The sequence below is a fragment of the Perca flavescens genome, chromosome 1 (assembly GCF_004354835.1).
Source record: "Perca flavescens isolate YP-PL-M2 chromosome 1, PFLA_1.0, whole genome shotgun sequence".
NCBI lineage: Eukaryota > Metazoa > Chordata > Actinopteri > Perciformes > Percidae > Perca > Perca flavescens.
In genome coordinates, this window is record NC_041331.1 from 23,970,798 (window position 1) to 24,114,976 (window position 144,179).

Sequence of the window (144,179 nt, forward strand, 5' to 3'; positions counted from 1 at the left end):
CAGTGGAAAAAAAAGGTTTGTTGAAACCTCAGGAACAGAAATACACTAAAGACAGCATTGCGTTCAGATTCTAACTTCTTTTTTCTCAGGTTCATCACTACGAGCAACTCCTTTCATATTGTTTTCATATTGTCATTTAATACATTGCTATTATAAGAAATATCAGTTATAGCCACTTTAAGTAAAAGTAGTAATACCTGTACTGTTAAAATAAAAGTCCTACATTGAAAATGTTACTGAAGTTTAAAGTATGCATTGTGTTGCAGCAAGCGAGTAACAGAGTAACACCATGATTGCCTTCAAGTAGAGACTGTACAATGTATGGATTTGAGACTGTTAAGATGCACAAAAGTCAGAGATTTCTTGGATAAATCAGGGAGGTATTGTTATGCAGCAAGGTGGAGGCTATTGCTGCAGGCTTTTCGCCTTTAGACTTCAGACAACACGTCACACCACCAGTTTGTCTGAAACAAACTGAACACTTAACAGGCAATGGCCAGCAGAAAACAGAGGAAGAGGTTAGACTAATGACTTGAAGGGGCTTTTAGACACCTGAGACCAGTGAATGCTGACTGGTGGGAGGCTGCAGGGTGAGACCGGCAGGAAGCCGATGAGCAAACTGGCGGGCTGACGCAGGATACTGGCACGCCAAGCAGCTAACAGGATTAACAGGCAGGACAGGGGAGGTTGACAACGAGGGAACTTGTCAAACAAAAAGAATTACTGAGAAACCGCCTTAAATATGTAAACTATGGAACAATGAGGGGTAATCAGCAAAAAAGCTGAACAGGTGGGGATGTGTGTGAAATCACTCTCTCGTTCACTCAACGGTCATAGTTTATAGTCAGATTTACCATTACTCTCGTAACACTCACCTTAGAGTTAACTTGTCAGGAAAAGCAGAGGTGAAACAAGTTCAAATTATCGACAGCTCAGTTCAGCAGCCAGTGAGCCTGCATGCAGCCCTGAAACATGCAGTCTCACCTTAATAAAAAGGGAGCTGTTATACTTTTGTTAATTACCACTGTGGTTTTCCTGCTTTGACATGTTAAATGTCTGGAGTGGGAAAAGGTCTACATAACAATTAGGCTGTTTTGTTTGCCATAGTTTCCCTGTCACTCCGTATCATTTCAGAGCCTGCTATTCCCTCCATGCTCTTCACTAGTCCCCAGTATTTCCGCTGATTTTCAATCCTACCTGCAAACCTTCTCAATCATTCAATCAAATCCTCAGCATAAAGCCCTGAGAGGCAAATGAGAAAGAACATTCTGGTGATTTGTTTAAGTCTGATGTAAATATTTTTTTCTCTGGTGTTTATGACTTAATAGCAAGTGGATAAAAAGGTATTGCCAGGATAATCTTTCTAAGTTAGTTTATTTCCATCTGTGAAAACAGTGGCAAAACAAGTTTTGACGAGTAAAAAATGGTGTTTGTTGTTGTAACACTCATTTCAGCCACAAGAGGCTGAAGATCTAAAGAGGACTAAAAGCATTCACGTTTTCTTCCAGGTGAGTTTTCATTTCTCCGTGCACTCTCAACACAAGGTACGTACATTGGGTGTCAGCAAGTTATGTAACATTACTGTCATGTCTTTCTTTTGGCTAGAAATTAGTATTACAACAACAAAAACCTAGAAAAAAAAATTATCCTGGCAATCCTTATCCTTTTTTCTACTTGGCCAAAACAATTTAGACTTGGAAAATGGATCACCAGAAAAAATGCAATCATTAGTTCAATTATGAGCTCAATCAGAATAAAAAATGTCTTGTGCAAACACACTCATAATCTGATCAAAGGATAGACATTTGTCACCTAAACATTCATTATGAGCCCTGCATTTTTGGAACATCTATTCACTTTATGCAAATGTTCACTCGCTTGAATTAGTGTCCTTGTAGAATTAATGTCCTTATATTAAAATGTTCTCAAGGAAAGATGCACCGCTCTCTTTACAATCATATTCATTTACAAGTGCTCTCTCCAATTTTTCTGACGGGTGCATCTATCCTTGGGAAGCCATCTTTGAATAGGTGATATTAGTTTTGTCCACAGCCAATAAAAAAGCTTAGTGTAACAACATCTGCTTTCAAAACTTGGAAGCTGGATCTCATGACTACATGGGAATAAGAGAGATTCAAAAAATAATTACCTATTTGATCACAGAGGGGCTAACCAGAAAGGCCAGACATAAACAAGGTTGGGAGAGGTACAGTTACAATCCTCGACTGCCTTGCAGAGGAACAGGCATGCTTGTTCAGCTGCAGCCTCTCATAGAGCTTGTCATATTGCAAAAATCTGTTTAAAAAATCGAAAGCCTCCAAATAGAGTAAAAGCTTAGCTCTGTCCCTACTCCCGATCAATTAAGCGTTAGACACCAGATTACTTTATATTTTCTTTTTTTGTAATGTACATATTCATTGTAAGTATCCTTTTCAGTGTAGTATTCCACACTTTTTTATTTTCATTATTTCTAATAAAGGCACATCGCCATAGGAGAACATACTGTATATTAGTTGAAGACACTAAAGGCTTCTCCAGAGAGATGTGATGGTTTATTGAGTCAATACAGAAAGCAACTTGTAGTTTTATGCAAAACTAAAGACAAAAATGGAATATGTGGTATTTATTGTGTGACATTTTTCCAATTGATTCCAATCTCCAATAGAGATTTTAGCTTTACCCATTTCATGAGAGCTTTTGCATATGATTGTGTTGTTCTATACACAGTTACATGTACAGTAGCTGTTTCCAGTAAGAAATCCTCCGCAAATGCCATGTGTGTTACAAGAACAGTGTTTTCATTGTCCTGCATAACAGGCTGTACTTTCCAAGGTTTTATTCAGTTACTATTTTCAGACATGCATCTTCCTTCTCACTCACTGTTTACCAGATATCTAAAAAAAAAGAAAAAAGAAAATTGCCAGACCTACAGCACATACAGTATATCTTTGTGATATTTGAGAGAGGTCTGGCCAAACTCACTGTCACTCTGAGATATCTGAATGAAATTATCTGGACTGTTTTGAATTGAACCAATGAGAATTGTCAATGGCATGCTTAGCAATCCTATTAAAGGGTCAGTTTATATATACATACTGTATACCCACTTACCCAGTATCTGGCCATGAAGATAGTTTTGGTTTTTACTTCCCAATTATTAAAGATATGCCTCTAAGATTTCACCCCAATATAGAATAGAATTTTATTGTCCACCAGGATGGACATTTGTCTTTGGCTCACCAAACACAAGAAACAGCAACATGAAAAGCAGACTAGCAGTTAAACAAACACAGAGACAAAATCATATTATACATTGAAACACTTTTAATTTCAATGTGTGTGGCTCAAATAACTTTAAGTTAAGTATATTGATGGCACTTGGGATAAAGGACTTCTCAAATACATTTTCAGTTGCCAGAGGAGCTCTACAGTGACTTCCGGAGCTAAAGTGCTCAAACTGGCTGAAGAGAGTATGGGAGGTATCTGCCAGGATATGTCTTCTTTCTTCCTCATCCTTGATGTAAAAACTTGAGTCAAGAGCTTTTGGGATGTGCCAACTAATTTGCTTGCCATTGACGCAGTCATAGTTTATTCTCAGATCTGCAGTTACGTCTACAGTTTAAGTGACAAAGATGTAATAATGGTTGAATGAATAATGAGAAGAGTTGAATTAATTAATTTAAAAGTAGATTAATGTAAGTAAAACATAAAAATTAAAAGGAAAATATAGCAAAATGTGAAAATTCAATGCTGTCCTGTGCACAAAAGTAATCATTACAAAAAGAAACCTATAACAAGTCAGTCTGAGGCGATGTCAAAACACGACATCCAAACCAGCAGCATATTTAACATTAACAAACGAGCTGCAGAGACTCGATTTGAGCAGCTTAATGGATTTCGGGTTTCAGACAAAAGCAAAAATTTGAAGGACTTTGGTCGTGAAGGCTGTTGTGTTTGAACTTCCTGATTTGCTTTAAAAAAAATGCAATTACAATGTTTGTATTATGCTCTTAGCACCAGTTAAATTCAGAAGAGGCAGCATACGATTTGTTCAGACATCTCAAGGATCAACTACATTCTTTCAGTTAATTAAATGTACTGACTTTAAGAAATGATTACTGGATACCTTGTGGCATATTTGCACATTTAGAGGGAAGTTTGGAATATAAATAAAATATGTTTAATTCCTATATAGTGTGCAGCTATATAGAGTCAAAAAGCTAACATCAATGAATAATACAGCTAGTTAGATAGTTGAAAATGATGTGGGAATAAAGTTTTACACGTTCAATCATTTGATTGAATTCTATCATTCACCTATCTTTATTAATATCATTTATTATAAAAAGCAACTTATTGGAGGTTAGAGGAAAAGTATCAAGCTTAATATTTTGTTTTACACTCAATTTTAACTATTTTACAATATTATTTGATAATGTATTCAGTTATATGTTCAGCGTGTCTGATAACCCTTTACCACATTTTGTCAACTTCTGGGCTCCATATGCAACGACACTCTGATTCTTTAGATCCTTTACTGAAGTGAAAATATTCCATTACAAGTAAAAGTCCCACATTGAAAATATGACATTTAAGAAAAAGTATGTATTATTAGCTAATTGTTAGCTAAATGTAATTCAAGTATCAAACCTAAAAGCACTCATAATGCAGCAAAAATGGCTCATGTGAGTGTTATACCAGTACATAGTATATTATTAGATTATTATGACTGATGCAATAATGTGTAAGTAGTAATTTACTTTTATTTTATATACTGTTGGGTAGTTTAATCTATAACATTGCATCATATTTTATAAATTGATCAAATGTTTTGTATGTATAGTCTTGGCTGTATTTTACAGTCTCATGGTGAGAAAAATGTGTTTTCCTTTCAGAAATACTGAGCAACATTAAGCACAACAGGACTTTTCCTGCCCAGTGATTTTGATTAAATACTTACCACACGCTGCAGAGGAAAGACAACTTCATTGTTCAGGACTGTTTCTTTCATCTGTCTAGCGGGGCCCTAAATGTATTTCTCTGTGTTTTGTTATTTAGTATGAGATGGTCAGATACGCTCTGAGTGGTGTGCTATTTGAAGCTTATAAGATATAGAATGACATCTGCTGCTATTAGTCCTTTTCTTACATTTGTCAATATGAAACAGGGAGCTTGTTTATGTGATGCTCTGTTATGTGTGGAGCCTGTTTTACTGGCATTCTTTTTTTGCTACACTTTACTTGAAGGTAGCTACATAAGAGTGACATGACACTGTCATGAACGTGTCATAAACATTATAAACAAGTCATAAACGTTTATGACATAATGCTTCTTTTAGTAAGTGTCATTCAGTGTCATGTCACTCTTGTGTAGATACCTTCAAGTAAAGTGTTACTTTTTTTACCATGTTTTCTTTTATGTCATAAAGCTGCTATTGCGATTTCACACAGATTTCAAACGCAGACTCAGACTCAGGAGTAGATGAATGAACAAAGGATTTAATTGTAAGGGAAAAGGGGGATTGAAGGTGGGATGAGCGAGAAAGCTGCTGGCAGAGGCACAAGGTTGGTAGGAAGGGGTAATGGCTGGAGATGCTGAAACAAGGCAGATGAGTGAGCAGGGATTGAAGTGGTTTTCTGCAGTAGCTGGGGGGGTGCAGGCGGAAGGAGACGGCCAGAGGAGAGTAATCCTGAAGCACAGGAGAACGGGTCAGGCACAAAAAGACTGAAGATCTGGCTATGAGTGGCTGAATGACCGGTGTTGATATACCGGAGCTCTATGAACTTGATGTAAGGCAGGTGTGGATGATCAGCAGCAAATAGGAACCAGAAGAGAGCAGAGGAGCGCCCATACAGCTGACAAATTCCTGTGACGCTTCAGAGGAAAGGACCATCCTGCTAAAAACACATTTGGTTGTTTTCTCTCTTCTACCATGATTTCCTCGCCTCCCTCCCGTGCCTCCTTGGTGGGAGGGACATTAGCTGTCATGTCGCTTATTTGATAGCTCCTTGACTCCTCGGGCCTTGGCTGAACCGGAAGTAGTTCAGTGCAGGAATCGAGGAGGGATCATTGAGGAGCTATAGGCAAGGATACACAAGAGCAGCTTTCCCGGAAGCCGTGCAGATGAAGGAGTTGCTAACTCTAAAAACGCATTTGCACGTTTCCTCTCTCCTCCCATGATTTTCTCGCATCTCTCCCGTGCGTCCTTTGTGGGAGGGAATAAGACGCGAGGAAGGGAGGCAAGTGGAGGAGTCGGTGATGCGATTTAAGGGCTATGGGATGCACCTTAAGACGCAAGGAAGGGATTCAAGTGGAGGCCTTGAGGAGGCAATTTAAGCGACATGAAATGCAGCGAGGGAAAAACATAGAGAAGGAAAACCTGTGATACCAACATGTGTTTGTTCATTTGCACATTATAAAGCCTTCTTAATAGCCTTACTGCAAAAAATTGTAAGTATGGACTGTAAAAATCACCTTAAATTACATCTGTTTATTCTATTTTTCTCATTTTCTTCTTAGAGGAAATGTAAATGTAAATGTTCAAATAGAATATAGATTATTCACTCCAGCATCCTGGTGAGAGATTTGTGTTTGACTGTTTAACGATGATTTACGTGAAAGTGCTACAATAATTACATTATATTTTTAGATTCATCTCGTCCCAGCTTTTCAATTTTTTTCATCAACTTTCACAGCTTCTGTAATTTCAGTGCAATCTCAGGCTCTGATTGCTCTGTTGCTTGAATGCTAATCATTGCTACCGTATAACTTGTTTTCTATTCTGCTCTTTTTGCATTTAAAAAAGGTAATTTCATAATAAAAAAGAAATGAAAACATTACAAGAGGTCAGTAAACAGATGACACTCCACAGGAGATGCACACACAGCAAAGTGCAGGGATGTCAGCTTCTGCAGGGCTGTGTTTTATAAAATCACACTTCACATCGCTGCACTACAGGTCTGTGGGGTAGACTAAAAAGAAAAATAGTGTGTGCCTTCCTGACTACCAACATTTTGTCTGAAATTAGTCAGATCACCAGCTTTGTATAACAAATTCTCTCTCAAAATTAATTGAAATATTTAGTGATTGTCTGTCTATCATGTTGTTATTTTTGTAGGTGGGATGACAAACATATTTGCAAAAACTAGACTATCTAATGTGAGCTCCTTCAAATATCTTGCTCAGCAAGTAATCAGATAAATATTGCTGCTAATGACAACACTGGATGTCTTTATACTTAAGAACATCAGGAGAATGTGCTGTTAAATTACCCATTAATTAATAAGGTGAGAGAAGCATTGTAAAATAAAGTACACCATAGTTCCCTCGAGGCTCGTCACAAAGCTCAAGGACCTCACTGTGCATTTGGATCCTTGACCTCCTGACAGACAGACCCTTAGGTGCTGAGGGTGTCCACACAACTCTTCCACCCTCTTTTGCCACTTTTGACTCCAACACCATCATCAAGTTTGCTGACGACACAGCTGTGGTGGTCCGGATCACAGACAACAATGAACAGCCCTACCTGAAAGAAGTAGAGGGCCTGACCCGCTGGTGTCGGGACAACAACATAGTACTCATGAATGTCAGCAAGACCAAAGAGGTGATAGTGGACGTTGGTAAGAAGCAGGAAAGGAACTACACCTCCCTTATTAATATGAACAGGTCCTCTGTGGAGATGGTGGACAGTTTCAAGTACCTTGGTGTCCACATCACCGAGGGAGGGTCTGACCTGGGCGCTGCATACTATCTCAGTGGTGAGAAAGGCAAGGCACAGACTGTTTCACCTCAGATGGCTGAGGTGTAGCCCCCCTGTATCCCTTTAAATACTGAGCAAGTTCTACTCCTGTATCATTGAAAATGTCCTGACAGGAAACATAACTGCCTGGTACGGAAATAGCATAGAACAGGACCGCAAGTCCCTGTAAAAAGAGGTCTGTTTTGCTGAACACACAATGGGAGGTGCCCCACGCTGCTTCAATGATATTTAACACCAGGTGTTGCAAGAAAAAGGCCAGGAGAATCATTAAAGATCCAAAGCATCCATGTAACAGCCTTTACTCCCTGTTGAGGTCGGGTAGAAGGTATCGGATACACCAGGCCAGCACTGAGAGGCTCAGGAGGAGCTTTTACCCTGAGGCCACTAGGATCCTAAATGCCTAAGGCTGAAATAATTTAAAGGCAAAAAGTGCTGGCATCAAACTCTGAGTCAAACTGTTGTTCTTTCTTCTCTTTGACAATAAAAAATGTAAAAGTCAGGCGATAAAGACTTTCATTTATGAACTGCTTTGTAGAGTTAAGGACTTACAGTATGTTACAGACCTACTCTGAAGTACAATTGCCCAACACTTATTCCAAAAGTAATCTTTTTTACTGAGCAATTTTCTGAAGTCAATACAGAGGCCTAGCCCTCCCAGCTCTAAGTACATTCCTCACCACACAGGAGTGTTTTTCTTTTAAGATGTTAGACCTTCAGGACTAAAGAGGAGGACACAGGGAAATTTTATTTTATTATGTACTTTAATAACCAGATTTTAGTCCAGTTATACAAGGTATAATAACACCGAGACACTATCTAGGTCATTATCTGCTTACTAAAACCAACAATGGTTCTTCACAGCTACTATATACTACTTTATATAGTTTGTAGGTCTATGAACATTTGCTTTAGCAACCATGCCAAGCACCCTGCCATATGCAGTACAGTAGCCTTGGCTTTTTTTGTGAATTGAGAGGGAGAGTTGTGTTAAAGAATGTCTTGATTTATCAAGTTTTATTAAATCCTCCATGTCCTCCTTGATTTGACAGGATGAACGCTATAGCAACTGCGTGAAGGAGGGGCGGGGGTGGTGTTGTCATTACTTAGAATTCCTCATAGGTGTGACAGAAACTACGCACTATAGCTTTAACCAGACAGAAACCAGTTGGATATACAGACAAACAGATGTGATTTTTTTTGTATATAATTATATATAATTATAAAACTGAACCAGCCTAAAGTCATTCAAAATATTTAAGTCTTTCTTATCTCATAAAAAAAAAGTCAGAGGTCAGTAATAAACATACATTTATTGAGAAATACTGTCGCACAAAAAACAATTCAGCAATCATTCAAAAACACAAGAAAAACATTTCTAACACACTTCCAAGAAGTCAGCATTAATTACAAACAATTATATACAACAACGTCATGAAGAATTATGATTATTCCTAAATTCTCAGTCCTCTCTGGATGAAGTGACACCTCACTTGTGTGGCAGCTTCTGAATGAAAAACAGGAAACAAACATTGGAAATCTGTGTATCACTGTAGACATGCACAGACTGTCTGACAGTTCTTAGGTTGAGTTAAAACTGATTAACTGAAAGCGGGATAGTCCTTTATAAAGCTTATTAATATCATTTTGTTGCGTATCTTGAAATCGTTGAGGATCTTCGAGGCGTAACTTTTATTTCTCAAAAGAGATCGGTCTTTAATTTCAATTCAATTAATGACTGAATATCTTTAGCTCATAATCGTTACTGCGTAAGACCTTGATGGTGTGTTGTCCTCAGCATTTACAGATTTGAAAATGTAGAGTATGTAGAGATTCACTGATACATTGTGATATACACATATTAAATTATATTAAATGTTAGGATATTTAGCCCCTGTCACATTTTATGATTATATTTAGTTGGGTTGATTTGATTTGATTTGATGGGAATGGGACAAGAGGACCATTAGAAGAACACAGATGCACCAATACAGTATATTTGTAAGTTTAGAGCTGACATAGGAATAACGCTGCATCAAGGAGTGATTCATTAGCAAAGTTCAGTGTCAGCTTGTTGGCTGCTGTGGAGCGTGAAGAAGTGGAGCTCAGAGTTTTTTGGTGTATGAACAGCAACTTCTGGTTTACATGTTGTTCTCTATTAACCATTACAAGCCCAAATGACTCAAAATAAGCACCCACGTGGCTTCATCCTAGACTTAGACAACTCTGTTGAGATGAATAAAAAAAAACTTCTGCGTACGAAATACAGTTTATCACGTTCATACACCGTGACGGATTAGTAAGTCATGCCTTTATTCCATTCAGTCAGTGTGTGTGTGTGTTAATTGTTTTTTTCCTACAGTATAAAAAGTGTCTTTGAGAACTCTCAAAAGCGCTATATAAGTATTATTATTAAATGGTGGACATCTTTTCAAAAGTGTAATTAACCTTCAACATTCACTGTCAAAGCGAAGGAGATACAGAAGTTTCAACAGAATATAAACTGGTGTCATAGAGTCAAGGACATTTTCACAAGTAGAATGATGTATAGCAGCAATTTCTGAAGTCAATTTTTTCACAGAAGTGTTTTTTAAACAAGGTCTTGTGCAGTGAAAATATAAGGTTACAGGGGTAAATGCACACACACTGAAAGACAAAGTTTCTCTAAATGGTGCTATATTCTGTATGGAAGGTTACGTTAAGTGGTTCTTTGCGGTTATTGACAGTTCATTGTGGAAATGGGTCCGTACAAATAGAAGCAGTTGTTAAACCTTTACCTGAGGAAGAGTTATGACCAAACATGTCATAAAAAAAACATTTCCAGGCACTAAAGGTTGGTCACAAAAAATAAAAGGCATCTATATATCTATATTCTATTTTATTATATTATTATATTATATAATTTTCATGGTCTTAAAAGAGTGAATTGCAATTTAGTTATCTATACTATTTGAAACACTAATAAAAATAGGAAATGGAGGCAGCAGTTCAGAGGTCTTGAACCAGACTTAGTCGGTACCAGTTTATTCCCAAAAGAGCTGGAGGATCAATGAGAGACACTGAAGCCGTTCATTAGTCATGAGTTCAGTTTAGTCAAAACTCTGCGTCACTTCAAACAAACATCTTCAATCACTTCAGCAATGTTGTTAAGTCATATGAGACACTTTGGGTCAGTTATTTATTGTCAGTATCTGCAGCCACATCACAACGTGACCATGCAGGTGATCACCTTCAAAATGTAATTTCTCCTAACCATCCAGCTGGCTCACTCACTTCATAAAAAGGCTTCAGCTGAGCGAGAGGAAAAGAGAAACATGATCTAAAACACAGAGAACATACAGACACAAATAACAGCTGAAAGCACAAAAGTAGAAAAATGTTTATAAAAACAAAAGCAAAATACTGACATTCAGAATGAAAACGATATTCGTATGCTGACACCATAACACATGTTGATGATTGTCGTCTTGTCATACAGATAAATGTTACACAAGTCCAGTCAGTGTGATGAGAAAAGTTCTTTGGTATTTAAAAAAAGAAAACTAGCTACTATTACATGCAGCACATTCAGTAATTCAACATGAAATATTAGGTAGCTGACAACAAAACACAGACATCATCTTGCATATCCAGCACGGCATGCTGTAAACACTTAAAATAATGCCTGAAGTCTTTGCAAATATCATTTTCAAATAGTTTCTAAACAAAACAAAACTGTGAAACTCTGAAAGTGCTTCATAAGCATCATTAGATAGTGTATCTGAATGGGAAGCAACTGGTCTTCCAACAACATGCTTTAAAATTATGGCAAGAAAGGCAAGCACAATCAAACACATCACAGCATGCTCACCAGCTTCTATTGTCAACAGTAAATCAAAAAATATTTCAAAAATCAAAACATAATCAAATCAATTGAAAACATAACTGTCTGTAATGTTATACATGGGGTGGGGCATCTCATTTTTGAGTCAACAGTAGATGGCAGCAAAGTAGAACTAAATACTGAGTTTCTTTGGTGTTATCCATTCAAGAATCAATGAAAGCATTTAATGAAAGTAAACTGAGTATAAAAGATACTGAGCAAATTGTTGACATGTTTGTGTAAAACACACATACGTGCATATATATAACCAAAGAAAAACACATATGGCGGGAGCGCATATGCATAGTCAAAAGAAAACCTGTGTGGTGGCCAGCGTTATTAACATGAGAACTGGGTTTTATAATGTGACAGTTTACTGGTGCGCTGACAAGGCAGTTCCCAAAGATAAAGTGCATCAAGTTAGTCAGTCATAACCTGAGTTGAGCTATTTTAACCACAGGATCCATTTTCCAAGACAGTTTGTAAAAGGTTGAGTTCTACAGCAAAGATGATTTCAGCAGTCTTAAGTCTTTAATGCACCGACTGTGGCCTGTTTTATTTTCATTTTAACTGCCTTATTTGTTTAACTTATTCTAACCCTACAAATAATGTACAGTTTCCACATCAAACCCACTGCAAACATATTTGGTGCAGCTTTTAATAACCCCTGTAGAAAATTGCAAAAACTTGCATGAGCAACCTACAGTGTCTTTTGTTTGGCTGATGCACAAGTACAGCGCATCCAAGACACTGAGCAGTATAATCGTAAAAAGGCAAGTAAACATTACAAAAAGGTGCTTGTGCACAGCTACAAATGATATTTTGACAAGAACACTCCTGCTAATGTGCACTTCAGCCACAGATTTAATGGCATTTGAAGTCAAATATTAACAGCTGAGGTCTGCTGAGCGTCTAGATGAGCATGTGCCCAATATGCTCCTGCAGCCACAGCAACAAAGGCTGTAGACAGCTGGGCCCGTCAGACACAGCCTCTGTGTACATCTGCAGCAGTACCTCTTGTAAAACAAGCAGCAGGGGTAAGCTCATGCTCAGTAGCTCATACAGTAACTCATAGTCCTGGGCATTGTCCCTGAGGTGGCCGGCGAGGGCCTGTGTTGTACCACGCACACGGTGGGACAGATACCAGGGGGCATTACACACAGCGCGAGTCACACTCAGAGGCCAGCTCAGGTGTTTCCTCATGAAGGAGCTGAAGGTACCTGCTGAGGGTTGACTCTGCCGGTCTGCTGTGCTGCTGGACTCTGAGGTCTGTCCGTCATCCGCACGTTGCTCCTGGACTCCAGCTCCAGAACGATTCTAAGACAGAGGACAGAGGAGTTAGATATCTCACAGTAAATATTGCTAGGATATGATGGACACTGTTGGAAATGCAAAGTACTCACTGAGCGTACAGAAAAAGTCCTCCGTAGATTTGTCCCACTGTTGCGTTGATCAAAGTGAAGTTTGCAGTACAATTTTCCTGCAAGATTACAACAACCGTCAGTACAAAGTAGCCAATTAAATACTGAACTTTGCTCTTTTTTTTTTTTAAGTAAAATGTGGATTCAATACTGATGAAGAGCTGATATGGGATAACACGTACCCTGTTCAGAGTCAAAGGCATGTGCTCCCTGTCGCAGGGCAGAGCTGCAGGTAGAACAGCGGAAACACTCCCTGTGGAAGTAGAGCCCCTCGGCACAGACCCTCTCCACCAAATAAACACGTCTCTCGCATGAGTGACACTGGTCACCCGACGGGGGGAACGCCCTTCGTAGTGAGCCGCCCTGGGAAACAGAGGATCGGCAGCGCAATGGCAAAGGAAAACAGGGAAGATGAGCACTAATGTCACACACCTCCATAAAAAAAAAATCTTTAATCCTCAATTACTATTTCCCACTACTTAAACTCAGGTAATTAAATACTGTACATCATAACCATACGATTACTGAAATAGCTGACACATTCATGAATTTCTATTCTTATCTCTCTTTTTAATGCAAGGTCAGTCCTCATTTTTGGTCTACTTACTTGAGTTAATATATTGTTTGTAACAGGTCACAAAATGTTTCTACTAGAAATTTAAACTCTGTGTTGAGTTAGTTACTCTTGGAGGTGTTGGCATGCTTGGGAGAAACACAGGTGGTATGACATGCTGAACGAGTGACAGTGTGAGATTTTGAGTGCAAGATGAGGAACACACAGCTGTTTTTAAATGAATGCTTTAATTCTCAATGTTATCTTGGGGATATTTTGAGTGACAGCTGATGTGAGAGCGAGCTGTATGAGGCTCTGTATCTGGGGTCATCTGCAGAGAGGGTGACCACCGTCTCCACCTTAAAAAGCCTACAGCCTCAGAGTCCTTTGCAACGGCTCACTAACATTCAGCTAAGAGGAAAATGTAAAAAAAAAAAAAAAACTAAGCAAGTAAGATAAGTACAGAAAGGAGATAATCACAAGGTTATATGGATAAACACTGTGTGGTTGGTTCAGTGAGAAAGTTTGTCATGTCTAATCTGTTTCCCCAATTGCTCTACAGGACTCAAATTTGATCCAAACATTGTGTACCAGGAGTTGTGTTCCTTTGTATTAAACTAGTGTAAGTCCTGCTATAACATCTGGCTGTTGAGTTGAAGCAGGCTGTTTGGGATGGGTGGAGCAGAGAAACCCACAGAGTGCCACCACAAGAACACACATTTCTCTTCTACGAGGACTGCTGGTAATTAAAAGCACAAGGGGCAGAAACAGCAGTTAAAAGCAAAGATTTCATGCAAAGCAGCAGTCCTTTCGCATAAAACTGTCTATTATAATTAAGAAGATACATGACAACAATGTAAATCTTGGGCTATGATGCTTGTTTTTTTAAGCTGTTTTAGAAGAGGCCCTGTGTATGCTGCCTTTGGGATGAATAAGATACGTTGCTCTCTCACTACTAAAACAAACATGAACATGAAGTCCTTTTGCCAGCTCTTTAGGTACACCTAGATACGACTAAAACGCTAGGATGCTATGAGAGCAGTAAGAGTGAACCAAAACAGTAACGTTTTTAAAGACCAGATAGCTAAAAAATGAGCTGAAACTCACTATAAAGCTGTGTAAAGTAGAGTCGACTCGAGCTGCAGATTCAGGTGATAATCCTCTACAGGTTCATTACCACGAGTAACCCCAGTAACCTGTCAAATTGTTTTCACATTGTCATTTGATAAGTTATTAAAAATTTATTATAGTCGCTTTAAGTCTCACCTTGATTTTAAAAGAAAGTCACTGAATTATGAGAGAATAACGGCATCTAGTTATATATAGTGTCAAAATTTTTTTTTTTCAAATTAGCTGCATGCAACACTTGTGATCCCACACACACACACACACACACACACACACACACACACACACACACACACACACACACACACACACACACAGTGAAGGGCATGACGTGAAAAACACAAAGCCAGGGTAAGGTCACACACCAAGCTTGACATAGTCACCTTGAGTACAGCAGAGCTGTCTGCTGAGAACAACCCTCTAAGGTGAACAGCTTTTTCCTTTATACTCTTAGTGTGAAACTCTCTAGCCTGTTGTGTCTGAGCTTTTTTCTGCAGGATGACACGGAGCACAGGAACAAAAGAAAAGCCATCAGTCTCGCCTCCTCTGTAGAGTGAGACACATTCTCCCATCTAATGTGGAGCTCTCTGTGGGTAGGCATAATTAGGTATACTAATAACCATTTAATAAGCACTACATGGTTAAATGATGAAAGGCCTTTCTCTTCTACTTTCCCAATAAGAAGCAGGATTTGACAGCTAAACGTGCATTGTCGGGAGGAGAACAAAAACGTTGCTGTGTGGAACGAAGGCTGCTTTATTACATCTATTTTACACCCGACTTAATGTGGTTACTCATACCGTACTGGAGCAGAGAACTGAGACAGCCTTACAGACCTGGCACAGACACCAAAGACAAGTAAGTCAGTTTAGCCAAATAAATATCTACGTTAATAAATTACATAGTGAAGTATTGAGTCTGTAACGCTTAATTGAGTCAAGGCCAAATTTCTGTGCGATAAGTATGGAACACTGTTAGCCTACATCATACAGTATACAGTATGTCAGCTAGCAGCATTTTGTCAGCTATAAAAGAGGTCTGACAATCAACACTTCAAGAAGACATTAAACATGTGTGTTCAAATTGCAGGTGCATCTGTCAAGAAAATGAAACAAAAAGATTTAATATATAAGAAGAAGTCCCATAAATCATGACCATGTCAAACACAGACAAGCTGTTCTAACAAAGAGGAGCAGTGGTCAAGAAAATAACTCATGTTTGTGATAGTGATTTAGTTGAAATGTATTTCTCGTAAATTAAATGAATTCTCTAAACAAGTGGAACTGCATTTGATTCTACAATATCTCACACATCAGTTCTACACTAAATGACTCGATAAGGACAACAATTGTGCAGTGCTGATCTGAGCCAACACAGGCATGCTTTTGGCAAATCTGAATAATCAAAATAGCTTATTTGCAGACTTGCCCTGGCCGACCTGTTCCACACGCACTCAGGCTGGCCAATAATTTGCCTGTGTGCCTGTCTCCGCTCGTGGCCAGGTCTGTACGCCTGCTCTTGCCATTTTTGTCAGGCTGGATAATTTAGGGGCTGACTTCACCGTCTGACTACACATTACACAAGCCTAAATGTATAATCGGAGCATAATATATAATCAACGTTCACTCTGGGGCCTTTTTGGGGGATCAGAACATGCAACGATCACAAGGGTTTAAAAAGGGGACAGAAAAGAAAACAGAAGTTAAAGATATGAAGGAGATAGTGATCACCTCAGAGACGTGTGCATCCACCTCCCTGAGGCGCTGGAGGACTCTTGACATGAAATGGATTGCTGAGTGGCAAGAGGGAGAAGAAGCAGGGGGGTCTGCACTCTCAGGATGAGGCTGGGGCTTTGGGTCAGCGTGCGTCTGATCAACATGCCTGAGCTTCACTACAGAAAATGGATGCTGGACCTCAGGCCGGAGCTGAGGTTTGGGCAGAGTCTTTGGAGGCAGGCGCACTAAGTGTTCTGCTGCTTTTCTGATACTGACTTCAAACTGAAAAGGGATGATATACAGTAGTGCACACGTGAGCGGCGGTTAAGCTTCTCATCAAGCAACCAGACTGTAAAGCTTTAATTGATTTACTATCTTTCACTCACTAGGCGATCATTTAAAGAACCACACAAGTGGTTTTATGTTTCAGCCCATTAACCACAAATTACAAGAACTTTACAATGCTGCCAGACATTTTCAAAGCATAGTGCAAGTTTTTTGAGGCGCAGCATGAAAATTAACTTGCTAAGGTAATCCATTACAATTAATATGCTGTCTGCTTTATGTTTTGCCAGAGTTATGTAATCATCACATGGTAACGCAGTTGAGAACAGGCTGTGGCATCTGAGACCTGTGAGTTAACAGCCAACAGCTACATTCAAATGAGATGATCTGTTAAATCCACATTATCCTTTTTGACAATTAATGTTTGCTAATTGTTTGTCTTGTGGGTACAAACACTGCCGTCTGGCAGCTCCAGACTACCTGCATCTCTGAAGGAGGTTTAGGTGGGACAGGAGGCCTGAATTTAATGTGCAGACTCTCAGCCAGCTCAACAGTTTGCAGCGGGAAGGGCTTCTCACAGGAAGACCGTTAATGAAAAGGCACAGAAATAGAAAAGGCTGACAAGATTAAATGCTGGAAACAAAAGACAAGAGAATACTGTAGCATTAGCAAAAGGAAAAGTTTTGTCAGAATAAAACCGCAGACCACTGTCAGAGCTCCAGTGCACAACAAGGGAAATTTAAAACATATTTGTTTTTAACTATATGCAGGTAGGAAGGATGTACAAAGTATTGGTCTGTAGTTAAATAAATACATGCATATATACTTACAGCCTTAAAAGGACGACAATGAAAACTGCAGCCCTACTACAATAAAATAAAACGTATGCATTTTTTTCACCTGTGTTTTCCGGATGGTGGAGCTGGGTGTGCTTTCAAACTTGGCCAGCAACTGAGTAGCCATTGAGCGCACTTTGTTTTCCTTGGGCTCTTGGTCATCTCGCACTGCGGAGCCATTACTCGACAGATTGGTGGCCTAACGATAGACAGACAACAGACAAGATCCTACTATTTCAACAGGCTTATTTGTCTAGAAGATAAGTTTGAAATTACAAGTAAGTAGTTTAAAAACAAACCTCCTCCAGGTAACTGCAGAACTTCCGCCTCCTCTTGTGAATTGGATCTGTACCATCTGATTTCTTTTCATCCTAAAAAGTACAACACAAAGAAATAAGACTGAATAGCCAACAGTCAAAAGAAGGGGGGTTTCAAGCCAAAAAAGGCTGGAGAAAATCTCATATGGCCGTTTAAAACTAATTTAACAACAACAAGCTGCATGTATGTAAAATAAATCCCACATTAAATAAAGATATTGGAAGTCAGTCAACTTGTTGTATTTAGTACATCAGATTTAAACATTTCAGTGTGGAGTTACCTTTGGTACCCGTTTCCTGGGAAGCGCAAGATTGAGCACATTATTATTACTTCTGACTTCCTTAGATGGATAATCTTCATTGTTTTCATCCACTCCTCTGGAACCTGCAGTAGAACACATGACTGCATAATAGTTTTCATAGTTTCCATGGTGCACAGTCATACATTTTAGATAATATCAATGAATAATAACAGACAATATAAATTAGGAAAGTTATATGAGTGGTATGGGGAAACGTTGCTGTATTTGTTTAAGAAATGTTCCACTAAATAAATTAAAAAAAAACTTTGAATCACTCAGCTGCATGTCAGAGGAAGGAGACTGGTTGGCTGGTGTTAAATAAAACAATATAGTAAAGGTAAGTATTAAATAGCCCTTCAGTAGAGACTGGCAGCTGTTGTCAAGATTCTTAGACCACAGCAGTTCACAGCTCTGCTACAGATGCACATTCCTCTCATGCCACTATACTTGACTAACAGGACTGCACTACACACATTTTTTTACAGGAAACCAAATGAAATTCAATACTGTTATTTCTGGGGGTTTTGTGGTTGTTTGTACATATTTTAAATCATAAAATACAGTGAAGAAAATGAAGACCAGAAACAGGCATCAGTGTCTATAATTACAGAGTAGATTACAATTCAGCAGAGTAGAGTCAAGTCAAGTAGAATCAATTGATCTAATCAATAATCTAATTGATTAGAGTCGAATGGAATGAGTACAGTAGAGCTGAGCTGTATCTACTTGAGTAGTAAAGAGCAGGGTAATGTAAAGTACATTGGAGTTGAGTCAAGAAGAATACAGTAAAGTACAGAAGAATGCAGTCAAGTAGAGTTGAGTTGAGCAAAGTAGAGTTGAGTTGAGTTTAGTAAAGTCAAGTTCAGTAAAATACAGTTGAGTTGTATCTAGTAGAGTAGACTAGAGAAGAGCAGGGTAGAGTAAAGTAGAGTCAAGTAAAGCTGACCACTTGAGGATAGAGAAGAGTAGCGCAAAGTAGAGTAGAGCACAGTAGAGTAGAGTATAGTGAAGTAAAGCAGAGTATACTAAAGTGGAAGAGAGTATACTAGAGTGGAATCAGGTATACTAATGTAAAGTAGAGTAAACTAAAGTACAGTAGAGAAGAGTAGGTGTATACTAAAGTAGAGTAGAGCAGAGTAGAGTATACTAAAGTAGAGTAGAGCAGAGTATGTGTATACTAAAGTAGAGTAGAGCAGAGTAGAGTATACTAAAGTAGAGCAGAGTATGTGTATACTAAAGTAGAGTAGAGCAGAGTAGAGTATACTAAAGTAGAGTAGAGCAGAGTATGTGTATACTAAAGTAGAGTAGAGCAGAGTATACTAAAGTAGAGTATAGTAGAGCAGATCAGAGTAGATTAAAGTAGAGTAGAGTAAAGAAGAGCAGAGCAGAGTAGAGTAAAGTAGAGTAAAGAAGAGTAAAGGAGAGCAGAGCAGGGTAAAGAAGAGTAGAGTAAAGGAGAGCAGGGTAGAGTAGAGCAGTGTAAAGTAGAGCAGAGCAGGGGAGAGTAGATTAAAGTAGAGTAAAGTAGAGCAGAGCAGGGTAGAGTATAGTAGAGTAGGGTAGAGTGGAGTACAGTAGAGCAGGGTAGAGTAGAGTATAGTAGAGCAGGGTAGAATAGCATATAGTATAGTAGAGTAGGGTAGAGCAGGGTAGAGTAGAGCAGAGCAGGGTAGAGTGGAGTAGGGTAGAGTAGAGCAGGGTAGAGTAGAGTAGAGCAGGGTAGAGTACAGTAGAGTAGAGCAGGGTAGAGTGGAGTAGGGTAGAGTAGAGCAGAGTAGAGTAGAGTAGGTAGAGTAGAGTAGAGCAGGGTAGAGTAGAGTAGAATAGAGCAGGGTAGAGTAGAGAGCAGGGTAGAGTGAGGCAGAGTGGGCAGAGTTGAGTACAGTGGAGTGGAGCAGGATTGGGGAGTGAGGCAGGGTGGAGTGAGTGGAGTGGAGCAGGGTGGAGTAGAGTGAGTAGAGTGGGAAGAGTGGGGCAGGGTGGGGTACAGTGAGTGAGGCAGGGTGGGGTGGAGTGGGGTGGGCAGGTGGGGCAGGGTGGAGGTACAGTGGGGTGGGCAGGGTTGGGGTGGGGCAGGGTGGGGTGGGTAGAGTGGAGGCAGGGGGGAGTGAGGTGGGGAGTGGGGCAGGGTGGGGAGTGGAGGCAGGGTGGGGTGGAGTGGGATGGAGTGAAGTGGAGCAGGGGTGGGGTGGGGCAGGGTGAGAGTGGAGGCAGGGTGGAGGCAGGTGGAGTGGGGAGCAGGGTGGAGGTGTAGTGAGGTGGGAGTGGAGTGGAGCAGGGTGGGGTAGAGGCAGGGTGAGAGTGGGAGTAGAATGGAGGCAGGTGGGGAGTGGGAGTGAGAGGTGAGTTGAGTGGAGGCAGGGTGGAGGTGGGGTGGAGGCAGACAGGAGTGGGTGGGGTGAGGTGAGGTAGAGGCAGGGTGGAGTAGAGGTGGGGCAGGTGGAGTGGAGCAGGGTGAGGTGGAGTGGGATGGAGTAGAGTGGAGGCAGGGTGGGGTGGGGCAGGGTGGGGAGTGAGTGGAGGCAGGTGAGAGTGAGGCAGGTGGGGTGGGCAGGGTGGGGTGGGAGTGGGGCAGGGTGAGTGAGGCAGGGTGGAGTGGAGTGGGGTGGGCAGGGCAGGGAGTGCAGCAGGGTGGGAGTGGGGCAGGGTGAGATGGCGTATGGTATAGTGAGGTGGGGTGGGGCAGAGTTGGGAGTGGAGCCAGGCAGGGGTGGGGTGGAGTGGGGTGGGAGTGGGGCAGGGTGGAGTAGAGTGGGGCATGGCAGGTAGAGTGGAGCAGGGTGGGGTGGAGTGGGGTGGAGGCAGGGTGGAGTGGAGTGGGGTGGGTAGAGTGGCAGAGGAGAGCAGAGTAGAGCATAAGAGTGGGAGACAAGAGCAGAGAGCAGGGTAGAGTGGAGTAGGGTACAGTAGAGCAGAGTAGAGTAGAGCAGGGTAGAGTAGAGTAGAGTAGAGCAGGGTAGAGTAGAGTAGGGTAGAGAGAGAAGAGCAGAGTAGAGTAGAGTAGAGCAGGATAGAGTAGAGTAGAGCAGGGAGTAGAGTAGAGCAGGGTAGAGTAGAGTAGAGTAGAGCAGAGTAGAGCAGGGTAGAGTGGAGTAGGGTAGAGTAGAGTAGAGCAGGGTAGAGTAGAGCAGGGTAGAGTAGAGTAGAGCAGGGTAGAGTAGAGCAGGGTAGAGTAGAGCAGGGTAGAGTGGAGTAGGGTAGAGTAGAGTAGAGCAGGGTAGAGTAGAGTAGAGTAGAGCAGAGTAGAGTAGAGTAGAGCAGGGTAGAGTGGAGTAGAGTAGAGTAGAGTACCTGAGGCAGGTAGAGGTGTGCCCCGGAACAGCTCGTAGAACTTGGACAGGTAGGTGATCATCCTGGTCTTATCCAGCTCCTGATCGTCACTCAGCTCCTTCACAGATGTGAATGGTCCGAGCCCAAATTCACGCTCACTGATGTCAAAAGCCAGCTGGAGGTTTGCACAGTGGTCTTCTTCTTTTAATGAGTCAAAATCTCTGATGGAAAAAGACAGTAATGGTGGCTTGAGTAAAAAAAGAGGTTATAAAAAAATTATTCAGAGAATGTATGTCATGGCAAAGCAGCTGGGAAAAGTATAAAGTTACTGTGCCAGCCGATAGTAGGGTTTCAATTTTCATTGTGAGAACATTTACTTCTGGTTTAAGTTTCTCCTGATCAAGGCTCAGTGCTTGGACCAATTCTATTTTCCTTATATATGCTTCCTCTAGGTAATATTATTAGGAAACACTCAATTAACTATCACTGTTACGCAGACGATACCCAATTATATCTGTCAATTAAGTCAGATGAAAGTAGTCAGTTAGCAAGACTTCAAACGTGTATTGAGGATATAAAATCCTGGATGACCCACAATTTCCTGATGTTAAACTCAGACAAAACTGAAGTTATTGCGATAGGACCAACGCACCGCCGAACTTCGTTTTCGAAAGATATAGTTACTCTGGATGGTATTACCCTGGCCTCCAGCACTGCTGTCAGAAATCTAGGAGTTATTTTTGATCAGGATATATCCTTCAACGCCCACTTAAAACAAACCTCAAGAATAGCCTTTTTCCATCTTCGTAACATTGCCAAAATTAGGAATATCCTGTCTCAAAACGATGCTGAAAAACTAGTCCATGCATTCGTTACTTCTAGACTAGATTACTGCAATTCCTTATTATCAGGTTGCCCAAATAAGTCCCTTAAGACTCTCCAACTGATCCAGAATGCTGCAGCACGTGTTCTGACGAGAACTAAGAGAAGTGATCATATTTCTCCTGTATTAGCTTCTCTGCATTGGCTTCCAGTGAAATCTAGGATCGAATTTAAAATCCTCCTCCTGACTTACAAAGCTCTAAATGGTCAAGCACCATCATACTTAGAAGAGCTCATAGTACCTTATTGTCCCACTAGAGCACTGCGCTCCCGGAATGCGGGGCTACTTGTGGTTCCTAGAGTCTCTGGAAGTAGACTGGGGGCCAGGGCCTTCAGCTATCAGGCTCCAGTATTGTGGAACCAGCTCCCAGTCTGGGTTCGAGGGGCAGACAGCGTCACCACATTTAAGAGTAAACTGAAAACCCTCCTCTTTGATAAAGCTTATAGTGAGGGAACGAGGAGTTGAAGCGTCCACCTAACCCGGCCCACTGCTTCTCCTCGTAGTCATCAGTTTTCTATACTGTATAATTAATAATCTAGCGAGAGTAGAGGGAGGCAGGCCAGTACAGCCCGATCCGGTTGGGGAGAGTTCTAGCCCGACCAGGCACCTCTCTTTAACCTGCTTCTCTTAAGTTATGCTATTACAATTCTAGACTGCCGGGGAGGCTGTTCCTCCCTAAGACACACTGAGCTGCTCTCTCATCTCTACTTGTTACTTTTGTATGCATCCTGTCCCAGAAATGCTTGTTACTAATCTAGCTCTGGGGAGTTTACTCCCCGGAGTCCTTATGTTTCTTCTTCTTCTGCATTTCCCGGCCACATCCTGCTGCGTCCTGCTGCATCCGCAGCATCCACCCGTGCTCTGCAGCGCCACGTTACATCCCGCAACGCCCTGCTGTGATGCTCCTATGCACAAAGTAGTCAGGATCCGGTATAGGAGACTGCACTACTCAATATGACACGATGTGCCCTGCTATGACATGAACTTCCACGATAACCTTCAAAGTCACTGTGACTTCTAATGTGACTATTATCACCACTGTTCATCACGCCCCCAACCGGCCCGTCAGACACCGCCTACCAAGAGTCTGGGTCTGCCGAGGTTTCTTCCTAAAAGGGAGTTTTTTCTTGCCACTGTCGCAATAGCCACTGCTAATGCTTGCTCTTGAGGGAATTACTGTAATTGTTGGGGTTTTGGAATTTATAGAGTGTGGTCTAGACCTACTCTATCTGTAAAGTGTCTCGAGATAACTTTTGTTATGATTTGATACTATAAATAAATTGAATTGAATTGATAACTCTGCAATGCATACATAATGAGACTTCTTTAATTAGATTTTCTTTTAACATATTTTCACTTGTACACTGTAACCATTTAAGATGCCCTGAATAATGAGACAGGAATGTAACAGTAATGTTTGTAACTGAGATTCTTAAAAGGATTATTTCCATTTAATGTCATCTCATGTGTGACTGATGTTGAGCGTGTAAGATAAGACACACACTGATATGAAAGCATTAATGTAAGCCGAATGGAATGACTTTACACAGAAAATTATCGTAACCAATTTTCAGCCCTGCAGAAGAACTTGTTTCTCATATTACAGGAGAAAAGGGCAGCAAATTACTTCTAATGGGAGAAAAAAAAAAAACCTAGCTCTGACATCTCTACCTACCCTGATGGTGTGCAGACACCATTATAAATAATGTAAAGAAGAGAGCAGTAACCTAGCAGCAACACACACAAACTTTGGTGTTATTCTGTAAATACAGAAGCTCGCACTTTCTTCCTTTCTTTCTTTCTTTTCTATGATCCTGCTCAACTCTCTGCAGCCTTCTCTGCTGAAAGGCATGTATATGGAGGGAAGGGGGAAAATGCCAGTAGTTCCTGGAAACTTACAGGACCACATGAAATTCTAGTGGCATGTGGCGATGTATGAAGGCAATAATTAAAGAGTGGATACAATATAATTAGATTTGTAAATGTACTAATCTACAGTTGCATTGGCTATTCCATGCTGTGCAACCCAGTCTAACCCTAAAAAGTGGAAACTATGGTACAGTTTCTGTTTTGTTAATGAGGACCTTGTCCATGGCTCCAGATCAACGCACAGAAAGGACCAACATTTGGACCTTCTCAATAATAATAATAATTAATACAGGTACAATAACAAGTATTTATTTCAGTTGAGGTGATAATCTCACTGACAAAATGGCCTTAGTAAAAATGTGTGAAATGTACACAGCTGCACTCTCAAAACTCCTGTTTGCACCATATACTACCAGCTAGCTTCACATATAGTGCAGCTATGTATGAAGTCTTCTTCACATCTATCAGCGCTCAAAGAAGGGTTGAGTGTTTTAAAAGTTGTAAGGGTAGAGAGTGCAGCAGAGAACACACATAGATCAAAGAGCTGCTCTCATGGCGTGCATATTTAACACAGCCATACAAAATGAATTTCCTCACAACTAGTTGCTACAAAAAAGGGTGCAGAGTTCATTTTACAACAAAAAAGTTCATGTGTTCATGTGTATGCATTCAATACATTGGTTTAAGATGGAACGATTCAGTGCTGCAGGCTGCTACTGATATCTGATGTGTATTACGTACATCAGCTGTGGTTTGAACCTGTGGATGAGGGCGCAGAGGGCGATACCACTTTTCCAAGAAGACGTCAAGTCTGTAATCATCACATTCTTGTAGCCCTCGGTCTGTTTCTGGCACCAGGTAAGAAGCCTCGCTGGTCTGATCTCTGACTCTACAACAGAAACATGGTACACAATGATGCAATTCCTTAAATAACTTCTCACATTAACGCAGGCTGTGTTAGAAAACAGCTCCCACAAGTTTATGCTGAAGAGGATATGATGTCACAAGCATGGACCAACACATGGCGTGCCAGTAAATAAGGCCATGACAGAAATGGAGCGGAGGTATGTACATATCTTTGTCATTTTTGTCTGGACACGTACTTCCTCGCTGCCTTTGATGAGTGAGTGACTTGAGTTACTTCAGCTGAACAGCTCAGTTCAGTGTGTGCAGAGGTTCATTTTAAACAGGGACATAAAGTAACGCTGAACTTGGAAAGCGAGATAAATGTGTTTGACTGTTCTTTCCACAAACGGCTCTTTCTTCAAATCCTTTCAAAGTAACAGAAGAGTGTAAACCCTTACCAATCAGTGAGATAACTACTCTAAATAATAATAAAAAAAGGTCAGCAGCAAATCTGTGCTCTGTACTAAAGATCCACTCATAAAAACAAGACATGGGAATCTGTCAATTCAAGTTACACTTACCTCGTCTGCATACATTCACAGGCCGACGTATGGTAGCAGCACGCTCCAGAGAGCAGGACTTGAGCTCTCCGCTGATGTACAAGTGACGCACCTAAAACAGGAAGGAAAGGGAAAATGAATACAATAAAGGACACTCAAGAGGTTGTGTTTATTTGTTAAAAAAACAGATGGACAGATGGTAAGAATCAGATTTTGTCAAAGTGGGTACTCCCTCTCACCTGGTGTGGCCTGACACAAGAAGAGTTGAGGTTGGGGTATCGAGTCCCAGGGTCAATGGTGTACTGGTCAAAGTTTTTGCCAATGTTTTCAGTTGTTGTCTGTGGAAGTAGCCTGTAAATACTCTCCCTATTGAAACACAAGTGCAAGACGGATGGTGTTATTTATACCACTTAACATGGCAGTGTCGAAACACAAAATACTCTGTGTGTGTGTGTGTGTGTGTGTGTGTGTGTGTGTGTGTGTGTGTGTGTGTGTGTGTGTGTGTGTGTGTGTGTGTGTGTGTGTGTGTGTGTGTGTGTGTGTGTGTGTGTGTGTGTGTGTGTGTGTGTGTGTGTGTGTGTGTGTGTGTGTGTGTGTGTGTGTGTGTGTGTGTGTGTGTGTGTGTGTGTGTGTGTGTGTGTGTGTACCTCTCTGCCAGCACTTCCAAAGCCGTCCGACCCTGAGCCCAGCTCTTTACCATCCAGGCCGTGTCAAAGGCAGCCAAGAAGCCTCTGGCGCATCCCGTTCCCATGGGCCAGAAGGGCTGCACATTCACAAAAATATGAATGTATGAATATAAATGTGTGTCAGTGAACACAAGGATTTGCTGTTACATGTTGTGTAACAGCTTCTCTTCCTTAACACCCGGCTACTTTCCTACACTCACCTGAACGGAGCTCACATAACTTGATACGTCTTACTCTTCCTTACCTCTAACAGACTGTCGCCAACCAGTGCTACCAGCAGCTGGTGTCCAAATCTCTCTCTGACCAGAGCAGCGTTCTCGGAGGCGTACATGCTTGTGAAGTCAAACATTGCTACATCTGGCTGCCCGCAGTGGTTCATGGCAAAATCCAGCGTGGGAAGTTGGTAGTTGGTGCCAAAGTCAGCAGCCTCTCGGGCGTAGCACAGAAGAGCTTCCTGGTTGACATTCTCACTGCTCAGCAGCATCTGGGTGTCTATGTAATCCTGTTGAACAGAAGCACGACAGTCAGGAGAAGTTCACACAGAATGAGCTTAAAAGAACAAGATTGTGATTTTTTTTTTTTTTGTAATATTGCACATAGAAGTGTAATAAAAGCCCTACTGTATAACAAAATGCATAAGATAACAAAAATGATGACTACAGATTGTGGACATGATATACTGAAATGTATACAACTAGCCTGGTTCTAGACCTCTGAAGTGCAGAGATTCAGATAACATAATAAAATTAAACAAAATGGAAATTCAGTCTGATTATCAGGCTAGTATGCAGTCTATATGCAATTATTGGCTGCCATGCTATTAATCTCCCAGCCAAAATGGTATAGGGTATATAGGGTTGCAATTTAATCCAATAAACTGCAGCACAAAATGCTGTGTCATAATTTACAGTACTAGTTAATTCAACACCTCTCTAACGCAGTCTGAAGAAAAATAGAGACAGTATTTAAGGATGTTGCATTTGATTTTATTATGTTGTACAATAGTTCATGATATTGATTTATTGTCCTCATGATTAAATAAGACAAAACTACGCTGAAAATTAGCAGTTTAAAGCACATTTTCAAAAAGTGAAAGAGTGAAAAAGGACACAATGGATCCCTGAAGACATGTTCTGCTTACATTAATGACGACTCCCTTGTCCAGCAGGCTCTGTTTTTTGGCAGTCATGACAAAGTAATGCGTGTTGTCCTTGTAGTACACAATGTTCTCCAGATCGATACCTGCAACAAATAATATGGTTTGAGAATGGCTAAAACATTTTTTTTAAAACACTAAATGGACATCAAAGTGTTTTAGACATTTGTAGCAAGTGACTCAAACCCATCAATGTCTAATGCATCTTCATGTCAGCTAACACCACAGTGAGGCAGTTTGACTGAGCTTCTCTCCCACCTGTCTCCTCTTTGAGGTCAAGAAAGAACTTCTGGTTGAAGATGAAGGCAACGCCGCTGATCTCTTCTACTTTGGCCTCTGCGGTGGTGTTCCTGTTGATAAAGTTGGCTGTGATGGCGATCGCTAGCTTCCCCCTGAACTCCTTCCTTTTGAAACCTGGTAGGGAAAAAGACAAATAAAAGAATGAAACCGAGAAACCTGGAGTGATCTTCCCAAGCAAACCTGTCTTATCGACTTGTCTGTTAAAACCAAAGGAAATCTAGCCTTTAACCATAATTACAAGGCAGTTATTTTAGGATAAGAGGCAGCTTACCAAGGTGAGCCTTTATATAGCCAGGGGAACAAAAGCCATGGATTGTAAGAAGCACCAGCAATTAATATGAAGTTAGATGCCTTTTTCTTAGTAACCTTTAGAAGTGCAAGTGTAGAAGTAAAACAGAACACTTGGATAACTGTCTTTCATTTTATTAAAGCAACACTATGTAACTTTTCCTGCTTCGGTCCCCCTACAGGTTGTCTCATTGGAACTACAGCTGCAGCTAAAAGTTACACAGTTTTGCTTTAAGAATTTACTCTATGGTTTAAGATTAAGCAGGATTTTTATTTTATTCATATCTTTGAGGAATTATGATTCAATGGATGCTACTATATGCAATACTGAACCATAAAAATTGTTCTTTTGACAACTGTCTATTTCAGATATTCTGAAAGACAAAACAGGGACACAGGAAACAAAATTCAAGGGTTTTCTCTCAATGTTAACTTTTTTTGTCCTGAACAAAACAAAACAAAACCCCAAGCAGACAGCAAATACAATAACACTAAGGTTAAACATTTTACTGGTAAGTTTTTTTTAAATGACCTTTTCAAACCAGCAAGAATTCACCACAAATGTCACTAATTCTAAAGCTGTAAGTGCAGTAAGTAAAAGAAAATGGATATGTTGCTTACTACAAAGTGATGTATGAGGCAGGGAAAGTACTTTCTGGGTGCAGAAGAAAAAACATCTCCTCCATACTGTCACTGTTGAAGACATGGAGGACCTTTTCGCCTCTATGTCTCTTTATTGCCATGCAGATCTGATTGCATATAACTCTGTTACCGTAGCTAGGCCATTAAAGCAGCTCAAAAAGCAGGCTAACTGCAGGGGAAAATCATTTCCCCCAGGCATCATCATAATTGAAGAATGAGCTAAACATCTTTCCGACCCACAAAAAATGCCCTTTTTAGGAATAAGCATCTGATCCGAATTGGTTGTTAGATGACAGCATTTTTTAATACAGAGACCAAGAGAGAGAGAGAGAGAGAGAGTCCAATCGCATCAGCTGCTGCACCGAGTCCAAGCTCTGCTCTATTTATGTACAGTGTTTTGGGGTTTCACGTAAAACCTTTTCCCACTGTCATACAAGTGTAAGTTTACAAAAGGTGAGTTTCCTTTAGGTTCACAATGGAAATAATGCAGTATAAGTTATTTAAGGTGAGAGTTCAGAAACACTGTTCAGTAAACAAAAGGTGTGCTGGGTTTTATCTCAGTCAAGTTAACTCTGACTTCTTGTTCCATGTGATGCTGTAAAGATTTTCACAATAATGTAAACACCTAAACACGGACAAATACAAATACATTTACATACATAGCTGAGAAGTTGAAATGAAATATTTGTGTGAGCTTAACCGACATTTAACAGCATCAGAAAGTATTAAATAAACTCAAAGTTTTTTCAAGAAACATGTCAATTTGAGAGTGACAGTAGGCTCTAACCCTGTGCTTTGATTGTTGCTGGTGGGAAAATATACATTCGGGTCACAGATTGTTACAAGCATGATCAGACACAGCTAACATTTATCGTACTTTGTGAAGTAGCCCCTTCTGTTTGCCTTCTTCTCACCTTCCAGAGTATTCCTGCGTCCGTCGGCCCCCACCACGACATCAAACTCAAAGTTAGCCACGGGGTGATCAGCAGGTCGGATTGCAGCCCTCCATCCGAGCCCTGAGAGATGGAAACAAAGACAGAGAAAGAGTAAGACAGATGATATAAATCCTAGGAATATTCCCTTTGTGCTGTACTCCACAGAACAATCAGCACACAGAACGTAGAATGTCAGATGATAAAGATTAGTATTTTAGCTCAAGCACACTTCAACAGTGTCTCAGTCAAAGCATCTCTATGTCCTGGACCATTATGCCACCTGCTTTGCTTTTCTAACATTTCTAAATGTGTTAATCTGTTGCTGTTTTGTTGCTATGATGCCAGTAAAGTACAGAAAGATATGACTTTTCATGTCCTGGTTTTAAAAGGAATGCTTAATAAAAGCCCACCAGATCTGGCCTGCAAACTTGACTAACAAACAAAACATTGTTTCAGATTGAATATTAGTCATTTGAAGTACACAGTGTGGGTTTTGCAGGAGTGTGAGACCAGCACAGCAACAGTTTGTTGTGTAATATCACCATGTGGAAAATGCATTCCATGATGTCAAGGGCAGAGCTAAGTTCGTCACAGCAGAACAGGAGGGATAAGTTTGTGTCTAAATTTAGGCAAGACTCTCGTTGTTATCAGTGTATATATATTACAGCTAAGGAGACAACACCTGACAACAGCGTGTTAGTCATTTTCTTCTTGAGAGTCTATAGTCCAATGTAAAAAATATCATCACATGGGAGTAAAATGTATTACCACTACATTTAGCTTTAAACAAAGAAAAGCAATGTGTATTCACTGGCATTAATGTGATAGTTGAGTGCTGTAAATATAGTAGGCATACATTTGAGCACCAACAGGGGAGTCAAGCAATATACTTAACCTCCTCTAACCTGATCTAGATATGATGAAAAACTAGATGAGTGCCAATGTTTGTCTCCTGTTTATTGGTGGCTGTCAAGGAAATTAAATACTGCAGCAATGAGAAGTCCTTGCTGCCTCACCAGCCTTGAAGCAGAGCGCCAAACTCCAGAGTGGGCGAGCAAATACAGCTCCTCCAGTAAACAACGCAGTATCTGTCTAACAAACCGATGCAGACTTATGTCTATATCTAGCTTTACACATTATTCAACTTCTCAACCTATTCCTGATCCTACTTCACGTCCCAGTTGTGTTGTTTCCAGCTGCTTCAATCTCCTCATCTTCCCAAAGCTTGTCGATCATAAAAAAAAGTCAGTGGGTGAATATAAAAGCACTATTAATCTATTGTTTGGACGTGTGGATGGATACCTTCATTTTCCTGATCCTCTGGAGGCTCCAACAGCTTGACAAACTCCACATTGATGTGAAACTCCACTGCAACAATCAGGGCGACCTTCAGTAGGACCAGCTGCAGCTTCTGAATGCCTAATAGACACAGACACACACATTAGTGTTTGCATACAGATGTAAAACACTGCCAGACTGTGTTTGTGTTCATGAGAGCAAGGCCTGAACTCCATTACTCTCCTGGATCTTTGATGAGGCTTTTTCTCTTGTTGATATATTGGAAAGAATAAAAAAGATCAATGTGATATTAAAATAAATTACAGGGTCATTAAATTGTGTTTAATAATAACACATATCATTATGTCCTGCATAGTTTTTAAACTTAAGTAATTTTCTAGAAATATATATATATATACAGTACACATACACACACATATATATATATACATACATATATATATACACATACATACACATTATATATATATATATATATATATATATATATATATATATATATATATATATATATATATATATATATATATATATATATATATATATATATATATATATATATATATATATATATATATATAAAAAACGCACAAAACGCTGGTTCACTAAAGGGTTAGAGAAAGAAGATACAGACCATATTGTTGCTATTTACAGGGAAACTAACATTTAACAAAGATAAATGTATGAACAAGTCACAATAAAAGCCAAATATTATATACGATAAATAGGGTTAGATCTAAAATAAGTTAAAGCTGAGACGTGATCCTAGAAAGTACTGTTAAGACCATAATCTTTAACGCTACTACTGAATAAACTGTGGACTGTACAATTTTAGGGTCCAACAAAATACAGTACGTTTAAGGAGAAGATCCATGTTTAGAGAGGCTAATAATATGTGATCACGGGTCAATGAAAAGCAAAAGCAGGCAGCATGTTTTCTTTCTGTAAAGTCAGACACTCACTGATGTGGTCTATGGCCCCAGCGCAGAATTTGCCATAAAACTTTTTGGCCCCGAGGCCCCGCAGGTCATGAATGGTGTAGGGCCAAAGGTGCAGCACGTTGTTCCTGGAGAAGGAGTCTCTCTTCTCGATCACCACCACTTTGGCACCCATCAAAGCGAGCTCAATGGCTGTCCGCAAGCCGCAGGGGCCTCCCCCGATGATGAGGCACTAAATATGAGAGAATTACAAATTGACCTTATTACTTACACACGGCACAGAGGAATAAGCTACATCATGGAGACATCTATAATCACAGAAGGCTATGACTTTCCCTGCAGAAGAGGCTGGGATGAAAAATAGTTTATGTCCCATTTGTTTATTAACATACCAGGGAGCATTATGCCATATCATGACAGGAAGCAGCACTTCACTGCACCACTGGAGCATTTAGAGGCTGAGTGTCTCATTCAAGGATCACTTCAACAGGATAGACAATGACTCTGAGGCTCATTCCAGTCTTGAGATGACTTTTTCCACATGCCACCATGTGTGTGTAAGGATTATTAGTAAAACATAAAGAGAGATTACACGTGCCTGAATCAGTGCATTTATCAGGAAATTGCCAAGAGGAATGTTTGCAAACATCTCGCCAAAACCATTAATACAACCGTTACGTTATTCATGCATGGGCCTCACCCAAAAATGCATGAAGTCAGTTCGTTGAGGTTACAGCATCTGTCTGAGAATGTGTGGCTCAAACATGACATCACCCTCTTGAAAGATAGATGAAAGAACTGACGCATGTGTGCTGGCAAACTCAATCTTCTTTCCTTCTAAACACGTTAAGAGGCATTATAAAGAATTGTGTAGAGAGAGGTGTTTTTATACTTGAGTGAGATTTAATCCACAACCAAACCACTTCTGAAGGTTTCCCCTGCTGTGCTTAACAAGGTGGACAGTCCCCTGTGTCGATAGCCTCACCAAATTAGCGCTGAAAATATCTTTTCTTTCACCTTCCCAGGAAAGACTTTCATCCAACGGCACAAAGAGCTTCCACTCTGCCAGACCTCTAAATCACACCAGCATGCAGACAGGGGTTTGCAACGTATTTGAACAGGAGGACTCACTTCCTGCCATCCTGTGTGTCCACCAATAAGATAACACAAAGTGAGGATAGTGCGATTAGGCGCCACCCGTCCATATCAGTTCTGCGAGACAATCAGCCAGGGTGCTGTTTACGGAGCACCCAATGCCAGCTTATTCCCAAAATCATACCCTAAATGGCTCTCTGCTCCTGCACCAAAAACAAGATGATTGGGGCTTTAGTCATTCCACATTCTCCCTCTGGAAGCGTGTGGTTAAACTTTGGGGTGGGTTCACAGGGGATGTGGGTGATGAGGAACACAGTGTGTCATCATGTGTTGCCTGAGGTTATCAGGATGAGGTATTCTCAGGTGTGAAGCACACACAGGTGGTGGAAGCGTTGCCTGGACACGTCTGCCTGCTGGCAATGTTGTTTTGTTTTCCTCTCAACAAAGGGTTTGGAGTAAGTGCATTTACTCAACAAGAGACAGAGATGGAAGGATGCTGAAAATGTAATTTATGTGCACAGTACCAACACAGTTTATTCAGAAGTACGTTCACAATGTGCACATTTTTATCTAAACTCATGTAACCGTTCTCATCGGTCTATCTGCCGTTAGCAGTAACAGGCTATTTGTTTTAGCCCGTTTCCATTCGCTGATGTATTTTTCCAGATATGAGGCTTTTCCTGACGGCTTGCTTGCACCACATCTGTTGAGTCAGGACACACACGCTTCCTTTCAGCTTCCCACTCCTGACCTCGCTCTCATCCCAGCTCCACCTCGCCCTGGTCACATTTGTCCCCTGCCTTATTAATGAACACTATCTGTCAGTCAGAGTAGCACGGTTAACTTTCTCATCGCAGCAGAAAGTGTGGGTTACTAACAAGGAGCCCTTTTTTAATCACAGCCTCTTGATTTAAATGCTTCTGTCCCCAGAGCCCAAGATGACGTCTTTATATTGCTTGTTTTGGATGACCAACAGTAAAAAAAGTTTTCAATTATATTCAACAAAGTCAAGCAAATATTCACACTTGAGAGGCATACATATTATTTAAATGATAAATCAATTTAATTATTTTTAATTTTTTGCCAATCAACTCATTATTTCATTGACTAATTATTTCAGCTCTCCAGGGAACATAAACAATATCATCCCAAACCTAAAACTGTCAAACTGCGTGACTGCAAGGGCTGTTTGACAAAACATCTGTGTACAACATTCTGAATCTGGGGCTTAACACAATGGAGGTGAAAGTCACTCAATTTTAAATGCGACTATATATCTTGAATGCACTTTTTCTGTTGAGTCAAGAAGTGTTACAGTTTTAGGGTTAAAAGCGCACTGTGTGTGCTCTGATGAAGTGTGCTGAGAAGGATTCACAACATCACATCATAAATTATAAAAATAGAACAATTTGCAATTTCTTTGTGTACAGTGAAACTTTATGGAGGAAGAAACACACGGTTGTTACATGTCGGTGTCACAGCAGCCAGCTATGTCAGGCCAGAAAACAAGAATGGCATCACATCCTTTAAAGATTGCTGCTACAGCGGGAATATGAGCACGAGGCGCCAAGTGATATCATATCTGTCACTCACTGTTAAAAAGCCGAGTTGTCATAAAACCATGAGTCGTCACCTTGTGATTCTCCCAGGGAGAGGAGAAATTAGCCATCGAGTAAAAACAAAACTCCCGCCCTGGGAGTGATTAAAACAGGCTTCATACTGCACTGTTGCTGCACATGTGTGGAAATTAATAAGCAACTTTTTTTTTTCTTTTTTTTTTTTTAACAAAAAGGCAATGTCATAAAAACAATATGTTAGTGTTTCAATAAGGCACAAAGTCCACTGTTTGTTAATCTGGTTTACTACTCTGGTCCCACTAAAGTAGTTAGTATAGTGCCACTTTTTATTTTACAACACAACTTTCTTTCTTCTGACCTATTTTGATGTTGGCTTAAATCAGACAGAACCTGTAAAACTGAGCTCACACTGAAGCATTTAAAAAACACACTTTAATAACAATCTGGGCCTGACTCCAACCTTTTAGGAAGAGCCTATAAAGAGCAGAGCACACCCTCAGAACAACTGGGGCCAAATAATCATAGATGCGGAGTGATGCTGTCTGTTTCTCGGCACAATAAAAACACTCTTTCAAGCTGGAGGCAGCTGATGCCTGAAAGGTAATCACACTCCTCCAGGTTTTCCTACTTTCCCTCATCAACTTTACTGCCAAGTCCCCCCCCCCCACACACACACACCACACAACCCTGACATGATATCTTTGTCCCCATTGCAGCTATCTCTTGATAATTCAACTCAGTAGCTCTTCAATAGCTCTCTTCTTACATGTGTTTAAGGAAGATGTCTTTTGTCTGTTATTTGCTCTCTGAATGTGATTGGCTGTTTGTGTTATTTGGCTGCAGGGTTAGATGAAGCAGTGAACAGCTGTCAGGGTGTTTTTCTTTGTGTCTTTATGAAATTCGGTGTCATGTTTCATTTGTTACTTGCTGTGTTTTAGGTACAGTGTGTAGGTTTCTTAGCTTTGATGTATAGCATTGTTTACTGTTTGTATGGCTAAATATATACATATGATGGGTCAGTGAAGCATTTGTCTATGACATAATGTAACATGATTGTTTGTATTTCATTCTGTACAGCTTTGTCTTGTAGCACCTGTCTGAGAGGGACAGATCGGGAGCAAAGCAAATGTATATCTCTTTAATTTCCTGTCCTGTGCGTTGGGAGCTGTTGCAGTGAAAGAGTGAGTGTTACTGTAGTTGCTGGCCTGTGTCTGGTAAAAGTGTTATAGCACTCTGTTAGTGCCTGAGGTAAGGTCACTAAGACACAAAACATCAACTTTAATGATGTATAAACAAAACCTTATGATATTCATCAACCTTTTTAGGATACACGTACCCATGGCCGGCATACGACACATTTTTAGTTTTCAGCACATTAACTTGGACAAACATGATTGAGATGGATAACCTATCACGGTGAGTATTTAGTCCGTTTATTATTGTGATGTTACTGCAGTTCACACAATATCTCAACAATCTCAAAGCGTAGCTGATAAATTTGAAAATGTATAGTAACGTAATAGTCAAGATTTGAGAGTTGGATGCATTTACAAGCTAAAGAATATTTGTCAAGCAAATCAGGACATTGTGAAAAGGATGATGTGTGTTGTTGTTTCTTCTATTAATGAGGGCTGCTGTTAGGCAGGTGACTCCAAAGTCTGGGATAGTGGAGGATCCTTGAATGCAGCACCAAGGAGACCTTTTAAATTAGCTGGGTGACTGCACAAAAATAACATAACTTTGGCAAAACAGTGCACATTTAGTCCATGTGAACTGAAACAAATCAGCTAACTAACACCATGCTGAATTTACTTTCGTACCAAACCGAAAAGAAAACGATGCCTGCCTGGAAAGTAGGAAATGAATCAAAAAAATGTATGGTATACCTTTTATAAATGTATTGTGCAAAACATGTCAAAATCATCTAGAAGATGCTTACATTTACATATACCTTGCTCTCTATCCTTTGTAAATTCATCATCTTAATCTCTAGCCTCTGATTGGTAAATTTTTGTGGTGCAGCTGTACAAAGATTTTTTAAACTTACCTTGGTGCCCACACAGGCTTGACCTTTCTTGTACTCCTTATGGGACATCCTTTTGTCTAGCTTAGTCCATAGTGCTTTGGCCTTCCAGGACGTGGCCTTCGCCTTCAGTCTGCTGTAAAAGGTGTCATTCTCCGCAGGGTCGAGGTCCAGCCTCCTACAGAGGACGTTGAAGGCCTGAAGGGCTCCCTTGCAGGTCGAGGCCTGGACGAAGTTCTCAAACAGCTTTCCCACATTATCCCTCTCCTCTTCTGTCTCTCCCATCCTCCCCGCTGCAGTAGATGGTTTGGTGTGCTGAGGCTCCTGCTTACTTCAGCAGTCTCTGCCAGATGTGGCTACACCCTCAGCTTGGCCGCACCGTCATGCCCAGTCTGCGGAGGAAAGACACATAAGAGTCTGATGTCATCTCATGGCAGAAAGAAAATCTCTCAGATTGCTTTAGCAAGCTGACGTGTTTCCATATTGGCCTGATATAAAGGACATGTTTCATCATTATTTTATTTAAATGGTTTATAGATTACAATGTTAAAGTCATTTAAGTTAGGTTGACAACACAGCTGTATTTTATCTTCTCCATGACGTAAGCTTACATTACCAAATTATGAAAAGGGCGCTCAGTACCAGCCCTCGTTAAGAAGTCCATGTCTAAGTAAACATGCAGTTAGCTGACACCCACATTGACGAGATAACATTTCAAGTAGAGACAAGGAGATACATACTGGGGAGAAAAAAATCAAGCAAGAAAGTAAAATGAGCATATTCACAACTTGTGCTTTATAGAGGCATAACCCTGTGAGCCTATAAAAAGGAGTTGGTTGTGGTTCTTGATTACTTATTGCTTCAAAAGAGAACCAAACTTTTCCACGGCTTCAGGGTTCAGTAACAGAACAAAACCGGTGAAGTTTCAACGTGAGGTATCCACCATGGTCAAATAATCAAAACCATAATGTATTGGTACAATATATCATGACTTTGCTAAAACTGTAGCATTGATTGGTTGGATTTATGTTAAATATTTTTGTAGTAGGGTCTTACATTGTAGGTAATATATATTTTGTATCATTAAAAGGTGCAGTAGTTAAAACTTATAAAACTAACTAACTTTCTGTCATATTTGCTGAAACTGACCCTATGTTCCAGTAGAACTACATGAAGCAGGTAATTTAAAAAAATATCTAGTGCGATTTGCAAAAATCCACAGCTCCCTGTTCAGATCCACCAATCATGGCCGGGGGTGGGGGGTCTAACTGTGTGTCAATCATTCATTCATTCTCCCTTGTGGAGGGAGGGGCTTAGGAGAACATTTTGGGCTTTAGCAGAAAGGGGGATGGGACTGAGAAGTTGTCGATGTTCACATTTTTTGGCTAAGAACTGGATCTTTCCAATCCTACCTACAGTACCTTTAAGTCCTCCATATATTAGTATAAACTTTCTTAATTGCAATGGAGGCTAATGTAATTAAAATAATGCAAGAAATCCACAATTTTATATAAATAACATGTCTACGGTACTGTATATATTGTCTTTAAAATGGGTAAAACGTGGTTTTCCTATTATTGCAACCTGCAAGGAATGCAAACCTTTCATTCCTGGTGCGCGGCACTAACAATGGAGGAGTAGACCGGAAAAAATATTTGTGGTATTTTTCATTCCAGCTAAAAACCAAGCAATGTTTTCAGCAGTAAAAAGAGAGGACTTTGAAACTAATTGTAATGCAAGCCCACACTAACACACATTGATTGGCTTTGATTGGGTATGCATGCTTAATAGTCCACCTTCTACATTCAGTATGCTTACATATGAGCCTGCGTGTGAAAGACACTTAACTAAAACACACGCTCGTGTCAGAATAGAGCTGTACTGACAGAATTAAATACAGTGTAGTTTTCTCTTGCCTCCAATCAACCATCAAGCATTTTGAAAACCATGCCAGAACTCAACATCAAAGCAAAATGTGGAAATTTTCTGCATTAAGAATGTGTGTGCTTACTTGGGTGGAGACCACAGCTTCTGTGAGTTTTGGGGAGAAGTCTGCCTTTGATATTTTAATGTCCCATGGAGTGGGGTGGGCAGGGTTAGAAGAGAGGTCAGGCTAACAGCCCCCCCCCACAGTAATCCACTATTACTGTCACACCCCACCCCAGAGCCTCAGGTGGTAGTGTGACCATGCCAGTGAGCTCTAGTCTGGGACAATACACAACACAATGCAAAAGTTAGTCGTTATACTCGACCATTCAGTCTTGGGCCACAACATGTTTGTTTGTGATTTGAATGCGGTGAGATTTTGAATGCTGCTCCTACAGCAACAGTGTTTGTCCCCATGCTACAATTAGCATACTCATTTGCACAATATCCTGTTTAGCTGTGTGTTTGCATCCTGTTTTCAGAGAAATATTCAGGCAGAAAAAGGAACACCGACCAGGCCGGAGAAATACTGTACACCCAGGTGACCCTCAGTTTGCTTAATACACCTTTGTAGCTTCAAAAAGCCCATCCTGTGGGTCGATACTGTGGACCCCCAAGGCCTTTAACAGCAAACATTCAGCTTCAAACTCAGAGAGCTGACATTCCTTTGCCACGTGCATAGAAAAGCCCTGAACTGCTCCATCAGCATGAGTCCTAAACTCTGCTAGCCCTCTCACTGGCTTCACTAGCCAGATAGTCACAGGACCACCTCCATAGTTTTTGGGGGGAATTTACCCTCTGATTGTCAATGAGTGACGAGCGATGACTGAGACAGGCATGATATATGATGCAGGTGCTTTAATCTTTCATGCATGGCAGCAGACTGTGATGGGAAAATTGCTGTGTATTGTAGCATGTGGATTGTTTGGGGCCTACATAATATCTTCTATAAAGCCTCTCTGGAGTTATGTCTTTTGACAGTTGAGTTTAAAATAAGTTTGTGTGAGGTAGTGACATGTACATTTCTGCCAGAAAAAGGATAACATGTATTGTGCAAATATTACATTTGCACTTACATTTTCATAACTGCTGTTTGTGGCTGTCTTTTCCCAGCTACTAATACTTTTATGTTGACATAATTTTATTCTAAACGTTGGCCAGCATTCAATAATCTCTTGAGCCTTTGGTGAAAAGTTCAAACAAAGACACGTTGACTGCACTTGCTTTCACATTTCAGTCCAAGTAAAGTGGTGAAAAAGGCACACTATTGGAACCATCTGTTGTACGAGTCTGCGAGGACTAATGAAAAGGTACCACTTACTCTGTCTTCATAGCCAAGTTAATGCTCAACACTCAAACTGCATTGTCTCCGGCAGAGGCCAATGACTTCACCATCTTAGTCTGACAGAATGGAAAGTCACTTGTGGGCAGACAGAACAAACCCACAGAAAAGCTGTAAAAATACAACTAATGACAGATGAAGAGGAAAGAATACACACACACACACACACACACACACACACACACACACACACACACACACACACACACACACACACACACACACACACACACACACACACACACACACACACACACACACACACACACACACACACACACACACACAATAATGCTTAAGAGGATCGCAGAGTTTCATAGCGAGCAGGTTTTAAGTCTCCTGTCTGTTTAGAAAATTATCTGATTGAGTGAAACCGCCTGCGGCTAGTTGAGAAAGTGAAGGGCCATGATTAATTTCTTTGTAAGCAGTGAGGAATTTATACAGTGATGTATATAGTTTATCTGTTTTATTTAACAACTTAAGCACTTCTATCTCCAGATACTTATGTATAATTTTACCATTGTTCATGCAATTACTGTACTGTGACACATTGTCCAAAGAGATCGAGAGCATAGAAATAAAAGCACTGCTGTGTGTCTGAGAGACATGGAAAGCTATCAGTTTCTAGTATGATAGGGGGGGAATGTTAGGAATGTGAAAACTTAATCTTACACCTGGACGGCGATATGAAAAACATGCACATACACACTTTTATACACTCACATATCTTCCCACATTCCTGCAAAACACATACACACTTTTTTGGATATTTAACAGTTTATTTTTCATACACTAATGAAAATCGTTATTGGTGGTCTAAAACATGGATGGCCAGACAAGGAACAACCAAGTCAATTTCAAGTCTCATAGGACAAAGCTGGCTTTATTCTACATTTTGCATATCGTCAACAAATCCCATGAAAACCCACAATGTGTGACTTTCTAAATTCCCAATCCAGTCTGTGACACAAGCCTCAGGCCAAGTACTTTCTACTGAACACTGAAATCTTTAAAAATGGGTCAGAAACATTTTTTTTTAAAGCTAAATAATTTCCTTTAACATCTGGGCAACATAGTTTTAGACCAAAGTTACTCAAACAGAATAAATAGTACATTCGTTGGGGACTATATTTCCCAGCAGATTAATACACAATTAAACACAATTAGCCTGACAAGCAAGACCCACATCAAGATGTTGGGTCTGGGAACTCACCATTGACAGGGCTCAATCCGAGGGGCGGGATAAACAGTTGTCTTTGAAATTCCCTCTGCACGTAAAAAGGATAGCGCTACAACCAGGCAGAGTAACTAACAAGGTAGCGAAGCTAGTTGATAGATTAAACTTTAAACTCCGAACACATCTTCCTTTTTTAAGAATGACTTCAGTGCCGTTCTTTGATCTTTTCTCAAAGAAAAGCTTAACTCCAAGTCTTCAAGAAGACCGCTGTTCCCAGCAGCAGCAGCCGTAAGCCCGCCCACCGACTCTATACACGATGTGATTGGCCTGACCAGAGTTTGGTTTTTCCAGATCGCAAGCCAACGGAGAGTGCCTAGACCCACCTGGCTGCAAAATAAATTTGCTGCCGCTAGGGTGCGTCTAGATTTCGAGGCTAGAGGTCCATGGCACAGAGGAATAAAATATATCAGGCTACACAGGTCATACTTGTTAGTAAGATCAATTCATGGTTGGTTTTTGTCTTTTCATTGGATTTGCTGACAATCTTATCCCCAAATAATCATTTACTATGTACAGTATATAAACACACCAAAAGTGACCATGTGTTGGCCACAGCTCCTTGCAATAGCCAGTCCTACTCATAACATGGTATGACTCTGGCATTGACAAAACTGTAAAGACACTGACCCAAGTGTCCAACTAGTGACAGAATGTCTTCAGTTTTTTTTGTAGAGCACATAGCTTCAGGCTATGAGAATACAAAAGGAAGCTGACAACACAAGGAAAACATTGGATGTGCTGGGAAATGCACATACTGTAGTGTAGCCAGCCAGCAACAGTAATTACAGACTGGACTGAAGAAAACCAGGAAGGAACCCTCTGTAGGCCCGATAAGCGGGCAGTGTGCCTCAGAAAACAGTGCACTCATGTGGACTGCCCTTCAACAGGCCCCAGAGCTCCACAGTATTATCTCAGCTCTCTGAAATCTGGCTGCGTGTTCAGGCAGCAGTGCCAAAACAAAAGAAGATCCGTCACGAGCAAGGTAGAATCACTGGCTGAATGCAGTAAATGTCAGTCAACTTCAGAGAAAAAACACCTTCATCAACAGGAGCAGGCTTGTGAAGCTTCAGGGCTGCGGTCTGCAGGCCCGTCTGGCCCGCAAGGTGTGTTCGCCACATGGCCCCTTAAGAGAATAATTTATCTGGACACACTGAGCACAGACTAATGCCTGCCCAGCTAGTGACACAAACAATTCACTTGAACAATTATTTTGACACGAACTACAGATTCTCATCGCTTACAAATAATTGGTCTACTGAATTTGTTATGATTTACAGCGAGTGTGTCCAATGTTTGAAAATAAAGAGATATGGCCAAGAAAACTAGTGAACGTGGATCCTCCTAAGCGTCAAAAAAGTAGTAAATATAAATCACAAGGCGAAGATAAGCTGCACTAAGGTTCAAAGATCAGTGGGCGTCTTTCATTCTTCATTCATATCACAGGGGGGCACAGTGCGGGTTTAGATGGCGGTATTACTGGAATAACTGGCAGGAATAGCAGATTCTGTAAGCCAACAAAAGTCAGGCTCAGAATAGACAAGCATCATGTTGCAGTAAAAAACAGCACATGCCATGAAAAGATCAACAGGGCCATAGACCCTATCAACAAGACACTGAACTAGATTACCTCAGATGAAAACAGAAATGTTCAAAGTTCAAATAGCAATAAATCAATAACAGCAAAGTGTTCAGGGTTTACCAGTGTTAAACCGTAGCAGGGCATGGTAGCAACACAGTGTTACATTGGACTCTATAGACTGCAACTCGAGGAGTGTTTTTGTAGTGAAACTGAATCATGGTGATACACAAAAAAATGTAGTAGTGTGGATGTAGCCTGAGAAAAAGATACAACGCGCCTTATTCTACATTGCAAAGAGCTCTGAGTGCTTCGACAAGTGCGTGAGAATCCCTCAGACGCCTACCATCCAAACTCTTCCTGTGGACTGTCTGGTTTCCTGTCCATGTCAAAGCTCGGAGGAGAGCTGCCCCTGTGTTTTTAAAGCATGACTAAGATATGTTGGAACGGGTTCACAATATCCTGGGGTGACTTTAACAGAGCAAAGTCTCCTTTACGTCTCCTTCAGTGGCATAAGTGGCTTCATCTTTAGGTGTGCTATATGTCCCAGCATTTCTTGCAATGTAGGAACAGCTTTTTAGAAAGCAGAAATAATGTGTTTTTGTTTTTTAATACAGTCATTTACGGACAAGCAGGCCACAGGGAACAACATGCCCCACCTATCTCTGAAAGTTCCTATCTCTTTTGTGTGGCTGATGCCTGGACACACGTGTTCATTTTCATGCCGAGGAACAAGGAAGGAAACATATTGCAGAGAGGAAGGAGAAAGTTTACATCACCTCCCTGGCAATAATGAGCACAAGCTTCCACTCACAGTTACTTCATCGGCTGGGTGAACCCCGGTTACACTGTTTTCATCCACAGCATAATGTCCTCAAATAGCTTTATTACTCTGAGTATTTACGGATTCAATCATTTTTCTCAGTCGCTTTGGTACATTTCTCTAATCATTCTTAACATTTGCAAACCAGGAAGTCGATTTCTCAAAACAATTATTACAAACAGCACCACACAATGGATGACCTGCAAAAGCCTGTACCTTGCTCTAAATCTCTAGTCCATTCCTCAAAAGTAAATCTTTATGTCGATTAACATGTCAGTGCCATCAGAATGGCAAGTCCTTGTGTCATTGTTCGCAAAGAAGATGCTTAGTTTTGTCAAAAAGCTTAGTGGTGTTGTCAATATAAGAAATTGTACCCTTTAGGTATTTTCTGATATACACTATGGCTACATGTTTGATGACAATGATTGAAAATGCACAAGAATGCACTTTTTCTGTATGGAATTCATACATTTCAACAGTAGAAAGTCACACATTCCTTTATGTGACATTAGGATTGCAAGAGATTGGACAGGATTCCCATTTATGCTTTTATTTTTGGTTTTTCAATAAATTACAGTGTCATTGCGATTCAGAAAGAAAAACACAAAACTACAGTATGTGTTGTGCTCTATGCTTGCCAATTGAAGGTTCATTTGGTGCACCTCCAAGCTATTTTACATAGACGTTGATCTGGTTGATCATTGGTTGATCTAATTTTTCACACAATCCCCTTCATTAATGGAAGTCAAGATTCACCTGAGAGCAATTAATCAATTCACAACAACAATCTGCAAATCTTTGCATTTAAAGACGATTCGGGGGTAAGAGAATTTAACAGACATCCAGTATATTATATTTTGATCAACATGACATAAGCAATTGATCATGTAAAAAACAGCAGACAGTTTTACATGATCAATTGCATGCATGTACAAAAGCAATTGCAATTTGACCAAAACAATGATAAATTGCTTTTATCTTGTGCACAAGTGACTAGATCATGTGAAGGTTGAACACACAGTTTTGAGAGTGTCAATTGTGATCTGAGAAATGTATCAAAGCAACTGAGAAAAACTGTAATCATTGAGTTATTCATTTAATTGTTTGATCTACGCCATCAGACAGCCCTTTCCAATGTTATCTATGCTCTCTTCAAAGCCACCAGACTCCTTTGAGAAAAACAGTCATTTTTTTCCCCCACAGAATCTGGGAGTTGCCGGTGTAGTGCTGCCTCGATCAGTTAGTAAGTTTGCGTTATGGTGTGACTTTGGTGTTTTAATGGGTTAGTTTGGATTCACCTAAGTCACACAGTAACAAACAAACTAACAATCTTACATCAATCTTACTGGAGACTGAAATGCTTTAAGCGGGTCAAGATATGTAAAAGACGAGGTAGTTAACAGCTTTTTTTAATTTTCCGTAAGCATCATCATAATTTAGGCCTCATTTGGCTGTGTGATTGGAGGGACCAGTGCAGCTTTCTGTAATGCTGTTTTTATCTCCACACACTGTTGTTAAGTTAAACTCCAGTAAAGCTGGTAATTACAAACTAAAAATGAAAGGCAGGCACAAGAATTCACAATTGTAAGCTACTGCAGCAGTGTTGAAGCGTATCATGCTAAGAGCTTTTTCAGACATTTTGCCAACAGTCAAAGGACAGTTTGAAAAATGTGGAAGTTTGTATGGAAATGTTAACAGAAGTAGTTTGCTACACCGGTTTCTCACTGTGTTACAGTGAAGTCCAGGACATTAGTTACATTTGTTCATACAGTGCTAATATACAGCCTTGTGAGACGTTTGTATGTTCACTCGGTTCCAAGGCAACTGTATTTGTTGAAAGGAGGAGAACATGATTCAGAGCTAAACCTGTAATCATTGAGCATGTTTTCAACATAAGCCTTGCAGCTACTTGGCAAAAAACACAAGACTGTTTGATAAAGTATTCGCCAAAAGACTACTTATTTTATTGAGCATTACACTACAGTGTCTTTTCATATATTTATATCATAGACTATGAATGACTCAAAAAAAAAGGGAAATTCCAGCAAGAGAAAAATGTGGTTGCTGTTGAATGTTTATTCACAAAGAGGTTGTTAATCCCAAGGAGCACAAATCACATGGACCATCAGTATCTGGGCCAGATACTATATGTATGAACACTGTATATGTGTTGGCAAGATGACTGGTAAAGTTTGGATCCTACAGTCGTAAAGTACACAGGAAATGATTGCTCACATAGCAGTGGGAAGCTAGTATGACTCTTCTGACCCTTCTTTAAAAAGTTGCTTAACAAACATTCATCCTCTTGCAAGACACATGAATCATAGTAGACGGAGTGCTCATTGAGTCCAAATTTCAGTTGTTTCCTGCTTCATCAGGAATTTGGTGTTTATCAAATGTTCAGCTGTGATTAAACACACAGTACACAGTAAACATTAACAGTAGCTGTATCTGTCACTCACTGAGTTTCATTCAGTAACTGGACAGTGCAGCCTGTCAACACCACACCTTTTATCACTATGCGGTTTATGTCATTACAACCCCAAAGACAGGCTGTGGCTATTTACAGTCTGGAAGTAAACCGGCTGAAAAGAATTAAAACACTGGGCCAAGTTCAATAACTTGTACTGACAGGACTGCTTTTAGTTAATGGTGGGATTACAAAAAAACAATCCAAGTATTGGTGAGTGATCATTGTAACCTGGATGTACCGGTTTCTACTCTTTTTGCTTTGTTTGAATATATAGAGTGTTTTGAATGGGTTTGCATAGAGACATGTTTGAATAACAGCTATACACAGTTGCTCAAACGTGATTTACAGCATTGACATCAGCATTACAAAAATGCTGGTTGCGCAAGTGGAGATAACATTTTTGGTATCAGGGAGCAGCCAGAGACAAACCCAGATGTCTGACTCCTTTCAGACAGTGTTCAATCACAGCGATCAATAAAACAAAAGATTTAGCACATGTTAATAAAACTCCAAACTCACAACTGCTTACAGCCAAATGGCAGCACAACAAATCAGCATTATCTCACAATCAACTAACTGATACTAGTGCATGGCCAGTGTAAGTTCATACAGTGAACCGTGGGCTGCTTTGATAAGAACCTGTTTTGTCATTCCCCATAACTCATTGGCGATTTTAGGCCATTATATTTAATCTCAGCCCCCTAAAAAAATATTATAATAAAATAACTTCTTTAAAAAAAAAAAAAATGTGCTTCAAGTTAAAGTTTGCAAACGTGTCTGTTAATGACAGAAGATAGGTTCAAAGGGCAAGGCACTGTATCCATGTCAGATTCTCATTAGGGGCTGAGCCCCCCTAAAGGTCTGATCCTAGAATCGCCCCTGCCATAACTTTTAATACGTAACCTTACCTGGCTGTCATAGTAGGCTAGACCTTGACAAACTTGCTATATGGAATACTGGTTAACGTTATATTTTTCAAAAAACGAAAAGAAAAGAAAGCATGCTCTGTCATAGCCTCACACAATCCACTCGATCAGGTTAGACACAAAACTACAAGGTGTAACACAAAAGAACTTACTTCATATCTCAACCCAGTCCAAACTCTTCTTCCTTCCAGTGTCTTCTTCGGTCAAACGCGGTCCCGGACTGTTGGGGGGGAAAAGTTTGTCGGTCCTCAGTCAGTTTGACAGACAGCAGTTTCTCCGTGCAGCTGAGTCCAGTGTTTGAGGGCGGGGCTGCAAAATCGGACACATCCCTGAGCAGTAGATATAGGTAGAGCTACTGTTGCTGCTGTTAGATCCAGAGGATCCAGATCTTTTTCACGCTAAACAAAAAGTTCACTCTACCGACCACCCGCCGTCTGCTGATAGCCTGCGAGTTCGCCCCCACAGGAATAAATCACAGCAGATTTATGGGTGGACTGGAACTGCATTCAATAAAAAAGAAAAAAAAAGACGTTAAATCAAATTAGAAAAAAACATTATAGCTTAAACGGGAAATTTCAAGATTATGTAGCCTAGCTTAAAAAATACAGCAAGTATAGGGAATCTTCATTCTGATACAGTCGGCCTCTACACAGACTTTTCAGGTAGATTCTCATTTTGAAGGAGAAGCACGTATAGGACTATACTGACTGACCACCTGGGCGCCATAGGTCCCCTGACAGTCAGTCAACATATATCTAGCTACATTTCACAACGTGTCAGCAGAAACTCTACACTGACTGCACATGGACAAAACTACAGTCTATGGGACAAAAAACATTGAATACACTGAAAACGCGTGCGCACAAAAAAAGTCCGTGGCCCAATAAATACCGCCATCTTGTGGTCAGACTATAGAAACTACAGGCACATGAAGTCTGTTTTACTTAGGCTACCTAAAGTGGCAATGCACATTGTTGTGATTTAATGTGTACCCCCCTCCCCCCGGATAAAGTAGGCCTAAGCTTCTGTAAATTGAAGTTACGGTGAAATTGCAATATTTAACTTGAAGTTCAATATTGCAGTTTCACCTTAACAAATGGCAACGTTATGCTTTCTTCCTGCATGTAATATCAACAAACAAAAAATTACATTTTGGAAGTAACTTGCCCAACACTGCCCCTCAGTGACGGAGACCTATCAGCTGTTTGTGTTTCTCAGCATCACTGCCACACCCTTGTCGAGTGCAGCAGCAGCAGCAGCAGCATTAGAAGCAGCATGATGCGAGTCGCCCTGCTAGTTTTGGCTCTCACGGCAGTCTGCAATGGCATCCTCCCTGAGATAGTGGATTTAGGCATCAGTCACATCCTGGAGGATGATTCCTCCCAGAGACAAACGGAGCTGGACCGCACGTTTGTGAAAGTGGAGCAACTGCCAGAGGATCCGCAGAAAAAGCCCGAGGATGCGTTTCACCAAGTATGCAGAGAGTCGCACCTATCAGTCAGCTTTTTTCATTACATAGCATTATTTCACAGCTCACTTCAGAACACAGCCGTTGGTATAAGTTATTGGCTGGTGTTATGGGGATATTTATATAAAAGGACTAAAATTAAAGCACTTCTATCCCTGGTAAGAAATACAGTATAAAAAGCTTAAAGGCAGAGACAGCAGTGGAAGGAGCTAGAATATGGGAGTGACTTCTTAATGCATCGTTTTACTTAAAATCTGTCTCTAGTAATCTCTCCAATTCTTCTAGAGGAACAACGAGAGTGTAAATCTCAGCCCTCACCCCAATAACCTTCCTGCAAGTCATCATCACAATGAAACTGCTTCTGATAAAGTGATTGATAACGAATCTGTCCACCCATCAGCAGAACAGGTAAGTTTATAAAACAAAAGTGAGATAGTGTTGTTTTTGTGTTTGTGAATTAAATTTAACAGATGTCCCACCTTTACACAGGAGACAAACAACATTACCAGAGCCGTCCAGTCCAGTGACCTGGAGAACAATATTGATTATGTAAGTTTATCCTGTTTACCTACAGTACTTGATGCAGCTCAAAAAGAAAATGTGCCTTTTAATCTTTTCATATGACCTTTGACTGCCCAGTTTAAATTTCTCAACATGAAACAGCATGAAAAAGATTGCATAATGTCTGGCAGCAGCACCACAGCCAATGACTTGGCATAATGTCTGCAAATGAATGAATGAAGTGTGCATAAGATGTGCTTTCATGTCTTTATTTAGCTCTAATCGTTATTTGCAAGCACTATGTAAAAATTAAAGTTCAAAGAAATGCTGATATTCAGCTGACCTGTCAAATCAAAATGTTGACTGTACAAAACTGTTGATAAATAAGTGATGACGTGTGCTTTGTGCTTCTGCTGCCTGTGACTGGAATTCACTTTCAGGAATTGCACTTTGGAGAATATACTTTGATGCAAATGTGTATTTAATCCAGAGTTTCTAAGACTGATATATTAACATTTGGCATATTTCACAAAAAACATTGTTTCTATATGTAAGTAGGCCATCAGGAACTCACATAATGTTCTTTAGAACATAAACAATGCTATCCTTATTTCACAAAACTGAATTTTTCAACCAAACCATGGAGTCAGATGTAATCCTTTCTTTCTCTTTAGGGATGCATTGCTGATGAGGACTGTGGGAAGGGCAGGTATTGCCTTTATGACAAGCGCAACTCCAAGTGTCTGCCTTGCAAAGAAATCGATATGGTATGTTAATATACTGTAAGTGACCGCCTGCACTATTTGGGTCAGTTTACTCTATAATGCGCTGTCACACACACACACACACACCCACACACACACACACACACGGCCAGCTAGGGTATCACTTCGTCTGCATTGCAGTGTGTCCACTAAGCTTCACATGAAAGAACAGCATGTGCCAAGGTTAAATAGGAGCTCATCGATCCCGCTGCTCTCTCTCTCTCAGAAAATGTCTAAAACAAAAATAGAGAGTCTTCTCTCTAGAGCAGGGGTCTTCAACGGAGGGGCTGGGGCCCTAGGGGGCCCTCAGAGTCAATGCAGGGGGGCTCCAAATTATTGTTAATTTTTTTCAAAAAAATTAACATAATTCAAATAGCCAATTCAACATATTTTTAGCAAATATAAATCCCCACTGCTTTCTGGCCTATAGGTAAGGTAGTCAATAAGGCCATCCACAGATACAGTTAATCCTAAGGATTCATTGTGCCACATGTATGTGTAACATTAAAACATGATTTATTAAATCATGCCAGCAATTATTAGGCTATTTTAATACCTTAGTATTCTATGCAAAAAAAGTATGTATAAAAGCTTTAGGCCGCCCTACATGTTATTGTAGGCCCAGTTTAATATGCAACTTCATTTTATACAATATTTGTAGTAGGGGGTCCCTGCTCCGTCTCTATTTCAGTTAAAGGGTCCTTGGCTTAAAAAACGTTGAAGACCCCTGCTCTAGAGAGTCACACATTGGGTTTTTTAAGACTCCGTTATTGCTGATTACTGATTCTGTCTTCATTGGATGAACTGGTCTCTGTATAGCAGAGTAAAAAGCAAAGGGATTAATATACTGGCAGTCAGCCACACTAGGGTACAGTGTACATGGATAATAAATACACAGAGGACAGGATCGGTGTCTCGTCAAAAGCCCTGCACTGGAAAACTCTGCATGGAAATAAGCAGAACACTGTTGCAAACGGCAAACAGTGGGTGTGGAGGAACTCACTGCTATTAGAGACCAGTTGACCTGCTGATCTCATTTATATTTAACCAAAAAAAAACACCAGCAGACTTAATGCTTAGAGAATAATTAATGTCATTAATGCTCTGGTGAGTTTCAGCCTTTTTAAACTGAAGGTGCATGCTGTGATCTCATTTCTGTGACCTTTGAGACACCCATATTTCTTTTCATTAGATGAAAAATATCTACTGAAAAGTTTGGCTGTTTACTGACATGTTTAAAATTAAATGTTAGAAACATTAAAAGCAATTTTGTCTATTCTTTCAGTCCTGCACTAAGGATAAGGAGTGCTGTGGTGAGCAGCTGTGTGTATGGGGACAGTGCAGTCTAAATGCAGCCAAAGGAGAGGCTGGCAGCACTTGTCAATACCAGACTGACTGCAGCCCAGACCTCTGCTGTCTTCTCCACAAAGGTAGAGTACAACACACAGTTCAGAGTATGCTGCTTAGTGTTTCTTTACATTCTCTTGCAAAATGTGTCTGTGCGTTTTCTTTGTGTGTTCAGCCCTGCTCTTCCCTGTCTGCTCGGCCAAGCCCATTGAGCGCGAGCGCTGTTTTGGTGCCTCCAACCACCTGTTGGAGCTGTTGTCCTGGGACATTCAGGACAAGGGACCCAGGAAACATTGCCCCTGTGCAGGAGATCTCCACTGCCAGCACCTGGGGTGAGTGCAGTAAATTTACCAGCACAATAAAAAATAAATATTAAAGCTTTACATGCATGTCACTCACCAAATCTTTACCCCCCCCCCCCACTGCGGGGCTCTGCTTTGTGACAGACGAGGGTCCATGTGCCTTAAAGGAGAGGACTCGAGTGAAGAGGACCAGACAGACAGTCTATACTCCGAGATAGACTATATCATCTAGACACAGCGTGATTGGATTCACATTACCTTGTAAACAACTAGAGAGGGGTCTCTATTGACTCCAGAGCTTCGTCACAAAGAACAATAGCACTTTCTGTTTGTGAATATATGTTGACTACTCACCTCACTGTTGTCGCTGCATCACCTACATCTTCAGCTGATGCTAGGGTGAGTAGCAGCACTGCATCATCTTAATAAAGTGAGGCCAAAATAGAACAAAGTCACCACCCAGTTTGCAGTCCCACTGCATTTACTATGCACCAGGTAGAAAAATAACCCAGATACAATCAGGTTTAATGCACTGCACGATCAATAAAACGCGTATCGCAGAAGCAGACAATAATGAATGATGTTTAGGCTTCCAAGACTCCCCTCGACATTACACACATATTCATCTACAGGAAACACTACCATGAGAGGTCAGCAGACTTTGTCAGTCATATTGTCATCTATTTGCATCCTTATACATGTCTGATAAAATCTCAGTTTGTTTAAGAGTAAATCTAATTCTAGCTGCTTTAATATCCTAGTTGTTCGTAAAGCCTTTTCTTCTTCACTTTTCCTTGTTATTCCTGAGAAAATGTTTTGGCAAACCTTGTTGATTGATCCTAGCAATATCTGCTCTGCTCGAAGTACTGTAATGTTTTTGCCAAGATCTAGGCCTCAACATGTTTATGGCACAGAGATGACATGTTTATCACATGCACCACAAGAGGAAACACTGTCCAATATGCTATGTTGTGATTTATTCTATCTATATTGTTTTTATGTACGGTATATATATATATTTATTGTGCTTTTTCTTTCATACATTACATATATTACTTATTTCAAATGTCCACTTTTTGCCTTTCAAGCAGTATCTCTCAACAGCATATCAGAAAATATTAGATGTACGACCAAAACAGTAGCTTATTCGACTAATCTAATTAATCTTGAATTCTTCTATAGTTTATACATGTACATCATTATAAAACTTGGACCGTGTATGAAAATTGAACAAATATCAAAATAAAAAATAAATGGTTTAACTAACCTTTATTTTTGTATACCTAATTAAATATCACTAGCATGTCACTCGATTTCTGTTTGGAGCGATAATCATCTGATGCAAGTTTTCATTTGTCAAAGAGTTTTTACACCTGCATTACATCCAGGCACCATGTGAATGCAAGCAATACCTGATGTATGTGTGAATATAGCTTTTGTACTAGCAACTTGTGCTAGATGTTAATTTACATGCAGCTACAACTGTCAGATATAACCTCTGCACTGTTCTTTAGCACTTGTAACCTGACATGCAGCTTGTACAACTCTTGCCCTAAAAATAAAGTTTATTTTAACACCAAAGCCCCTTTTTCTTAAAAAAAGGTGAGTAGCATGTGTGAGTTAAAGTAAAACATTTTAATTTAAAGACGGAAAACTGCAGTTGTGAAAAAAAAGAAGCATTTTTAATTAATTTCTAAAATCATCTTAAACTATTTTCACACAGGATTTAAATCTCAAAGAAATAAACAACACAGAAACAAACAAAAGATATTGGCGTTTCTACAGTGAATAGCTGGTGGGAGCATCAGGAGCCCAGAGGGGCCGGGATGCTGAGCTTCAGTCCTCAGACCAGTTGCCCCGGCAGACTGAGAAGTCCAGCACGGCTTTCTATACCCTCAGTCTAGCTTGCAGCAGCAGGCAGAAGCGCCAAAAACAACTTCACACTCTCCACCAAAACCCCAGAGAGAGCTCCCTCCCCTCAGTACAACACCACACACACGGATGACATTAGAGATGTACACCCAGTTCACATGGTGAAAAAAAATGTAAAGTCAATACAGACAACAGATGAGTGCCTGGTGCCTCACAGGACCTAACTGCACGATTACATCTGGAGCAAAATAATTTACAACAAAACAAGGAGATTCTTAACTACTTTTTTTTGTTTTGTTTCATTGTACTTTGTATCAAAGGACCAATAGTCTATGAATTATTTAATCTAGTGGAAGTGATGTAACAGTTCACAAATTCTTAGTTGTTGCTTTTTTTTGATTCATCAAATCTTCAAAATGAAGTTGTCAAAGTCACTGAGAGAGTGAGGTCAGGCTAAATAAGTAGTTCTTGGTTGTGTGTGCTGTTGGTTTTAAAAGTATTTAAAGGAAGGTGAGCGATGTAAGATAAGAATGATTTCTGTAATAGAGCAGTGCTCAGGGTGTGTGAGCATAGGGACTCACAAGACAGTCACAGATGAATCAGAATCAACACTATTCCTCAAACAGTAGGAGAAACACACGCAGTGAAAGGATGTGAGGAGACTTAAATAGACAGGATGGATGCTTTCCAGCCCAGTTTCACAGTCCTTACACCTCTGCATCCGTCTCTGGAGCTTTTACGTTCAATTGATTTGTCTATACAGTATTTGATTCTTTTTCTGTATTCAATAGCTTTTGTACTTCCCTTTAAACTTTACAGTACAATACACTATAGTGCACTAGAGGGTTTCTGAGCCAGTCCTGGGGGCTCAGAGTGGAGGGTGAGAGCACATCAGCCTCACAACGCTGCTTGATGTTCAAGTAACTATCAGGCCCGACACTCAGACAAGAGTCCCGTAGCCCGGTGGCTCTGCTGCAGCAGCCAGACGATCCAGATATGAGGAGCGGTGCTCAGTGCTTCAGTCCTGCACCGGGTCCCTGGCAGGGCCTCCGTCCAGGTAGATCTTGAGGGCCTTCTCCTTGCGTGGCGAGTAGCTGACACGGTGGCCAGTCTTGAGCAGGCGGCTGCTCTCCTTCTTAATCAGCTCATTGCGCTCCTCCTCCGACAGCTCCATAGGCTCCTCTGTGCTGTCCCTGCACAAAGACGACAGAAATGTTGATCTCAAGTCACAAATGTTTGAAATCAAATATACTACTGTGGACTTCATCGCCATCTTTTAAGAATTAATGATGGGCTCAACAAAGTGGTATGTGGAGCATTAATTGTGAGGGAAGATAGAAAAAGCAGTTATGCTGCTAATGGAACTGTATTCTGATACCTTTTACTGTGTCAATACATTTCTGCTTTGGTTTACTTTCAAACAAAAAAGTAATTTATTCATTATTATTTGTAATTAATTTATGCTTTAATAATTGAAAAATTTCATTGAGCAATTGTAATAATAATCGTGTACACTGATCCCACACCACCACATTACTTAAAAAAATATATATTGGCACATGCCTAATCCCAAAACATTAAACTCAAATGAATAAATAGAGATATTCATGACAAATTACTGCTTGACCATAGTTCTGTGTGTCTGAGCACTAGAAGAGAAAATGAATCAGTACTTGATTGTGGACTGTAATTGTTTTACCTGTAGAAGACCACAGCTCCGTCGTCACAGATGTACAGAGGCCATACGTTCAGAGTTGACACCTTAGGGTTCCAGTCCAAATCCTGATGGATCTCCAACACAGATATATCACAAGGAAAGGTTCCTCTACCCTGCACAGAACAGACAGGGGGATTCTCAGTCAGAGATGGAATAGATTTGAAGATGAAAATAAGTGTCCTGTGTTGAGGTACTGCATTTCCCATACCTTTGCAAACTCCAGGTTTTCGAGAGGAACATCGCTCATTTCACTAAGCTGCAAACAGAGGAAAGAAATTAGTCACAAAAGGCCAACGGTTGTTACATAGATCAATTGATGATCAAGCTACAGATCTGCAAACTGTAGTTAAAAAGGTGACAAGACACAGAACTACTCATGTAGGCTTTTAATTCATTTATATACTGTACATCTGATACATTGCTTTACATACTGCATGTAGCTTTTGAATTTGCCCCTGGGGAACAATTAAAGCCTTATTGATATAATATCATAATTTATTTATTGATTATAATTTGTATTGTTAACCTGAATCTGCAAAGTAACTAGGTTAGTAACTAAAGCTGTCAGATCAATGTAAGCGATAAGATAAGAAGCCTTTATTTTCATTATATTACAATGAATACAACAAAAAATTACGAGTGTCCCTCTCAGCGGTGTTTAAAAGAAAACTATGTTGCACACATCCACGTATAATATAAAACAAACATTAATTCAGCATTTTTCATAAAAACAAGGGTAGGTAGTTGCTATAATAATATATTGCACAGTTCTTAAAAATATATATATATAATAAAGCACAGGTCAGTAAAATGGACTGTAAAAACACTAATAAAAACGTGAATATGGGTGCAGAGTTATATGTGTGTAGATTTAGAGTCTGGATGGCTTTTGGAAAGAAACCGTTCATTAGTCTGGTGTTCTGATGGAACTGTAGCGTCTCCCTGAGGGCAGGAGATGGTGGCCGAGGAGACAACGGTCTTAACAATGTATTTTTACTCTGGAAAGGTAGCGTCCTGAAGTGAGGGGAGAGGGCAGCTGATGATTTGCAGTGTGGTGTTGATAACACTCTGCAGTGCTTTTTTGTCTGCTGCTGAGCAGCCAGCATACCACACTGTAGTGTAGTAAAAAGTACAGTATTTGCCTCTGAGATGTAGTGGCGTGTGATCCGGGGGAATTTTGGATGGAGCGCAGAACAGATTTTTACAAAGTTGGAGTGCCACCTCATCTCCTAAGTAATGATTTTGCTTACAGTGACAATGATTGGGCATGATCATCTCAATGTGTACAGTTTCAGCAGTGAAACTGAACTGAGACACTGCATCAACCGTTTTTATTATGGAATATAGTTCTATGTTTTTATCTATGGTGTTATTTATTTCCTGCATTTTGCTTACCAATGTTGGTTGACTAGGCTGAGAGCACGGTCATTGTTTTAATGGTTGAACAAATTGAACCTTTTATCAGTTTAAATTATGTGACAAACGTGAAAAGCATCCAGCAGGACACAGACATACCTTCTCCTTGAGTTCTTCTACACTGCTGCTCTCCAGAATAACTTCCTGGAAGGGCCCCAGCTTCATTGCAGCGGGTCTCCATCTCCGGGTCAGGACAGCGAGCTGCGACATGGACTTCATCTTCTCCGGTTCTGAGAAACAGTTCATAACAGACCATAGCACAAGGAAATTATTTCGCCTGGAACTTCACCTACAGAAAGAACATGCTTCTCTGTATTCTGGTACTAGTTTATCTGCTGATATTTGTAGCTTCACGTCATGGGTTTCCAAAAACAGACATAACAATTCCCCAGTGGACAAGAAAGAAAGAAAGAAAGAAACTGACTTTCTGTCTAAATGAAATTCAAGGACTTTTAAGCACCTTTTCAAGCACTATTTATTCATTTTCAGGACTTGAGCTTCCTTGAGTTAGTCTTAAACGGCATAATAATTGTGCATAAAAAAAATATTTGCTGCAGACAGTTACGCACAACCAAACTATCACCTGACAGACAACGCCGAGGGCTCAAATCCCCACAGCGAGTGCTTCTTAAGCTGTCATGGTGACACACAGGAGGACATCCTCCCGTACGGTCATTTCAGGGATTATTAGCTGTAGTTCTGGTAATGCCGCTTTACTTTGATAGTAAGTACTTGTAAAACACGGAGATCTCATTTTACTACGCTAACGTAGCGAGTAGCCCCTGCCTCCACCAGCCAACTCTAATAACATTCAGACGAAGCACCTTGGGATTTTATTCCTCATATATATATATATATATATATATATATATATATATATATATATATATATATATATATATATATATATATATATATATATATATATATATATATATATATATATATATATATATATAAACTGCAGAAAGAGTGTTACCATTGAGAACTTCCAGGAAAACTTCCCAGTTAGAGGAGATGCTGATGTCTTCTTCATAGACATGGTAGTCCAGAAACACCGTTCCTGGGTTCTTCCACGTCTTTTTCCTGAGACGAATGCTAAACACACACACACACACACACACACACACACACACACACACGTAAACACCTACACTTCTTCATCTATTTATTTTTTTTAATAAATGTATACTAACAAAAAGTCTTACCTGTCAATGCTAAGGTCAAGCTTACACTGTTCTTTCAACTGAGGGAGCAGCTCCTCTTTAGACTGTCTGACAGTCATGCCCTTGGCAAACACTGTGTCCACGAGGAACTTGCAGGGCTGGGAAACAGACACACACGCACAAATTGTCATCATTTGTGTTCAGCAAATTAGTCAGGTCATATCGACTACAATTTTCTTGAGCATAGTGACAGAAAAGCCTTTTAGGTCATACCTCTGGTTCATTCACTAGTAGTTGATACACTTTCACTCTGTATTCACCCTTTTTCAGTGCTCTTCCTAGACGAATAGTTATCTATGGGAATATAAAAAATGTACAAGTCAAGTCCCACTCAAACAAAACTACAAAATCCTGACAAATCAATTCTAAATCTGATCCTGACCTTGTTATCATCAGAGAACGATGAGAGCGTTTCGTTGAGCCGTACACTCTCAAACTCCTGGTTGTTGGCGTACACCCGAAACACCTTGAACTGGGTGGAGGTGACACCCACGTAGGGCTCCAGGTTCTGTTTAAATGCTGCTAATGTTATTCTCTTGTCTACGTGAACCACTAAACCTGAAAGGGATCACAAGAAACAACAATTAAACATTCGGTCAGATTGAACACAGATGAACACGTTTCATTTGCACAATATTGTCAATGCTAGTTCAATCAAGTTCTGCAAGAAAGTCATTGTAGTCATTGCCTCTTGATATGTAATTTGAACAAATTGCCCTTACTTAAGGAGGATTAACCCTTTAAACTGCATCATAAATAGAAGGTTCGTACATTTTTGTGTTTCCGACGAGGAGTCATCCTGAGAACAAGGCTCTGCTCTGAAGTACAGGTACTGAGCCTCTGCCTTGCTCTTCCCATTGTCGTCGTACTCGCTGTCTGTTCCAGAGTCTTCTTCAGCAGTGTCCCAGGTCTCTTTTTTGCCCTCATGGGCTTTGGAGCGACGGCTACTTGTGATGCTGTGCGAGTCCAAGCCATTGGCCAGCTGTATGGGCCCGCTGTCTGCATTGCAGAGTGTGTCACTGCTGTGGCTGGAGCTCAGGATGTCGCTGTCCACTGAGCTGGTGCTGCGGTCATTGTTCACCTCAGAGTCTGAGCGCTCCTCACAGGCAAAGTGGTTCTCAGGGTCAGAGGAGGCGCTGCTGCTGCCCCCCGCTGTGGCCCTGATCCGGTTCTCTAACTCTCTGTTGTCTGCAGCCACACAGAGTGAAGAGTTTGAGTCAGCCTCCTGGGTTGGGCTTTCAATATGTTCAAAGTCACTGGTTTCAGAGCTTTTCTGGCTGTCACTGGGGCTGGAGCCTTGCTGCTGTTGCTGCTGCTGCTCCAGCAACAGATTCTTTAACTTTTCTGGGCTCTCCTCGAGGATTGCCTCTACAGATTTCCTGTTACCTTTTGAACCCTCAAGGGGCACATCACAGTCACCTCCTACGTTTTGGCAAAGAGTTCTGTTGGCCAAGGTACCAGGAGACTGCTCAGGCAGTAAGACTAACAGCCGGATCGTATTTCCGTGACGATCCAACAGTTTCCACAAGACTGAGTCAGTAAAAGCAACCTGATGATCGGTCGACTCAGAGCTCTCTACAAAAACCTGATAAAAAACAAAATAAGTTCAAGTAGATTTTCACAGCAACACACATGGACACATGGAAGCACAAAAGTGAGAATTAAAAGAAAATGTAGGGACCTTGTTACTCCTGAAGAACCCCTCAGCTTTCAGTGTCTTGTTTGGAACATACAGGAGCCGCAGGTCATTATAGCAGCGCTCCAGGACCACGCGCATGGTTTCGGCAGATAGCCCTGTAGCCTGGGAAGAGACACACACATAAGGCTTTGGTCTGACAGACTGATCACATTCATACGGCTAATGCACACAACTTATTTTATACAATTTCCGGTGTTTAAAAGTTTAGAAAGGAAGAGGAGATGCAGTTAAGAAACCGAGCAGAGTAGGAAACCTGTGCAATAAGCTGTTTGAATTCAGTGATGGTCTGGTTCAAGTATGCCCGAACACTGATTGGAGAGGCGATGGTCTCACTCTTTAGATCCACAACATGGACCTTCACCATTACCTCTGTAGAAAGTCAGAAACACACACCCAAACAAAAACATGATATTCATTTGATTGGTATTTGACCATCTACATCCATCATTGGTGTGTACAGTCCATTTGCTCACAACTATCAACGTTTGTCTGCATTAAGTGGAGACTACATAGTCATGACTCTGCTTCATGGGCTTTAATCATACATTTTATTTTATTTTTTTTAAAGTAACTGCACACAATTAGGGACAACCCTTGTAAAACAAGATGAGTATGACTCAACAGAAGCAGGCTACTGACCTCCAGGTTTGTAAGGCTGGAACGCTTGCTCTGGTTTGCGGGTCTCAAGCAGCAGGTCAAACATATATGAGGACTTGACTCCTCCCAGCAGCAGGCCCATCGGTGTGTCCTCCTCCCCTTCATAAGAGCGCTCCAGGTACTCGTGGAACTCATCGTACTTTACCAGGCGGCAGCAGTCCAGAGACACCAATCCCTCCAGCTCCATCAGCTGAGGCACAGAAGACACAGTGGTACTACACAATAATGCAAATAATACTTTTTACTCTTACATTTAACAATCAAAGGTCAGAGGAAGAAATGTATTGTTTAGCTATGTTGTTGGAAAATTAATAAACCAACAAACCTTGTAGGCCATTTCTGTTGCTTCTCTGAGAGTTTTGTCCTTGTGTACTTCTAGCTTGCTCTCCATCATCAGCTTTACAGGATGCACGCAGAAAAGCTTAATCTGGAGGTAAAAATAATAGTTAAACTTGCTTTAAAAGAGAAGCAACGCGTCAACTGGTCCTCAATCAGAAGCAAAACAATACATCTTGAACAGATCCAAAAAGGACCATGTACCTTGCAAGTGTTGCGCTCAATCTCCCTCTGTCGCTTTTCCTGCTCTTCAGACTCTTTCTCCTTCTGAACCAAACTCTTTATGTGCTCTGGGAAGTCTTCTGCAGCTAAATACTCTGCAGACGGAACAGACGGGGTACACATTAAAACTGCATACTAATTCTAAGACCAGCACAGTCAAGGCAACCCTAGTAATAGAAACATTAAGATTAACATCTGCATATGCCTGCCACACTGAAGGGATGTAGTGGTGTTGTTTCTACTGGTGTGGGGCACATTACAGGACAATATCTCAAGTGCCAGGACTGGAAAAATAGTCACTTAAATTAACATAATAGCACTGTATGATCACAATGCCTCTAACAAGTTTCTTACACTACCATTAAGGCAAAATAAATTTTGGCATTACCTACAGCAGATTGGATTTAATTAATTTCTTACTTGCATTCCTCGAGGGATCTTTCAATCTATAAATAAGCATATATGCATTTGTAGAGCTGTAGGGAGAAAAGGATGTCATTAATACATGTAGTGGAATATATATATATATAAATAGAGAAAATATAGTTCTGTCAGACCTAAGAGAAGCTGATTCATGCTTCAACAGAAACATGAAAGAAAATGAACAAAGAATGAACATGAACCCTCTTGACTTTGATATGACAACTCACCTTGCAAAGGCACTGGAATAATAGCCTCTGCTCCCTGAGGACCCGCCATGTGTCTTCCTGATATCATCTTGGGTGATCTGCCCAACAGAAATGCACAGAAACGTACTGAATCATTCAACGGATACGACCATGTTAATGATAACTACAATGTTAAAATGACACTGACATTGTTTGCTTAGTTTAGTACACACTGATGACTAACACTGATATAGTCTGGTGAGTCTTTCTGACCGACATTTGAAGTGCTGTAAGAGGACAAAACAGGTTACGAAGGGCTGAGGCTGACCTTGCTAACGTGCTGATCATTAAAACTGTACCACTGGCCATCACTGTAGGATTTGATGCAGGCGTAGTAGTGGCCACCTGCAGCGCTCCCAGAATGGACCATGACGGAGAACAGCTCAAAGGTCAGTAAACTCTGAGAATAGACAGAGAAAATCTTATTGTTCACATAAAAACAACAGCCAAGCTTTGGTTTGTTGATGCTCAACATGCAGGATTAACTGATGCTGACAACAGGGACATCTACTAATGATACCACAGTTGCAATAGCAAGATATAAGCTGAATATATGCTTTATTTGCAGAGCTACAGTCACATCAAATAAGCAACACTGACTGTACAAATGAAGAAAGCATGCACAGCAGGGAGATACAGCTCATAATTCAATTTTATGAAACAAAAACACCATGACCTGTGTCTGGCTGGGTCATCATCTGGAAAGTGCAGTGCACATTATGAATGAAAGACAGACATTTCATGTAACAAGGAGAGGGAAGTAATGCATGACTTGGCAATTATTTGTTAATTATGCATTATTATGTTTTTTATTTTTATTACATCTTCATGAATTTTTTACACACTAACACTTTAAAATGTATTTTTTAGTTTGTACGTCTACATTTGCGTATGTACTTTGGTTGTGGGTTTTATATAAGCCGCTACAGGTTTCTACCACACACTTCCATGTATTTTTGTATTTCTTTAATGTAATTTGTTTTTTTTATGTTCTGTGAAACAAATAAACCAAAATCAAACTTGTCAGCTTTGTCAGTTGCTCAAAAACATTTCCAGGAGCCTCCCCCATCACTACAATATTGCCACAGCAACTACAGATGGGAGACATTGTAAAGGAAACACCAACAGAGAGGCACGAAGGGCTTTTAGTAGAGCTTCGCTGCTCTCGGAAACTCTACTGAGGAAATTTAAATAAATAATTTGGAGTTTTGATAATGGTGGTGGTATAAAACGGTGATCCACAATCTGTTGAAGTGTGTTGAGACCTGGTGCCTAAGTCCTTGCCTCAGCGATTCACATCATTTTCATACTCAAGCATTTACCAACCCCTTATGTCCAGTATGAAAGCATCTCTATCTATCAGGTTCTTTTTTAATTTTATTTGTATAGGTCATATGTAGGAATGACCTGGTAGCAGGTAACCGCTATTTCATTTTTAGCTGTTGTAGACCACCGCTTTCACTGGCTAAAATGACAAACGTTCCCGGCTGTATGGTATTTTACCTGTCACTAAATAACGTTATTCTGTGAGTAACTTGATGGAAGGCCAAAATAAAACCTGGCTGTAATCAGGCTTGTGTGCTCTCTGCAACCAGTGTCTGTAGTCGGCCAAAGACTTTTAGAAGGTGAAAGAAGCATCACTCTGAAGCAACTCTGTAACAACTCGAGTGGACTGAGTGTTTCTGTGGTCCCAACAAATCAAAAAAAACAAAAACAAATCCAACAGCGTGATACGTCTTCTCTCTAGGCTGATCATGTCACATCAGTTTGAGGGGTCTCATTCTCCAAATTAAACTTTCAATAACTTAAGCTTATCAACTTTCTAGTTTTTCATCAGGATGTTTAGTATCTGGGTCAAGAAAACTTAAAAGAATAAGGTGAGCCGAATTTAGAAGGCTTTGCCTGTTATTTCAATGGGTCAGATACATATTTAAATCAACCTTTAGGAAAATATAATTACTTAAAATCTGAATCTGTATCTGCAGATACTCAATGTTAAAGGACTCGGATCGGGGCCCAAAAACTTGATCGGGACATCTCTAGTTATATACACTTTCACACACTATTCAAAAACCAAGGATATTAACAACAACAATACACAAATATCTACTGTATTTAGCAAGTGGTCAAGAGGATTACCTTTGGCTTCAACACCCTCTCTGTGCTGCCGGTGCTGTCCAAGCAGATGCCCTCATCCACACAATCATCGGTGGAAAAGTCGTTGCTCATCTGGTCGCTGTGGCAACTGCCTTCATTCTCTGCTCCACTATCAGTGCAGCTCTCTGTCTGAGGTGACTTCTACAGAGGCGGTCATTTCAAAAACAATCATTGAGAGGGGTTAAAATGTGTCACATACTCTAGCTCCAGGTGTATTCTTTTTACTTGATCAAATTAAAAACAGACACCCGGTGTTGTTGTTATGGCCTAAAAAGGCGTTTGTACATTTATCTTGCCCTAGTGTTTTGTCATATTAATGAACACAGAAGCACTATAATATTCACACACACACACACACACACACACACACACCCAGGGGTATCACATGTCACTACTAGATGTATTGGTATTAAGAGGGTATAAATATTTCCCCAGCGGGAGGTAACCAGCATGGGATACATTCCTGGACAGAACACTGTAGCGGATTTACCCGGAACACCCAATGGATTACACAAGATTACGACTGAAAATGTTTTGCTTTTTAAAAGATATCATCTGGAAATGTCACAGTGAAGTTGACCTTTGGGATATAAAATGTCATCACTTCATTATTTTGTCCCGTTAGACATTTTTTGTGAAATGTTGTCATAATTATAGTAGGAAATCTTGAGTTATGGCCAAAAACTTTAACAAAAAATGTTTTGTGAGGTCCCAGTGACCTTGACCTTTGACCTCCAAAGTCTATTTAGTACATCTGAGTCCAAGTGGACGTTTGTGCCAACCAGGGGGGTCCCGTGGTATCGCGTTCATGAGAGTGGGGACGGACGGACAACCTAAAACCATAACACCTCTGGCCATGACTCTCGTGAAGGCATAAAAACATAACCACAGCTTATGTCGTGTTATTGAGGTTTTTTTTTTTTTTTTTTTTTTTTTTTATTAAGCCACAAAACATTCACTACTCTGAAGATGTATTAATCTAACGTAAAATCAGAAATAGTGGTGGAAACAGGTAATGCCATTTCTGCTCTCACCTCATCTTCCACATCGATAAATGGACTCATGTCGAGCTCATCAGGGAAAGTCATGCGGTCGTTAAGCTTGATGCGATGCATAGTGGTGTAGTCAAAATCAAACCGCTTCAGCTGTAGTGTCAGCAGGTAGGGTAAGTGCAGAAATCTCAGACCCTGTGTAGAGAGGAATTGGGCGGGTCAATAGCAGAACACTGTCTTCACTGAACACGACTCACGTTTTCAGTGTGCTCACCTTCCGGGCGTCACATTTCTTCTTGCAGCGTTCACAGAAGTACTGGTTGGGCCCGTCAAGAGTTTCTGGTTGAATGAATGCCTGCAGAGCCTCTTCCTGTAGTAGAAAACATTGTTTCAGGTTCGTTTAGATGGAGGCAAAAATACTAAATGGTCATAAACTGTATTAAAATAAGCTGCCAGTACCGAAATTAAAGGCAGTCTTGATGTAGTTGTGACTGATTGTTAAAGGTTATTTTAAATCTTTGCTGCCAATGTATAAATGTTTTAAGGAATGGAATGTGGAGAGAAAACACACCACACTGCTGTAGGCCTGGCTGGCTCCAAAGGGTCTGATTACAAGAGGGATGTCCAGGTAAGTATCAATCCTCCAGCTCTCATAGCCACACTCCAGACAACGGACATAATCCTTCAGCTTCCCCTGGTACAGCTGGTTGATCAGGTCAGCCTGAGGATATGAGGCATGACAGTCAGGCAATCTCAGCCATTTTTCACTTGTAACAATACAGCATCTGTTTGAGCTACAAAATGTTCTCTCCCTGCTACATTTGCTCCCTAAAAAGGAGGCACCATTGTGCAATTATTCCTGTGTGTCACCACCTGCCATCCAAAACAGTTGGATGGGTTAAAAATAGATACAATAAATACATTAAAAACAACTCTGAATGTATTGCCCCACTAGTGGTAAGAATCTAAGAATAGTAAAGTTTTGTCTAGGAATGCACCGATGCATCGGGATTCCAATGTCCGCCCCATTTACTGTCATTGGCCCATCGGAAAATAAGGTGACATGCACGGATGGCAGTAGCCCATGTTTATCTATTTTGCGCTGCGTTAATTGGCCTGACTCATACAACAGTAGCCTACCCAGCTGCAAAAAAGAACAGTCCTGTGACATTTCAAGTGTATAACGATTTCCGGCAAGTAATAAAAAACGGAGAGATGACGTGGAGGCCAAGAGAGCACAGACAGCGTAGCTTAGCGGCCGGTAGCATGCAGCTTAAGACATGGCCACTGCCTGAGTCGGAGATGACGGAGAAACAACAGAAAATCCTCCTGCTTCCCTGAAGTCACCTGTGTAGCAACATTTTGCCTTCCCCGTGAGTGAGTTATGGAAACAAACAACAAAGCAGGTGCCTTCAGGTACATTCGCTAATGGTAGGGAATTTCTGCTCATTCACAGTCATGGTGATGAAGATGGTTCAGTATTTCTTTATAATTGTTGTGCTGGCACAAAAAAAAAAACATTGGCATCGGTATCAACATCAGCCAAATGAAAATTCTACACATTGGTATCAGTATCGGCTGAGAAATTTGCAATCGGTGCATCCCTAGTTTTGTCAAAAGGACGAAAATTACATGTTAAAAAATTCATAAGGGACTACTGTACTGTGAGTGTTTTAGGACATCTCAGACTCAGTTCATCAGGCTCAGCTCTATGATGATCCATTGGTCTAAGTAATGAAGTGAAATGTAAGTGTTATTTATTCAACAATTCTATTACCAGTTACCATACACTGTAAACGTAACTGTGCTGTAATGTATCCATTATAGTAGTTTGTTATTTTTTTCATGGGGCTCAATCACATGCAGTTATTCTGTGCTAACCAGGAGCTCGTGTGTACAGACCACATGGCTGTAAATACGCACATTGGATTAAGTGTTTGCAGTTTATAATTCACTCCTGAGATAAAAAACAGCTAACCCTGGGGCTTACTGGCCCATTTCACTTTCCACACAGTAGCTCTTTTGTTTCCATTGGAGAGGGGTGGGGTGGTGGGGGGTTGTTGTCATAAGTCTAGGAAAACTTCTTGCTTTCTTCTACCTGCTCTGTCTGCTTCCACTTCTGCTCCAGGGCATCAAACATGACCCTGCATAGCTCCTGGACGTCATGCTGCTGCCAAGCTAAAAAAGAAATGCACAAAAGGTGTAATTGAGTGTACAGATGCAGAGGCACATGGTCTCTCCTTTCACACACACAAAAAAAAAAAAAAAAAAAAAAGACAGGCCATGTGAGTCTAGCCACAGCAGAGTACAAATGCTCACCTTCGCTGCTGTCCCAGCCAAAGCTGCGCGTCACATCAGTGGTCTCGATCGCCCGTTTCTTACTAGTCTGCAGCAGAACAAACAGCCTTTGCAGCTGGTAGGGTATACTGGTGACTGGATCCTCTTCAGTCTCCTCAAACTCCCAGCTGAAGTTGGACAGAAGTTATAAAAGAATTTTAAAAGTTGTACTTCGCAAGTAAAACTTCAGAAGGACTTTCCTTACTTGTAGAGTGCATTTCTGAACTCCGGGGTCATGAACAGCGTTTGTAGAAGACTGTTCAAATAGCAGGTCATAGCTTGGTTGACCAAGCCCACGTAACCTACAGTGGTGGGGAGAACAAGAGACAAGATGTAAGAGGATACCTGATTTGTATGTAAGGTGACAAATAGGTAAAAAAAACTCACCCGTATCAGATTTGTTGAGGATGGATGAGTAGGAGTAAGACGGACTGCTGTAGTCACCACTGCAGCCTGCAGCGCCGTCTCTCGGTAGGGGCCCGATTATCCGCTCCTGGGAACTGTCATCCAGCCCACTGCTGTCTGCTGTTCCCGACTCATCCTGCGCACATAAACATACAACAAGCAACCTTTTAATAACACTTTTACAACTTTAGTTTCCAAAACCAATCTCACTGTACTAGACCTAACAGTAAAAACAAATATTTTATTAGGAAATCAGCAACTAATTTTGATAATCTTGTACCACTCACCGATGCAATCTGGGGCTGCTCTCCATCTTTGTCTGTGAGCTGGAGGAAATTCCTCTTCCCGCCAGGCTCAAACCCAGAATCTGAGAGGGACATCTCACTGCTGTGGTCCAGTGGCACCTAAAGGGAGGCAGAGTTAAAACAAAAATCCCATGAAAAACAACAATCCCTGGAAAATGTAGACAGCCACATTCAAAACGTCTACAAAATGGATGAGCTCACAAGAAGACTTAGATTCTCCCCGATATCATTTTCAGCAAATCCTCTGTATTGACGCGTACAATGAAAGTAGCTTGAAGCCAACATGTGAGCAATGCTATGTAGCAAAAGACTTTCTGTCTTTCTCCCAGACGTGCTGAGGACAAGCAAGCAAAGTGCTGCAGTGGAAACATACAGTGGCTTAATCCACTGCCCTAATCAGTGAGATAACAACAGACACAGCACTGGGCTTTGGCCTGGGTCAGCAGCAGGATTAGCTTGTGCTCATTTAAGAAAAGGGAGTGGTACATACACAAATATAGAAAACACTGAGGGAGCACATTAGGAATGCATTCATTCATATAAGAGTGCTCTCTCTTAGCAACACCATTCGTACACACTTTGTTTTCTTTGTAGCAGAAAACAATGGTATGGCAAAATCCATTTTTGAACGCTGATAGCATGAATCAAAGATTATCTGCTGGCGCTGTCTGGGTTTCATACATATCTCGACCAATCAGCTTCACTGAGGCCATGATATGGTGACACAGCCCTCTTAATGAAGAAGTGGTAGGGGCTATGAATCTAACAAGACTTTGTCCGTCTGCCATTTGGTACTGGCCAGGTAGTGTACGGTGTGTTTACTAGTGCAGCTTTAACCATCTCTTTACTGATACTTTGCCGATTTTCAACCAGCTTTGTATCATAACAGTGTGGGTAGTATGTGTAAAATAACTAGAGTAAACTCCCCCCCATAGAACTACAGACTGTCCTTGCACATACGGGCACAAAGAGTATAGAACCAGATCAAGAGAGAGACGCTCTCTCTGAAACTCCAAAAGACCAAACTCCGATTAAAACTAGACCGTGTCAAATATAAACCAAGATTCTGTTACTTTACTGCCTGCGTCTCTCCTAAAATGTTTTCAGAAACATATTTTAGTGCACTGTTCGGCAGTAATACGAGAGGGACACCTACAGAGTGCAAACTTCAAATTTTCAACACACAATCAAGCTAATAAACAGCCTTTTGCACGCCTGCTCCGTGACATTTTAAAACCCTGAAATGCAATTTTTGCCGAGACTCAACCTTTTGATCACTAAACTTCAGCCTACAACCCATTTCAGAACCATAACTACACAGAGATTCGAAGATGTATGTGGAAAACCATTATCACATGTTGGCAGAAACAAAAGTGATTCATGAATTTCCTAACCATGTCGGGCGTATTTCCCCAAGCAAGGTCAAAAGTGGCTTTCACATATCCAGCTTTGCGGGCAACATCTTCATATAGTTTGCAGAGGGTGGTTGAAGCAGGCAGGTTGAGGGTCAGCCTCTCATTGACCGTCTTTGCACTGGTGATATCCTGAATGATACACAGCACTCTGGGCTCCTCAGCTGCATTTTGGATCTGCAAATCAACCAGAACAGGGAAAACATAAACATGACATATTGGCTACATTTTCATTCTGTATTTTGTGTTTTATGCACCATGTGCTGGTGAAAGGCTAAGCGTTAGAATCAACAGTTAGGAAGGCTGTGCAACAAATATCAGAAACACGCCAGTACACAAAAGAAAAATACCACCTCGTGTCATGCCTCAGTACTGATCGATTTCTGAAAAAGATACAGCTGGATATAGAGGTGTGATACATTAATAATTTTTAATTTAAAGTGAAATGTGTCAAAGCATCAAAAAAGAAAATATCAGAAGCTGGATACGAATACTTGATTACATTTGTAATATTGTTTACTTATTCTTTGATCAGTTAGTTACAATTAAATGAAAATGGTAACAATTTCAGATTTTATTTATTTTTACAAAAAAAATTAACATTTTGCAAAAAAAAAAAATTTTAAGAAAAAAATGCTTCTAGTCCTAAAAAATAAGGTATTCAAAAAAGCCTCATTTTGGTATCTGTATTGATGGGGATTACATTTTTATTTATTTTTTTATTTACATTGAATACTGACCTAGGCTATTGAAAAACTGTCCCACACACTAATCTTGTGTACTTTTCTTCTTGATCAGATACTGCCTAATTTAAATACTGTACTGTTGTAATAACATAATGTTAAACACTGTTATATTTGAGAAGTCTGGCCTAATTTTAGACAACATGTTATTGTTCAATGAAGTAAGGAACAAAAAAACTATCCCTTTGGTATCAGAACCAAAACTCAAGTACTGTATTGGTATGTTGATATGGGCATTTCAATTTCAAATAATATGATTATAGTTTTTTTGTTTTACAGAACACAACTTCCAGTATGTCACTGCAGTGGTGATTATTACATTGCATGTCTCTTATGTTTGATGAAGCTGTTTGTGAGGCTGACTCCAGATAAAGAATGTTATCACGATGCTGCTACATCTACAGTACTTTATTTAATGTCATGCTTTTTCTCCCTCCCACACCACACACAAGGCAAGGCTACCTGAGAAATCTTCTTCATCTCATCAAAAATATTCTGTCTGCAACTCCAAAACACACCCTAATGATATATGAGATAGTTAGGGTAAAGAACAACATAAAACAAACACAACAAGGAAATAAGTTGTAAAACATGCCTGTCTAATTACCCTTAAAAAACACATTTAGGCTAAATTAGGCTGATTTGTCGGCCTACACCTATCACTGTTTGGCTGGGAAAAAGCAACCTCTCACCCAATGAAGGGTTCATAATTACAGGAATATAGTTATTCCTGTTTTTGCAACCTCTCTTTGAGGTTTGTGATCTTGGCAAAATGTGACAGGTCCTATAAAGTAGCTGCAGCTGACAACACACAAGTGTATTATGAGATTAAAGGTTATTTTTACCGTGCATATAATCACAAGGTGCCGACATAAAACCACATGTACTGCAAAGCACAGACAGTATTTCTTTACAGCTGCAACGGATTCTAAATGGCACAAAAATAATGACAGGCTTTAATGTTGTAAAATATCAGCTTCCATGAAATCTTAATTTACCAAAATGTAACCTAACTACAACTGCACATGACACGCACACAAAAGCATAAAAGAACAGAGATGCAGGTAGTGAAATTAACTAAGCCAATATTCTAATTAAAATACAATTTATTGTTAGTGGCACATTTTTAAACTTAACCCGACACTGTGCTAAGCAGTGGTGGATGAGGTATTCAGATCCTTTACTTAAAGTGCTCATATTATGCTCATTTTCAGGTTCATAATTGTATTTAGAGGTTATATCAGAATAAGTTTACATGGTTTAATTTTCAAAAAACATTTTTGATGTACTGCACATTGCAGCAGCTCCTCTTTTCACCCTGTGTGTTGAGCTCTCCATTTTGGCTACAGAGTGAGGCATCTTACTTCTATTCCATCTTTGTTGGGAGTCGCACATGTGCAGTAGCTAGGTAAGGACTACTACCCAGTCAGAAGCAGAGTATGAGGGCGTGCCACACTAGCAGCTAGGCGAGCATTATAACATGTGTTACAAAGTGACGCACGTTCTGTACGGAAGTAAAGGCTGGACTACAATAGAGCTGTTTGGAGCAGTTTGTGAACAGTGTTTTCTGTTGGAGATGGTAAGTCCCTTTGGGGTGGACTTTGGGCTTTTTCACTTTGTAAACCTATCACATGCACAAAAAAGATTTAACAAAATAAAGGAAAGGGAAAAAGCTTAATATGAGCACTTTAAATAAAAGTACTAATACCACACGGTAGAAATACTCTGTTACCAGTAAAAGTCCTGCATTGAAAATGTTAGTTAAGTAAACATGTGTAAATATCATCAGGAAAATGTACTTAAAGTATTAAAAATAAAAAAGTACTCGATGCAGAAGACTCCTCACATTTTAGAAACTGTGTGAAAGTGTTTAATCGGCTAATCATTTCAGCTGTACTTGTAGGCCTGTATATTGTTGGATAGTTTAATTCATACCAACGCATCATGTTTGATAAACTACATGTTACAATCTTCATTTGTAAAGTAACCAGTAACTAAAGCTGTCAGATTAATATATAGTGGAGTAAAAAGTACATTTCTCTCTGAAATGTAGCGGAGTAGAAGTAGAAAGTGGCATGAAAAGAAAAGACTCAAGTACCTCAACAAGTATTAAAGTACAGTACTTGAGTAAATGTACTTAGTTACATTCCAGCAATGTAACAAGCCATCAATTTGGATGAACTACAGTATCCAAAAAATGGTTTTGGTGATGGCGACTGTAAAAACTACTAAGGAGGTTTTATTTAGCTTCTTACAGCTAGATTGTGTAAGAATTTCTCCCGTCTAGCGGTGAAATTGTATACAACAACCAACTGAATATTACTTTCTAGCCCTTCCCATTCCAAGCGCATTTTAACTCCTACGGTGGCCGAACCCAAAATTAGCTCTTAGTATCTCCATCGTTTACACGCAGCTGTTCCAGCCACTCCAATATTAACTTTGGTCTTGTTGCTTTGCCTGTCGCGTTGTCGTTTTAATTCTCTTTTTCGCTTCCCTGGCGAGTAATCTCCCCCTTGCATTCGTGATGGTGCCACTGAGCTTAAAAACGCGAAAAGCGGAGGTATGTCCCTCTTTGGCTAATGTATTTTAAAGATGGCGGCCGTCATTCGAGCGACTCGCTGTTATGTATTCTGAATGATTCTGAATGGCAGATTCTATGCATGTTTGTGTGAGTGTGATTATATGACTGGGATTATTAACTGGGCGCCTTGCCTCACAAGTGTTTCATGGAATCAACTCGGAGCTCTGATTGTCATCTGGTATCCCACACCACCGCACTCATCAACTTTCAACACCAAACTGCAACTTAAATCACCACACTTGAGCTCATGTGTTTTTCCACAACATTAGTCAATAATTTGTAACCTCACCATCAATTTCAGCAACAGAACTAAAGTATTGGAAGTGATATTTAACTAGGTTTTATGTTTCTGTCCTACCAGCATGTCTACAGAGCTAAAGAATAGTCTGAAGTATATTGACGGCCAGCTGATTAATTAACTTGTTTGAGAAAAAAACAAAAAAACTTAAAAAGGTACAGTAGATAAAACTAACTTTGTTATATTTGCTTGCTGAAACTGACCCTATGTTCGAGAACTACATGAAGCAGGTAAAAAAAAAAAAAAATCTGGCTCCTCTGGCACCACCTACAGCCTGTAGTGCGATTTGCAAAAATCCTGTTCAGATGCACCAATCATGGCCAAGGGGGTGTCTAACTGTGTCCTTTCAACTTCTAAGTCCTGGATTTTCACAATCCTACCTACAACACCTTTAACAGCAACAAACCTATTTCCTCCTTACAAGCTTGAGCCATCAGTCTTTAAAATAATGGCTTGTCCTGCAGTTTTATTAGATTAGATCAATTAGTAGATAAAGGCTAAAGCCCGGCCGATATTAGGCATTTTCCAAACTATCGGTATCGGCATTTATACTGGCCGATAAATTAATATTTAAACGGACAGAACACCCTTCAACCATGTTATGAGTGTTGGGTTGCATAGTTTATCCACCAGAGGGCACTGTTGGCAACACTCATGTTTAACCCTTTAAGTTTCATAGGTTATGTTTGTATTTTTATACATTTCATTTATCAGAACTTTAATATATTTTGATGTTCCTCTGTTCTGTTGTGACAATAAAAACAAACTGCATTATCATATTATATATAATGATATCGGATTTTTAAATCACCAAATATTTGTATCGATATAGGTCTTAAAAATCCTTTATCGGTCGGGCCCTACTAAAGGCTACACTACTACTATGAAACCTATTGAAAATTCAAGAGTGGGCAGTGCTGCATCAGAGAATCCCATTTTCCCACCAGCCCTAATGTCAACGTGTACGTCCTATGCTTGACGTATGACTCGGCAGCTGACGTAAATGCAGCCAAGGTGCTATAAAACAAAACACTCTTAATCAAACACTGGGACTTCAGGTTACCCTATAAATATACGTAAATATGACTGCCATGCCAATAGTACCCTCTAGGACGTTTTTGTTAAAATCCACTCTTAAAACTGAGCCAACATGTCAGCATACAAATTACCATTAATGGTGTTTACAGAAGCTGTAAAGCCGATTCATTTTCTACTTCGACAATATAGTGCCATCGTAGAGTAATAGATTGTTTCATGTTACGCAAGGATCATATTGTACGTCGGCAGCTAACCACCGAGTCAAACATGGCAGGATAAACTAGCAGAAGTAACATTGTGACAAATGAGTTAAAAATAGGAAAGGCGAACATTTTTTATTATAACCAATATTGACGCTGACGTGGTATTACACGAAATAAAAATAACGTTAGCTAGTCAAATCCGCTAACATTAGCGTTAGCTTGCAAATGTGACAAGCTAACGTTCAAAGTAAAGCCACAAATTATATTCAAAACAATTTGCAAACACGGACAAGAAGGAATCAAAGTAACGTTATGCATCATTATAAAGCTAGCATTAGGGGTAGCTAAACGTTGCTTCAACACTGTCAGCTAGGTTCATCGATGTAGCTTTTTGCATTTGATTTAGCAACTTCAAAAACATCTAACGTTAGATTAGCTTGAGTTGTTGCCATTAACCAGAATTCAAAAGCTAACGTTAGCTAATGTTACTTGTGGCTAACTACTGTTGACAACTGTCTTTGTTTTGGGGGATACCATAATGTCAACCGCAACATTTTAAACGCTCAGGAGTTTTCGATGTTCAAAAGGCCACATTCGAAGGCTAGATAACTTAATGATAATTGTGTTAAAGCTTTAACTGACCGTCATTAACTCACTTTGTCTGAGATGCAGTGAAACTAGCCGCTAACCGATGTTAGCTAGCGTTATAACGTTAGTTAGCCGTGTCATGATAGGCCGTCCAAGTGTTAGCAGCTGAGAGATAGCCTCTGAATGATACACCAAGATCGCAAACTCCGAAAGTGGTGCAAAACTTTTCCCATTATTAATGAGCATGGTCTACAAGGGTGACAGCTAACGTCCAGAGCCTGAGTCTCCAACCTGGGAAGCAGGGTACGCGATATAACCTCACCTCTTTGGGTACGAACTGGTTCTCCTGGCTAGGCACCATTTCCATTTGTGCGACAGTTTAGACAAGAAGCATCTATCCGGACAGGGATGTCAGCGAAACAACTTTGCAGCGGTAAACACAAACATGATTTGTGTCCTGTTTGTTGTAAGTTTGGATGCTTGGATAACAAAAATAAACTTGCCAGAACTTGTGTGCTTATCAAAGAGATCGCAACACTCTCGTTACACTACCCAAGCACAAAGTGCCCTGCTATACATGGAGAAAAATGGCCGGTGTTTTACTCCGCGAGAGCTTTGGCGTCACATTCCATCCAGACAAGCGTGCGTGATGTGTGCGGACAGGATGACGTCTGTGTGTGTGCGTGTGTGTGCGTGTATGTGTGTGTTTAATTGTTGTTAAAGGGACACAAAGATGACAGAAACACGTAAACACGGCGTTATATGGGTTAGCTTTTGTGAGAGGAGTGCTGCGGGTCAGCTGTGGGTCAGTTCGGCAATGCTTTCAATTTAACAATGCACTGTTTTCAATCCCATCACACAGCAATGCTGATAGATTAAACTACATGGTTTCATGAAACTGTCACCTGATGACCACGTTCTGATTTAAAGATTTAGAACACACACACACATACAGTGTAAATTAGGGCTGTCAATCGATTACAATATTTAATCGATTAATTGCACATTTTTATCTGTTCTAAATGTACAAAATTAATAAATTAATAAAAAAATAAATAAATACAGTTTCTTACTACTTTAAAGTCTCTATCCACAACACTTTAAAGCTAGTTCACCTGTTACTCTCGTTATTTCCTTCTTCCATATGTGCCAGGAGTTCAGTTTTCATTAAAACAAAATTATGACTGCATGCCAAATTAATTCAGAGCACACAAGGCCATATGACCGGTTGCTGACAAGTAGAGCTGGGCGATATGGAGAAAATCAAATATTATGATATTTTTTACCAAATACATCGATGTCGATATTGCATCGCTATTGTAGGGTTGACTATTGGTGCTTTCAAAAAATAATAACACAATGAGAGTTTTGATAATCATAAGTAATATGAATATAATGATTAAGTGGGTAAAGGCACATAATAAAACGGCTAATCTGGTTAAATTCAGAAAATGATATCACTTTACTGTAATGCAGTCTTTAAAACCAGGAAAAGACACTACTTGTGTCATACCACAATATTACAATATCCAAAATTTAAGACGATATCTAGCCCCTAATATATCAAAGTCGATAATTTTTAAGACTGTTGCAATGATGGTAAGTATTGTTTTCTGTCTAACAGAACTGGCTTAAGTGTTTTATCTTTTGCACAAACCAGTGGGTATATCACTGCTGCTACATCCATTATTTTTAGTCTATGCATACACTGCAAGAAATGCTACCAAATGCATAGACTACAGCCATAGCCAAGGCTAGATTACTTAATGATGTACATTATCCCACAAAATTAGGTTAAACTTTTTGGGGGGCTGTATTGGTCTAGTTTCACAGTGAGACTCCTGTGCTAGCAAATCACTACACCTACATTTGCTCAGATTTAACGGTTTAGTGGCCAGCAGTGAATCAGAATCAGCTTAAATGGCCAAGTAAATGTGAACACATACAAGGAATTTGACTCTGGCTTTTTGGCGTTGTTCTCAAGTACATAGGTACTTTGAGATAAAAAAAAAAAGAAAAGACTTGGAGTTATAAACTGGGGAATTCATGGTGTTAATGTATACTACAACAGTGTGTATGTTTTACATTGATGCTGAAGGGGGGGTTAAAAAAAACGTTCAAAAATTAAAACGTCCTAAAATGAATCCAACATATTGTAAGCAAATATAAATCAGTCTATTAGTGGCTATAATAAAAAAAATATTGATGATAGGCTTACTTTAATAGCTTAGTATTCTATTCACTAAAAAGGCTTTAGGCCGCCCTACACTATTATTATTGTAGGCCCAGTTTAATATGAAACTTCATTTTGTATAATATATGTAGTACGGTGTCCCTGCTCCGTCTCTCTCTCTCTCTCTTTTTCAAACTCAGACCGAACTCAGATTAAACTGACAAACTAGGCAGTGTTGACCAAATATGAACCAAGATTCGGTTACTTTATTGCCTATTTATCGACTAAAATGTTTTCAGAAACATATTTTCGTGCACAGTTTGGCTGAAATACGATTGGCTAGTTTGTGAACAGGAAGTGGGCGCCATACGGTCTCCTATGTTGCAAAAACGGAGGCTAAAAGAAAAAACAAGATGAAACTGTTAAACTAGGCACCGCTGAGCCAATATAAACCAATATTCTGTTACTGCATTACCTATTTCTCGCCTAAAATGTTTTCAGAAAAATATTTCAGCATACCGTTTGACTAAATGACGAGATCGTTTGTTACCAACCGACCGCCATTCTGTGTCAATATGGACGAGCTCGCATTACGTCACTCAACAGCGGTGCGGCGCAGTACATTCTGGTAGTTGAAGTTTTTCTACCATATCATGGCTTCTTTTCTGTTGTATGTAGCACCAGTTAAAAAGTTTGCTTGATTCTACAGCATAGACAGCCCAGTTTTATGAAAAGACACTGTTTCCAGCGGTAAAATAATTCTTTAATGCAGAAAAATAATTGTGAAATTCTGAAAAGTGTATGTACAAAATTGTAAACAAAAGTTGTAACAAAACAACAAAGTTTACATTCTTGTTGATTTCTAACAGAATGTCTTCTTTAGTTCAGTCATCACCTGAGGATTTGGGATATGCACAAGTGAACATGAAGCATTCTGTTATCTGTTGTAAAACAGAATACATCTTTCACCTGATTATTAATGATTACAGTTACTACTGTTTGTATTTAAGCTAATTAACAACCTAATTAATAACCATTGAGACAAATTTTAATAAAATAAATTTCATAATGCAAGTCATGTTTCTGTTATGAATTAGCACAGATTTACAAATTACTTGCATAAATGATTATCAAGTTGCCAACAACCAATCTTGTCCTGTCTTCTTAGGGAATGATATATTCACAGATGTACTTTTTGAGGCTGCGACACACCTCATCGTACCACTTTCCTTGCGCAGCCACTGAAAGAGCAACACAGCTCTCCCTCTTCGTTCCTGTGGGCTGCTTCTTGGACCGGTCCCAGTTGAAGTAGCTGACTGGCAGGCTGTTGACATCAACATACTGGCCTTCTTTCACTATGTCTGCTACACCGATCCAGAAGTCCTTGGATCCTGGAGCACTCCTCTTTGCATAGTCTCTCAGGTCATTGTTTTCCATCATGTCCCGTGGCGTTGCAAGAGTTCCTCCTTGTGCAATACAGTCTTCATTTGCTTCATGGTAATGTTTGGGTTCCTCAATTGTAAGATAACACTTTCTGTGAGCTTTGATGCCACGGAGACAGACTGTAAACACAATGCACTTACTTCATTAGTGAACTGAATTGTAATGTAGAACTATATGGTGTTTAAAGAGTTTTAAAAAACTATTGCAATGTTTAGTTTCCTCAGTAATAGGGAAAAATTATGATGGACATTGTACAAAAATAATGTTTTTTATTCCGCCTTCCTTCTCCAACAGAATCTTTAGCAATTCATGCAGCCATATTCATCAACTCGTCTTGTATAAAGAACTTGAAAGCAATACTGATAGCAATACCAGAAAATGACTTTGGTAGAAGTTAAAGTCACCTTTTTGAATATTACTTGAGTAAAAGTCTTAAAGTATCTGATATTTACTGTACTTAAGTATCAAAAGTAACTTTCTGATATTAAATGTACTTAATTATTAGAAGGAAAAGTAAAGGTAAATAATAACTTTGATTCTGAACTTTATCGTGGCTTCCTCATAGTAAAGCATAATATTCAGGGTTTCCACATCCTTATTCATCATTTCTTCACATCAAATTCAAACAACAGAATGACATTTTTTGGTGAAAAATAATCTTTCACTCCAACGTGCAAAAACATTACTTGCAAGTAACGCGTTACGAAAAGATGCTTAGGGGAAATGTAGTGGAGTAAAAGTAAACATTTTATTTAGGAAATGTAGTGGAGTCAAAAAAAAAGTTTCCAGAAATATAAATAACGAAGTAGTAGTGAGTAGTATTTGTAGTATTTGTACTTTGTTACAATACAACACTTATTAACTCATATTTAGAGAGTTCACAGTGTGAATAGTGAGCAGTAAATCAGCCAAGAAAGGAAAAAGGGGGCATAATAGTTAAACAATAAAGTTGTAGTATTTTATATGATCAACTAAGAGAAAAAAAAACACAAAATTATAAGAAATAATCATTTAGATGTTTTAATATTTCCTATAAATTGTGTCTTACCTACAATCTTCCCAATTCCACTTTACTCTACAATCTAATGGCTGATATGAGTGCTGCTGCCCTCTGCTGGAGATTCAGCTCAAAATCTAGTTATCAAGTTGCCAATTATCTCTTGCAAGATGGCCCAGTGGACTAAATTAACAGGTAATAGTAAGGGAAAGCACCATGACATAATTATAATACAACCTAAAACCACAATGAATATTATTAACCAACCGATGTCCAATAATTTATTTCTTCTTAACTTACTTTTTAAACAAACATTCTGAGGAATGCAGTAATGCTTTTGAATCTAATGTGTTACTGTCATTTCCTCTGTCTTTAATCTTCCTTTATGTAGAGCAGTACCTGTCTGCAATGCCTGCATCTCCTTCAGTGAATTCACCTCCTGCCACAACCTCTCAAGCTGGGACATCACATCATCTTCTTCTGCAGCTGCATCTCGACAAAGAGGCAAGAAAAACAGGTCAGATGAAAATCGGTGGCGAGCACGTTATTTATAAGCTGTGTGTATAGTTACCTCCGGACTGACGGGGTAACACAGCCTTCCTGGTGCGAGATGGGCGGCTGCAGCTGAAGTGGAGCAAGGAGAAGCAAAGAACGAGGAGGACAGGGAGGGCCAGACGCGCCATGTCTGAGGCCAGTGGATCCTACAGTGACAGGACACACCTTGTACTGCTGTGAAAGGAACCCAAAAACAGCTCAATATATACTGGCCCTTCTGTATGCCTTCCTGGGTACTCTCCCTGCTTTGGCTCCAACTCTGTTTTTGTCCAAACATCAGGAGGAGGTGAGAGAGTTAGACGTGTAGAGTGGCAAATAATGATTTCCTTGTGTCTGGCTTTTGATAAATATTTGCTTGGGACAAGGTGCACTAAGCAATATTCCCTTTCATTTCACAAACACAGGAAATTCATTGACTGCTTCACATTACAGTGTTCTTAAATACATCCATTTCCATGTCAGTTTTGGACATGCCAAGTCACTTTTTAACAAGTAAGAAAAATAATCTTACACTTTGTTGTCAACTCAGAAAATGTATAACATTCTTGTACACTAAGTGGTATAAATCTACACTAATAAGGGTTTAATTTACAAAATTCAGTACTTGAAAACAAATAGCAGAGTAAATGTTGCTGCCACACTATAGATATATTTTCACTGTTTTGATCACAGAGAGTTCCAGTTGTATAATATTTTAAAAATAAAGCTTCAATTAAACCCAAGGAAGTCCAGTTCCCAGCTCTGGTGCAGGCAAAGCTATTTTTAGAGTGCAATGTTGTATACAGACGGGAGGGGTGTGCTAAATAAGAACTCAAATTACAGCCTCACGGTTGTATGCCTCTGCCAACCAGTCAAGTTGTACTTTACATCCATGTCTGTCCAGACTCATGTATTAAATGCTGTGAAGACTTTGAAGGATGGTTATCCCTATACTGACATGTATGACTATTTTTAAAGATGAGTACAAATGGCTGATAGAGAGCTTCGTCACATGGTGCAACAACAATCACCTAAAGCTCAATATCAGCAAAACCAATTAGTTTGTGGTGGGCTACCAGAGGAACAGGAACTGTCCTGGTTATCACCCAGAGAGCGGAAGTGAAGAGAGTGAACTCATACAAGTATACCTTGGGGTCCAAATCAATAAATAAAAAACTGGACTGGACTCACAACACTGATGCCCTCTTCAGGAGGGGACAGAGCAGACTCAGATCCTTCAGTGTGTGCAACAGGCTCCTGCAGATCTTCTATCTTCTGTATAGCTAGTTCTCTCTTCTTCTTCTTCTTCTTCTTCTTGGTGTGCTGGGCTGGTAGCATTAAGGCTTGGAGGTCAGCAGTCTGAACAAGCTCTAGAAGAAGGCCACCTGTTCACACGCTTAGCCAAAAAAGCTGATTCTTATAGAACACAAAGTTGTAGCCATGACAGGAGACAATGCTTTAAATATGGATGTTGCTGTAAAGAAGCTACAAATTCTAAAACATGGATGCTTCCCAAACATCTTCAGCACAGCAGCACAGAAGATCTATACAATCACCACAGTGCAAGGTGGGAACCCAAGATCAGTGTCACCAATTCAAATGAAATATTGTACCATAGTGCATATTTTGTACACCAAGAAAACATTGTTAACACCTCAAGTTCTCATGAAGTTCACTTATGATTAAAATCCAGGTAAACTTATTACATAAGCTCAAATTAAATATGTGCATACTATATTAAAAGAGAAGAGGGGCAACTTAAAAAAATAAAGTAATATACAAAGGGACCTCAGGGATGGTGACAAAACTCATACCATGTAAAATATAATCAAACATTAAACCAAGACAAAAAAAACAATCAAGTAATACTTTGCAGATACATTTATTCAAGTAAACAGAGCTGTACTCAAAGAAAGTACTCAACAAAACTGGGACAAAAATATACGACCACCAGTGAACCAGAGTCTACCAAGGAATTTTGTGAACACACTACAATGCTAAACACTTTTCTATTTTAGACACAAGGCAATATGAATACACTCAAAAACATGCACTCTCTCTCTCGCTTTCTCTCACATACAAACAGGCCTGACATTAAAGGCATCAAAATTGAGATGTTATTGATATTTCTAAAGTGTCTACACATCATCCTTACTCCCAAGTCTATACACCCATTAACGCTGTCTTTCCACTGTTTGTCATTCAACTTCGAAGCATGCACTGTTTATCCATTAGTTTTGCTGTTACATTTTTTGTTTCCTAAAATGGCATTATTACAAGTCTTGTTTTTTTTTTTTTTTTTTTTAAACTCAGATTTTATTGATTTTTAGTACAAATAATAAAGAACAAAGAACACAGCACAGCGTCAGTGGGGTACATGTTCTTAGTATTAATACTCAAATGTCTCTGACATCGAAGTTTTTGGTGGTGACTCTATTATGATTGGTAGTCTGTCCATTTTTTGCATTTCTTATCATATTTTGCTTGCTGAAGTCTCAATATATCCAGCCAGTTCCTCAGAGTGGGAGGGTCCTCTCTACACCATTTTCTGGTGATTGCCTTCTTGGCCGTAGCCAGCAGAATTTTAACCAGGTATCCGTCTTCATGTTGTACTTTTTCCCCTGTCGGGTTACAGAGATATAATATCTCACATGTCTTTGGTAGTTCATATCCCAGTATTTTTTTCAATTCCACCCACACACCATTCCAATAATTTCTGATTTTAGTACATTCCCAAAAAACATGAGTGTGACCTACATTCTGCTCCCCACACCGTCTCCAGCATGTTGGTTGTGTAGATGAAAATGTGCTCTTTGTTTTGGGAGTAATAAAGAACCTGATCATATTTTTCCAACAAAATTCTTTCCACATCCTGGAGTTGGTGGTGGTTCGCTGTACATCACATATGTTAAACCAGTCCTCCACAGTTAATGGTATTTTACTTTCTTTTACCCATCTGTCTCTTATATACAGTGTAGAAGTTCCTCTGTTCTTCTCTAGACCCTGGTACAGTGCTGAAACCACTTTTCCAGTGTTGTTTCTATAGGTCGGATCTGTGCAGCATAGTAATAGTCTAAGAGGTTTGGTAAGGCTAACCCGCCCTTCTCACTAGGGATCTGAAGAGTTGCATACTTTTTCCTCGGCCTCCCCCGTCCCCAGCTAGCAGGCTAGCAGGGCAAGCTAGCTACTGGCAGGATCGAGACAGGGACCAGGGTAGGTGAATTTAAACAATGTCTGAGTTGAAAACGCATCTTGTTGACACGTAAGGGCCCTGTTCATGTGGCACAGACATATTAATTGCATATTGTGTCTGTTAAGAGGCACAAAGGCAGTCTAAAACTTGCCCCGAGCACTGCCGTTTTAGCTCAGGGGACGCTTGTAGTACGTAGCTGCAGCTTCTCCGTGTTATCTGCACTGATTTGGGTCGGGGTTTTTTCTATCGAAAGTACTCGCGTAGCTATAGCGATCAAGATTAACGTAAAAATTGGCCGGAATTCTCCTTTAAAATTGGCAAACTCCTGTTTAAAGCTCGTGTCGAGGGCCGTTATGTCATTTTTCATTTCTTCTTTGAGTTCACGGATTTCTTTAGTGATGTCCGTCAAATATTTGTACAATGCTTTAGCTAATGCTCCGCCGCCATTCCCCCCTGCTTCACCGCTTGCCTCCATCGTGAAACTCTGCTTCTTTTCCTGTGTTTTCGTTAATTGGGGGGTTTTATTTGTCTTTGACTGGTAGGAGCTACAGACTACGCCGCCATTCCTCTCATTGCTCCACCGGAAGTTTGTTTTATTGTTTTAATAGTTGAAAAAATACTTTTTGATGTATACTCTGGTTTCATTTGAATGATTCAAGTAAAGTAATAAATAGTTAAGATGACTAGCTAAAATAAAATACACTGAAAAAGCAAGGCCAAAGAAATAGTGAAAACAATAGTTTGCTTTTATTTTAAAACATCAAAAATGAAAACAGATCAATTATTTGAATATGTGAGTGTGAACATTTGTTTTTTTTGTCAGCCTTTCTCTTACATTTCATTAACAACTCACAGATGGCGCAGAGGGAATTACACTTAAATAAAGGAATACACAGCGTTACTCAGACCTCACGCTGGCTTTATACATCAGCTCATTGTGAAAAATAACTGATTTATGTTGGAGTCTAATGGCACTTTTGTTGTGAGGCACCAGCAAGTAAACAACTTTAGTCAGACAAGCAAAGCAGAGACCCCACAAACCTCCGTCTGCAGTCTGAATAACCACTTCATGATCCTCCCTAAGACAATTCTGAATTTACTGATTTATCTTATGTTTTCTTGTATTTACATATATTCTTATTAAATGTTGACCTTTCATAAATGTAACACTGTATGACGTCATCTATTATTTTAGTAAAAATTCTGAATATACAGCGTAGAGGGAAAATATGTCCTCAATCCAATAAGTTACTACATGAAACAGAGCTCTGGTGGTTTAAGGTTTATGCACCGGTATTTGTAATTCAGTTACAAATACCTTTTTTTGTTGGTTTGTTCAACGTGAACGAGGAAAGCATTTCGAGTACCAAACGGTCGTTTGTAGCTCAAAGGCACTGGTGATCCTCTAATATTACAAGGTTGTCAAGTAAGAATAAAATATCATGCCAAAAATCTACACGCAGACTTTTCGACCTCTCGTGGCTTACACATTACTATTGTAACATGAGAAAGTAATTCACTCTCTTGGTCAGAAGCATCAAAACATTGAGGGCACTTTCTCAAACTTATGTCAATCATTTGCTTTAACAGCTGTCATCACAGAGGACAGGTGGGAATCAAATTACACTTGTTCCTATAGTATATGGCACTTATGTGCTTTAGTAAATTGTGAAGGGATAATGGCAAGTCAGCAGGTTTAAATGCTTATTCAGTCAATAAACTGTTGGCAGATGAATTAAATTGTAAAATGGACACAAACCTATTACCATCACTGGGTAGCATTAAATTACAACATAATACCATAGAGTATAAGAATATAATAATACTATGTTCAGAATGGCACTTACGCCTGTTGCTTGGGTAACAAACATGATGTTAGTCTTCATTTACCCAATAATTATGCACGACCAATCAACTGACAAACAATAGGTAACAGACAAGAGGCACAAACATATATTGTACATACATCCATTCATGCATACATGCATACACACACATACTGTACTGTACAACACTTGTGTGTGGTTGGGTTCCTCTGCAGTCTCTAGGCGTGTTAAGTGGGGTTTGAAGAGTTTAATGGATGAAAGGCATTCGCTCCTTGCTGTCGTTGTCTCCTTCTGGTTCCTCTTCTTCCTCTCCTGCCTCACTGGTCTCTGTGCTGTCGCTGGCCATCTAGTGGTTAAATGTTATTCAGCTGTCATTAACTGTGTACTGAGCTACCCATACAGAGAAACATAGGTGAACACAAATGTGATTTCAAGAGATACAGTAAATGTGTAAATGTGTCCTCTACTAACGGGCAGCTGTATACAGGCCCTATACTTTCAATACAAGCTTGTCACATATCCCATAGTGTTTTTAGGTTTGATGTTGATATCACTTCAGGAACGACTGCTATTAAACAGGAGAAACCCAGACTCACTGCCTCCTCATGACCCTGACTGGACCTGAAAATGTGCTCTAGGCATCAGAAATGTTAAATGTAACTATTTATCAACAACAATGTAATTATATCAATATATATTACACAGTGAATCAGTCAGCAAATTAGCTGTGTGGTTAATAAAGCACAGAGATGGGAACGCCCATAATCAGCATCATCTTTGTATGTTTACAGTGTTTCCAAAAAAATCATTTCCACTTTAGATGTGCTGTTGTTTTTGATGGATTCAAATCTTGACATTTTAGTGGAAAGTATTTGAATTCTGGATATTGTGTTATAAATATGCATAGAGACTGCCCTCTACAGGTTGAAACACAACGTTTATGGAACCCACGCAACTTCTAGGCAAGCATTCATTCAATAGCATTCACACACTACTATTGGCCAGGCGTCCATGCTTACGCAAGGTAACGTAACCCGATTTATTCAGGTCCTATCCCCTGACCAAACAGTTATTCTAACCTTAACGACTGGAGGTCAATAGAAGTTGCGTGGTTTCCATAATAACGCGGTGCTGGCTATCCTCACCACTGGTTCTGTATTGTGCATTCTTTTACATCTGCCAATTTATTGCCATCTTCCCTACTCTTTCCTCTTCCTCTGTACCCTCGACCATCAATGTCATACCATACTTTTTTTTTGTCGTTAATATTTATGACTATGATCAACTTTCTTATCTTAGTTTTACATGTATCTAGTTATAATACTTTATATGATACAGCAAGCTGTAACTGATAATCATACTTTTATAATGTGTTCATTGTGACATTTTAGACATAAAAGTCTTTGTTCAATTCATAAATGGTATTTTATGCTTGTTTATATCATAAGCTGGCATACAGATAGATAACTATCTAGTTACTAGTTACGGTACTTTAAAATCAATTCATCAGCCTCTCTTACTGTAAAAGATGTAAAGTGCGGTTGCAAAAGTCTTTTGCAAAATATTGTAAATCTTTGTAGAATTGCATTTAAGATTAAGAGCTACTTAACAGCCCTATCATTTTGATGTATGCTTTCTGATAACTTTATTCATGCAATTAACTTTCAAAACACATTTAAAATGTTACCAGAGGGGTGGGAGACTTCTCGACATCCAGAATGAGTTTTCCTATGTTGCCTCTATCATGGATTCTTTGCATGGCCTCTTTTACCTGAGAATAAAAGACTTACTTACATTATTACAACTTACTTTCTAGAAAAAACAACAACAACATACATACATCAACTCTGATATCACAAATGAAATCTCATAATATAATGACTCTTGACAATGACAACCACTTCCTAGTCATTACACAGGAACACTTCCTCGGAGCAGCTTTAATTTAATTTTACTCTGTGAGAAAATACCCTTAATGTTGAATAAATGATGCTAACTCACTGCTAGGCTACATCTGACATTGCACTGACCCTGCCTACAGAATTGATCCACAGAGGTTTCTATTATTTATCTACTTGTGGTCTATCTTTAGTTATTTTCATAATTAATTTGAATAGTTGTTTTTATTCTAGTTATCATTTTTCTGTATGAAAAGTGCTATATAAATAAAGTCTGAATGATTGATTGATAGTAATCATACAAGTACACAGCTTCATTTCACCTATGATTGCAAGGACAATGTAGGCTGTATTTTGCATTGGAGATTTGATTAACCAGCTTTAGACTGCTGTCTAAAGTAGGCTCTAATACAAAATAAATTATGTCTCATACTATTTATTAATCCTGCAAAAACAAATGATTTTAATATTCACATTCTGAAAAAACAAGTCCTCAGCTCTGTAAAAACATATTATCCAGATGTTTATTTTTGTTTCATTTATGTGAGTATAAATGAAGTATGAAATAACTTTATACTAATTGTAATAAGGATGATTGATTGCATACTTAAATGTAACATAAGACACCAACTTTTGCCAACTAGATACTGTGTATTGTTTGAACAGTGTTACACCAGACTCCCCTTTTTTAAACAGATTTAGGCAGTGAGACTTTTCATGGTTCATATTGTTAATCAACTGCAGTCTGATATACAGGTGAAACTCGGAAAATTAGAATATCATGCAAAAGTTCATTTATTTCAGTAATTCGACTTAAAAGGTGAAACTAAAATATTATATAGACTCATTACATGCAAAGCTAGATATTTCAAGCCTTCATTTGTTATGATTGATGATGATGTTTGATGATTATGGCTTACAGCTTATGAAAACCCCCAAATCTCAGAAAAGTTGAATATTGTGAAAATGTTCAATATTGTAGGCTCAAAGTGTCACACTCTAATCAGCTAATTAATCCAAAACCCCTGCAAAGGGTTCCTGAGCCTTTAAATGGTCTCTCAGTCTGGTTCAGTAGAATTCACAATCATGGGGAAGACTGCTGACTTGACAGTTGTGCAGAAAACCATCATTGACACCCTCCACAAGGAGGGAAAGCCTCAAAAGGTAATTGCAAAAGAAGATGGATGTTCTCAAAGTGCTGTATCAAAGCACATTAATAGAAAATTAAGTGGAACGTAGGAGTGTGGAAGAAAAAGGTGCACAAGCAGCAGGGATGACTGCAGCCTGGAGAGGATTGTCAGGAAAAGGCCATTCAAAAGTGTGACGGAGCTCCACAAGGAGTGGACTGAGGCTGGAGTTACTGCATCAAGAGCCACCACACACAGACGGATCCTGGACATGGGCTTCAAATGTCGTATTCCTCTTGTCAAGCCGCTCCTGAACAACAAACAACGTCAGAAGCGTCTTACCTGGGCTAAAGAAAAAAAGAACTGGTCTGTTGCTCATTAGTTCTCTTTTCTGATGAGAGCAAATTTTGCATCTCATTTGGAAACCAAGGTCCCAGAGTCTGGATGAAGAATGGAGAGGCACACAATCCAAGTCCAGTGTGAAGTTTCCACAGTCTGTGTTGATTTGAGGAGTCATGTCATCTGCTGGTGTTGGTCCACTGTGCTTTTTTAAGTCCAGAGTCAACGCAGCCATCTACCAGGACAATTTAGAGCACTTCATGCTTCCTTCAGCAGACAAGCTTTATGGAGATGCTGACTTCATTTTCCAGCAGGACTTGGCACCTGCCCACACTGCCAAAAGTACCAAAACCTGGTTCAATGACCATGGGATTACTGTGCGATTGGCCAGCAAACTCGCCTGACCTGAACCCCATAGAGAATTTATGGGGCATTGCTAAGCGAAAGATGAGAGACATGAGACCGAACAATGCAGAAGTTCTGAAGGCCGCTACTGAAGCATCCTGGTCTTCCATAACACCACATCAACAGTGCCACAGGCTGATAGCATCCATGCCACGCCGCATTGAGGCAGTAATTCATGTAAAAGGGGCCCAAACCAAGTACTGAGTACATATGCATGATTATACTTTTCAGAGGGCTGACATTTCTGTATTTAAAATCCTTTTTTTTTATTGATTTCATGTAATATTCTAATTTTCTGAGATTTTGAATTTGGGGTTTTCATAAGCTGTAAGCCATAATCATCAACATTATAACAAATAAAGGCTTGAAATATCTCACTTTGCATGTAATGAGTATATACAGTATAATATTTTGGTTTCACCTTTTAAAGTTGAATTACTGATATAAATAAACTTCTGCACGATATTCTAATTTTCTGAGTTTCACCTGTAGGAGCAGGGTGCTGCAGGAATGGGAGAAGCGCAGCGAGTGCAATCAATTTCATGATTTTCTCCAACTCAATAACACACCAGAGCTAGCTTTAGTCTGCTATCGGTGTAGAGCACCACAACACCCAATGATCACATTATGGTACAGTCCAAGTGGGAGTCTACATGGTTTGCATCTGCAAGAAATTAATAAACGTACTTAATGAATTTACTGTGACATTTTCTCATCTACGTCCAACAACAATCTCCCCGCCCAACAACACACCTTGCAGGTCAAAACTTGTAAACAATAAAATAACCATACTATTCATTAAAGCTTGTCTGACTCAATTGTGTAGAGAAAAAATCACACATCACAACAGATTACTCAGGATGCCGTATCTTGTTTTCTCATTACAGTCCACACAAAGACACAACTGAATGCGTCCCTTTGTCTGGGAGCCATTGTGTCACAAGCATTCATTTGCTAAAAGCAATAGCGGAAATCAAGCCAAGAGCAAAAATAGGTCAGAAACTCCAGCACTTTGCTGCTAGCAAGAGGGGATAATATCCACTTGCATTGTAGGTGTAATGGGGTTTATCTGGTACTTTCAAACAATCTCTGCGACATTCTTTATGTAGTCTCCTAGTGTATCCTAAATAGCGTTTACCTTGGGACTCCCAGGTAAAGGTGACAAATTATTTTTTTCCTAACTAAAACTGCTGTTTGTCCAACAGCAGTGCTATTCTGTTTCGGTCCCGCACATTCTTCAACTTTTCATTCCAGAAAAAAAGGTTGCCATGGTTAACATGTAAACTAACACCCTCTGAGTTCTCTGTCCAGGCATATGAACAAATGAGGCAGGCAGTGGCCCTGACACTGCATCCCACGCCATCCTCCCCTCTAATGAGATCCTTCATAGGCAATGTTCCAGTGAAGGGCCTGGCAAATCTGCCAAATTTATGGACAATAAGAACCAGGGGAGTTTCCCATGAGAAATGAAAATCTGGAGATTATTTCATCAATCTGTTCTCTCTCTGACTGTAAAGTTCAGAATTACGTTATTATCAGCTTCTAGCGATGGATTACCTGACAGACAGAGATTGTGTTAAATGCATTCTGATATCACTGATGGAAACAATAAGGCAAATTGATTTTAGGTCAAATGTATGCTGAGGAAATGGCTTTAGCTTACATTTTAATGGTACCATGAGTACAGTAATATGGAGCTATTGGAAATGGAGATATGGAGATAAAACCTCATTACCACAGACAGTGGCTTTTATCCTTTTGACTCGGCAGTTATGGTATTGCCTGCTTCCAAGAATAAACTTTCAATCAACCTTTTTTCCACAGCATTTTTTACATGTCATAGCAGGAAAAGCACTGAGCCATAGTTAACAATTGTTTTTTCCACCTGTGCTTTTCCTGCTATATGGTAGCCATTGTGTCTGCTGTGAAATAGCTCTATTATTTACTTAATGAACAGTGACTCGATTTTTTGTGTTGGGTTCAAAGTGCTAAATTTACAGGTCCTACACACCCACATGTATTTTTACTTATTCCAGCTAATTAAATGTCTGCTTAGGTTGAAGTGTTGAACTATGTCAGAATTGCATTATGTCACCAAACGTCAGACGTCAGGCTGCATGCTAGCAGCAAACTACATATAATTAACAGCACAACTGTACTGACCCCCCCGTCTCGTCCCAAATTTTACCCATTCTCATCTGGACACCCTAACCATGGGTGTGTAAAGCCCTTAATCAATAGCACCTATTTTGCTAACAGTTTGTATCTGTATCTATTATCAGACCAAAGGAGGAATGTCCTAAAATATACTAAAATAGCCCACAAGACATATGGTACATGGCACAGGTAGATTGTTCTATCTTTATGTGTCCTGTCTACTAGGGATGATTACTGTAGGCCCTGCAAGTATAGAGTTTGAGTTTTTCATTCGGCAAAGGTACCACCAGGGATGTGAAGACCTAATGGCCCACAAAAGGGTTGTGTAAAAATATACAAACATTAAGATCTAGCCACGACTGTCTCCTGAGCCAAGCTCAAGACCTAAGCGAGCGGGCATTGCGTTACTACTTGTTGAGGTATACTGTATGTGAAAAGGCTATTTTGATAAGAATAGGTATGTGCAGATGAACTGTACAAAGACATGGAATAACCACAGTTAAAAGAAATCCAAAGTGAAGTGATTGACTTATATTGCCTGTTGGGCTTTGTGTGGGTGTGAAATAATTGTGGAAGATAAAGATGCAACCTACCCACCATCTGTGGAAGACTGTCCAGAAACAGCTGACAATGTCCCACAGAAAGCAACGGTGACAAAAAACAGATGACATGCTGTCCGAGATGTTTGCATAAAGTCTTCTCTTAAATCTTAAACCTGGTGTCTCCTGTTTATATAACCACTGTGACCAGATCATTTTTTATGTCCTAATCATTGACTTTATTCACTGTGTTAAACCCTCATATCACCCCAGGGTCTTACCTCCTCCAGCGCCCATAGGGAGTCCACTACCGGCTTGATCTTCTTTTGTTCATAGAGACACAAGAGTTTGTCCATCACTGATCTCACAAGACTACATTTCCCGTGTTTAAAGAGGAGGTTGAGGAGCGAGAATCCTGCTATGACTTTGTTCTCCTCGTATAGTTTAATAGGATTCACCTTCTCCACCTGCCACCACTGGAGAGAAAAAACACAGAGACACGTTCATTCCGAGTGACTCATTTGTGTGTGTTTCATTTGCCATGAAATGATGAAATGTTCATTGGGTAGTACTGTTTCCTTCAAATGTTCATGACAGACTGCATCTCTGACTCACAGATTTTGCAAAGCTGAAGAAACTCTTTGTTTCCCCAGTTACCATGTTTGACGCGCCTGAAAAAACAAAAATAAAAGGATTGCTGTATGCTGTGCAAAGGCTGGGCAGAAGTGACTGGTCAATAACAGGCAGCCACAAAGCACATAGGGTGGATGTGGGAGAACAGTTGGCACCTTTAGACCCTTAGATCTGTGCAAGCATGCCGTTGCACATATTAAGTATAAATACAACTGATGAAATAATATCCCTCTAAATCTGTTACTTGATTCACGAGGCTTCACACAAACTAAAGAAATCAACAGAGATCAGACAAGTATGGTAGCTTTGAAGGACAATACATTTAATTTGCAGGCTAATGGATGGAGTATGTTTTATTCAAGTGAGCCTCACTATCTCACTCTCAGTCAGGCTGCCAACACATTTAGGGCGTTTTCACACATGAAAGTCCGAACCAAGGTCCGGACCAAGGTTCATGTTTTTGTTACATTGTATACATTTGATCCGGTAAGTTGTGGTTTCACACTGCAGTTTTGCAAGCGCACTAAAGATCTATACGTGACAAACCTACGTCCTGCCATCATCACATACGTGAGCTACATCTCCAGATACTTCTAACTGATTGGTTTGTTGAAGGGCTTCCTCGTCCTCTCATATCCTCTCTCTGTGTCGGAGTTTTTCCAACTGAATGCTGCTCTCCCCCTACTGACTGCTGCTCTCCCCCTACTGACTGCTGCTCTCCCCCTACTGACTGCTGCTCTCCCCCTACTGCCGCGGCCCTTTTTGTTTTGTTGTGATGTTGAGAAGCAAGACACGGGAACTTGCTTTCTGGAGCATTTATTCAGAGACAAACTGAAACCTACGCTGTACATTTACCACTTAACAAATAAACTGCTGATGTATTCTCTGCTCTGATAGCCGACAGCTGTCTTCTCTGAACGCATTCACCGCCACTCTCTCTCACTTAGCACCTTAAAGGAGCTTCCTCGGTCTTGTAACACAAGGAGAGCCTGCCAGAGCTTCTTGTATTTGGTCCAAAAGTCCGAACCATCCAAAAAATGCTTTCACACTATAAACGAACCGGACCATGGTTCAGTTTGGTCCAGACCGAGACCACCTCTTTTTATCGGACCAAAATTTGGTCTTTTGATCCGGACCGCGATCCGGGGGAGGTTTCACACCTGTAATTTTGGTTCGGATCAAACTAAAAAGTCCGAAAGTCCGGACCAAACGAGGTATGTGTGAAAACGCCCTTAATGAATGCAAGACTCTTTAAAGGAATAGTTCGACATCATGGGAAATACTCTTATTGCTTTCTTGTCAAGAGTTAGACGAGAGGACCAATACCATCCACATATCTGTCCATTGAGAATGAAGCTTTAGCCAGGAGATGGTTAGCTTAGCTTAGCATAAAGACCGTAAACAGGGGCAACAGCTAGCCTAGCTCTGTCCAAAGGTAACTAAATCCACTTACAAGCACCTCTAAAGTTATTTCTGAATAGCAGACCCCTGCTATGAATGACAGACGCAGTTATTTGCCTTGGACACAGTTCTGATCATAGACTCTGAGTCGGAAGGACCATTTAATATTATATGTATAAGTAAATACATTTATATACATACAAATAAAAACATTTTTAAGTCAATATTTTGTGTCAAATCATTGATTTCTTAGCCATGTAATAAGCAGTATAATGTAGAGCAAGCGCATATTGCGAATTTAAACCCCTTCACTTCAAGATGATTCAAGACACTGCATCACCCTGTCAGGTTCTAATGTGCTCTAGCTCTATATTATCCCATATGTATCTTGTTTGCCAGACTGTTTCTTGGCCTGGAGCGGTGACTTCCTGACGTCTTGTTGTCACCAGGTTTTATGGACAGATGTTAGAGTGGTATGATCTTCCCACATAACCCTCGGGAAGAAATGTTGGATTAACACTTTAACTGCTAATAGTAAGGCTGTAACTTGAAGTCAAATCGACTACACACAAATACACTGCAAATGTAGTTATTTCCACTTTGAAAGTACTAAATGGAAAAGCATAGGTATTGTTCCCACCATAGAGTATGTAGGTTCCCAAAGGCCTCAGCAGAGTCAGGCCTTTCGCTGTGTTCTCCCCACACAGGCAGTCCAACACAATGTCTACTCCCTCTGGAGAAATCCTAAAACATCAACAAAGTAAAGGTTAAGTCCACTGAAAAAATTATTAATATAATTTCATTTACCAATTATTTCGTCTGGAAATTAGAGCTGCAACTAATGATTATGTTTAAATTATTGTTTGATCCATCAAATGTCAAATTGTTTTAAAATATGCCCAACACAGTTTCCCAGAGCACATGTGAGAATTCACAGCCTTTATTAACATTATATAAACTGATTATTTTTGGGTTTTGGACTGTTGGTTGGACAAAAACAATTTGAAGACATCACCTTAAGCTTTAGGAAATATGATAAAATAGTTGCAGATTCATGTTCTGTCTATTGTTGATCGACTAAATATTTCAGCTTTCAGTTAAAGCTACAGATAAAGTACAATCAGAGGTCAGCTTTGTACATTTACAGTGATGGCTTTATTAGCTTGTTTATGTCCGTGAGCACAATGTGAAAGTGCAAAACATATTCTATAAATCCATAAATTCAGCCTGTGAGTCATACTCTGTAGCAGCTTCAGGTTTCAACCAATCATGGATTTAGTTATGAGCATGGATTCTCTGGAGTATAACTCTGAGAAAAAGTTGCAGTATACAGCCCACGTTTTCTTTGGACTCTGGCTACAGTTTTCTTATAAAGAACTTGATGTTTTGCAATGCCTACATCACTCCTCATTAGTAACATGCTTTCTATCATGCTACAAAAGGTTTCATGATGGCACACAGCATCAATCAGACATAAAAGTTTGCCATACTCACTAAATGCACAGAAATTGAAGAATGAAAGGCATGTTATTATCAAGGCAACTACATTCTGCCTTGTGGCCCTGGATACCTGCTTGGCTAAACTGCTTGGTGGTCTTGTGATTCCCATGGTTTTTGCCTTCTGTAAAAAGACTCATTTAATTGTACTTTGCTCTTGATCCTGAGAAGAATGTGTGGGCCAGAGAGATGAAAGTCATATTAATCCACTACCACTGTGGATATGTAGGCAGAAAAGATGAAACAATCACTGCTTGTGAAAAAAAACTATTTGAATCCCCATGCATTATAATCTGAAAAATATAACCATAGAGCATGTTTGGTGCATGTAACCTAATTAAATGACTCATAGGTATAGGCACAAATTGCTTGCTGAAGCAGAGGAGGCAGCATGGTTTTGGAGTTCTCTAAATAATCAAAAGCTTCAAAAAAAGATTAAACCATTGCAGCAGCATAATATCAGTAAACCTGCATCATACCACATCAAATCTCAGACAGTGTTTGCTACAAGGTGTTTTCTTTGTAGTGCAAACTGGCTGACAGTGGCTGTGTTGTGAATGGAATGTGTAGGACATCAATGCTCAGCCCTAATTGGTTCAGTTGTTCCACATTGCCAGTGTGAACCTCAGCCCTACACAATGCTGCTGCTCTCTCAGATGAGCCGTGAGTTACCATGGGGACCACAGCCACACAAGACCAAATAAGGCAACAGGTAACATCTGCCTCCTCACACAGCCCTCTGCGCTCAGTGAGGTCCACGTTATCATTATCATTAGTGCACATGTATAACATGCTACAGCGACAATGCCTGATGATGCCTTGCAATTCCTTTTTTGACATGAACAAATTAAGGAGGAACTAAAAACAGGCTCTTCAGCCTCAATTGAATCATAATACGGGGAAACTTTCTATGCTTACTTTTTCACTTCTTGTATATAATCAACGTTTCTGTCAAAGAGGTGAGTCACAGAGTCTCTGATGGCTGCGTGTTTGAAACACGAGGCGATCCCGAACACAGTGACATTAGGTACAGTGGAGCAAAGCTGAGCCACAGCTTGACCCTGAAAATAGCAAACAGTTGCAACAAATTATCAATGCCTGAAAACACAGGGGTTTAACTCTAAATATACCAAGATCACACAAAGGCAACAGTATGTATGTAATATGTATGTAGGCTACACCGTGAAATAATAATCAAACATTCATAGAAAATGAGTTGTGTATAATATCTACATTGTATGAATTATAATTAAATAGTTAAAACAACATTAACTGCTTTTTGAATAATTGTTGTAAGCATTTCTTTCAGTCATTCCGAATCTTAAATTACTCAAAAGAATGTTCAAGACATTTTATTAAGAAATTATTTAAAATCTAGTTAGTTAGTATATAATTTCATTTTGTACAGTGACATAAACAACAGATATTAAGTAATAACAGGAAACACTTCCACTTGTAGGTAAGCCGTCACTTTTAATAAGAGTTGGATAAACTTGTTCTGTGGCTGTGCAATAGTCATAAAAGAAATGGACTTACTACACCACCTCCTGCTGAGTGAACCAACACTGACATCCCCTCTCGCAGATTGGCAACCTCAAAGAGCATCATGTAGGCAGCCACAAAGTTCAGGGAGAATGCAGCAGCCTCAGCAAAAGTCATTTCCTCTGGCATCTTGTAGACAAAATCCACAGGTGTGCAAACAACCTCTGCCCAGGCATTGTAATTGACAAAAGCCATGACTCTGTCGCCTATCTGAAAGAAACACGTTGTAACTAATGTGAAACAAGCATGTGGCACGAAGGAGGGCGTAGATAGATTTTGGATTCATTTTAATGGGTATCTCATTATTATTCTTACACCATGTTTCTAGTTTTGTTGATGCCAATTTGGTTGCTCAGAAAATGACTTTTAACATTCACTCATCACAGAATTAGGCTACAGAGGTACAATCCTTAATGTCACTAACCTCAAATCCTGTTGTGTTTTCACCTACTGACTCTACTATTCCAGAGCATTCAAACCCAGGGACAAGAGGGGGTTTTGGAGGATTATCAACAGTTCCCTGACGTACCATCAGATCCAGGAAATTCAAGCCACTGCAACAGAGAACAATTAGGGCCTTACAGTTTGTTGACATTAAATCCATCTGATATAATATTTGAATGGAAATCGTGCATCTGAACTGTCTCCAACCACTGACAGCTATTAAATCAATAATACAAATACTTAGTATGAGCTGTTAATAGATTTAGGGATTACTTATGTCATTATGTCATATAATCAACAATGAGTCAATGGCTATTCACCTGTGAATGCAAGGTATTTTCTATTAAACAATAATATCCTAACTTTGAATCAGCCATACTTGGCATTGGTACAGCTGTAATCTTTTGCAGTTATGAGCTAATCAATACTTTGAAAATGCAGCTATTATCAAACAAAAATTATTATTTAAAATAACTAAATCTGCCTGAAAAATGCTGGCTTGGCTGACAACAGTCTGCTCTTCATGTTTGTTTATGACTGGTTCTCCAGCCAGCCAACCTCCTGTATTAAGACCTGTGGCTTTATGACTGCGAAAATTCTCAATAAGATTCAGCGTTCAGAAATACAGTGAAGCGTGGCCATGAAACGTGGAGGCCAGAGCACATCACAATCCATAAGTAGCCTACATATACAATGCATCATAAGTGTTTATATTTACCATGCTTTGACGCGTATTTTCACTTCACCATCCTGAGGATCGGGCATTGCCTTCTTGGTTACCCTGAGTTTGTTAAGACCTCCAAAACCTGCCAGTACCACCGCTCGCATTTCTTTGGCATCACCGGACGATTCCACATTTTTGTCTATCATGTACTCGGTCTCCTCTGTCATATCTGCTCCTTCTTTAGCCATGTCGAAGACCAGCTGCTTTCCGCTCCTCCTCGGGGTTCAGAGTGATGTGGTGGTGTGCAGCCTGTGCACAGACAGGCGCTGTATGGTTGGTTATCCATGGCGGAGCCTGAAATCTCACTGTCTACACTTTTATTCAATCATGCTGAGTGTGAGTTCTCGATAATCTTTTTTTTTTCATTCAATTCACAGAGATACTTATTAATTCAACTAAAGTTTGTCAAGAACATGGAATATAATTCATCCCTGTGTGACGTTACTGCCTTTGCTTGCAGTGGGCTAAAGTATGAAGTGCACCATCTGCTGGCGAAGTGTGTACACGTATGGACTGTATATTAATAGCCTATAATTTAGAGACTCTCTGGTGTAATGCAACGCATACAGCCGTGGTGCAATTAAAAACTCTTCAACAAGTGTGGTGCCTTCGTGGTGCCTTCATGTGCGCTTGGGAAATGTATGTTGAACATCCTCCCCTACAAGTTCATGCCATGCCTTGTCAAAGGTGCGGGACAGGTAAGCTAGCTAACGTTAGTTATTGATGTTTTAGAGAATGGGCAAAACACGATGGATAAATACAGTGTTGGTGCAGCTTAAAAAAGGCTCAATAATGTTACATTAAAACATAAAATACACTCGTCAAAATTCCCTAAAATTACACGAAACCTTAACGTTAATTCTCTCCGACATATTATCACTTTATAATGTTGTCGAGGCTAATCATATATCTGTGGTGGCTAATGTGGTAAACAGTCGCATACTTAGCTACACATCAAGGAGAAGTGAAGCCAAGTAACGTAACGGTATTATTGTTCCATTAAGCTCAGTCGACTACAAAGAATAAGCGTCCCTTAGTGGCTCGTCCGTTACTCGGTGATTCGAATGTAGGCCTACCATCTGAAAAAAAATGTAGCTGCTAATATTATTATCTTTTTGAATCTACTCAGACTGTATATGAATCTACGGTCTGTCATATGCACGCACACACACTAAGTTTCTTTAAGGCTTTGGTGAAAATAACTAATGTTGAGTATGGCTCTACTAGATTAATTTAACTAGATTTGGTAAAATGTCAATTTCCTTCGCAAACTTGATTGTAAAAGGTTTTTAATCACATGAGCATCCATAGTCAATCAACTAAGAAATGTTATCAGTTTAGAATCAATCAACTTCAATGGGACAGTAACACATAACTTGTGATATGACATGAACAGTGTCAGTAACCCTGAAAAACAATACTCCACAAACAAGGGTTTGTATTAATTCTCCAACATTCAGGAGGTTCTGTTTATTACTTTATTTGACTGCTTATCATTACACCAGCATTGTTATCAACCTGAGAAGAAAAGGGCAGAAACCTACCTGACTTAACATGTTTCTTGCATTTTACTAAGTCTTTGTGCGTACTGTCACCGGGTTTATACTATCTCGGAGTAGAAGATATCTCACTAGTTTAAACAAAACTTAGTGTAATCATTTTATTCACATTTCACACTGTGTTTGCCAGAGACGATAAGAAGATCAATGTCCCTATGCTTTTCTGCCACTGACACATTAACAATCATGTAATTCATTTACTACACAATATCCTCTTTAAAGCTGTACATTCATAATAGACAGGGGGAACAAAAGGAAAAGGTTGTGGGTCAACAGTGGAATGACTTTTTCTAATGTTTTGGAACATCAGTAAATATTCGCAGTCCATGCATTCCTTGAATCTCTTCCTTGAGTGCCTGGGGAGAACAAAACACAACAGCTAATGAATAACATTGAACTGGTACAAGAAGTATAAACATCTGCAAGTGTACAATGTCCACCAAAGTTCAGGCAATAATCTTAAAAACATCACAGGCATGGTTGGCAGACAGATATGACCATAGACAAAATCCAACTGTACAATATACAGTATGTTACACATAGTTTTGCACTACTTGTTAAGTTTATACTTCCACAGGTAATATGCTGGGCTCATTGTGATTCTTGTTATTTACCTGGTTGACTAATTGGTGTTGTTGGATGGTCCTTTTTCCTTTGAACTCATTGGACTCTATATGGATCTCATACATGGCCCCACAACCACCTAAACACAGCACAGGATCACACAAACAACACTGACATTTCCCAAATGTGTGTATGTGGTGACCATCTGCTTTTTACACTACAACAGATCTACATCATATTTTTTTATGATGTCAATATTTTAGGTATTGGACATCTGAAATAGGGTGCAGCCAGATAGATCTGTGATCTGTTTACCTGATATATCCACAACTTTGAGCGATGCAGCTAACGGGAACTTCTCCTTCAGTATGTTCGCGATGCGGGCCTCTCCGTCTGTTTGTGTGGACATGCATCTCTGCCCATGTCCAGACACAATAACAACCTGAGGAGGTAGAAACGAGGATGAGCGATGAGCTGCGTCAAGTTTATCAAACTGCTAGCATAAAAAATCGACCCTATGAACTGCAGTGAGAGCCAGGACTGTAAACGTTAAAGTGTATTTACTTGACTACTGCGAAGAACCCGGAGAGCAGAGACCACCAAGCTACGTTTACAAGCAAACATTGCGTCAGTTTATTCACGGGACGTTTATAAAATCCACACCGGTTGTTCAACAAGTCATGTCCTCAAGAGCATCGTCTCAGTAATATGACGTCAGTCATCCGGGGCGGGTACTTATCTTATGCGTCGCTTTTTTTCCCTTAACGGTCATAATAAAAAATGCATTTATAGCCTACCTAATAAATAACAAAGAAAATAATAAATACGTTTTTTTTGTTAGATACAATTTTAATCATAGTATTTCTAATCACTTTAATGGTGTGTGTTTTTCATATATATAATTTTCACCCATAGAAATATGCTTAAAAATATGAATTGTATACTTGATAAGTTATAGGCTATACGAACCACCATTAATGGAAACTACGATATATATATATATATATATATATATATATATATTAGGTGTGAATCTTCACTGATCTCGATTCGATGCGATTACGATTATCATGTCAGCGATTCAGTTCGATTCGATATCTCAATGCATTTAATGCATTAATTTTTCTATTAAAGCCATGTAGGATATTTAATTCATAGCTTTTCAAGCTTCAAAAACAAAACATTCTGCAGTGCTCTAATACTAAATAAATTTGATACAAACAACTACAGCACTGAGCACATGGCACTTCCTGAATGTGCAAAACAGAAAGGTTTTTAAGCCTACATTAAATTGTAAACAGAAATAATCGATTATGAGCTTGCCGATTATCGATGCAGCATCGTCCATGTCCACGATTCGATGCATCGATTATATGATTAATTTCAACACCTCTAATATATATATATATATATATATATATATATATATATATATATATATATATATATATATATATATATATATATATATATATATATAAATACAATAATGTATAGAATGTGATGTGACATAATAAATTTGTGACATAAACATACTCAATTATAGTGAGACAAAAGGTGCTAAGTCTAAAAACGGTTACTGTGAGTTATATCTTCCAAAGAACTCACTGTCATTTGCTCCTGTTTAAACGTTGGGTTTGGGACTGTTGGAGCTGGCATACCTAAATAAAATGCCATCATTATTATGTTATTAGTAACAAAAACTTTTTCTGTCTGCCATGTAAAATGTCTATTGCTCTTTCCATACTGGGAGATTCATCATAATAACATTTTAAAACATTATGAAAGTTAACCCCATTTCAAAATAAAGCCCACCACCTTTAATTTGAATGTTTTTAACCTTACATATCAGTCTGAACAACAACAGGCCCATGGGACGTTGAAGGCTCCTTTTAAAATTCAAATTGACATTTTCGTGGTAGGAAGGAACAGGTCTGAATGAGAAGCTTATCTCACTCTGCAGGTTGTGGAGACTTACATGTACATTAATGGAGGCAGATGTGTAATCAGTGACTGTTGACAGTGGGCTTTCGTCCCTTTTCACTACAGGCCTGAGCTTTTGTTTGTGCACAAGAATTATGGGTGCAACACAAAGCTGGACAGCCATCAAGGAAGCAATCCTAATCTCAGAAATCATCCGGAGTGCGGACCAGTGTCAGTGTTGCTGACGTTGTTACCCTTTAAAGACATGATGTTACCAGAGAGTCTGAACAGTGTGCAGGTGCAGAGATGGAAAGCACCACTTTCCCCACATTGACATTGATGGTTCTCTTCCTCACTTGTTATGCTCAGGAGGATACAGAGGCTCTATCCTGCCCAGACAACCAAGAGGGTTTTGATGGCTCTTGCTACGAGTTTGTGGGTCTGCAGCGATCCTTCCTCAGTGCCCAGGGGTGGTGTGAGCGAGGTGGAGGACACCTAGCCTTCATCCTGAATGATGAAACACAGCAGTTCCTCCAGAAGCACCTGGACCCAGAGATGGACTGGTGGCTCGGGCTGGCACCTGCAGCTCCAAACCTCACACTCGACTCTGCTGCCACCGAGGGTGAGTGGGCATGTGGGCAGGGAAACAAGAGTAGACACTGCACGACTTGTAATGGCTTTATATAGAATTTTTTGTGAGTTTACATGTATTTTAGTCACAACTGCTAAAGATTATTCATAAATCACATACAGTACATTTCTCTCTGTACATTTTAAGGTACTTTGCTGCATATATGATATATATATATATACATATATAGATATGATTAATATATCTGTGATTATATTGAATAATGTCAGAAATGCAGAGTATGACCTCAGCTGCTATCTCATTAGGCAGCTTGCATGTCCATTAAATAGATCTGTAACGTGTTTGTTTACTGACATTTGTTAGAAAACTGTCACATTTGGATATCTCCCCCAAGCAGCAGGTGTATTGAAAGATATTTCTCATTCATGTAGGCTTCCTGTCAAATGGTCTGATTTATAATGTGTTGAATGAGTCTTTATCATTCATTCACCCTGTCACCAGCTCAATCTATTGCTTTATTTTTTTTATGATCCCTAAATGGTATTGTAAAAATTAACTTAACGGAAAGAAAAGATAAGCAAAACGACCTTGGTTTAACATCTGTGGCGATTTGTGTATATTTTGCTCGATAATCAGAATTCAAAATTATAGTTTGATCAAATAAATGCGCTATTTTCTTTTGTCCTTTCCCAGGTTCCCTTGCGTGGCTGGATGGCTCAGATGTCAGCTATAGTAACTGGGTGAACATGCCAGAAACCCAAGCAGCCTGTGGACATATCCTGAGACATTCAGGCTTCCAGTGGGAAGCCGCGGAGAACTGCAGCCAGGAACTCAACTTCATTTGCCAATTTGGTATGCACTCTTAAAAAAAAATCACCAAATAGCATTAAACTTATGTTGTGTTTGCTCCCCTTAAATAATTTGTGATTTTTTTTCCTTTTCAGATTTTGGGAGATCTATCGCATGTGATGGCCAAAATGCAACATTGCAATGCGGTTCTGGTCAAGTTATAGAGATAGATGACAGCTTCTATGGTCGAAAAACAATTCACTACTGCAGATCCAAACTTACATCCTCACCCACATCCTCCCAGGAGGAGTGCAGCTGGATAGATGTGATAGATTCTGTAACAGGTATTATGAATTACATAAAAGTATTTTTTCATTAACATGAAATATAAAATGTAGAGATAGCAGCTATGATAGAGAAACACAAACATATATGTATAATAAATCAGGTTACTTCTCATTTACATCACAAATATTTACTTAACTTGCAACCTGGTGGAACATGTGTGTATTTACAGTTAATGCTATGGGAACATATTTGGCTTTGTTAAAGCTGCTGTAACAAAAGGGCCAGATACTAAAATCACCACAAACTACATTTTTGTTTAATGCTTTGTGTCCAACACAAAAACCATCATTGCCGTGTGAGTGCAGACAAAAGGATTACACTTTCAGAAAATACATCTGGCAAATCCCCTCCTAGGAGCTGAATAGATGGGCTTTGGGGTAAATATACATTCACATTCATATCAGTCTGGGATTAGTTCATGCAATCACTAAACAAATAGTTGTTTTTTCTCCTTATTAATAATACACCTCTTTAAAGAGCTATTAAAAGACACCAGCACAATTATTTATATTTAATGGGATACAAATTGAACAGTGTCATGCCTTTTTAAGCCTACTAAAACAATATTTTCAAGGCTTCTGAATCAGCAAGATTAAAAATATCTGCAACACATTCTGCAACACATTATCATTTACTTTGTTTGTGTGTCATTCCAGCACATTGCCACGGGCGGCAGGCATGCCAGGCTCCAGTGGATCTGAGCTCTTTTGGTGAACCATGTCCTGTGCTGGGAAGTTACATGTCTGTGGAGTACAGCTGTAAACATGGTTAGATTTTACTTCCACTACACATAGACTCTAAAATAATACTGAAGGTCATTATTAGATGGAGCAGATTGGACAATCTGAAGCAATGTTTCCATGATTGAAATTAACAGTGTGATTTCCTCTCAGGACTCCACTTGTTGATGAGTAAGCTGGCAGCTGTACTTGATAATGTCACCGTCACTGTGAAGTGGCTACTTCATCCTTTTCAGGGAAACCTCACATGCACAATGAATGCTGGAGATGGCCACACCATTGATCCGTACAGCCCAGAAGAGTGAGCAAGACTTTGCATTCAACCAGATAGATAGATAGATAGATATATATATAGATAGATAGATAGATAGATAGATAGATAGATAGATAGATAGATAGATAGATAGATAGATAGATAGATAGATATGCTTTATTCATTCATTGTATTCATGTCACTGTATTTAAGCTATAACTTTAACTGTCTCACAGGATGGAGAGCACTGTAATGCACAAATTCAGCCGCCCCGGTGTTTTCATGGTTCAAGTGGAGTGCACTACCAGTGACTGGCATGTTACAGCTCAGAAAGCCATAACCATTCAGGAGCCCGTTAGAGAGTTTGATGTCATTAAGTGCTATAGCAGTAATATGTCAACAGATGGCACTAAATGCAATGTGCTTCATGGTGGGCCTCTTCAGATCCAGGTTATGGTAGAGGCAGGTGAGTCGGTCCAACACTATGTGATACAAAAAAAACACACCAAAATGCAGAATTATTTGATTACTTTTTTTTCTGTAAATAGGTACAAATGTTTCCTACACAATTCAACATGAAGGCCATTTGGTTGCAAATTCGTCAGTGGATAGAGGGATCACACCGCACAACATTACTCTGAGTGCAAGTGTGCTGGAGAAGCTTGGACATGGCTGCCACAACCTGACTGTAACTGCCTCTAACAGGGTCACAGCCCACACAGTGTCCACTGATCTGGAGCTGTGTCTGCTGGAGCCTGTTGAAGGCCTGCAGGCCTCGGTGATAGCAGAAGAAGACACGTGTCCAGACTCTACTGATCTCATCATTGGTGTTTCATTGGAGAAAGGAGCCCCTGTGGAGCTGCTCTTCAATCTGACTGGAGCCAGGGACACACTTTCCGAAACCAGACACATGCTCAATGGCAGTTTACAAGCTTATACATTCTCCAGCCCACTTGAAGGTACTATACGGCTTAAGCCATGCTGTAATAATTAAATGAAAACAATCACCCATAGTGTATAATACTAATACCTCTATAATATGTGCTCAGTGCTCCTAAATACAAACTCTTTTGGTAAAGGACCGTTGAAGGTGAATATACGAGCCGTGAATGCCTTCTCTGCCTCTGATGTGGATGTGGACTTAGGGAACATACTTTGGGCTTGCCAGAATGACTCTGACTTTTCACCGGATAAACATCGAAACACAGTATGTGAAAGATTGGTATCAAACAATAATGATCTAAACGTATGTTTAGGTGTTCGCTTGTTTCTGTTACAGCATAATCTCTTTGTTTTCGTCTTCAGACAGGTAGTGTAAGTATAGACGACTTGAAAATAACTGCTACTCCAGACACCTTGGTTGACTACACTCAAAGTGTCACACTGAGCGTAACTGGAACTGAATCATTGCCCAGCAAAGGACTCACATTTGAATGGAGATGTGGTAAGTACAACAATGAATTGACCAAGGAGCATTTTAAATGTGTTTTAACAGTTAAAACCATAATTAAAGTGATTACAGGACGTGAACACAATTAGAAGAACACAGACCATTCAAAACATTAACATTTTAAGAACAGTTAAGCTTTTTATTGCTCAGTGTTTGTGACAGTGAGACATTTTTCATGCACACTATGAGTCCCGTTTTTAGTCTCATCCTGAATTTGGTTATATTCAGGATGTGATTTTACATTGAACATGACACACCTCTGCATACTATATATTCTAACAGTATCCAGCTATTTTAAAGCTCTACTTCTGCTTCTTTCTGTACAGAAGGAAACTGCAAATGCACAAACAAAACAAAGGATGAAACTCATGTTATTGAAAAAGATTGCCTTCCAAATCCCTTTGATATTTTCAATTACACTTTAACTGTGAGGAGAAGAAGCTGGTTTAGGGAATGGTTTGATCTGGCTTCTGCTTCAAAGTGCATCACTGTTGCTCCAAAAGAATTCCCAGATGTCACCATCAGGTAGGGGGTAATTTACAATAAATGCTCAAATATCCTAAAAAATAATTATTCTGCAGATTGTTTGCAAATTTTATAAATAGAAAATAAAATATATAAAATTACTTTACTTTAATTCTTGCAGTTGTAATGATTGCACTTCGATTAATGTCAACGACCATGTAAAGCTCAGACTGAGCTGTGTGACAACTTGCCCAGATGTCGTTTGGTATATTGAGGACCTCAAACCTTTGACGGTAAGTCTGGAACAGCACTCAGATTGATTTTAAACTGTGATGTCAGAGATTAATGTGTCAATTATTGACTGATGATCTTTTCCCAGGATGACCTCGCAAAATGTTACACCAAAGCAGGAAGAAGGCCACCTATTGAGAGGCAGGATGGCAACACGGAATATGTTGTACATAGCCAACATCTGAAAGTTTCAAGGGACACATTGCACAACATCAGTGTGATTGCTTATGGTGGGTTTTCATTCTATAGTCATGATGTTCTTTTCAGCAGTGCAGATATGTAAATATAGTATTATGAATAGAAGTTTGGGCCCTGTGAAACCCAGTGCTTTAATCAAAACAAACTTTTGGCTGTTTTTCTTTTTTTTACAGGAAAGAGTGAACCAGGTTTTGCCAAGTACACTTTTCCAATACCCGGTGCTGAGCCAACTGAACCAGCTGCAACTAATGTTCCTGCAGAGCCCAGACCCCCCTCATGTAGCTTCTCTCCACCCTCAGGAACAGTTCTTGATGCTTTTGACATCACCTGCAAAGCAAGCTCTTTCTGCTCTACAGGCTGTTTGTATTGCTTCAAAACAGACACAGGTGAGAATGTGCACTGTTACCTCTTGATTTAATTCACTTTTAAACTAATAAATAAAAGCTCTGTTACGAGGCAGACTTTAAAGACAGAAAGAGAAGGAAGTAGGAGGAGAATTAATCTGTTTATAGGAAGTGAGGAAAAGGCAGATCAAAATTTGTGTAAATTAGTTATTTTATGCATGTAACAAAAGTACGGAGCCCCCCTGGTCCCACTTTGTCAAAAAAATTAATTATAACTATCTCGTGGCCTCAAGATACTATCTCGTGGCCTCAAGATACTATGTTGTGGCCACGATATAGTATTTTGAGGCCACGAGATAGTTATAATTTTTTTTTTGACAAAGTGGGACCAGGGGGGCAAGAAAAGTTTTGAATTTGGTTGGTGAGAACGAGATTGTGTTTTGCTTATCGTTACTTCACGTGGGTGTTTGACCTTCATCGTGCAGAGTTTGACACTAGAAGTCTGTTTTCACATTCATCTGCTGAAGGGGGAAAGTTCTCTGTGCTTATCTTAAATCTCAGTTTAAGACGTGGATGCACGACCATACTTTTGTGTCCTGAGTTTGAGTTCCTGTTATTTATGTCAATGCTTTGGCCATTCTGCAACCTGTACCCAGATAAATAACTAAGAATTCATTGCAACAGTTTTACAAAATTTTCTCTTTTGTCTTTAAGGCAAACATCTGCGCTGCAGTAACGCAAATGAGGTGAAATCGGTTTTCCTGCCTCTCGGTGACAAGAACAACAATTACAGTTTGTCTGTTGTAGTGACTGTGAAAAATGAATATGAGAAAGCCACCACAACTGTCTCCACTCAGGTTTGTCAGCGACAAGTAAACACAGATTTAAATTGAGAGAGATTTGTTTTCACAGCCGGTACACAGAAACATACAGATATACACACACATCTTCTGTGTCAAGACGGAGGATTACAGAAACAGGTTCTCCATGTTAAAAGTTTCTGTGTTTGTGTTCCTCAAGGTACAAAAAAGCAGCTCCAGTACAACTGTGGAGGCTCTCCAATCTGCAGTGGAGGATACTGTGAGTCAGTTAGAGCAGCAGGGTCTTCTCTCTGGTGAGACACTCGGACAAATGTTTACTTCAGTTTCTGATATGTTGAATACCGAAGACAGCCAAGAGCAGAAGGATGCAAGGACGAAGGTAACAGAATGCCGGCAATGTTTAAATTTCAGTAATATATTGCTGTGATATTTGTGAGGTTTACATCTGTGGCCGAGGGGAGGACCCCGTGATGTTAATCAGCACTTCCGCCTTTTTCAGCTCAGAAAGCAAATGCTGACCAAAATGACCACAATTCTGCTGGACTCACCCAGCAACACAACTCAGGAAGTGCAAGTGACGGCCAGAGCTGTGGCCGGACTCACCCAGCGCCCTGACGAGCTCAGTCTGGCTGCTCAAGTACAGTACAGTAGATCAGTACAGCAGTATCAAAAAAAAGAATCTACAAGGAAAGAAAATGCAGTACAGACAGCCCTTTGTTTTCAACCATTGTAAGTGTAGGGTTAAGTCTGAATTAATGTTACAACAACAAATGAAGAAGGAAATAAAATGTTGTGCAACAATTTTTGAGTATGGACTCTCTGTTTCCTGTTCAGGATGCAGGAAAGTTCATTTTTGCACTCTGTGAAATCTGTAGCAACATGCAGACCAGGTTATTTAAAAGTTATTTGAATTTTTTTAACTGCCTTTCCCAACTTGAGTGAACTGAGAAGCAAATACAATTTTTGGGAAAAATCTGTTCATTGATAACATGTCTTGTATATGTGTATAATGTAATACATGTTCATCAGCTCTTTTGAAAGTTGGACACAGATCATCTGTTGCTGCATTTCCTCTCCAGGAAGAAGCGGGTTCATTGTTGGTAGATCTCAGCTCCTCCCTCAACGCTATCAGTGTTAATCAGGATGACGGAGATGACGGAGAAGTTGTGCAAGCAGCTACACCAATAGTTGAAGCAGCCAGTAATATTTTGAATGCTTCATCAAATGTAAGAAAAAAAAGCTATCACTGATATTGCTAAATATCTGTCTTTCCAGATACCAAACAACGTATAATATGTTTTCCTCAGGAAAAAGTCTCAGATTTTCTTCTTACTGGAATAAGCAATGTTCAAAGTGCTTTGCTGAATAATAAAAAGCTGGATGGAGACCCTGCCATCATTGATTCTGGTCAGATCAGTGTGTATGTCAACAGGTAAGAGATGACTGGCAGGGGCTAGAGCATGTTCTTAAGAATAAACTAGGGTTTTCTGAAATGACGAAGATAATTCTGATTCTGAATCCTTTAGAGTGTCTCCAGAAAAGATGCAAATGCAGGATATAAATGTCCAGAAAAACAGCTCCTCCAGATTTTCCTTCCCCTCACTGCCGGCTCATATTGTCTCTCCAGAGGATCCAGTGGATGTCAGAGTAAGTGTGTGTCGTGTGCATATGCTTATACAGCCGATGTGTGTCATCATATTATGTTTATGGCCCTTTGTAATTGTAGAAGTCTGCATTGATGTGGACAGTATAAGGTATGCATTTCCTTATTGTTGAACATTCATAATGCCTGGACCAGTTAAAAAAATAGTTTATTCCTCATAAATAATGATGTTCTTATTTGGATCAGTTACATTTCCGCCTCCTTACCTTAAATGTTTGCACTCCCTCAGGTCAATACATGTAATTTTGAGAAAGTTAAATAAAATAAGGAGGAGAGAATGATTGTAACTCAAAACATTATTAATATCTGATATCACTCACAACTATGGACCCAACAGAAAAAGACTATTGTTTGTAAAAATGTGTAGATAATGGCCATATCAAATCAGGTTGGGTCTGCTTTCTTTAAAGTAATCTGAGTCACAGTTTTGCACAATTTGTTTTAATACATATACATACAGTGTATGTCTACCCTCGTTCTAGATGATGAGTTTTGAGAAGAACCCGTATTCTTGGAAGGAGGAAAACATCACAGGAACTGTAGGATCAGTCTCTCTCACCAGAGTGAACGGCACTGTCATTACTGTAGAGAACTTACCTGACGAAATTGAGGTAATATTTGTTTTAAAGGTCCCATGGCATGAAAATTTCACTTTATGAGTTTTTTTAACATTAATATGCATTCCCCCAGCCTGCCTATGGTCCCCCAGTGGCTAGGTGTAAACCGAGCCCTGGGTATCCTGCTCTGCCTTTGAGAAAATTAAAGCTCAGATGGGCTGATCTGGAATCTTATGAGGTCATAAGGAGCAAGGTTACCTCCCCTTTCTCTGCTTTGCCCGCCCAGAGAATTTGGCCCACCCATGAGAGAGAGACATCATGGCTTTCAAACGAGCAAAGTGGCAGTTGGTCAAGGCCACACCCCCACCCTCCACCTTACCCCCCCCCTCTCCTCCTCAATAGCTACAGACAGAAATGGCACATACTAAGGAAAGCTCATTGTGGGACTGGCTCTAGTGGCTATAATTCTGCACCAAGGCTGAATTTCTGGAAAGAGACTTAAGATACAGTATTAGGGGACCACTGAGGTCTATATAAAAGCTATATCCAAAGAGCACCATGTCATGGGACCTTTAAAAGGCACTTTTAGTTACTTTACTTTGAAAACATTAGTAGCTTGTTCAGACTAATGTGTCTTCTGGGTTTTCAGATCCTCCTACCGAGGCATGATGTTGGGCAGGAGAACAGCACAGTCCTGGATCTGGCCAATTTCAGCACATTAATAATTGACATTCCCTCGCCGGATGTAACACTGGTGCTGAAAATGGAGCCGTCTGAAAACATCTCCTTCATGCTATTCCTGGGATGTAAAGATTATCCAAATGATGGCAATTATGTAGCCAAGACTCAGATCCCTCTAGAGAATGCCAAAGAAGGTAAAATTAAAACGACCACATTTCCTTTTTGCATAATACATAATATGTCTGAAATTGACATGTAAAGTATATTCACTGACATCATGATAAGAGAGTATGCTAGATACACACATGTAAGCCTCCATGTGTGTGTTTTTGTATATGAATATGTCAACAGAGGAAAAATACACCTGGGTGCTGAGTCCCAAAGATAGAACAGGAGAAGTTGGACAGCACTACCTTGTCATGAAGCCCATTGTCGAGCCAGGCGTCAAATCCATCAATGCCACTGTCACTGTCATTTCCATCGCTGCCCAGTGCAAATACTGGAATGAAACAGAGTCTTCTTGGAGTGAAGATGGCTGCAGGGTGAGTTAAAAACAACAACACACATCCACAGTGGTTGCATCAATACATCCTTGAAAAGTGAACTGTCACGTTTGACTGGCTGTTTTTCTTTTTTTTTACAGGTCGGTCCACTCACCACGCCTCTGGTCACCCAGTGCCTCTGTAACCACTTAACTTTCTTTGGCAGCTCTTTCTTTGTCATGCCAAACTTGGTGGATGTGTCACGCACTGCAGAACTTTTTGCTACATTTACTAACAATCCCGTGGTGGTGTGTTTTGTGGGGGCCATCTTTGCTGTTTATCTCCTGGTGGTTGTGTGGGCACGCAGGAAAGACATCCAGGACTCAGCCAAGGTAATTCTCAGTAAAGACTTGCACCACTTTATATTGATGATTTGAAATGCCAGACCAATTGGGAAGTCTATTTCAGACGTTGCTGCTCACACATATTATATGAAATCCTTAAAGAATGAGTACCACAGCAGAAAACCCCATTAAAAACTCATTTGAGATGTCACTGTACTGTGTAAACTGCAGCATCCCTGTTCATGTTCAAATACTCATGTAAAGTACCAGTACTTTTATTAAATACTTGCCCTGACCTACTACAAAATGCACTCACATCAAAATACTAAAATATTTAAGCAGTCTATGATTTAAATGCCTTTCATTGCTTCATGTATCTTATATTTGACACTATGTTGTATAGCATTCACTTTACATCATTGAATTTACCTTTTAAAAAATGTGTCTTTGCATTCACTTGTAGGTCAAGATAACAGTGCTTGAGGATAATGACCGCTTGGCTGAGTATCATTATATGCTGAACATCAGCACAGGGCATCGGCATGGTGCATCCACATCCTCTCAGGTCAGTAATGCCTGTTAAAGCGCATAGGAGACTCACAGAAACAAAACCTGTCTGCTGCTTCTGTTGGACAACATTTATGATGCCTACAACTCTGTGCATCTTGATTGACCTTTTTTGGTTTTAGGTGACAATTATCCTGCTGGGCACGGAGGGAGAAAGTGAGCCCCACCACCTGACGGACCCTGAGAAGCCAGTGTTTGAGAGGGGCGGGGTGGACATGTTCCTGCTGACCACACACTTTTCGCTTGGAGATCTGCAGAGCATCAGGCTGTGGCATGACAACTCGGGAGCACACCCTGCATGGTACGGGTTAGAGGGCAGGACGTGGTAATGTGACACCAAAGACGATTAAATCATGAAGGTAGTTTGTACTGTTGCTATAAGCACACAATATAACTATTGATGTTACATGCAGGTACGTCAACAAAGTAATGGTGCAGGATCTGGAAAGTGGTCAGAAATGGCACTTCCTGTGTAACTCCTGGCTGGCTGTAGATGTGGGAGAGTGCTCTCTGGACAAGGTCTTCCCAGTAGCCACAGAGATGGATTTGAAAAGGTTTAGGTAAGACCGGCCATGGATCTGGTACATTAACAAGGAATCTGTAATTTATTATTTTTCCTAAATCAAAATATTCGTTCCCCCAATACTTCTTTCTAGTAACCTGTTCTTCATGAAGACAGCCAAGGATTTCCGGGACGGCCACATCTGGTTCTCTGTCATTAGCCGGCCTCCCTGCAGCACGTTCACACGTGTGCAGCGAGTGTCCTGCTGTTTTTCCCTGCTGCTGTGCACCATGCTGACCAGCATCATGTTTTGGGGCATCCCCACTGACCCCTCTGAGCAGACAATGGACCTGGGTAGGTAACAAACATAAAGCTTCAAAGCTTTCAAGACTCTACATTACGTCATTAAGATTTAAAATTCAAATTATTTTACTATACAATAGAATACTTTCAGATTTGTTCAAATCCAACTCTAATTCCCCCTATACAGAGTTAAAAAATATGTAATTCTCCCTAATGTTCAGCACTAGCCTGCTTTCTGTAATATCATGCAAACAAGAAAAAGTATTTGTAACAGGTTTTTACATTGAACTTTTGCATAGAGTATAACTGGGACAAGAGTGCTGAGGGTTTATGGATAGATGAGTATCCAAAATAATACAAATAATCTGACTAAAAGACTAACTTCACATCCATTTAAACTTCACTGTAAACACTTTGCTCTAAAATACTTTGCAGGTCACATTGAGTTCACCTGGCAACAGGTTATGATTGGCCTTCAAAGTTCAATCATCATGTTTCCCGTCAATCTCCTTATCGTGAGTATCTTCAGAAACACTCGTCCCCGAGAGAGGGGGGCCAAAACGGACACGTCTAAACAAGGAAAGACTGGTCGAGTTTCTCCCTCACAGACTTCTTCCCCTCAGAAAGAGCTGAAAGATATCACACCAGACACTGTGATCAAGGTGAGGTATAACATATATCCATATCAGTGATTTTGAAAGTGATAATAACTCCATTGTTATACATGTCTAAAATGTTTAACATGGTTTCTCCATTAGGACATAAAGAGAATTGCTCAGTCACTCTCAAAGGCCATGAAGAGTCCACTGCCTAACTTGGAGCTCCGGCCTGGGCAGCAGGCGGACATCAACACTCTGCTGTCTCTGGTGGAGGACATCATTAGACAGCAGAACCGTGAGGCTGGAGACTTCTACACTGACGCCTCCAAGAGGGATCGCTCAATGATTCTCAGTTTCCGTGCAGTTAATCTACAAGGTAAACAGCATCATAAGCTTTACAACAGCTCTTGATATAATGTGTTTTACATTTTTATTGGCTGGTCCATTTAGAGGACCAGATTTATGAAGAAAAAAATAAATAAGGCAATGAATTAATATAATGGCAATTTACATGATTAACATGCATACAAATAGAGAATCTATTAAAGGACAATTCTGGCGCAAAATGAACCTAGGGGTTAATAACATATGTGTACCGAGTCAACCATTCTCTGGGATATGTTTTCACGCTAATCGAATGTCTCTAGCTTTAAACAAGATAGCGCAAACCGCTGATTAGCTATAAAGCTAGTCGTCGACTAGCTTTATAAGCTAAACAGTGGTAGCATCAAAACATATCCCAGAGAACAGTCGACTTGGTAACATATGTTATTAACCCCTAGGTTAATTTTGCACCGGAATTGTCCTTTAATATCTAAAGATATATATACTGTATTTTATCTTTTTTCTGTCTCTTCAGGCTTTTTTATTTTTCAGCAGTGTTTTCCTCATGGCACTTGCTTGATGCATTTTATCTATGATAGGCAGATATAAAAAATGATCAAGGATAATTATTTTCTTCAATATCAATTGAAAGATTGGATTAAGGTTTAGGACAAACTGTATCTTTTATTTTACATACAAACTATAAGATTGTCAAGCAAACTCTCCTGATAGTCAGATACTTGTGATAGAGTAATCTGATGATGGTGATGTAATCTGTGATATTGTCAATAGTCTAAACTATACCATACCATCCCATACCAAGCCATACCTTAGTTTTTAGATTGATTATAGCCTACAGTACCTGTGGTCTCATTTGCATACTGAAAGACAAAATAATGAATGCAACAACCTCGAAGAAAGTCCTGCTGAAGGAAAAATAAATTATGTTTAATGGAAAATGTAATTGCTCTGAAATTGTAACAATTGTGTTTATTTTCTATTATAAAAAAAGAAATCTGGGAAATATGGGCATAATGCATTTGGCATCCTGAGTAATACAGATTTTTTGCGTGGACAGAAAACAGTATGTGGACAAGCCCTGAGAAGACTTCAGATGAATTTCAGAAGAAGAGCAACAACAACAACAACAGTCGATACCTCTACAAGCAGCTGCGTCATGTTGAGAAGGAGCTGGGTTTGTTGGAACCTTCTCGTTTTCCAAACCCAGATAGCTACAACCGAGCCATGCAGCAAGTTCAGGGAATGAAGGGTCTTCTGGAGTTCCACCTTCCCTCGTCCAGACTGGAAGGTGACCAGCTGGACCGCAGCCCCAGTCCAGAAGAGAGCATCATCGGAGACTCCACCAAGAAGTGCTGTCAAGGAGGGCTGCCGTGGTGGTTTGTGTTTGTTGGCTGGATACTGGTGATCGCAACCAGCGGTGTGTCAGGATACTTCACCATGATGTATGGGCTGACGTATGGGAAAGAGCGCTCTATAGGCTGGCTTATCTCCATGGTGGTCTCCTTCTTCGAGAGTCTCTTTATTACTCAACCTCTGAAGGCGAGTGCTCATACAGAGATAACATGGATAGCATTGCAAATGTTTGGAAAGTCATTCATTAAGTGAGCTTGGGACGTTTCCAACCAATCTTTTTTTGTGTTTAATAAAATGTTCCTGAACTGATAGTACTAACTCAAAACATTACACTAAAGACATGCCAGCTTTAAATGGGTGATTCTTTGTTTGAAATTTGATATCGACTTGATTCTAAAGACGAGATTCATTTATGGCAAAACCCTAAGTTCATGCATACAATCGACAACTCTTGTCACATCCCACAACATGTTTTCAAATCTTTGGCCCCTTAGAGACAATTTTAGTGTTTATTTAAATAATAATATTTGTTTTCAGAGCACCTTTCAAAACCAAAGTCACAAAGTGCTTCATACAAGACAGCAAATTAAATCAACACATTCTAAAATCATTAGATTTTACATTGAAACAGATAAAACCAATTTCAGACATTTAAGATGAAATTAAATTAATTAAAAAAAGTAAAAATTAAAGAGACAAAAGACAATAAAATGAGGACAAGCTCTGTGATAAAAGTATGTCTTAAGATGACATTTAAAATGATAAATAAATAAATTATTACAATTCTATTTGATTCAACTGTAAACATATTTTTGTTATTTAAGTATTTATTTTTTATAATTCTAGTTTTTATTATCAGATATATTGAGTTGCTTTATAAACATTTGCAAGGCTTTCTGGGTCCTCCACAGATGTACCTCCCAGTACTTCAGAACGTCATAAGGTCCTCTGGTATTGAAGTCTAATAAATCTTCCGTCACAGGTTCTTGGTTTTGCTGCTTTCTTCGCTCTTGTTCTGAAGAATGTTGACCAGGAGGAGTATGGAGAGCCTCAGATAGATGAGAGTCTAAGAAACACAGGTACCTTTTTTTCTCTATTTTTCCATTTTTGTTGTAGAGTTTTGTGTGGAAAAAAAACTAAACATATGTAGTACAATATCCCTTTCTCAGATGATCCTGATGCGGTGCGCGCAGCAAGAAGAGACAGCACATGTAGTTTCTATCAGCCTCCACCTCCCACTGACATCGAGAGGATAAGGAACAACATGATTAAAGAACAGAAGGTCTTCGCCCTCATAAGGGAGATTCTTGGTAGGAGAACCACTTTGGTACAACATAGGAAGCGATGTGATACGGTTTGATATGCTGATTTGAGATATTTGTTTTGTGATGAAGCCTACATGGGATTTATGTGGATGTTGCTGCTGGTGGCGTATGGTCAGAGAGATCCCAACGCTTACTTTCTGACCCAACACATTCGACAGAGCTTCGGCAAAGGGATCTCAGACAGTATGAGTATTCAGGATGTGTTCAACTGGGCGAACACAACTCTGCTGAGCAACCTGTTTGGAGAGCACCCAGGTCAGTATGTTGTGACTTTATTAACAAACAGTTCAACATTGAAAATGGACCACAGACAGTTGGTGGACAGTCAGTGGTACAGGTTGTGCTTTTCAAGAAATAAAAAGTCTCCACGTCCTAAAGGTCAACAACGACTGCTTTTGCATTAACGTGTGAATCACCAATTTTATTTATAGTATCAAATCATAACAAGAGTTATGAGACTTTCCAGATATAGTAGGTCTAGACAGCACTACAATTTACAAAGACACAGTTATTTCCCACCAGCAAGCATTTGGTGCAAAAGTGGTGAGGAAAACTTCCTTTTAGGCAGAAACCTCGGACGGACCCAGGCTCTTGGTGGGCGGCCATCTGTCTGTGCCGGTTGGGACACAGACACTGATACACATATGCAGATATAGAGAAATATGATTCAAATGTTGTTGTCTGCTATTAACAAAATGGAAAACACATGCAAATTATTCAGTTGTCATCATTTGATAAATAAATACCTAGCTAATCTCAGTTTTTTGTTCATTTTGGCTTTGTTTGCCTGATGGACACTCGGGTCGTTGTATTGTAAAGCTCATTTTTTAAATGCCAGGAAATAAGAACCAAAATATAATTGAAATCCAATTAATTCAATTGATAATCCAAAACAATTACAAATTTGATCTGACAATGAAATATTGGGAGTTGTGATGATGATAATATATTAAAGGATTTCCGAGTATTTCACATTTAAATGTTGGACTACATATGAAGATTTAATAATATCCCCTGTTCTTTTTGCTTTTAATATAATTTTTTACTTATATTACATCTCTTTGAAATGCCTCAAATAAAACTCTCACTTGGGCCTTTGTTCCTTACTACTATACTACATTATATCAACAGTATATTTATGTAGTGAAGTATAAAATCTGTTCAAACATTACCTGTCATTAGCATTGTGTAAAAAGGCCTAGTGTGGTTCAAAGTATGGAGTTAGTTGTGACCAAAGCTACAATTTATTGGTACTGACTGGCAAATAATATGGACTGTTTTTTCTGCAAAAAGGGGTTTTACAGAAAATAATGACCACTTTTGACTAATATTTCCTTTAAATGTGTTTGTTCTTGTTACCTCATAATCTGTCACAGGATTCATCACGGATGGAAACTCCAAGCTGGTGGGTAACGCTCGTCTTCGCCAGGTGAGGGTGCATCAAAACTCGTGCCTTGTGGCTCCCTCCATGCAGCAGTCTGAGCGGGACTGTCACGCTCCGTACTCGTGGGAGTTGGAGGACATGGGCTCCTACAGTCCAGGCTGGAGCCACTCTGTGGGTGATAACGCCTCACTGAACCTTCACAGCCCATGGATGTACCAGTCCCAGGGTAAACTGAGGGCCTTTCCTATCTGGGGCAGCGTGATGCTCTACAGAGGAGGAGGGTTTGCGGTGGATCTGGGGCCAGATTTACAAAATTCTAGAAGGTAGTCAATGTAAAGAGCCCACTGACATTATCTCAATAGATGATGACAGATGATGAAACATGAAACGATTAGTCTACTAATCAATTATTTGATTGACAGAAAATGAATGTCAAACATTTATAGGTTCCAGCTCCTTAAGTGTAAGGAATTTTCTGATAGCTTTTATACAAAACAATTAGATAACGGAAATAATTGTTAGTTGCAGCCTTACACATGATGACAGGTGACAGCATAATTTATTTTACATTCATCCAAAAACTAAATTCAAATTTGTATGGTAAATAATATAAATTAATACTAATTAATACATGTTTAGATTTAGTAAAAGTATTTTTATTTGCTTTAAACTCAAGCCTTAAATTAGTGCAGCAATGACAGTTATACAACACAAAAGTGTGCCACGCAGTTGTCCACTGCATCAGAACTAGCTGTTTGTTGACATCAGGACAGAATTGTGTTTTAAGGTATAATATTTACAAATCATATCATTTAACCATGTTGTTCTCTTTGTAGATCCCTTCAGTACCTTTATGACAACACCTGGTTTGATGTGTACACCCAAGCGGTCTTTGTCGAGTTCACTGTGTACAATGCCAACATCAACCTCTTTTGCATTGTCACACTCATGCTAGAGACCACAGCCATAGGTAAGTAATCCATGTGCAGCTATTGTGTTGGAGCTGCACAGAACATGAACTGTTATAAGAATACTTTGTGTTTCCTCCAGGAGCTTTCCAGTTCCACAGTGAGCTGCAGGGTGTGCGTCTTTACCAGTCGACTGGTGGCCTCCACATCTTTGTTATGGCCTCTGAAGCCATCTACTTCATCTTCATCATCTATTACATGTTTGTCCAGGTATGAATCCATTACACCTCAAATCTACTAACATCACTAGTGATAACAATTTCTCACACATACTTTTTTCCTGACAGGGAAAGCTGATTAAGCAGCAGAGATGGGCTTATTTCAAGAGTAAGTGGAACCTACTTGAGCTGGCGATTATCATCCTCAGCTGGAGCGCGCTGTCTGTCTTCATCAAGAGGACTTTACTGGGAAAGCGGGACATAGAGTACTATCAAAACAACAAAGACCAGTAAGCAATAAGAATTACAAGACCCAGGCAGGTGTTTTCTAACTGTACGTCCATCTTGTATTCCAGCGCATCCTCTCTGCAGTACAGGAGATACCTTTTTCACTGTTTCACCAGTATGCAATAACTGTTCTGATAAATAGTAAGCACTCACTGACATACAACCTGAAAAATTTGGTTGATACAGAATATGTGTGAGAGAAATATTTGAGTTGTTTGCAAACAGCTTTTACAGTATACACTGTCTAAGTGGTAGCTAGTGAAAACTGATCTTCTGAGAAAATACATAGGGTTGCAAAGGGGTGGAAACTTTCCAGAAACTTTCCATGGAAGGTTTAGCTGGGGAATTTTGGAAACATTCCAATTTGGAAATATCCAGTTTATTCCCATTAATTCCTGTTTATTCCTGTTAATTCCCATTAATTCCCGGATTCCCATGGAAAGTTTCCAACTTTGAAAATTCCCAGAGTTTTGCAACCCTAAAAATACTTAATTTTAACCTTTGGAAATGAATACGAACACAGAATATCTGTTATTTGAATTAAATTTCAACTCAATAAACAGGAAAGCATTACTGGGTCAACTATTATTTCCATAATCCATTTAAAACATTTTTTTAACAAAACAAGGCTCTGTACTCTCATGCTCTGTCTCCAGATACGCCAGTTTCCATGAAACGGCCAAGGCTGATGCGGTGCTGGGGTATCTGATTGCCTTCCTGGTGCTGCTGGCTACAGTCAAACTGTGGCACCTGCTGAGACTGAACCCAAAGCTGCACATGATCACAGCCACGCTGCAGCGAGCCTGGACTGATATCTCAGGCTTCCTGGTGGTCATGACCATCATGTTTCTGGCCTACTCCATCGCTGTGAGCAGTTTCCCACACTTCAACATCAACATGCGGCTTTAGTCACTGCATTTCTCCCTATTTTATCTATACTTGGTGAAATAGATTTTATTAATAACACAACTTTCTACTTTTCAGTCTAACCTGATGTATGGGTGGAAGCTGTACTCCTATCGGACTCTGCTGGATGCTGCACAGACCATGGTCAGCCTACAGCTTGGCATTTTTAACTATGAAGAGGTTAGTATGAGACTATTATAACTGTACCACAGCAGATTATGACAGCTGGCTCTTCTTCAGTGTGTGTCTTCCTCCCGATTCCTCAGGTTCTGAATTACAATCCAGTTCTTGGAGCTTTCCTCATCGGCTCCTGCATTGTGTTCATGACCTTTGTGGTGCTGAATCTCTTCATCTCTGTCATTCTGGTGGCATTCAGTCAAGAGCAGATCCATCACAAGGTAACTCACCCATGCGGAGTCTGAAATGTCTTATTGTACACATGTTGTAGAAGAAGTGAGAGCTTACCATTATTGATAACTTGATACTCCTTGAGTTATGCATACTGTATTACTCACTGTTCTTGCAGCCATCAGAAGAGGATGAGATTGTGGACCTGATGCTGATGAAACTCTTCTGTTTGTTTGGACTTAAATGTAAGAAACAAGGTGGCGACTGCCTCACCGAGGGCCCAGTTGTTTCATCTGCTTCAAATAATGGACTCTCAACGATTTCTTCTGGGTATATGTATGAGGGTTGACATGTTCCCACAGAATGCTTTGCTTCAGTTTTTGCTTTCGTTTCTTTGTGACAGAATATTAGCTCTTGCAAGTCTGTAAATTATTAGTGTTTCTCTCTACTGCTGCAGATCTGTCACTCTTATAGGTGAAGCTAAAACACTGAGAGAAAGTAGGAACTGAGGATGATCCTTATGTTATGTTATTTATGACTAAATATTGTACAATTTGCTTTTATTCCATAAAATAATTATTCGTGGATACTAGTGAAACATTGTATTTGCATAACTCTGACGAATCAATGACAGTTGCTTATAATTAAACAAGACCAAGCTTTTGTTATCACTCCATACAACTAGTAAAATACATACAGTATATTGAGAATTTATTTTACTGTATGTATATAGTTAAAATAGATAGTAATGTGTAATACGATCTGGACATCTGTGAACCATAAACATTAGTATACACTTGATATCTATTGCCAGGTGCCTTCAAATGCCTTTTTACCATTTCAGTGTGTTGCTCCTGTAATTCACCTTTTGCTTTAATGTGCAATGAAATTGAGTAGATGAATTGCTAGATGTTTAAATTTAATCAAGATTTACTATTATGAAGTCTGTCAAATTATCACTATCATCCAATCCTTGCCAGTGTAGTCTGTTTCTAGTGCTAAACGTTTGGTGTCTGCCAACCATTGTTGTTGATCTCGTTTGTTTTGTGTTCTGTGATTTTGATTGAACGTATGTTCATCTAAATTGCAGGGTGCAGGTGTTGTGTGTACATTTAATGTATAAGTACATGACCATTAACACAAAGAGATATTGATAACTAAATTTAAAGGTCAGATGGCAACAAATGCCAGTATGCTAGTATGGATGGGTCGGCTGAGACAAGGCAAATAGGCAGGAGTTTCCAGGACACTTGAATACACCGGTGCTTGAAAATAAAAATAAAAGACAGATGCCCAGTAAAAACGGTGGCACTATTGATGCAAGGATTACTACTTGTGTGTACTGTACAGCAAAGTGCTAGACAAAGTTTGCATGGATTCAAACTGAATTAACTGGACGTAGGATTTTGCACAGGTAGAGTAATAATACAGAAGAATGAGACAATAGTTTAGAGATAAATAAAATACATACATAACAGATATAGGACATTCCCATGTAAATTATATTCAAATGTACACTCTTAACACATCGCATAGTCATACATATTTTTTATCCATTACTGAACATAATCCACAACTACTGTATAAGCATCTTTCAATCGGACAGCCAGACACATGGTGTATTCTTGTACAAATAAATTTAACTATAGTTTATTCAAAATAAATAAATGAGAAAAGAAAAGAAAAGAAATGCTGATGATAAATAAATGAATCCCGACGTGGTTTTTACGTATTGCGTCATCAGTGTGGGCGTTGCTCCCGGTGTGAGCAGCTTGGGTAGTCTGCTCATAACAACATGCGTCGTAGGCGGACCGAGGGGGACTCGCCAGCCAAGTGACAGCGGAGACGGTTAACCAGCTATAACGACAGGGTCAACTTAGTCTCAACACAATATTGAAGGTTTTTGTGACAGTCAGAGAGAAAATAATCTCGTTGAGTGACGTTATCTCACTTGAGGGTGTCTAGTTTCCTCAGTCTGAGGGATTGCGATGCCCTCTGACTTTATCTCCCTTTTCAGCGGGGACCTCGACTTGAATTCTCCCAGATCCTTATACTCAAAAGGTAACAACAGCTCTTGTATTCACTTCTGTTTTTTCGCTATGTTAAAGTGTCTACTCTAGTTGTAGTTTGCGAATGTGTGTGTAACTTCTCCACCTAACGTTACCTGGTGGTAACTGTTCATGTGGCGTTCAACCCCCTCAGTGTCATTCATCTATAAACTGCCTCCTGCCACATGCCTGCTAATAAAAGTAAGGTTTTGAATCTCTGTAACGTTACAAAGATATCCATGGCGTCCTTCAGCTTTACTCTTGGTTTAAAAAAAAAAAAAAAACTTTACTCTTGGTTTTGTTTCTTGGGGCAAGGTGAAGCAGTGTTCTTTCTACCATTTTAACTGAAGCCCTCAGCAGCTGCATGCACACCGGTCAGACCAGTTTACGTTTCCCCTGCCAGCTAAAAAGCAGTGCTGTTGTCAGTACCATTGACCTATAGGTCAGTACCCGATCCGTTCCACCTGCACAATCCGTTCTGCGCATGCGTTGTTCATGTTCACGCATGCGCAGATGATAATACCGTTTTACGACCTGCCCGATCGCGATATTACCAAGGGGGTAAGCTTCGCGATCACCTCTTGTTAGCATATACTGTCTATGTTAGCATTACACTGACCGCCATTTTTTTTTTACGTCACTTGACTGCGAATAACTTTACATCTGAAGCGTTTAAAGACTCTATTTGTCCATTGTTTATTTCTAAAGAAACACGACAATGTATAAAAGGCTCCATTATCTTGTACCTCACGTTATAGCTCCGTAACAGACGTTTTTGTAAAAATAGGCTAACGATTGTGTCATAACCAAGTGACTTACTGTCGCACAGTAGAGGAATTACCGTATAGTACAGGAGAAGCTCGCAGGCAGTTTCGACTTACATTAGCTGTTTAAGTTTAATTACTAATGTTAACTAACATGTTAGTTAGCAATAATTAGCCTGTGCTTATGTTATCTCCTTACATATACCTACACTCTCCGTCTCTGTAAGATTGGAAATGATTGCGATTTCTCTTGTCACAGCTACCAGAAGACTTACAACTTTCAGACACGTTGCTCACATCACATTTACGTTGTCTCTCTCAGTTGGAGGCTGCTCAGTAACGTTAGCGCTCACCGGAAAAGTGCTTCTAATATCCTTCACTGGTTTCCGTCCAGAGCAACGGGATCTGTTGGTCCAGTTTATATACTGTCTATGTTAAACTTTTGCCGTATCCGGTCAGCAGAACTCCGAACACATCTTCCTTTTTTAAGAATGACTTCAGTGCCATTCTTTGTTTTTTTTTCTCAAAGAAAAGCTTAACTCCAAGTCTTACAGAAGACCGCTGTTCGCCAGCAGCAGTAGCAGCAGCCATAAGCCCGCCCACCAACTCTATACACGATGTGATTGGCCCGGCCAGAGTTTGGTTTTTCCACCTCGCTAGCATAGACTGTTCTATACAGTAGTCTATGCTCGCAAGCCAACGGAGACTTGCTAGACCCCCCTGGCTGCAAATTACATTTGCTGCCGCTAGGGTGTGTCTAGATTTCTAGGCTAAGCAACTGGAGTTTTTAAGCTATCAGCTGAGATCCTTTTTGTTTTCTTTAATTCAAAATAAATATAAACAAATAAATATAGGCTAGTTATTAAATATTTGTGACCAAGCTACTGTAAGTACTAAGCAGGATATATTACAGTTGATAAATTAACTTCAGGGGATAGTTCACCCAAAAAAACATATTCTTCCTCTTACCTGTAGTGCTATTTATAAATCTATATTGGTATAGTAGGTTACTCACGATAATCCAAAGACCTTGTTGTAAGCATTTTTATGTAGGAACTATTTTCTTTCTACCCAACTATACCCACCAACCGTATTACCATGCAGAAAAAAAGAGTACTCATGATGAGATGTGCTGCTGCAATTTCATGTTATTCATTGGCTGGATATATGTGCTGATACGATATACAGTGAGGAAAATAAGTATTTGAACACCCTGCTATTTTGCAAGTTCTCCCACTTGGGAGAAAAAATCCAGAAATCACAATATATGATTTTTTTAACTATTTATTTGTATGATACAGCTGCAAATAAGTATTTGAACACCTGTCTATCAGCTAGAATTCTGACCCTCAAATACCTGCTAGTCTGCCTTTAAAATGTCCACCTCCACTCCATTTATTATCCTAAATTAGATGCACCGGTTTGAGGTCGTTAGCTGCATAAAGACACCTGTCCACCCCATACAATCAGTAAGAATCCAACTACTAACATGGCCAAGACCAAAGAGCTGTCCAAAGCCACTAGAGACAAAATTGTACACCTCCACAAGGCTGGAAAGGGCTACGGGGAAATTGCCAAGCAGCTTGGTGAAAAAAGGTCCACTGTTGGAGCAATCATTAGAAAATGGAAGAAGCTAAACATGACTGTCAATCTCCCTCGGACTGGGGCTCCATGCAAGATCTCACCTCGTGGGGTCTCAATGATCCTAAGAAAGGTGAGAAATCAGCCCAGAACTACACAGGAGGAGCTGGTCAATGACCTGAAAAGAGCTGGGACCACCGTTTCCAAGGTTACTGTTGGTAATACACTAAGATGTCATGGTTTGAAATCATGCATGGCACAGAAGGTTCCCCTGCTTAAACCAGCACATGTCAATGCCCGTCTTAAGTTTGCCAATGACCATTTGGATGATCCAGAGGAGTCATGGGAGAAAGTCATGTGGTCTGATGAGACAAAAATAGAACTTTTTGGTCATAATTCCACTAACCGTGTTTGGAGGAAGAAGAATGATGAGTACCATCCCAAGAACACCATCCCTACTGTGAAGCATGGGGGTGGTAGCATCATGCTTTGGGGGTGTTTTTGGGACAGGGCAACTGCACTGTATTAAGGAGAGGATGACCGGGGCCATGTTTTGCGAGATTTTGGGGAACAACCTCCTTCCCTCAGTTAGAGCATTGAAGATGGGTTGAGGCTGGGTCTCCCAACATGACAATGACCCAAAGCACACAGCCAGGAGAACCAAGGAGTGGCTCTGTAAGAAGTATTTTCCCCCCAACTTCATCTAACTATAAGCGTGGTTCAATCAGTCGTGTAACAATAGGAATTGTTTGTGGTACCTGCTGCAGCACAGACCGTTTTAGAGGTTGCACCTAGAGGTATCAGAGTAACCATGTGTGTGAGCCCGCTTGCGTGTTCGCCAGAAGAATGTTAAATAAACTATTGCCCTTTGGGTGACTGATATTCTGGTCTCCGTGAGTGTTAAAGACCAGAATATTACATGGTGGCACTGGCAGCGGTAGTGAACTTTGGCCGTGTTGTGAGAAAGTAACGTTTAAAAGTCCAATATGTAATATATTTACTGTAATAAATCCAAAAATGACCCCAATGCATCATCAGATATTAAGGAAACATGCTAAGTTGAAACACTATCTTTTACTGACAACAATGTTAATGTCAGTATTTTCTCCTTTTGAAATTTCCGTTCCGTGACGGAATTTCTGTTTGTGTTTTGGCCTGTGTGTTGTTATCAACGGCCCAGTTTGACAGCCAGGCTGGGTTGCCAGATATACCTGTAAAAACGTAAACCCAGCGTGCCACAGCTGTAATGCTAGTACAGCCATGAAAGCAGCAAACAGGATCAACGGAGATAGATTCTACCCGATTTAAAAAAAAAAAAAAAAAAAAAAAAAAAACTGCATGTTTCTTACAGTTGCGTGACCAGAGACGTAACAGACCCCGGGTAAATATTGGAAATGTTGCTTTTATAACTGTCAGTATAGCCAGCACCTAACGTTAGCTACTCCGCTGTGCTGTGAAGTAACGTCTGGCTATGTGAGACAAGCGTCTAGCAACATTGTTGTGGATGCTGCGGTCTCAGCCTGGCAACCTCCGTGAACTTCGAGTCTGAGGAGGAGGGGGCGGGGGAGACGACTCTCTCCAGTGTTTTGAATTTCTACTGCAGTAACTATTTTAAACACTAGCTGTCGGTATTACATATTACACCTTTTAAGTTAGCAGACTCCGCTAACCCCGGCTCGGCTGTGGCTCATCTACGGATTTGACGTGCCCCCTTTTTTTTGTCTAGCCGTCACACATCCAGGTAGGGATGTTCCCCGGATGAGAGAACGAGGGAGCCAGGCTCAGCCTTAAACGGCGTGCAGCAGAACAACGTTCTAGAGAGCCCAAGAGCCGTGGCGTTCATCTTACATGTGTCTGTGTACCATTTGTATTTGCATGTATGGTAGACAGCAATGGCCGATGACCCCTTTTGGCATATGACACTGGTACCCGGTGAATCACAATCAATGAGCCTTCTAGTTCTAGGGATGCAGCAACTCCCTGCCCCCGCTGCTATACTGCACATGTGTGGGTGCAGTACTGCACATGTGTGGGGACACATGCACAGAGATATCCCGATTTATACAGTAGATAGATAGCTCCAGTGCGTTGCCACATCGCAACACAACGTCTTCCAACAATGCACTGCTTGTGGAAAAAGCTTAGCCCATAGTGTTTTTTTGCTCTTTAAATTACTTAATTACTATTACAAGTACCCAGATAATTCAGAAGAATGAACACACAAGTTCTCAGATACACAATTTCTTTTTTAAGGGTCTGTCCTTTCAAACCCTTCTATTAGATTCGTTGGCAACAAAATAAAATAAAGCTATTTAAGGTCAGTTTTAGTATTTAACTTTATTATTTATTGATGGATTCAGTTTTACTTGTGACTCATCAGAAAGCCTGTTATACTGTTGACTTTATTCATCTCTTGTGCACCACATAGGTCAGCTGAAATCCCTTTTGAGATGTAGACCAATAGTTAAAGGTATAGTGGAGGATTTTCCCGAATTTTAGAAAAGAACCGCCCTCTGTACTTTTTGAAAAAATGCACATGCGCAACACTCTGCCTGCTCCCGAGAGGGAACGCCTATTAAACGTGTGCACGAGAGTGCACTGTTTACAAGTTGCTGTCGGCATGGCTCATACAAGCCAAACTTTACCTGTGGAGTAGAAACTTCACGACTGAGGCATCAGTGGGAAGCCCAACCTGTGCTTTTAGCGCACGCCAGCGTGTGAAATATTCTCCCAAATGCTTCAATGCTTCAATGAATGGCTGAAACCGTAGCTCAAGCTCACCACACATATACACCTGAAAGCTAGGGACGTGCATGTACGACGGTCTTATGTAAACATATCACCAGAATGATTGACAACTAGGAGGACCAATAGTCCTGATGATCCACCCGGAAAAAAAAAATCCTCCACTAAACTTTTTCTTTAGCCTACCTTCTTTGCTTACTAATCACACTATTGTGTATTTGTTTCAGCACAGTTCACTCGACTTTGTGTGAGAGATGAAGTTAGTTTTGCATCTTGCCAACAAGGCCATCTCTCCCCTTGTTAGTCTGTGGGATTGCCCTTTTCGGTTAAAAAGAATATCCCTTTCATCCTTTTACCTCCTCAAATCCTCAGTATTGACAAGTCATAGCCCACACCTGGCTAAAAGGAATTATTCTCTATTATGGACATAATATAGAGTAGATTGTATCAGCTTTTTGTAGTATTTTGTTTTGTTTTTCAGAAAGCTTTAGTGGACAGCTAAAACACGATGAGGAATACATATTTTTAGCATGTGAGTAGTTCAGGGAATACCAAGGAAAAACTAACAATGGCACTCAGAATTGGAATGCTAGTCATACTATCTTTTTGTGGTTGGTAAAGGACAGTGCGTTAATGGACGTCATAAAATGTCTTTCCACCAACTTCACATCAAAGGTGAAGATTGTAATGGCTTTCCCATAAGTTCTATCAAGCCCGGTTAACAATTGTAAGACCACAGATCTCAACATTGGTTTTTTTCTTCTCCATATTGACACCCACCTAAGCCTGGTTAATCATTAACCCTCTGGCTGCTCTGTGTGTAAACCTGGGCTTAAATAGCACTCTATTAATATTGACTCTGCTGTGTAAAGCAAACTTAGCGTCATGCGCTTAAAAATACTTGATTGCCTTAAAACAGAGGCGTCAAACTCAATTTCACTAAGGGCCGGACATGTTTAGTTTATTCACATGCTTTTATTTCATCGAAAAAGTCAAGGATCTTTTACTGGATTATTGCGTGTCTCAAATAGTCTTCTCACTTACAGTTTGGGCCACATAAAGCCCCCAAAAAGTAACTTAGCCATCAAAGAAAAAAGCGACAAAAAATGTCGTAAAAAGTGACAAAAACATCGGAAAAAAGGCACCAAAAGAGTCTGCAAAACTGACAAAAACTTCAGAAAAAGCTACAAAAACTAGGCGGGCCAAAATGTATTGTGAACCTAAATTGATATACGGGCCGGATCAAAATCTCCAAGGGGCCGGATTTGGCCCGCGGGCCTTGAGTTTGACACGTGTGACTTAAAAGCTTGTTGATATCTAATGATGAAAGAAAAAATACCATAGAGGAAAAACATAATATAAAATAAAAATAAGGAAAAGTGTATTCAGAGTTCATAAATGTGATTTTGCATTTGGTTAGTGTCTGTTCTGTCATAAACACCAACAGATGGACTCTGAAATCAAATCTGTATTTAAAACAGAAAATATGAAGATGTATTTTCTCTTACTGCTTTAAACGTGTCTTTGCGTGTTCATCAACCCCAACCTATTCGGCAAACTTCAGACCGTTGAGTTGGTATAGCATTGCTCGGTTATTTGGCAGGTGTCACAAAGGAAGCAACCACATGATCGGGCTTGATATTGAGGTTAATTTGCATAATGCAACAGCCAACTGAGGATGAGACAGATGTGTGAATCTACAGTAGATACTGGTAATAGTACACACTTGTAAAAGGGTCCTTGATATTCACCTTGGGCCTTTGCTTCTGGCCCTCAGGCTCCTCTGTCGTCTAATGCTGCACTTGGGTTGTGTCAAGTACGTCATCAGGACCCTCTGTCTAAAATGCCGTTGTCGTTGTAGTGTGGCACTCTATATTGTTCAAACTGGTGCTAAGGTGCTAAGCCCAGGCCGAGAAACAGACGCATGTGTATTATGGCCCACTAACCTTTCTGTTAACTTTTTTAGGATCTCAGGAGCTTTACCTGCATTTTGAGTGTTGGGTACTTTGATTAATCATACACTAACCAGACAGTAAAACGACTAACCAGCCCAAGGTCAAAATATCACCTCCTCTGGTAATTACCGCACACTTGTGACTTTGTTTTGGCCACAGCAAATTGATGTATTTTTCACGGTTAAGTGAAGCAGGTAAACCCAAAGGCAGGAGAGTGCAGAAAAAAGAAGAACTTGAAGACAACTCCTTATCACAGGTTTAGTTTAAGTAACTCAAAACTGGTCTCAACATAACAAAACAAAGGATCAAACAAAGACTGAACTAAAAACCATGACTTAAATACAAATAAATCTGACTAGGGGATGAAGTGCAGCTGGAGAGATGGGCGGAGAACCTCAGGTGGGGGGAATGAGGTGATAATGCATGAACACAGGTGTGGTGGTAAACAGACTTGACATTACAAAATAAAACAGGAAACAGACAAAAGCAAAACCCCAAGACCATGACAACGTGATGCTGTTGAAGCTGTAGCAACTGTATACTGAAGTGTCATTTTGATGTGGTTTTTTTCTTCTCATTAGTGTTGCAGTCTTAAAGCAACATCAAAACACTTTTCCTCTTTGGTCCCTCTACAGGTTGGAAGTGGAATTGTCCATTACCGTTCTCATTCGAACTACAGATCTGCTACCCGATCTGGCAAACTTGCATAGTGCGGTTTTAGCCGATAGAGGGCCACAAAGCAAATGCAGTTCGTGCTGTTCACCCTGTTACGAGTTGATGACCCACTGAAACGATTTTGGAAACATTATTTTACGGTACAAAAGAATATTTTGGTGTATTTCAAGGGAGGTTTCTTTTCAAGGGAGGTTTCTGCTACAATGTGTTAATTGTATGACATACCTAGATTAGATCCTTAGACTCTCATTTGTTGTTGTACTGTTTTTTACAGTTTATAAATATTATGCTTTGCACACAAAAGCTCATGTCAGCAATTTTGTGATCTGTGTGAAAAGGTAAAATATCGTGAAAAAAACATTAATTTTAGTATTTTATTTCAAAATTGCTGTCACTTGATATCCTTGATTTACTTTAGTGATACTCATACTAATATTTTGGTGGTATTAATACTACATTGTGTATCAACATATGTGAATGTTTTATGCTTTACCAGAAGAGACTTAACATCTTGTGTGTGTGTGTGTGTGTGTGTGTGTGTGTGTGTGTGTGTGTGTGTGTGTGTGTGTGTGTGTGTGTGTGTGTGTGTGTGTGTGTGTGTGTGTGTGTGTGTGTGTGTGTGTGTGTGTGTGTGTGTGTGTGTGTGTGTATACCCTTCACAATAAAGGTCCAGCTTAAGTTCACTGAGAGCATTTCGCTAAGAGGAAACTTAATAAAAAGGCATTTTTGCAGACACTAGATAGGCTATCAAACAAAAGCCAGACACTGTATCATATTAAGCTAGCCTGACAAGCCAGACCCACATCAAGATGTTGGGTCTGGGAACTCACCATTGACAGGGCTCAATGCGAGGGGTGGGATAAACGGTTGTCTTTCAAATTCCCTCTGCACGCAATAGGATAGCGCTACAACCAGGCAGAGCAACTAACAAGGAAGAGAAGCTAGTTGATAGATTAAACTTTTGCCGTATCTGGTCAGCAAAACTCCAAACACATCTTTCTTTTTTAAGAATGATTTTTGTGCCGTTCTTTGTTCTTTTCTCAAAGAAAAGCTTAACTCCAAGTCTTCCAGAAGACCGCTGTTCCCAACAGAAGCAGCCATAAGCCCGCCCACCGACTCTATAGACGATGTGATTGGCCTGACCAGAGTTTGGTTTTTCCAGCTCGTAAGTCAACGTAGAGTGCCTAGACCCCCCTGTCTGCAAAATATTTTTGCTGCCGCTAGGGTGCGTCTAGATTTCTAGGCTAGTATTAAGCTGCTGTGAGCTGTAAATTCACCACTTCTAAGCACACAGCAGCAGAAGATAACTTAATCTCAGAGCTGACCGGGCAAAGAGAGCAGCCTTCCTCCTTCTCACTCAGATTCACCCTGGGTCCGGTTGTTGAAGTGTGCTGCTAACTACCAAAATCCATACTTCAGTGTAAACCATCAAACCACTAAGCCTGTTTGGAAAAGAACACTTCTTCTGAAGTGTTAAATTCATTAACGATATATGACGAGACAGGTACAGCACCGTCGCTGACTGTGGAGATATCAACATGCAATATTGTTGATGAAAAAGACAACATTAAAATTAGTTAAACAAAAACTCTTTATTTTGATTGCCTTCCACCTTTCGTAGGCTATACAGTTACAGGTTGCATATTAAGTGCTTTGGGGTCTTCCTGTAAGTCATTTTGGGGTACAATGATTCTGTAGAAAGCTACAAGCAGTAATACCACAGACCAAGCAATCGGCCCGTTCCAAACGAACACATTTTGAAGGGGCACTGTACTAGTATTACGTGCCATGTGAAAGTTTTGTACAGTATGTACTATATAGCACACTTTGATAGATTTCTGATCTGCAATGAAGTTATCAGCAAATCCATAAAACCTCTAAAACACTAACAGCATGTTGCCTAGTTTTTCTGCTCTGCCAGACACATTTTTTCTGCTCTTTTGTCTCAGACATTTCAGGTTAGCAGCAGGATAATTGTGCTCATGAAATGGAAGCAGATCTTTGCTTTCCCTGAAACAGCCAGCCACAAACGCATCAGCTGTTAAAAGGTTTCACTTGGAAAAACCTCACAGTGGAACAAGATGCAGTTTATCTTCCAGGCAGTACAGTTTCTGTGTGTTATCATGGATGGAAGTGTTTCCGTGATTGTGTAGGTCAGCATGTAATTTATGTAATTAATCTGTAGATGGTGATGATGATGTCTTCTCAGGCCAAAATAGAATTGAAAAGATGCATTTTTACTAGGGCTGGACCCAAATATTCGAATATTCGTTTGGTGGGTTGGTATTCGAATTGAAAATTTGACATTTGACATTTTTTTTTTTTTTTTTTTGGTTTATTTATTTTCTGCATTTATCTCTCGTTCACACTCCAGTCCAATTGGTGGCGGTAATGCACATTTAAGTTGGTTTGCCAACCGCCAATAAACTACAAAAAAGAAGAAGATACTGTCGGTACACGATGACGCCCACTTCGAGCATTTAGCAAGCTGGGTAGAGAGCTAGCGGCGATAACAAGTGCGGAAATGGAAAACGTTTGTTTCGCGTTTTTCCGTTGTGATTCGGCCAGAAACTTCAACATTGTGAGGCGAAGAGATCGATTTGGAATATAAAGCTTGGATATTACATTTCCTTGGACTCTTGGGGATTTATGAAAATCAAGTTTTGGTCAAAATACCACTTTGTTGCTGAAAGGACAACGAAAACAAGTATGCATGCACTCTCGGCTGCGCAGATTACGGCTAAATTGTTTTATTTTCTTTTACTTTGTAACAGTTGTGTACATGGCTGTATATTTGTTTGATGTAATGCTTTAAAGTTATAAAAAGGCTCATGAGTGGAAGTTTTATCGAGGTTACAGCGACGCCCCAGTCACAAAGTGTCCCGTTGACGAGACGGTGATCCTTGAGAGGTTAAAAGTTTATTAATTCTGAACGCGTCTGGCCTGTCTATCTATATTGCACCAAATACGACACTGCACTCCCTTGTGAAGTCGTTTGGATGAAAGGTTCTCAAAATAATCAAAATGCAAACAAACAGACAGACACATAGAGATTCCTTCCTTTATTAGAGATAATAATATGTTCAGCCCCCTCTCTCCGAAGCTTTGAATATTCTATGCTCATTACTACCGAAGCTTTGAAGCTCAAAAAATGGTATTGGACCAGCCCTAATTTTTTCAGATTTAGCTGGTTTAGTGTTGACACAGTTTCTTCCTCGCTGAAAGGAGAAGTGCAGCAGGCCATGATGCCTGATGCTTTTGCTTCCAATCACCGTGTGGAGGATTTCTCACACTCTTCTGTGAAAAACCCAAAGCACTCGTGAGATCTAACATTAACTCCTTGTGTTTCTCTCCAGAGCAAGATGATTCAGAACTACGCCATTAAATATTAAGTGAGTCTTGGCTGGCAAGAGTCTTTCCATTGGCAGATGAGAAGCAGCAGTTATAGAGCTCATAAATAGGCTGTACACACTGCCGGGCTATGGCCTGGCTCAAAAGAAAGGAAAGGTGGCACCTAAAGTGTGACCTATTGAACTGTCATTTATTATAATTCTTTATTGAAAAATATGTTTTTTTTCTATAATAAATCATAAGCACATTTGCCTAAGTGCATATAGGAAGCAGTGGCAATGACAAATAATGTTATATCTGTAGAAACCAGAACATCAGCTTCATGTAATTCAATATACCAGCCTCACAGTAAGCATTCCCTTTGTAAAGCTTATCAGATTCAGTTTTTGTTGAGACTGTGCCAAGGAGCTGTTGATTCAACTTGTTTTGTAGGCTGAATATTGTGGTTGGGTATTATTTGATTGTAATGTTTTATAATAAGCTTTAAATTGAAACTAGTTGACCTGTAACACCTGTTTTATCTTCATTAGCTCATGTATCATCCTACTATGTTGCAATTACAGATCCGCGAACATAACCTCCTTGGGCGAGGTAATTAGTTTTTTGGCCCTTAAATAAAGCGTGTGAACTGTGAAGTGCATGCAAAAACATGTAGGGTTGCAACAATAGATTGTCTTTATTATCAAGTAATCGACTAATGTCAATTTTTTAGAATCCCAGGTGACCTTATTAAATGTCACAGAGATTGTACTCCCAAGAAGAACAAGAGCATTAGTCGATTCAGCAAGTTTCCCAAAGCAACATGTTTACATTCAAGTGACAAAGCCCTCTAGCTGACAGGAGCAAAAAAGAAAGTCTGGTGACATCTCAAGTCTATATAGGCCTAATCACTGTGACGTCGTGCCAACACAACAGTCACTCCTGGGTAGATAACTGGCAGTGGATTTGAATTGCAGAGATACGGTAAACATGTTTATTTGTTGTCATTTTCAGCCGTAACTGTAACGGTTAAAAATGTATAGTTAAACACGGAGGTCCGACCGATTGACGTTTCTGCATGTACTGTGTTGCTTTGCTCATGTCTTTGACACTCCGACAGGCAGTTGTGCCCGCACTTACTCCACAGCGCTGTGGAGATAGGTCTGGCAATGTGAGAAGGCACAGGCAAAAGATTTTGTCCTGCCGATAGCGTACGTCAGATCAGAAAACCCCTTGTATGTGTTGTGTTTAGTTTTGGGGACTGCAACAGTCCAAAAACCTAAGGATAATACAATTTACTATAATCCAAGACAAAGAAAAGCAAAAGATTCAAACATTAGAACTGGAGCCATCAAATGTTTGTCATTTTTTGCTTTAAAAATGACTTAAACCATTAATCAATTATCAAAATAGTACCCAATTAATGTTCTGTCAATCAACTAATCAATAAGCCAGCAGATAGTGCTCTAATGGAATTCATTTCTATTTTTTATTTTTAACCACAGCTGCTGACCGGGTCTCATTTTTATTTATTTTTTAATGAATTTTATGCACGTTGAGAAAGTTTTCCACATGTCAGTTTCAGGTCCAACATTTTGGACCTGTAAAGATATCCGCATTGCAGGTTCGATGTCAGTTCATTTTTGTCATAAGAGGAATGAAAAACGCCTTTAACCTTTTCTTCCCTGCCATGGATGTTTTGAGACACAGCCACAGTCACTTTATGGTTTCAAAGACCTGTTCCACATTTACGAGCAGTATTGGTTTTCTGTAGGGAATGAGATTGTCTTTGTTGACTTTTATAACCTGTCGCATCAGAAGGTCTCCTCATAAAGGCTCATACAGGGAGGTATTTCATGAACTTCAAGAATGCTGAATACTTTTATACATTAAGTAGTCAAACAATCCATTCTACAGCCTCACGGTTGTGGTATGTCAATATCCTGTGTTTTCATTTGTGAGTCATCTGCTGCTTCCTTGGCAGACTGGCAGGGAGACAGACTGGCCAATTTCCCCCTGCATCCTGTCATTGTTGGTATTCTTTCTTTCTGTCTTTATTGAAGTGACACTAAAGGGTTTGGAGACTGAGAGAGATGCCTAGTAGGGCTGAGGCCAGGAGGAAGGATGACAGATAATTGTAGCAATTCTCTCAGTTAAAGTAGCACATATCCTTTCTTTGTTAACTTGTCAGGTGGTAACCATTATGGTACTGTATTGTTTAGAAAAAGGAAGGTATCATTGCAGGGGGCGCTAGCCAACTGTGCATGCACACCCACTTTAAAGGTCATTACTTGTATTTTGGGGTTCTACTAGAACATTTAGTTTTAGCTTACATGCTTTAATGTTCAACAAACAAACAAAGGCACAGTTTCTGACATGGTTTTTGACACAGTTTCTGACACTTTAACAGTATTTATAGCACCTCGACTTGCTTTATAATAAAAAAAGACAGAAATCTAACTTTTTACAATATGGGACATTTTATCTGGACAGAGGTTAAATAAATCTTGTAGAACTCATTAATTCATGTGTTGGCTGTCTAAATGCAATAACAAAGAGAAAGGTGTGCACGAAAACATTATTCTAGCCAATCAGCAACCGGTGGCGCATTGTTTTCTACAAACCAAAGCATAAATTATCAAAATTATTTGAAAGATAGCAAAAAACAATTTTGCTATCTTTTTTTTTATTAATACTGAACCTAAAAAGTACAGAAAGTGTGAGAAAGGTTTGAGGACGCCTCAAACTGCAGGTTCACCTGCCTCATTTAAAACCTATGCTGGTGGGATGTTGTTATAGGCCACCAAGTTCCAAGAGTCAGTATTTGGATAATTTGTGTGAAAATATTGAAAGAGTATGTGATTTGAATAATGAAATTTATCTCCTGGGAGACCTGAATATTAATTTATTTGCATCAAGCTGCCCACTAAAAAAGAAACTTTTAAATGTAACTAGCACCTGTAATCTGGTTCAGCTCATTAAACAACCGACCAGAGTATTCAAGGAAAACACAAGAAGTCTATCATCCACATGCATTGATCACATTTATACCAATGCTGCAGAATTATGCTCAAAAACTGTATCGGTTCCCATAGGATTTAGTGATCATAATTTAGTAGCAATATCTAGGAAAGTCAAAGTTCCAAAGGCAGGGCCTAAAATAGTGTTTAAGAGATCATATAAGCAATTCTGCTGTGAGTCTTATGTGGATGATGTTAAAAAGATCTGTTGGTCTGATGTGAGTAAGATGACGGACCCAGATGCTGCAGTTGAAGTATTCATGAAACTGTTGAGTCAAGTTATTGATAAGCATGCACCGTGAAGAAAATGACTGTTAGAACTGTTAGTGCCCTTTGGATTGATGAGGACTTGAAAAATCCATGGCTGAGAGAGATGAGGCAAAACGAGTGGCAAACAGGTCTGGATGTACATCTGATTGGCAAACATATTGTAAAATACGGAATTATGTGACTAAAATGAACAAAAAAGAAGAAATTGTATTATGAAAGTAAAATAAATAATGTAAAGTATGATGGTAAAAACTCTGGAGTGCCTTAAATGACATCATGGGCAGAAAGAGTAATTCAACTCCATCTTTCATTGAGTTGGATGGGTCTTTTATTACTAAACCTTTTGAAATTGCTAATTATTTTAATGATCATTTTATTGACAAAGTGTATAAACTACGGCAAGAAATACCAACAATAAGTTGTAATCCATCAAATTCACGTATAACAGACCAAATAATGAAAGACAAGACCTGCACTTTTGTATTGTGTAAAGTGACAGTAGAACAGGTGGAGAAAATATTGCAGTCCATCAATAATGAAAAACCACCTGGTATTGACAACTTGGATGGAAAGTTACTGAGGATGGTTGCTGACCAAGTTGCCATGCCTATATGTCACATTTTCAATTTAAGCCTTGTAAGTAATGTTTTTCCTCGAATTTGGAAAGAAGCTAAAGTTATACCTTTGCCCAAGCAAGCTAGGGCTGCCTTCACCTGCACGAATAGCCGACCTATTAGTTTGTTGCCTGTTCTTAGCAAACTACTGGAAAAAATTGTATTTGACCAAATACAGAGCTATTTCTCTGTTAACAATTTGACAAGCAAGTATCAGCACGCTTATAGGGTAGGTCACTCAACATGCACTGCACTAACACAAATGACGGATGATTGGTTAAGGGAAATTGATCAGAGGAATACTGTGGGAGCTGTGATGTTAGATTTTAGTGCTGCCTTTGATGTCATTGATCACAAATTATTATTGGAAAAACTTGAATGTTATGGTTTTGCACCATCTGCATTATCATGGATAGGAAACTATGTATCCCATAGAACACAAAGAGTTTTTTTAATGGAAGTTTTTCTGACACAAAACATTTAGATTGTGGAATTCCACAAGGAAGTTCGCTCGGCCCTTTATTATTTTCAATTTTTATTAATGATCTTCCTCTTGCTTTTAAAAAGCTTATGTGTCCATGTATGCAGATGATACAACAATATATATGTGTGCACCTACTATTAATGAAATAAGTGCAACACTTAACAAAGAGTTGCAGATAGCACTAGAATGGGTAATCAACAATAGACTATTCCTAAATATGTCAAAGACTAAAGGCATTGTATTTGGTACAAATCATTCCTTGAGCTCTAGGCCTCAGTTGAATTTGATGTTAAATAATGTAGTTGTTGAACAAGTAGAGGAAACAAAGCTTCTTGGTGTTCTCTTAGATTGTAAACTATTGTGGACAAGACATATAGATTCTCTTGTTGCAAAGATGGGGAGGAATATTTCTGTTATAAAAAGATGCTCTGCTTTCTTAACACCACGCCTAACCAAACAAGTCCTGCACACTCTAGTGTTATCACATCTTGACTACTGCCCAATGATATGGTCAACTGCTGCAAAGAAAGATCTAGGAAAGTTGCAGCTGGTTCAGAACAGAGCAGCTCGTCTTGCCCTTCAATGTCCAATTAAGTCTAATGTAAACAACATGCATGTTAAACTCTCTGTTGAAAGTTGAGGAGAGACTTTTAGCTTCACTCCTGGTTTTTGTTAGAAATATGAATGAATTAAAAATACCTGATTGTTTGTATAGAAATCTTTCATTTAGCTCTAACACACATAATTACTCCACTAGACATTCCACTCGAGGTCTTTTTAAAGTCCCAAGAGCCCGAACAAAATCAATGCAACATACAGTATTGTATCGAGGAATGGTTGCTTGGAACTCCCTTCCAGTTGAGATTACCAAAGTGTCTAATATATCAAGTTTTAAAAAACAAGTAAAGGATCATTTAAGGGCCAGAAGACTGTAACCATAATTTTTTGTATTTAGTTTATGTATAGGAAGATTGAAATGTAAACAAAGATGTTATAAAATTGAAATTTTTATGTTCTGCATTTGTGTATTCATTATGAGATCTTATATTACTATTTATATACATAGAAAGAAATGTGTATATCTGCAAGGAGACAAATATTAGTTATCTTGTTTTTAAATTTTGTTTTGTTTATCTTTTCATTTGTAGTTTGTTTGTTTTGTCTGAAAATGGAGTTTTATGTTCTGTGTGGACCCCAGGAAGAGTAGCTGATGTTTTGCATCAGCTAATGGGGATCCTAATAAAATAAAATCAAATCAAATCAAACAATTAGCCACTTGTGCTCCTGTTGGTAATACATTGATTGACACTCATTGAAAAGTTAAAAGAACTCAACCCTGAAACTAGAGCACTATTGCACACAAAACTGAATAAAAGGAGCAATCAAATTGATTTTGGTGTATAAACATTCAATGGCTACTAGAGGTCTGCTTACCTCCACCTACATTATGGTCCTTTTTAACCTTGTAAAGTTGTCCTGCACATACACAGTGGAATCTGTTGCCTCAGGACAAGTCAAGGCAAGTCAAGGTGAACTGGGTCTCTCTTTAATAGCTTTAAATACATTTACATTATTGTCATCACTTATGTCCCTTTTTCCCATTTGGCTGACAATGTAACTTAATTCATTGCCCTCATTGTAGTCCGTTTTTTGTTACTGCTTCATAAAAATAATAGTAATTATTGTTAATTTTTGAATTGTTAATCAAATTCCTATTGTATTAATCATTGCATTAGTAGTAACAGCATTATATTGTCCATCTTCGTCCGCTTATCCGGTGTCGGGTTGCGGGGGAAGCAGCTCCAGCAGGGGACCCCAAACTTCCCTTTCCCGAGCAACATTAACCAGCTCCGACTGGGGGATCCCGAGGCGTTCCCAGGCCAGGTTGGAGATATAATCCCTCCACCTAGTCCTGGGTCTTCCCCGAGGCCTCCTCCCAGCTGGACGTGCCTGGAACACCTCCCTAGGGAGGCGCCCAGGGGGCATCCTTACCAGATGCTCGAACCACCTCAACTGGCTCCTTTCGACGCAAAGGAGCAGCGGCTCTACTCCGAGCTCCTCACGGATGACTGAGCTTCTCACCTTATCTCTAAGGGAGACGCCAGCCACCCTCCTGAGGAAACCCATTTTGGCCGCTTGAACCCTGGATCTCGTTCTTTCGGTCATGACCCAGCCTTCATGACCATAGGTGAGGGTAGGAACGAAACCTGACTGGTAGATCGAGAGCTTTGCCTTCTGGCTCAGCTCTCTTTTCGTCACAACGGTGCAATAGATTGAATGTAATACCGCACCCGCTGCGCCGATTCTCCGACCAATCTCCCGCTCCATTGTCCCCTCACTCGCGAACAAAACCCCAATGTACTTGAACTCCTTCACTTGGGGTAAGGACTCATTCCCTACCTGGAGAAGGCATTCCATCGGTTTCCTGCTGAGAACCATGGCCTCCGATTTAGAGGTGCTGATCCTCATCCCAACCGCTTCACACTCGGTTGCAAACCGATCCAGTGAGTGCTGAAGGTCACAGGTCAATGATGCCATCAGGACCACATCATCTGCAAAGAGCAGCGATGAGATCCCCAGCCCACCAAACTGCAACCGCTCCCCACCCCGACTACGCCTCGATATCCTGTCCATAAATATTACAAACAGGATTGGTGACAAAGCGCAGCCCTGGCGGAGGCCAACCCTCACCTGAAACGAGTCCGACTTACTGCCGAGAACCCGGACACAGCTCTCACTTTGGTCGTACAGAGATTGGATGGCCCTGAGTAGAGACCCCCTCACCCCATACTCCCGCAGCACCTCCCACAGTATCTCCCGGGGGACCCGGTCATACGCCTTCTCCAAATCCACAAAACACATGTAGACACATGTAGGGCATACTCCCAGGGTCCCTCCAGGATCCTTGCGAGAGTGAAGAGCTGGTCCGTTGTTCCTCAACCAGGACGGAATCCGCATTGTTCCTCCTCAACCCGAGGTTTGACTATCGGCCGAACCCTCCTTTCCAGCACCTTGGAGTAGACTTTACCAGGGAGGCTGAGAAGTGTGATACCCCTGTAATTGGCACACACCCTCTGGTCCCCCTTTTTAAAAAGGGGAACCACCACCCTAGTCTGCACTCCTTTGGCACCGTCCCAGACTTCCACGCAATGTTGAAGAGGCGTGTCAACCAGGACAGCCCCTCCACACCCAGAGCCTTGAGCATTTCTGGACGGATCTCATCAATCCCCGGGGCTTTGCCACTGTGGAGTTGTTTGACTACATCAGTGACTTCGGCCTGGGAAATCGACGACAATCCCCCGTTATCCTCCAGCTCTGCCTCTAACATAGAGGGCGTATTAGTCGGATTCAGGAGTTCCTCAAAGTGCTCCTTCCACCGCCCTATTACCTCCTCAGTTGAGGCCAACAGTGTCCCATCCTTACTGTACACAGCTTGGATGGTTCCCCGCTTCCCCCTCCTGAGGTGGCGAACAGTTTTCCAGAAGCACTTTGGTGCCGACCGAAAGTCCTTCTCCATGTCTTCTCCAAACTTCTCCTTATATTGTGTCAGTAATATTTTGTCTGTCTCCCTCTTGCCACTTTTTTATGCATGAGTTTGTCAAAGAGGAAGTGTTTTTGATTAAGGCATAATCATTAAAGACTCTCAGCAAGCCAAAACCTGCTCCGGGTTAGCTCAGTTGGTAGAGCAGTCGCACATATATAGATGTTTACTCCTCGACGCAGCGGCTGCGGGTTTGACTCCGAATTGTGGCACTTTTGCTGCATGTCATTCCCCTTCTCTCTCGCCTTTCATGTCTTGAGGAATTAAAGGCCTAAAATGCCCTGCTCAAATAGACATAACAAATAAAACTGCACACATTATAGGCTAGCTGCTCTTAAAACAACCTTTTGATTGCTGTAGTGGTGTTTTGAGCAATATAAAGTCCTTTCAACAGAAGCTGTATGGTTTATATTTTTACTTGATCATACAATAGACAGGTAACATATGGAATTCAATAAGGGTAATTCATATTTTGAGCTGTGATGTTCAACTGTAGGATTATTTTTGTGCATGTGTGAAAAAAGTTTTGTGCACACAGATATAATTTGTAATGTGTAATTAAATTTGTGGAGGAATATTTTCAACAGCAAGGTTTTACAAAGTCTTGAGCGACGGACACACAAATTTCCTATCTGTGTGCGACCCTGATCACCCAATCACAATCCTAGCGGCACTAAGCGCCCGGCAGAGGCACGGTGCCGCTGCAAAATAGCCTTGTGAAGAAACTTGTTTTTGGTGGAAAATGTGTACGTTCAAAAGTTGTTTTAGTTGTGCCAGACAGATAGTGGACAGATAGTCTGGGTCAAGAGTTGTTTTTTCTTCCTAAAAGGGAGTTTTTTTCTTGCCACTGACAATGCTTGCTCTTGAGGGATTACTGTGTTGACAATTTATAGATAGGTCTAGACCTAGCTGTAACTTTTGTTATGATTTGATACTATAAATAAAATTGAATTGAAAATTGAAAATTGAAAATTGAATAGTCTAGCTAGCTGTCTGGATTTACCCTGCAGATGATCTGAGGAGCAGTTAACCATAGGAAGTGGAACGTCGTGGATACAGACTACACTAACCCTTACACTGCTTTTAAAGTCCAACAGCATTACTATAATGGCCAAATGTATTGTAATATCTACAAAGTAACACCATACATGTTTAGTTTACAAGCATTAAAAAAACGTTTTTCCTTAAAGTTATTTCACCTAGGTCCTACATTTGCCTTGTGTAATTAGAAACATTATATTATCATTAATAAATACATCTCTGTGAATGTCTACCAATTCACTGATGCACAAACTAACCTTTTTTGTTACCCAACCAGTAAACAAAAAATTCGACCCGCAGCAACACTTTAAAAGTAGCCCAATTCCACAGGAAAACCGCAGACCTGGCAACCCTGGTTACAAGCTACGAGTTACAAACCCAACCCCAGTTTCTGCCTCCTTCCTCTGGCTTCCTGTCTGTTTCAGGATTGATTTTAAGATTTTATTGCTTGTATTTAAGATTTTAAATGGGTTGTCGCCTTCTTATTTATCGGAGCTTTTACATCCAACCACACACACTTGTCTTCCAATCAGATGCTCCTCGATGTTCTCAGATTTTGTGAAGACGGATGCTCTTTTCTCCTCCTCTGCATTGTATTAATTACAGCACTAAACAAGGAAGTAGGCCACTCTAGTATCGATTTATGACAATATAGGACAAACGGAACATTTCTCTTTGTCTCATCATTAAAAGTAAAGTTAGGTTTTGCTGTCCTCTTCCCAACTCATTTTAAAAAGGACAGCGGAAGAGAGTGGTCTGCGCCAGACAGCGCCACAGTGAACTGCACGCTGTGGGCGCGTGTGTGTCTCGGGCAAGAGAGAGAGAGAGAGCGGCGGTACTCTCTAACGTTCTAACGCTGGGTTTTACAGGCAGCTTTTTTCTTCCGCTTTGGAGAAAGGGTGGGGGATTTTCTATGCTAATTTCAAGGCTGCTGCTCTGCAGTTGTGTACTGATATGGCAATACATTTTTTACCTCAACGAGAAATCTCTTCACGTTTAATCTCGCGAGATCTTCGTCACACCTCTTCTAGCTACTGCTAGCGTTAGCTGGTAACTTAAGGGAGTTTGCCAATTTTCTGTTCTGCCGTACAGCAGATGAATGGCGGCAGTACCAGCTAACGCTAGCAGTAGCTAGCAGATGAATGGCGGCAGTACCCGCCTGAAAATCTTCTGTTGGATGACGCGCTTCACAAGGGTTGAACTTTCCCTCTTTAGCGTTTTAGCTTAGCACAGCACCATAGCATCCATAAACAACACTGGCTCTAGCTGTTGCTGCTTCCTGTTTGGTGCTGGAGGGAGCGCACCCATTGGTTGTTGACAATGTTCACGTGATTTAACTTTACTACCAAGACTTAAAACTTACGATAATATCAAACACGTTTGATTTTGTCATAATGTCTAGACAGGAAAAAGACTGACTCGGACTGAGTTTTATGATTACCTTACACAAAATGATTGAGATGATGGGAGCACGCCCAACTCTAGCAAGACTCTCATGATTTAATGCCGATATTGGAAATTAGTCTGCGACAGTGGAATCGCTTGAAAAGTTGTTTGGTGTATGAGCTGACTAGCCAATCAGCACAATGTCCAATGACCATCCAATCAGAAGAAAGTCAAAGAAGAAAATGTGGTGTCAGTGGCAATTTGGTTAAAATTTGAATAACAAATGCAAGGTGGTGGCGCAAGGACTGTGTGGGCGTCTCTATGCACACCTTTTATTTTGGTTCATGTACGTGCAATGTACAAAAGGGCTGGGTGTATATCTGTATATCTGTGCTCAAAACTTTTTCACACTTGCACAAAATAAATCTACATCTGAACATCATTTTACAAGCTCAAAATGTTAATGACCCTTATTTGATTCCGTAGTATCAGGAATCTCACCGAAATCTACCTGTGGGGACCCCAAAATGAGTTCCTCCTATTTTTCAGTAAAGGCTAGAACAACCTAATTCAGTTTTGTGGTCATGGCATTTGCTAATTCTTGACCACCTTTTCCCCAGTCTGTTGTCGTTTTTCCTGACTAA

General features: G+C 39.9%; 7 protein-coding genes and 1 long non-coding RNA gene across 19 annotated transcripts; 3 read left to right on the forward strand and 5 right to left on the reverse strand.

Moving 5' to 3' along the window:
- The first annotated feature begins 5,930 nt into the window (after positions 1-5,930).
- Positions 5,931-8,258, forward strand: LOC114558962 (uncharacterized). Its single transcript, XR_003693000.1, has 2 exons — positions 5,931-6,450; positions 7,389-8,258. It is a non-coding gene; the product is annotated as an uncharacterized LOC114558962 (long non-coding RNA).
- A 792-nt stretch (positions 8,259-9,050) lies between these two features.
- On the reverse strand, positions 9,051-47,741 carry mical2a (microtubule associated monooxygenase, calponin and LIM domain containing 2a). Of its 10 annotated transcripts, none has more exons than XR_003692237.1 (24): positions 46,998-47,741; positions 36,567-36,934; positions 31,872-32,079; positions 30,913-31,029; positions 29,590-29,691; positions 27,704-27,859; positions 27,431-27,531; positions 26,534-26,791; positions 26,251-26,366; positions 25,843-25,969; positions 25,625-25,715; positions 24,939-25,086; positions 21,467-21,666; positions 18,155-18,258; positions 17,856-17,927; positions 17,621-17,755; positions 17,201-17,290; positions 16,451-16,717; positions 15,104-15,211; positions 13,222-13,402; positions 13,022-13,098; positions 12,839-12,935; positions 10,986-11,075; positions 9,051-9,260 (listed from the first exon to the last, which is right to left on the reverse strand). XR_003692237.1 is itself a non-coding variant. In XM_028574195.1 (24 exons), the coding sequence occupies exons 2-23, from the start codon at positions 36,825-36,827 to the stop codon at positions 11,031-11,033; spliced, it is 3,033 nt and encodes a 1,010-aa protein (XP_028429996.1). In that variant the 5' UTR covers positions 36,828-36,934; positions 46,998-47,741; the 3' UTR covers positions 9,051-9,260; positions 10,986-11,030. The 10 variants fall into 10 exon arrangements, 8 of the variants coding, with proteins under 8 accessions (XP_028429996.1, XP_028429988.1, XP_028429970.1 ...); XR_003692236.1 differs by having other exon boundaries at positions 9,051-9,263; XM_028574195.1 differs by having other exon boundaries at positions 10,986-11,047.
- Positions 47,742-48,086: 345 nt separating this feature from the next.
- dkk3a (dickkopf WNT signaling pathway inhibitor 3a) lies at positions 48,087-52,784 on the forward strand. Its single transcript, XM_028574224.1, has 7 exons — positions 48,087-48,318; positions 48,599-48,721; positions 48,803-48,862; positions 49,489-49,581; positions 50,864-51,008; positions 51,101-51,257; positions 51,372-52,784. Exons 1-7 carry the CDS (start codon positions 48,121-48,123, stop codon positions 51,457-51,459), a joined length of 864 nt encoding a protein of 287 aa, XP_028430025.1. The 5' UTR covers positions 48,087-48,120; the 3' UTR covers positions 51,460-52,784.
- A 399-nt stretch (positions 52,785-53,183) lies between these two features.
- Positions 53,184-74,786, reverse strand: usp47 (ubiquitin specific peptidase 47). 3 transcript variants are annotated; one of them, XM_028574125.1, is made up of 29 exons: positions 74,422-74,786; positions 69,854-69,910; positions 68,631-68,825; positions 67,219-67,335; positions 66,914-67,067; positions 66,732-66,828; positions 66,509-66,654; positions 66,288-66,367; positions 64,761-64,910; positions 64,464-64,559; positions 64,232-64,384; positions 63,180-63,338; positions 61,309-61,440; positions 61,023-61,099; positions 60,793-60,848; positions 60,355-60,467; positions 60,140-60,241; positions 59,797-60,004; positions 59,411-59,526; positions 59,140-59,259; positions 58,230-59,043; positions 57,841-58,016; positions 57,672-57,752; positions 57,441-57,556; positions 57,212-57,330; positions 56,332-56,462; positions 55,025-55,072; positions 54,799-54,929; positions 53,184-54,292 (listed from the first exon to the last, which is right to left on the reverse strand). In XM_028574125.1, the coding sequence occupies exons 1-29, from the start codon at positions 74,464-74,466 to the stop codon at positions 54,118-54,120; spliced, it is 4,164 nt and encodes a 1,387-aa protein (XP_028429926.1). In that variant the 5' UTR covers positions 74,467-74,786; the 3' UTR covers positions 53,184-54,117. The 3 variants fall into 3 exon arrangements, with proteins under 3 accessions (XP_028429926.1, XP_028429934.1, XP_028429941.1); XM_028574133.1 differs by lacking the exon at positions 69,854-69,910 and having other exon boundaries at positions 54,118-54,292; positions 74,422-74,785; XM_028574140.1 differs by lacking the exons at positions 69,854-69,910; positions 74,422-74,786 and adding an exon at positions 74,154-74,296 and having other exon boundaries at positions 54,118-54,292.
- A 2,650-nt stretch (positions 74,787-77,436) lies between these two features.
- clec3a (C-type lectin domain family 3, member A) lies at positions 77,437-82,031 on the reverse strand. Its single transcript, XM_028572927.1, has 5 exons — positions 82,004-82,031; positions 80,438-80,631; positions 79,284-79,413; positions 79,112-79,198; positions 77,437-77,834 (listed from the first exon to the last, which is right to left on the reverse strand). Exons 1-5 carry the CDS (start codon positions 82,029-82,031, stop codon positions 77,437-77,439), a joined length of 837 nt encoding a protein of 278 aa, XP_028428728.1.
- Positions 82,032-83,162: 1,131 nt separating this feature from the next.
- Positions 83,163-97,411, reverse strand: vat1l (vesicle amine transport 1-like). Its single transcript, XM_028573405.1, has 9 exons — positions 96,966-97,411; positions 96,228-96,357; positions 95,798-96,013; positions 95,180-95,322; positions 93,405-93,508; positions 91,346-91,401; positions 91,012-91,206; positions 85,953-86,036; positions 83,163-84,611 (listed from the first exon to the last, which is right to left on the reverse strand). The coding sequence occupies exons 1-9, from the start codon at positions 97,157-97,159 to the stop codon at positions 84,513-84,515; spliced, it is 1,221 nt and encodes a 406-aa protein (XP_028429206.1). The 5' UTR covers positions 97,160-97,411; the 3' UTR covers positions 83,163-84,512.
- On the forward strand, positions 97,016-120,882 carry LOC114552545 (polycystic kidney disease protein 1-like 2). Its single transcript, XM_028573431.1, has 42 exons — positions 97,016-97,307; positions 101,387-101,639; positions 102,303-102,461; positions 102,554-102,742; positions 103,403-103,513; positions 103,640-103,787; positions 103,976-104,205; positions 104,288-104,698; positions 104,819-104,946; positions 105,045-105,183; positions 105,516-105,714; positions 105,836-105,947; positions 106,034-106,175; positions 106,317-106,529; positions 107,202-107,344; positions 107,508-107,687; positions 107,808-107,945; positions 108,388-108,534; positions 108,616-108,740; positions 108,835-108,955; positions 109,454-109,582; positions 110,178-110,403; positions 110,561-110,751; positions 110,853-111,083; positions 111,499-111,600; positions 111,725-111,903; positions 112,016-112,162; positions 112,259-112,458; positions 112,843-113,069; positions 113,166-113,382; positions 114,409-114,890; positions 115,687-115,783; positions 115,874-116,014; positions 116,099-116,284; positions 117,406-117,736; positions 118,250-118,383; positions 118,464-118,591; positions 118,669-118,829; positions 119,484-119,694; positions 119,812-119,913; positions 120,000-120,131; positions 120,260-120,882. Exons 1-42 carry the CDS (start codon positions 97,116-97,118, stop codon positions 120,428-120,430), a joined length of 7,605 nt encoding a protein of 2,534 aa, XP_028429232.1. The 5' UTR covers positions 97,016-97,115; the 3' UTR covers positions 120,431-120,882.
- bola3 (bolA family member 3) lies at positions 98,407-99,818 on the reverse strand. Its single transcript, XM_028573417.1, has 4 exons — positions 99,659-99,818; positions 99,410-99,536; positions 99,145-99,233; positions 98,407-98,886 (listed from the first exon to the last, which is right to left on the reverse strand). Exons 1-4 carry the CDS (start codon positions 99,716-99,718, stop codon positions 98,821-98,823), a joined length of 342 nt encoding a protein of 113 aa, XP_028429218.1. The 5' UTR covers positions 99,719-99,818; the 3' UTR covers positions 98,407-98,820.
- Positions 120,883-144,179: the final 23,297 nt, after the last annotated feature.

Bases quoted from the DNA above. Each gene is read 5' to 3' on its own strand.
- bola3 (XM_028573417.1), bottom strand. From the start codon at position 99,718: ATGTTTGCTTGTAAACGTAGCTTGGTGGTCTCTGCTCTCCGGGTTCTT. The intron at 99,537-99,658 runs GTAAATACACTT...CTACCTCCTCAG, and splicing joins GGGTTCTTCGCAGTAGTCAA to GTTGTTATTGTGTCTGGACA. The intron at 99,234-99,409 runs GTAAACAGATCA...TGCTGTGTTTAG, and splicing joins CAAAGTTGTGGATATATCAG to GTGGTTGTGGGGCCATGTAT.
- mical2a (XM_028574150.1), bottom strand. From the start codon at position 36,827: ATGGGAGAGACAGAAGAGGAGAGGGATAATGTGGGAAAGCTGTTTGAG. The intron at 13,403-15,103 runs GTGACTATGTCA...TCTGTTTCCCAG, and splicing joins ACAGCTCTGCTGTACTCAAG to GGCGGCTCACTACGAAGGGC. The intron at 13,099-13,221 runs GTACGTGTTATC...GTAATCTTGCAG, and splicing joins TGCCTTTGACTCTGAACAGG to GAAAATTGTACTGCAAACTT.
- usp47 (XM_028574125.1), bottom strand. From the start codon at position 74,466: ATGGAAATGGTGCCTAGCCAGGAGAACCAGTTCGTACCCAAAGAG. The intron at 59,260-59,410 runs GTTTCCTACTCT...GTCTCTTCCCAG, and splicing joins TCAAACAGCTTATTGCACAG to GCTACAGGGCTATCTGCCGA. The intron at 56,463-57,211 runs GTAACACTCTTT...ACTGTTTCTCAG, and splicing joins TTTCCTGGAAGTTCTCAATG to AACCGGAGAAGATGAAGTCC.
- dkk3a (XM_028574224.1), top strand. From the start codon at position 48,121: ATGATGCGAGTCGCCCTGCTAGTTTTGGCTCTCACGGCAGTCTGCAAT. The intron at 48,319-48,598 runs GTATGCAGAGAG...CAATTCTTCTAG, and splicing joins CCGAGGATGCGTTTCACCAA to AGGAACAACGAGAGTGTAAA. The intron at 51,258-51,371 runs GTGAGTGCAGTA...GCTTTGTGACAG, and splicing joins CTCCACTGCCAGCACCTGGG to ACGAGGGTCCATGTGCCTTA.
- clec3a (XM_028572927.1), bottom strand. From the start codon at position 82,031: ATGCTGGAGACGGTGTGGGGAGCAGAAT. The intron at 80,632-82,003 runs GTAGGTCACACT...GCGTGTGAACAG, and splicing joins GACGGTGTGGGGAGCAGAAT to GTGGCCTTCTTCTAGAGCTT. The intron at 77,835-79,111 runs GTACTGCTCTAC...TTGTGTTTACAG, and splicing joins GATGCAGGCATTGCAGACAG to TCTGTCTCCGTGGCATCAAA.
- LOC114552545 (XM_028573431.1), top strand. From the start codon at position 97,116: ATGTACTCGGTCTCCTCTGTCATATCTGCTCCTTCTTTAGCCATGTCG. The intron at 112,163-112,258 runs GTAAGACCGGCC...ACTTCTTTCTAG, and splicing joins ATGGATTTGAAAAGGTTTAG to TAACCTGTTCTTCATGAAGA. The intron at 115,784-115,873 runs GTACCTTTTTTT...TCCCTTTCTCAG, and splicing joins TGAGAGTCTAAGAAACACAG to ATGATCCTGATGCGGTGCGC.
- vat1l (XM_028573405.1), bottom strand. From the start codon at position 97,159: ATGGCTAAAGAAGGAGCAGATATGACAGAGGAGACCGAGTACATGATA. The intron at 96,014-96,227 runs GTTAGTGACATT...TGTTTCTTTCAG, and splicing joins AAAACACAACAGGATTTGAG to ATAGGCGACAGAGTCATGGC. The intron at 86,037-91,011 runs GTAAGACCCTGG...TTTTATTCTCAG, and splicing joins CCCTATGGGCGCTGGAGGAG to GTAAAAGAGGCCATGCAAAG.